The 142814-nt window shown below is 48.3% G+C and overlaps 1 protein-coding gene and 2 long non-coding RNA genes across 6 annotated transcripts; 2 read left to right on the forward strand and 1 right to left on the reverse strand.

Annotated features, from left to right (window-relative positions):
- Positions 1-30826: 30826 nt before the first annotated feature.
- TBX3 (T-box transcription factor 3) lies at positions 30827-44388 on the reverse strand. 2 transcript variants are annotated; one of them, XM_043439904.1, is made up of 8 exons: positions 43445-44388; positions 41511-41778; positions 40537-40596; positions 40130-40276; positions 38091-38167; positions 36846-37003; positions 34731-35407; positions 30827-32909 (listed from the first exon to the last, which is right to left on the reverse strand). In XM_043439904.1, the coding sequence occupies exons 1-8, from the start codon at positions 43831-43833 to the stop codon at positions 32433-32435; spliced, it is 2253 nt and encodes a 750-aa protein (XP_043295839.1). In that variant the 5' UTR covers positions 43834-44388; the 3' UTR covers positions 30827-32432. The 2 variants fall into 2 exon arrangements, with proteins under 2 accessions (XP_043295839.1, XP_043295844.1); XM_043439909.1 differs by lacking the exon at positions 40537-40596.
- LOC122423135 lies at positions 43641-71345 on the forward strand. 2 transcript variants are annotated; one of them, XR_006264093.1, is made up of 5 exons: positions 43652-43769; positions 44336-44628; positions 68571-68650; positions 69120-69301; positions 70112-71345. It is a non-coding gene; the product is annotated as an uncharacterized LOC122423135 (long non-coding RNA). The 2 variants fall into 2 exon arrangements; XR_006264094.1 differs by lacking the exon at positions 44336-44628 and having other exon boundaries at positions 43641-43769.
- Positions 71346-91975: 20630 nt separating this feature from the next.
- LOC122422000 lies at positions 91976-106339 on the forward strand. 2 transcript variants are annotated; one of them, XR_006263710.1, is made up of 3 exons: positions 91976-92221; positions 100486-100698; positions 106068-106339. It is a non-coding gene; the product is annotated as an uncharacterized LOC122422000 (long non-coding RNA). The 2 variants fall into 2 exon arrangements; XR_006263708.1 differs by lacking the exon at positions 106068-106339 and adding an exon at positions 103982-104811.
- Positions 106340-142814: the final 36475 nt, after the last annotated feature.

The raw sequence follows: 142814 nt of genomic DNA on the forward strand, positions 1-142814 counted from the left end.
TCCAGGCTAGAAAGAGCCCCAAGAACCCACCAAGAGTGGAGTGGAGACAGGGCGGCAAATTCATGCAACCAACTGCACAGCAATGAAAACAGATGGTGAGACTTCCCTGCTGGTCCAGTGGTTAGGACTCTTGAGATTCCACTGCAGCGGACCTGGGTTCAATCTCTGGTTGGGGAACTAGGATCCTGCAAGCTTCATGACAAGGCCAAAAAGAGATGGTGCACTGCGGCCCAGAACAAAACGGATGTATCTCACTGATGGAGCGTCAAGGGAAAGAAACCAGACCCAAGAAACTCATAAAGCGTGATTCCATTTATGTAAAGTTCAAAAGCAAAAGAGGCAACATTAAACTACATTGTTTAGGGATGCTGACAGAGGGGTTAATACTATAAGAAAAGCAAGAGAAGGATTAGCCCAAAAGCTGGGGTTGTGGTTACTTGTTTGAGGAGGAATTAGTGCTCAGGGGGATTCGGTGTCCCGTGTCCTGCAGGTTACTGACACTGGTGCTTTCTTTGTGAGAATTGGTTAAACCGTGTGTATCCTATGCAGTTATGAGTCATAAAAACAAACATAAAAATGAAACGCATGTTATAAAAGAAAAGACCTGGGGCTTTCCTGGGGGTCATTAAGACTCCATGCTTCCAATGCAAGGGGCTCGGGTTCGATCCCTGATAGGGAAACTAAGATCCCAAAGGCTGTGTGGTACAGCCAAAAAAGGCATAATAAAATAAAATATCTAAAGCATCCTATGGAGGCTGGTTCTTGCAGCACCATGAGCCTTCACATCAATTGCCCAGCTGTAAGGGGCAGCGCTTGAGTTCTTTTAAGATGATTCGATGAACCATCACAGAGAATGCGCTGAGTTCCAGATCTAGGGCTAAGTGCGGAAGCTTCCAAGAATGAGGAAGGCAAGACTTATGCCCTCGAGGTGCTTAAAATCTAGAGGGGGACAAGTAAGCAGGCAGGCACCACAGGGTCACGTGATGAGACCTCTGATGGGACAAGCGCAAAGGGCTGGAACGCTTCCTTGAAGAAGCAACACCCAAATGAGAACCAATGGGCAGGTAAGATGAATCAGGGGTGGGAGAAAACCAAGCCTGTCCTGAGAAGAGAAAAAGCAAAGCCCCAGGGGCAGGGCGCATACCAGGGTGGGTCAGTCGTTGATAAGGCTAGACCATGGCGTGCAGGCTGCAGCCCAGGAGGGAGATGAGAGATGAGGTCACAGAACGCAGCGTCCAGATCAGGATGTGCTCAAAGCAAAGGCCATGGGGAGCCCTAGAATGATTTGGAGCAAAGGTTTAGAAGGAGCGAGAGGGAACAGATTAAAGGCTGTTTGGGTGATTTGGATGAGAAATGACAGAGGTCTGGTTGAAAGCCATGGAAATAGACACGGAATCAAGGGACACAAAACAGCAACCAAAACCAGTTATGAACACAATTCTATCTCAGTAGGGAAGGCAGATTGAGAATTTGCACAATTACAGACTCGCTGGTAAGGCTTTACTGCTGGTCTGTGGATTATGCTTTTTGAGAAGCAGCAAGGTTCTACATGGCGCCGGGCCAGGCTGTGTCTGATTATCCTAAAGGTGTCCTGAACCTCTGTACATTGTCTGAATTCAATTCACACCCTGGCTGCCTCATTGCCGACCAGGTGGCCCAGGTTAAGTCTCGTTGTCACCTTCAGCCTCAGTGTCCTTGCCTGGAAAAGGTGTGAGATGGTACCCATCTCAGTAGGGTTGCTAGGCAACTTAAGCAAGGCCAGCAGAACTTGACCAATGAGAGCTCAGATTTTCGTTCCATCTGCTCTAAATGTCCCATCTCCGACTGATTCTTGGCTGCCCGGTCACCCCACCAGGGTTGACAAATGGTAACAACAGATTTCTCATCAGGCTGAGCCAAGCCTGTTAATAATCAGGTTAACAAACTATCACAGAATTGACCTCAGAGACAGAGGGGATTCATTTGAGATTTTTGACTGTGGGGGAATTTTCTGTAGTGCTGTTTTCTCCCCACAAGTGTAGGCATTGGGTGGGCCAACAGGTTCGTTTGGGGTTTTTTTTTGCTATAGCCTATGGACGAAACCCAAAGGAACTTTTTGGCTGAGTCTATTTGTTAGAAACTCTGGGGTTTTTAGAGTCAGGTCTGAGCTTGAAGCTATGCAGGCTCTTCTGCTTTAGCCACTGAGCTTCTTCAGGACCTCCTCCAGGCCCACCCCCAGGCATTAGGTGGCCCAGCTGTAGCTCGTGGAGGTTAGGACATTGTGTAAGGGGAGAGAGGGTGGGCACTTTCTGATAACCTTCCCCAGAATTTTTTTAAAGTAACATTTATTGGCTTTGATCTTCTTCTCATGTTAAAAAGAGAAAGAGCACATTTGATGAAAAAGATAATGACAATTGCTGCCATTTTTGGAGCTCTTATTGAAGCTCTTTGTTTTCAAGTCCTTATCTCTTTGAACCATTGTAAATTTTTTCCATGAGGTCTTTGGCTGAAAGATGACCTTCCTTGTCCAAAGCAGCAGCTAGTGAGTCATGGAGCCCAGGAATGATGCTGGGTTGGTCCCATTCTGTGCAGGAACTTCTAATGCATCACCTGAGAAGCCCTGCGAGGCAGGGAAACCAAAGGAGCCCTCACAGGGACAACCCCTGTGACATTCTTCTGTATTTTCCTTAAGTCTTTGTGTAGCTATTTGTAAAAAATAATTTGGAAAATAGAAGTACCCTATGAACCAGCAATTCCACACCTGGGTATTCCACACCTGTCTGAAAAAACAAAACACTAATTCGAAAAAATACACGTACCCCAATGTTCGTAGTAACACCATTTACAATTGTTAAGGTATGGAGTTGAGTGTTGGTCAACAGATGAGTGGAAAAAGAAGATGTTATACACACACACACACGAAATATTACTCAGCTATAAAACAATGAAATTTGATGTTTGGCAGGAACCAACACAATTCTGTAAAGTAATTATCCTTCGACTAAAAAATAAGTAAAATTTTTGAAAAAAGAACAAAATTTTGTCATTTGCACCCACATGGGTGGACTTGCAGGGCATTTTGCTAAGTGAAATAAATCAGAGAAAGTCAAATACTGTATGATGTCACATAAATGGACTGTAACAAATTCAGCAAACTAGTGAATATAACCAAAAAAGACTTGGGGAACTTCCATGGCTATCCAGTGGTTAAGACTCCATGCTTCCAATGCAGTGGGTACAGGTTTGATCCCTGGTGGAGAATATAAGATCCCACATACCTCCAGGTCAAAAAGCCAAAACATAGAACAGAAGCAATATTGTAAAAAATTCAGTAAAGACTTAAAAAATGGTTCACATCAAAAAAATATCTTAAAAAAAAAGCAGACTCACAGACACGGAGAACAGACAAAAAGTTACCAGTGGGGAGAGGGAAGGGTGGAAGAGCAAGACAGAGTAGGGGATTAAGAGGTGCAAACGCCTATGAACAAAATAAACACGCTCCAAGGATGTATTGTACCGCACAGGGAATATAAACAATGTTTCATAATAATTATTCATGGAGCTTACCCTTTAAACCAGCTTCCCCGGTGGCTCAGCAGTAAAGAATTCTCCTGCAGTGCAGGAGATGCAGGAGACTTGGGTTCGATCCCTGCGTCGGGAAGGTCCCCTCGAGGAGGAAATGGCAACCCACTCCATCATTCTTGCCTGGGAAATCCCATGGAGAGAGGGGTCTGGCGGGCTACAGTCCACGGGGTCGCAGGAGTCGGACACGACTTAGCAGCTAAACTACTACTACTACTATACTTCAATTTAAAAATGAACAAAATTAATTTGAGAGCAACTTGTATACTGAGCCTTATTGAATATTTTTAATATATTTACGTTATAATAGTAGCTCATACATTTTTCTTCTTTTCAATTCTAACAATACACAAATATGTGCTGATAAAAAACTCCCTAAGCCCACCCCGCCCAGATGTCTTCACTGTTTCCTTCCATGTGCCAAGCAGATTCTCACGCCTGCTCTGTGCCAGGCCCTGCACTTGGCGCTGGGGTCAAAGATGTATAAGGAAGGCGAAAATCTCAAAGTCCTTGACTTTAAGGTCTTCCCTGGGTCCAGCCAAGGCTGGGAGGGGTTAGATGCAGTCATGACATGACCTTAAACCCAGAGAGATGGTGTAAGGGTGGAAAGGATCAAAATAAAACTAACATGTTTTGCCATAGCAGAGGGAAGAGGGGATCCATTGGTGGATTCAGAGTTTATGGGAAGGTGAAAGGAGGAGTAAAGAGCTTGACTAGAGAGACTTCCCTGGTGGTTCAGTGGTTAAGACTCTGCACTTCCAATCCAGGGGGCGTGGGTTCAATCTCTGGTCAGGGAACTAGGATCCTGCACGTCTTCAGGTTGAAAAAAGAGAAAAGCTTGACACAAATGAGAAAGACACTCATAAATCAGACCAAGATTAAATCAGTTACTGGCACATCCTGGCCAAGAATATCTGGATCCCAGCTTGGGAAAGAGATGTTAGCCCACAGTGACCATTCTCACTTCCTCCTGAGACATCATGCAATGTCTGGAGACATTTTCTGTTGTCATAATAAAGGTGAGAGGGTGTTACTGCTGACAAATAGTGGGTGGAGGCCAGAGATGCTGCTAAACATCCTCCAATGCACTGGACGGTTGCCAACCCAAGGCAAGAATCACCTGACCCAAAACACCAATGGCACAGAGAGAGAAATTCTGGCTGGGGCAGGAAAGGTGCTCCTTACATCAGCCACTTGCAAGCTAAAATGTCTGGAGAAAATCACTTCATCTCTCCCAGTCTCACTTTCCTTTTCTGTATAATGATAGAGAACAGTGGTACCTACTTCACAGGTTAGTGAGAAGGGTAAACTACTTGAAGAAGTGCTTGATAAATGTTAGTAGTTAAAAAAACAAACATGCCTGGTAATTCCCTGGTGGTCTAGGGGTTAGAACGGCGAGCTTTCACTGCTGAGGACTCGGGTTCAATGCCTGGTTGGGAAACTATGATCCGTCAAGCTGGGTGGTGCGAGCCAAAAAAGAAAAAAAAAAAAAAAAAGTGAAGATGAGGAGGAGTTTGCAGAGATGTAGCAAGACTTCAAATGCTGCAAAGAAAAATCTGGACTTTTTTCTCTCGGTATGTTCCAGGCCTTGAAGGTGTATGAACACTTGCAAAATTTGATATTCAAGATAATTCACCAGTTAAAAAAAAATTCCTTTAAACACACAACAGTTACTCCTAAGCAGCTGGCATATGGGAGGACTGAAGGTGCTCCTGATGTTGGATAGGGGTAGGGAGTGGATTTAATTTTTTTTTTTTCTTTTTGGCCGAGCTGTGTGTCATGCAAGATCCTAGTTGCCAAGGATGGAACCCAGGGTCCCTGCAGTGGAAGGGTAGAATCTTCTCCACTGGACCACTGGGGAAGTCCCTAATTTTTTTTTCTTTTTTTGAACAAGCCATGTATTATTTTCGCAGTTAAAAAATATAATTTGGAAAGCGCCCAGTGATGGTAAAGATATTTAAATGGCAAAGCAAAACAATAAAACACATTGCAAAGAAAATATAAACCAAAAGTGAAACAGATTAATCTCAAGGTGATTCAGACACTGAATCCATGGCTCATTCACATACAAGTTTTGGCCATTGCAAAACTGACTGTGTTGCCATTTAAGAAAAAAAATCTGAAGGTCCCTGATGTTGGATATGTACGTGGTGGTGGAGAGGGGAAGTGTGCATCCACACATCCCCAGTAAACTACTTTTGGGTGGTTTTGGAGCTGCATTTGTCCAGTGCAAACCAACCACTGATGCCTATGAACCACCAGCGACTGTAATTCTTCAGACCTCCTCAGGCTCCTCAGTCTTTGAGTAGGTGCCAAGGCCACAGAGACCTGCTGATCCACAAACAGCTTGAGACCTGTTTGATTCAGAACCAGCAAAAGATGAATAAGTCTTTTCTGAAAGTCGTGCTTTCCAGCTACAGATTTTAAACGTATCGGGTTCCGGGGGACAATTGGGGTCAGGCGCTGTCACTCAGAAGACTAGAAATCAGAAGCTGGAGCTCATCTGTCACGCGGCGAGTTGTGCGCGTGCTTCCTGACTCCACCCCTGCAGTGGCCTCGGGTGTGTTACTTAACCTCTCTGAACCTCAGTATCTTCTTCTGTTCCAAAGGGCCGATAGCCGGTCAGCCCTGTCAGGATGTTGTACAAGTATAGAGCGACCATGGAAGCTAGAGAGTTCTGAAAAATGCCTGATGCCTGCGTCTTGCGGGCTTCCCAGGGGGCATTAGTGGTAAAGAAGCTGCCTGCCAGTGCAGGAGACATGGGAGACATGGGTTTGATCCTGGGTTGGGAAGATCCCCTGGAGGAGGACATGGCAACCTACTCTGGTATACTTGCCTGGAGAATCCCATGGACAGAGGAGCCTGGCAGGCTACAGTCCACAGGGTGGCAACGAGTCGGACACCACTGAAGCGACTTAGCATGCACGCATGCACCTGCTCTTGTACCAGGCGATCAGTGGTAACACCTTTCACCCACTTTGCCTCCTGGGCAGGCGTAGAGGCTTCTCAGAGGCTACTCCTTATCAGCTGAAGTGCTGGGAACACCCAAAATAAAGCTTGTGGAGACTTGTCTTCACTAGCATAGTTGAACCGGCTTTGGAGGTTTGAAATGACTCGATGACTCCTGGATTCTCTCTTGCTTTTTTTTTTTTCCCATAGTTTTTCTTTAAAATGTTTATATTTTTTAAATTTATTTTTTTATCTTTTTGTTTTCTTTCTTAAATCTTTTTATCTCTCCCCCCCTTCTTTCTTTCTCTTTGTTCTTTGGATTCTCTCTTGATTTGTCTTTGAAAGGGTTGGTAAGGGGTGTGATTCGCTATCTTCAGTTTTCTCCTTGCCTACGTACACAGGCAGGAAAACATGAAACAACCCCAGTCGGGTGGTCCATGTCAGTACCCAGAAGATGTGACCTGGGAAGAAACTGAGAGAAGCAAAGAAAGTGGACGTGGGGGACTTCCTCGGGGGTCTGGTGGCTAAGACTCCGTGCTCCCAGTTCAGGGCACCCTAGGTTCTATCCCTAGTCAGGGAACTAGATCCCATATGCCAGAACTAAAGATCGCATATGCCGAAACTAAGACCCAGGTCAGCCAAAAAAAAAAAAGAATGTGAACATGGAACATTTCCCCAGAGGATCCCAGTCCTGAGGGGCAGAGCCACTGAGAGGTTAAGGGTGTCCCGGAACCCCAACCAGGACACTATTTCTGAGTCAAGGCAAGGTGTTCATGTCCTACTGTATTTGCACAGGGAACTCTGCTCAGCATTACGTGGCAGCTTGGATGGGAGGCGAGTTTGGAGGAGAGTGGATACCTGTGTATGCACGACCAAGCCCCTTTGCTGTCCATGAAACTCTCACATTGTTAATCGGCTAAACTCCAATATAAAATAAGCAAATCTTAAAGAAAGAAAGAAAGAAAGGTGTTCATGAACCACGCTGGGCTTTCTTGATTCAAATCAGGCCTCTTGGGAGAGCCATCTTGTGGCCTCCTTTAGAATCAGATTCTTTGGATGATTTGTTTGTCCTCCTTGCCACTGGCTTTTTCCTTCTCAGAGGAAGAGAAATGGAATTCAGAATGGAATTGGAGGTATATACTGTGTGGGTCGGCAGGGTTGGAAGTTGGCACAGACCAATGCAGTGAGTTCTAGTTCTCTAACTAGCTGAGTAAGTCACTTACTGTCACAACAAAAATAAGGGATGGTAGTAAGGAGGAGTCCCTATGGATGGCACATTGGAAACTGAGGCAGCCTGCAGACTCAGAAAACAAGCATCTGGTTACCCGAGGGGAAGCAGTGGGGAGAGATAAACTGGGAGTCTGGGATTAGCAGATGCTAGCTAGTATATGGGTTTCCCGGGTGGTGCTAGTGGTAAAGAACCTCCCTAAAGCAGGAGACCCAGGTTCAACCCCTGGGTCGGGAAGATCCCTTGGAGGAGGGCATGGCAACCCATTCCAGTATTCTTGCTTGGAAAATCCCATGGACAGAGGAGCCTGGCTGGCTACAGTCCACGGGGTGGCAAAGAGTCGGACAGACTAAAGTGACTTTCACATGCATGCTTGCCGCTAGTATATATAAGACAGATGAACAACGAGGTCCAACTCCTTCCCTGGTGGCTCAGCTATTAAGGATCTGCCCTGCAGTTGGAGTTGGGAAGATCCCCTGGAGGAGGGCTTGACCACCCACTCCAGTGTTCTTGCTTGGAAATCCCTATGGACAGAGGAGCCTGGCAGGTTACAGTCCATGGGGTCTCACAGAGTCGGACACGAATCAGCGGTTAAGTACAGCACTGTATAGCACAGAGAACTATATCCGATATTCTGTGATAATGGGAGAGAATGTAGAAAAGAATACATATGTATAACTGAGTCATTTTGCTGTTTACAGCAGAAATTAACACAGCCTTGTAAATCAACTATACTTCAATTTAAAATAAATAAATAAATAAATGTATTTTATCTGAATCCTCATAAAAAGACTTCTGAGCTGGACAGTCTTATTCTCTTTGTTTAGAGTTGAGGAAAAATGGATTTGCTCCTGGAGATTCTGAGAAGCCACTGTAGGTTACTCAGCAAAGGAGGGAGTGGGGGGAGGACAGAAATAGGAGTGGGATCTCTAGGATGTAAATTGGGGTGCTGGATAGATGGAGTGAGAGGGAGCAGGGGTCCAAAGTCTGGGAGATTGCATCCTGCTGGTGCCAGTGCAGCCCCTCAGTGAAGAGAGTTTTAAAGGTGAAAAAAACAAACAAACTGAGATTTAAATTGAAAATTGAAATGTATTGCCTGAGGTCATAAAACCAGCAAGGTGAGCAGGAAAGTCTTGACCATGGGGGGTAATCATCCAACCCAGCAATACAACTAAATAGCTCATCTCTCTAATCGCAAGAAGCCTTTTGGAGTCAGAAACTCCATAAATAAATCCAAGTGTCCCTTTCTGATCTCCAGGCAAATAAATGGAATTAGCACATCAAAGACTTGGGTCCCTGTACTGTAAGTAAGTAATCCTGCCCCCAGGTGGGAGGTGGGGCAGATGGAAGATCCAGGAGTTCCAGAAATGGTTAACTCACTTATTTCTTGGACTCCATTCCCAGCCGTGTGACTCAGGAAAACTTACCTAACCTCTCTGAGCCTACCTCATAAACTTGTTATGAGGATGAAATTAAAATGATGTTATCATTGTTGAGTGGTTTATATGTGCCAAACCCAGTTCCAAGATCATTTCTTACATTCACTCAATTCTCCCGATAACGTACCTCTTAAATGAGTTACTAATACATTATGTAATGATTAAAATGATGATAGGAAATCTATCTAGCAACATAGGAGACACATTTTATTAAGTAGTAATAACAATCAAAATAACAAGTAAATTTTGGGAATTCCCTGGCAGTCCAGTGATTAGGAATCCGCACTTCCACTGCTCTGGGCCTGGATTCAACCCCTGGTTGAGGAACTAAGATCCCACAAGCCCCGAGGTGTGGCTGAAAAAAAAAATTAATAAGCAACAAGTAAATTTCAAAATACTGTCTACTCCAAGTCAACGTTCAAATTCCTGAATGCGAGGACGAAAAGAGAAAGTGGAAACATAAGCCCTCAATTTTTGGTGGAATCGTGTGTGGTCCATTATGTCTTTGGTTGCTGTTACATAATGATTTTTCCAGAAATGAAAATTTTATTTATAATATTTATATAAAACTATACAAGAACAATTGAATAGGGTTTGAGAAGCAAACATATATTCATATCAACACACATATATCCCTAGTTCAATCCAGGTGCCTCCTGGTGTTGTCACTTTGGGCTTCCCTGGTGGCTCAGATTTGTAAAGAATCTGCCTGCGATGCAGAAGACCTGGGTCCAGTCCCTGGGTTGGGAAGATCCCCTGGAGAAGGGAATGGCAACCTTCTCCAGGATTCTTGCCTGGAGAACTCCATGGACTGAGGACCCTGATGGGTTACAGTCCATGGGGATGCAAAGAGTCAGACACAACTGAGAGACTGACGCTTTCACTTTCACACAGTTAAAGTTATTTAATTACATATAATTCTATCTATAGTTATTTAATTACATCTCTATGCAAATATACAGAGATATATGTATATGCACATATATATACCTATTTGACTATTTGTGTATTTGTTTATCTGTCTCTCAAACCCTGTTCTTATCACTTTCTCCTCTGAGGAAAACTTTACCAGGAGGCAAATTCTATAGGCAAATACTGCTGCAAGGGCTTGATCCCACATTTTTGTGAATCATAGACCCTTTGAAGATCCCAGGAATGCCTGTTACTCTCAACGCAGGGAAACGCACACACCCAGAAGCCAGGAGGTAGGTGGCTTCCTCTTCATGGGAGCTCATAGCTGTTCCCACAGTCCACCCACTTGAGCCCCTGCAGTTCACAGGTTAGGAATCCATTTAGAAATCTATTCCTTTTTATTTTGCAGTAAATATTGATTGAGCATCTATTATGCACCGGATGGGCCCTGTCGTGAGACGTTAAAATGTCACCTAATGGCATTCACAGAGGATCATTAACCCCCCTTTTATCTACTTCTGACCTTTCCTTGGGAAAATAGCAGTAGAGATAGAGGGATAGCTCACATCTAAGGGATACTTTGCTGATTATAAAGGACTTTCTCACATATTCCTTGATGTAGGCTTGTGGCCACAGGGTAAGTAGATACTACTATTATCTCTGTGCCACAGAAAGGTACATTAAAAGTTGGAGAAGGTGGAATGGATGACAGATTTATCTGCATGTAGAGGAGACAAAATTCTGCACCCAGGGGCTTGTTTTAGACAAGCAGAGATCACAAGCGATCTTATCGGCCACGGGATCAGACCAGAGCTTGAAATCAGACTCCAGCAGGTGCTGTGCTACCTTAGGCAAGTTTCTTTAACTCTCTGAGCCTGTGTTTCCTCATGAAAACTGGTGACATCATGGATGCAGAAAACAAATTTATGATTGCCAGGGGACAAGGGGGTTGGGGAGGGACAAGTTAGAAGACTGGGACTAACATACACATAATACTGTATACTATATAGATACTTCATAAGAAACTGCTGTGCAGAACAGGGAACTCTATACGCTGTAATGGTCTGTATGGGAAAAGAATCTTAAAAACAAACAAACAAACCCCACGAAATTCTCCTGACCATTTTTAATGGAATTTTCTGAATCTATAAACCATTTTAGGAAGAATTTACATCTTAACAGTATTGAATCTGCCAATTTATAATCACAGTATGTGTTCATATATATTTTGGACTTTTAATGTGGAAGTCTTGCATATCTTTTGTTAAATTCCTTTTAAATGATATTCTAGTTTTTTATGTTCCTGTGTCAGATTTTAATTTCATTTTCCAATGATTTGCTGATAGCTAATAAACATTAAATTGGTTTTTGAAAAAGAAAAAAAAAGAAAACCAGAGACAGTAGTAACATTGACTCATTAATAAAAACAGCAGAAACAATAGGGACAGTATTAATACCCAGTAGTACTATGATGTTTTATGATGATAAAATGTTAATGGCAAGAAATTTCCCTAATCCGGAACACAGAGAGAATGCTCAAGGCAGGAAAACAAAAAATAAATTAATAAATGAAAACATTTTCTTTTTTTTGGGTAAGGTGGTAAATCTCACCCCTTTGATATTTTTCCCCCCATTGGTATGGAAAGTTTGGGTTGAATTTTGACAATTCTTCTTCCAGACCCCCTGAACTGAAACCCTTATTGTCAAAAGAATTGTCATAAGTAGTTTTTAATGAGTGAAATTATTCTTTTTTCTTGATCCAGGTATCTTTTTGCACATCTAAAGCAGGGCCTGTCTAACCACTGGGCATAATGGACACCCTTTCTCAGATGACCCCAAGAGAGTAGAGCGGGGTGGATCTTGCCAAGTTAGAATGAATGCCTGGGCCTCCCTGAGAGCTCACTGGTAGAGAATCCACCTGCTGTGGGTTTGATCCCTGGTCCAGAAAGATCCCACATGCCGAGGGGCCACTACACCCGTGCTCCACAACTACTGAGCCTAAGCTCTAGGGTCCGGGAACCACAACTACAGAAGTCCGTGTGCCCCAGAGCCCACGCTCCATAACAAGAGCAGCCACGAAATGAGAATCCCGCACACCGCAGCTAGAGAGCAGCCCCACTCACTGCAACTAGGGAAAAGCCCACGCAGCAGCAAAGAACCAGCACAGCCATAAACAAATAAATAAAATTATTCTAAAAAGATAAAATGAACAAATCCTTAAATGTCAACAAAACGTAATTTTGTGTGAACTTGCCAAGGCATACAAAATTGTATTTATTACGTAATGTCGGTGGGTTCTAAGACATGGGGTGAGGGCCCCCAAAAGTCAGAATGCAGGAAGTTATGCCCCAAGTTATGACAATTGTTGAAACTAGATGAGCACAAAAGAGTGCATTATATTTGGATATTTGGACATATTTCAGATTTTTCAAAACACTTAAGTAAAAAGGCCCTCACCCTTTGAATTCCAGTTCATTGCCAAGTCATGATTCTCAGACAACTTCTGCTTAGTAAAGTTTGAAATGTTTCATTGAGTTCATTCCTCAGATCACTAGACCTTAAAAGGTGGCTTAAGCTCTCAGGAGACAGAAGATTGGATAAACAAATATTTGTTTTCTGGAACATATCCAAATATCCAAATATAATGGACTCTCTTGTGCTTCTCTTTCAGTTTCAAGAATTATCATAACTTGGGCAGGGACCTTGTCACCATTCTGACTTATGGGGGGGTCCTCACCTCGTATCTTAAAACGCACCCATGTTTTGTAATAAAGACAATTTTGTGCAGTTCCATGAGTTCTGCTTTGGTAAACTGACATAAAATTATACTGTGTCCACATTTAAGCATTTATTCATTTTAATTTGGCAAGATCCCCGCTTCCTCTGTCACTACCCATTTGGTTGATTCACTTCATTGTGCAGCTAGAAACTAACAGGACATTTTAAAGCAATTGTATTTCAATAAAAGAAAAGAAAAAAACACCAACAAAGCCCAAATATGTGTTTTCTGCTTTTAAAATTCTCGAAGGCACGAGGTAATAGATGAATACATTAGGAAACTTTGGGAGGGGTTTTTCTAAGACTCTAAGCCATCCCACCCTTGTTTCCAGAGAGGTGGTTGCATTTTGATGTCTACCCAGCATCTTTCCTCCCAGGCTGGGAGTTGCCCCACCTCCTGCCAATCCAGTGGCATCAGCTATCCTCACAATGACATGAGATCTTTATCCCCAGTTCAGTCCTTCTCAGCAGGCCAGCTGGGATTGACGAGGAAAGGAGAAATGTCTCTTTGGATGTTTCCCCTCTGAGTTGGTGCAAGTGTGAATTTGTGAAGGTCAGTTTGGTGAAAGGGATCATAAACCTTGAGAATATGCTTATCTTCCCTCCTGACTTTCCAAATCTTGGAATTTCTCCTGGGGAAATCTCTGAGATGGGAATGCTAAAGTGAATGTCACAAAGGTTAAAGGGCAAAAAAAAAAAAAAGAAAAAAAAAATCACAAGTGAAATACTATCACTTGGATAGAATGGTGATATAGCCCTAAAATACATTTTCCAGATTTTGCAAGTATTAAAATGAGGAAGGGAGAAGGGCATTGTGGGTAGGGACTTGGAAAAATCTTCTTCCTATTCTAAAGAAATAAATTCAATTACAAAACAAAACACTGTTTTTTTGAGGGGAAGCCAAACTATGTGTCATGCGGGATCTTAGTTCCCCCACCAAGGATCAAACCCATTACTCCTACAGTGGAAGTGCAGTCATACCCACTGAACCACCAGGGAAGCCCCACAAAACAGTGATATTTTCACTAAAGACAAAATACACCAGGGTTGTGCTAAGCACCTTGGGGATGCATTCTTCCAAAAAATCTTTTATCTTTAGATTTCTTTTTTTTTGGAAAAAAACAGTGAGCCCTATAAACATTTAATAACAAAAGGACAGAGTGATTGGGAAGGAAGTGTCAGAAAAAGTTCTGATTTTGATGCAGGCTCCTACTCTGGTTGAATTGATGCTTTTGAACTGTGGTGTTGGAGAAGACTCTTGAGAGTCCCTTGGACTGCAAGGAGATCAAACCAGTCAATCCTAAAGGAGATCAGTCCTGAATATTCATTGGAAGGACTGTTGCTGAAGCTGAAACTAATAATTTGGCCACCAGATGCGAAGAACTGACTCTTTGGAAAAGACCCAGATGCTGGGAAAGATTGAAGGTGGGAGGAGAAGGGGACAACAGAGGATGAGATGATTGGATGGCATCACCGACTCAATGGACATGAGTTTGAGTAGGCTCCGGGAGTTGGTGATGAACAGGGAAGCTTGGTGTGCTGCAGTCCAGGGGGTCAAAAAGAGTCAGACACGACTGGGCAACTGAACGGAACGGAACTGAACTGAACTTACCCTGGTTGTCTACGGTTTTTAGATTTTTGCCTCTAATGTCATCTCCTGGAGGGTCTTCTTGTCCCCCTCTGCCTTAGTGGCCCCTCTCGCACATCAGTCTGTTCAGTCTTCAGAGCACTTATCACAGTCTGCATTTATCAGGTACATGTTAACTTGATTTTCAATCTCCCTGGCCCCTTTAGAATTTAAGCCATGACCTTGACCGTTCATGGCTGCAAGGCCCAAGCAACTATATGTAATGCACAAAGTGTGAGGAGCAATGTATTAAATATTGTAGAAGGAACAAATCAGACAAGGACTGTATGAATGGCTGAGTGTATGAGTGAATGAATGAAGGAGTGAATGAGTGAATGAAGGAGTGAGTAAATGAACGAGTGAATGACTGTTAGGTGAGTCAATAAATGAGTAAGTGAATGAGTGAATGAATATCTGCAAAAATGTTAGGTGGTTGAGTAAACGAGCAAGTCAGCAAATGAGTTAGTGAAGGAGTGAATAAATGAATGAATGAGTGAGTGAATGAATGAATGGCTTAGTGAGTAAAACAGTAAATGAATGAGTGAATTAGGAAGTGAATGAATGAGTGGACTAGTCAGCGAGTGAATGAGTGAGTGAGTGACTAGATGAGTGTATAAAAGTGGTTGAATCTCATTTGCCATGATTCGCTCTGTGATTGTGGCGATGTCATGTGACTTCTCCGAGCCCATTTTCTAATCTGATAAAGTCAGGTTCACGCCTGATGGAAAGGAGTGAAGTTTCTAGAGGAAAATTTCCAAAGGACTTGGCTCATACTCTGCTCTTAGTAAAAAAGAAGGTGCTGTCAGTTCCTCATTACAACAAAATGCTGCCCAAGAACTTTGCTAGAATCTGAGTTGGAAACATGGCACCATTTTCTAAGGGTGATGGTAATGATCGTAAATTGATAACAGAACTGCATGTTCCCAGAGTGACCTCTCCAGGACCACATTTGTGTTTTGTTTTGTTTTTGGCCACATCGTGGGGCAGGCAGGATCTTTTTCGCTGACCAGGGATTGAGCCTGTGCCCCTGGCAATGGAAGCGTGGGATCTTAACCACCAGACCACCAGGAAAGTCCCAAGATCACATTTTTAATATGTACGCAGGAAATGTGATCGCTCAGAACGGTAGGCTGTAGCCCTTGAGGGCAAGTCCTGTGTTCTTCAACGCTGAGGGCCTGCAGCAAAACTCATTTGCCATTTAAATCTGAATCGATCAGTTGGCTAACAATTGAATTTCTTAGCTGAAGTCTGGAAATTGAGGATTCTAGGTGAGTGGATCTAGCTGGCGTACTCCTACATGCAGAAGACAAAACCTGACAAAGTTGATTCTGTGAATTCCTAATAATAATAATAACAGCGACAAAGGCTAGATGCCAGATGCTGGTCTAGCCACTTTAGATGTGTTAAAACTCCAAGTCTGTAGACAGGGTGTGTGAAAATGCTGGATTCAGAGAGGTTAAGTAACTGGCTCAAGGACACACAGCAAAAAAGCTAAAAAGCTGGGTTTTAAATGCAGATCCTCTGAAAGAATCTATATTCTCTAGGCCAGTGTTTTTCCAACTTTTTAGTATTGTACCTCTTAAGGAAATTTTTTAGACTTTTTTTTCCTAATGGCCCCGACCCCCAGGAAACTTTAATATCACAAATACTGTGACATTAAAAAGAAACTTTAATATTACAGATACTGTAATATTAAACACTGCACATCTGTATATGTACTGTATGTGTATCCTTGCTTTCTTACACAGAGTAAGATGTTTGGCCCTCCTCAGAGTCGGTCTTAACCCTCCTTGAGAATGTTTGCTCTAAATTGCCTTCCTCAGCCAGGAGCTCACTGCCCTCCTTCACGTTGTTAGCATGGCTTGAGGGGACCTGGAGGGGGTGGGTATTGTGGTTGCCACACTCCCCTCCAAAATGCAGATCCAGGTCATCTAAAGTTCCCATCTTGAATGCACATTAAACCATTTTCATCCAGAAAAAGTATTTGGTCCCTAATACCAGCTATTTGGGCTTCCCAGGTGGCTCAGCGGTAAAGAATCTGCCTGCCAATGCAGGAGATGCAGGTAGACATGGGTTCAATCCCTGGGTTGGGAAGATCCCCCTGGAGAAGGAAATGGCAACCCATTCCCAGTGTTCTTGCCTGGAGCATCCCATGGACAGAGGAGCCTGGAGGGCTACAGTCCATGCGGTTGTACAGAGTCGGACATGACTGACCGTGCATACACACACACACACACACACACACACACACACCAGCCATTTATTATTTCTGAGTCCAATCCTTGACCTCAGCATCTCATGTTTTGAAATTTCATGGATAGAATCAAGGAGCAGGGAGGTTTTCCAAAAACAAAGTGGACATTAAAAAAAAAAAAAAAAAGAATGAACAGTGTGGATGTTTTTTGATTCTGAGTCAAAACCTCATGCCCTTAAGTCCTCAGGAGTCCCAGGGGGGATCGTGCAAGCCCCCCACCCCTTGCCTTTCACTAATCCCTGGAGACTCAGGGGTCTGTCTGAAGTGGTCTTCAAGAGCCCCTGGGGTGGCGGGGTGCCTCGCTGGGGACCCACTTGAGCCTCCTGGCCGGCCCTGCACAATAAGGCTGCATTCTTGCCCGATTTCCGCCCAGCCCGGCTCTCCCTGACCCTGAGACGAGGGACCACAAACAAGGCTCTTATTAGAGGGGCTGACATGGTGAGGCCAGCTTTTGTGCCTCCGCAGTTCCAGTAGGCTCTCCCCCCACCGGCCCCCTGCTCTTGGCCACTTCCTCCCCACTCCTGTGAACTGATGTCAGTTCCAGAAAGAATGGGATTGTTCTCCGGGACTGCCCGGCGGCAGGGCCCATGGTCCCAGCCTGGGAGAGACAGCAGGCATGGAATCAAGGAAGCACCCACCACTTACCACCCTGAAGATGGAAAACTCATTAAACGTCTTGCCAAAGACGCCCTCATCCGCAGGCGCCCATTCCGACGTTCGACCGAACAAAGCTGGCATTCCTGGTGAGGGAGTGGGGGACGTTCGCAGTCCCTTCTGAGCTCGTAAAAAAACCAAGACGGCACAGAAAGGAAATGGAGCAGGGAGGGTGGGAGTGGGGGTCAGAGGGGGGGTGGTTTTGAAGTCCATTCTTGGCTACAAATGTGTGCCCGCCCTATTTTCTCTGCGGTCTCATGGCCTTCAGCCAGTGAAACACAACATCTCCATGGGTGCCAGGGACTTTGATGCAAAACACGAGGAATCTTTTAGGAAACAGAAGCTAACTGAAATTCAGCCTGTAATCTTAACTGTGTGAGGTGGCTAAGGGCCTTGGGAATTCCACTGGCCCAGTGTACCCATTTCACAGTGATGAACATGGAGGTCGGGAGGAAAAGAAGGAACTTACCTGAAGCTCCTTCCCGGACCTCAACTCCTGGTAGACCCTGGGTGCCTCATGTACGTCTCTTTCCACAATAGGCTTCTTCTTTTTAAATGTTTATTTCTTTATTTGGCTGCACCAGGTCTTAGCTGCAACACTTGGGATCTTTGATCTTCTTTTCAGCATGCAGAATCTTAAGCAGCATGTGGAATCTTCAGTTGCAGTATGCACAGTCTTAGTTGCAGCATGTGGCATCTAGCTTCCTGACCAGGGATTAAACCCAGGCCCCCTGCTTTGGGAACATGGAGTCTTAGCCACTCGACCACCAGGGAAGTCCCCCACAACAGTCTTCTTCTGCCCAAAGCTTTCCATTGCATGTCACATCTTCTTTGTGGAACAAGTAGAGAAATCTGCTCTATGGTGACACCCAGGGATGCTGAGGACAGTTCTGGGAATTGAATTCACTTCATAACTTTACTCCATCTGGTGGGCTGCCATCCACAAGCCAAGGAAAGAGGTCTCAGGAGAAACTATCCCTGCCCACTCCTTGATCTTGGACTTCCAGCCCTCAAAGCTGTGTTGTTGAAGCTCCCTTGTCTGTGGTCCTGCCTTACAGCAGCCCAAGCAAAACAAACACCCTCAGTGTTGAGCTCACTTGTCATATGATGTCTGCCTTAATCTTCCTAGTGACCCTGGGAGTGGGGGATTGTATTTTAGTCGCTAAGTTGCACCTGACTCTCTGCAACCCCAGGGACTGTAGCCCACCAGGCTCTTCTGTCCATGGGATTTTCCAGGCAAGAATACTGGAGTGGGTTGCCATTTCCTCCTCCAGGGGCTCTTCCCCACCCAGGGATCAAACCCTGGGTGTCCTGCATCCCAGGAGGTTTCTTTACCACTAGCGCCACCTGGGAAGCCCTGGGGAGGGGGGGCATAGCATTTCTCTTTCCTAAGAAGAAGGGCTTCCCAGGTGGTGCTAATGGTAAAGAAACCGCCTGCCAATGCAGGAGATACCGGAGACAAGGGTTTGATCCCTGGGTCGGAAGATATTCTGGAGGAGGGCATAGCAACCCACTCCAGTATTCTTGCCTGGAGAATCTCATGGACAGAGGAGCCTAGCGGGGTGTCCATAGGATCACAAAAGAGTCAGATACCGTCAAAGCGACTTGGTACGCTAAGAAGGAAGACAGAAAACTGGTTGTCTGCCTGGAGAAGGACAGAGTTTGAAACTGGCAACATGGTGATGGACAGAGAATAAGGAAGGGGCGTACACAGAGGGGAGGGGAGGACCAGGCTGGCGACTGAGATGCTGCGTCATGTACAGATGGGCAAAGAGGAGGAAACTACGGGCGCGCTGATGGGAAGATGGCCAGAGATGCCGGGGGAGAACCAGAGGGCCTCGGGGTCATGGGAACCGAAGGGAGAGACAGGCGTGGAGAAGGCATGGTCGCCAGGGTCAATGGAGCCAGGAGAACCGAAGAAGATAAGGCCATGACTTTGATTGACAGCAGTGGATTTAATGCCGAGAGATGGAGGTTGATCCCTTAGCAACCCCTTTCCAGGAACAAACTTAGTTTGACTTAGTCTTGGAGCAGGGGCTTTTACGCGTTTGGGAAGAAGGGCAGGGGTGCTCACTCTGAAAATTTGATGAAAACCTTGGACCATCTCCCTCGAAAAATGCCCCTCTGCACAATCACCCACCACCTTTGCCTCTGATACCAGGGGGCCATGGATCCAATAAACCAGAGCCTGAGGGGAAGAAACCTAATAATCCAAATTTTAGAGCTGGGGTTCAATGCCTTCCTTCCTGTTCTTTTCAAAGCCTCTTTTGACTCAAAGAGAAGAAAATATTAGTGGTCTTTTTTTTTCACCACTAAACATGACTTATGAATGAGATTTGAGTCCCCTGGAGGGATTATCAATACCTCTAAATAGTTTAGTTTTTCTTTGGAATTACTTAAGAAATGTTAAAAAAAAAAAAAGACAATATCAAGGCCAGAGCCTGTCCCCAAAACTCTGATTCCACCAGTCTGAGGCTGAATACAAATCTGATGTGTGTTTGTGGGGATGACGCTGCTCCAAATGAGAGGTTGTCATAGATTTGAAGTCATCAGAGATAATACACCTGCTGGATTTTCATCATCTCTGCTCGTGTTTTGATCCACACTCAACATTTGTATCCTCCTTTGCGCTTGCTGACTTGGTCTTGTTTTTTACTGAACACTGAGTTCTCTGGCCCTGAAATGGCTTCAGGTCCTGACATAAAACCTTGACCTTCCCGGCCCTTCCTTTCCTTATCTCTAAGTGAGGGGTAAGCCTGCCAACCTCCTGCTTCCCCGAGTGGCGTGAGCAGCAGCAATAAATAAATAAGAAAAGAGGCAAGAAGCTTATGTCCTCGGGGGTTCCTGGTTCTACTTGTTGTCACCGGACCCCAGCTTGCCTTACTCCAGACTCTGTTTTCTTTTGAAGTAAACGACCGCCGTCTATAAAACTTTAATGCAGGGATTTCCCATTGTTGGGGTGTCCGTGAGGCACAGCCTTTCTGATTCACTGTGTGTATATACTGACCGACCAGGAGAAGGAACTGACTGGGAGGTCTGGAAGTTGTTGGTTTGTTTCTGGAAATGCACGGGCTTATGTCCACTTTAGCAGACAGTATCTCAGACTCCATCCCTGATAATAATGGCAGGCGGGCATTGGACTTACTCCATGCCGGTCCCGCACTTTCTGCTGTATCTATATTATCTCCCAACAACCCCATAAAGCAAGGATTATTATCAACCCTGTTTTAAGAGCAGAGAAATGGAGGTTCCTGGAGCTGAAGCTTTTTTTTTTTCCTCCTAAGGAAACTGGAAAGGGGGTGAGGTGGGGGGATGGGAGGGATGGTGGAGGGTTGGGAGGGTGGGGGGTGGGGAAAGGATGGGGGAGTGGAGGGTAAGGATGGAGGAGGGGACAAAACAACTCCACAGTTCATTCTCTTCTTCTAAGAAATTAGAGAAGGTTTATTTTCAGTTTTTAAAAACTCCTCTACCATTTCCTTCAGACAAATCCACATGAGTATCGATTCCAATTTCTCAAAGCCAAAACTCTCTTGTCTAAAGATGTCAAGGAAAAAAAAGTGGGGGGGGGGGAAGATGTCAAAGAAACTAGTCTGGCAAACAAAAAGCATAAAGGAGAAATAAAATAGTCCTCCTTTTTGTGTCTTGTTTTCTTTTCTAACGGGCGCGCACTCACACACAGAGGTGTGCGAACGCTGTTGTGTCTTTGATGTTTCCCACGTGGGGAGCGTTTCCACTGTCAAATTGCTGGGGGGTGGAGTGTGCCTCCTGGATGGGGTTTTGATGGAAACACAAAGGTTATTGACCTCAAATACAAATTGGCTTGGCCCTCTAGAGTTTGCCCGGCTTCTAGCCCGCTCTCCTTAGCTACCAGGGCCCTGTTCTACCCAGGACAAAACAAACAGGGGCTGTCGGGAGAATTGCCTCTTCAAGGGCACAATGAGAAGGAGAAGTGGAAACAATTACGCCGACAATTCAGACCGGGATGTTAAAACACTCACCACACAACCCCGACGTTTACCTAAATTATCTGGGTAATTGCCTCCATTTTCAGCTTGGATTTGGGCTCTGTAAATCCTGGGGCTTCCAAATGATAAATAAGGAGGCTCCCCTTGAAGCCAAAGCTGAGAGAGAGGGAGGTCTCTCTCATCATTGTAGAAAGAACACAGAGGCGGAGTCCCCGAACTTCGTGATGAAGTCACCCCTTGGATGCAAAAACTTGGGCTCAACACTGAAGTTCTCGGAGCCTCTGTTTCCTCCCCTGACTGTCAGAATGAAGGCTGCTATCTGGAATAAGGTGGAAGGAAGGAAGAATGGGAGGGAAGGAGCCAGGGAGGGAAGGAGAGAGAGAGAAATGGTTGCAGCCTCTTTTGTGTTTTGAATCATTACAAGCTGTGGAGAGGAATAAACTTGACCTTATGGCGCCCCCATTCATACCAAAGCAAAGCAAATCACAAAAAAAGTCATTCAAGGCAAGCCTCAGCCTTTGTCTCTCCTCCCGCGGGCCTCCTGCTTTTCTCTTTCCTGAGTGTGAGATCTGAAACAAAGCTGATTCCACCTTGAGTGTACACAAGCCCGCACCATTCTCTTTCCTTAGACTCTGATGATCCATTATTTTTAAACTTTGTCGGAGATTTTTAAAACCAAAACCGTCTTACTTCACTTTGTGTAATAGGCACTAGGTTCATCCACCTCATTAGAACCGACTCACTCAAATATCTATACTAACGCCAATATATGGAATCTAGAAAGGTGGTACTGATGAACCTATTTGCAGGTCAGGAATAGAGACTCGGACATAGAGAACAGACTTATGGATGGAGGTGGGGGGTGGGGGGGGGAGGAGAGGGTGAGATGCATGGACAGAGCAGCATGGAACGTCTATACACTACCTTATGCAAAATAGACAGCCAATGGAAATTTGCTGAACGACTCAGGGAACTCAAACTGGGGCTCTGCAACAACCTAGAGGGGTGGAAAAAGGGTGGGAGGTGGGAGGGAGGTTCAAGAAGGAGGGGACATATGTATACTTCTGGCTGATTTGGGCTTCCCAGGTGGCTCAGATGGTAAAGAACCTGCTTGCAATGCAGGAGACCCAGGTTCCATCCCTGAGTTGGGAAGATCCCCTGGAGGCTACCCACTCATGTTTACCCACTCCGGTATTCTTGCCTGGAGAATCCCATGATTAGAGGAGCCTGGAGGGCTACAGTCCAAGGGGTCGCACGAGTCAGACACAACATGGCTAATTCATGTGATGTATGGCAGAAATCAAACCAACATTGTAAAGCAATCATCCTTCAATTAAAAATAAATAAATTAAAACACACACACACACACGTGCAGGCAAATTAAGAAAAAACAAAAACAAACAGAAACCATCTACATCTTGCAACTGGTGCATTTTCTCCAAGATCCTGTGGCCCTGCCCCGAGGAGGTGACCTTATTGAGAACCTACTAAGTGCTGGGTGTCTCCTCCTGCCGCAGTTCATTTCTATTTCAAAGGGGTCACAAAGATTCAGACATGACTGAGTGACTTTCATTCCACTTCACTTCAAAGTCCTCCAGACTTTCTCCGGATTTGTAGCACCGTTTTCCATTTTGAAAAATGAGGGGCTAGTAGCCAACCTTTCCTTTAGACGTGGGGCCAGCAAACTTTTTCTGCAAGAAGCCACAGAAAGAAGATTTCTGACTCTAAAAGTCACACCATCTTTTGTTGAAACAATTCAATCTGGCAGCCACAGAGAATGTGTAAATGAATAGGTGTGGCTGAATTCAATGAAACTTGATTTCTGAATACTGAAATTTGAATATCAAGTCATTGGCACACGAAATATCCTTCCTTTGATTTCCCCACCCCCAACTATTTAAAAGTGCAAAAACCATTTCTAGCTTACAAGCCACATGAAACACGGTGGCTCACAGGATCTGGTTCTTTCTTCTGACCTCTTTGCTCCCTCTGTATCTTATTTACAGGGGATGGCTATGAAGCTGGCTTTTCTGGGATGCAAATCTGATGAGAACAGAGATCGAGTCTCAGACACAGCTACTTGCTTAATAAATAAATGAATAAAGAATGAATGACTCATCCTCCTCGAAAGTCTTGAAAAAGCGCCCTGCACTTCCCACAATGAACCAGCAGATGGCGGCAAAGGAACGGCCAAGCAAAGGCGCTAGAGCGATGGCCGTGAGCCGCTTTTATTTCTGATTCTCCCTCCCCTGATCTCTGCAAAACAGGTAGCTCGATTTTTTTTTCCCCTGCCCAGAGGAAAAACCAAGAGTTAGTGTTGATTGACTGTGCAGTCCTCCTTTCCTGTTTGCGCTTCCTCACCTTTGCTCTAACTCAGAGACCAGGGTGTATCAAGAAATCGGGGGAAATAACACTAGAGAGGCTTTTATGTCAAATAAACCCAGCGCAGAAATGACCTGTTTATTAACAAATAGAAAACAAAAACGCTGCGTCTTCATCTCCCTGAGTCAGGTCCAGGTTTTTGCCAAACGCTGGTCACACCATGCATACTTTTCTTGTGATTTTCCTGCGGGAAAGTCTTGGGGCAAAGTTTGGAGTGAAGTTGGGGTGGGGGTTGGGGGTTGTTGATTCAGAAGGGCTGAGCAGGCATGGGTGGAGAGAAGTAAGGAGCCCTTGCTTTTGTCACCTCCTATGAAATCCATCTTGTCTTGACGCAGGGAGGAAATCCATCTCTAAGTGGCCAAGTACCACCAAAAGGCTTTTTTTTTTTTTTGGCAAAACTTGGGAGTGGGGATGGGGGACTCCCCTGGGGCCCTATTTTATCAGAGAGGAGGAAACAGGAGTACCCTCCCCTCTCTCCTCGAACATTCTGCCCTGTCTAGAAAGTTTCTTTTAAGTGCTTGTGAATTTTCATGTGTGCTTGGTGTGTTTGCCGAAATAAAACAAAAGAGGGAAGCATGACAGAGAAAAATGCAGGCGACGTTTTAAAATGTTTCCACTATAACCTCTGCCTTCTAAGTTAATGGGGTTCCTGAGCATGTTTAGGCTGGCCTCACACACAATTTGGGTAGGTGCCTACTTTGTTCTAGGCTCTGCTGGGCAGTAAAGATAAAGGGAATTTTCTGCAGTGAAAAGAGGTCCCAGCCTTCCCCTTGTCCATTATTTCACCCAGGGATGGGGGGGCGGGGAGGAGCTCTGGTGACCCTCAGATCCTAAACACTCAGATCCCTCCCTGGTCAACACATACACATTCTCTTCCAAAATTTAGGTCCCTGATTCCACCAGGTGTGGTTTTAATAAAAATTAAAAAAAAAAAACATGAAAAACTAAGCCCTTCGCAAGGTCTAAATAAAGTTGAAATCTGCCAATTCCCCACGATGTACATGGCCGTGGCTCTAAGGGGGTGTAGATGCAGGGGGACGCCTAGCCTGGACCCCAGTGTTCTCTCCCCGAAGGAGACTCCTCTGCAGCTCCCCTTGCCCTGGATCTTAAGGTGGGAGGAGAGTGTGCAGTAAAAGGCAATTTTGTTTTATGAAAAGTGGTTTCCTTTTATTACCTGTGATAGTCGAGTGGGGGGTGACCTTAGCAACAGGAAATTAACACAGAATTCATTGGGAGTGATAATGACTGTTCATAATCATTGGGTTGATAAGTTAATATCATTAATTAGTCAGCTAATTAGATGATGCCTGAAGCCTTCCGGGTCTGGAGGCTCAGCTTCAAAAATAAGCCAGGAAACAGTGTCCTTGCCAAAGGTGAGCAAGATGGACATCCAGAGAGATGGAGCTGGTCCCCAAAGCTACATTCCAAGTGACCAAAACCAAACTCTCCAAACAAAACCAGAGTCTCTAAACTCTGGAGATTTTCCTCCCCAAAACCACCCCCCATTTTTTTTTGTCCCTCAAGCACCGAGTACACCTTAATTTGCTTGGGTTCATATACCTCTGAGAAGCTGAGAAAAACTGTAGGGTTTCCTCCCTTAAATCTGTATATATACAAAGTACGAAATTTTTGTATATGATTTCTGGGGATCGGCCCTGGCCTCCAGTTAAGAGCCCTCACCCTAGAGAATGCCCACTAGCTAAATGGTGCGTGCTTTCTGGAGAAGGGGCGCCGGGGCAAGGCCTAACGGGCTCCTACCCCGGGACTGGGGCGTGGGAGCGACTAAAATAACTGCCCCCGACAATTGGCGCTCCTCAGGAGCTCCTGAGAAAGGGAGGGGTGCCTGGTTCCGGCACAAAAAGAAGGGGGGAAAAAAAGTGACGTCGAAGATGTCCGTGCTGGGGACTGGGGTGGGCGGCAAAGCGCAAAAGCGGGAGCAAGTCAGTGCCCCGAGCGTCAGTTCCGTGCCTGGGTGTCCTTGACACTTTGGGGACCTTGAAAGGAGCCAGGGGACGCCCCGGCCTGGGCCCGCCGCGCCGGCCGCCGGCGGGAGGAGAGCCTAGACTGGGGGGTGGGGGGGTTGGTGGTTGCTGGCGCGGGCCCGGAGAAGCAGCCTTAGCTCCGGGTGCCATTCGCTAGCCCGAAACCAGAGCCCGGGTCATTAGCGGGAAACCGAAGTGGCGCGGGGGATCGCATTTCAAAAGCTCAAATTGACTGACTCGGATCGTTGGACTAGGGAGGGCGAGGGGTTGTCGACGGCTCGGACGGGGCCAATGTCCCTTCTCTAAGTCTCCCCCCTCCCCGTACCCCAAACTCTCACCCCCACCCTAACCCAGAACTGGCTCAAAGTTGCGGGATCCGAGGGACACAGGCCGCCAGACTTCATCCCAGCCGCGGGGGCAGAAAGCGCCTTGCATCTGCGGCGCACGGAAGAGGGGTCCTTATTCCCTACCCAAGCCCAAGGTGGGGGTGTTGTGTCCACCCGTCACCCCCGCTCCTGCCACGTCCTCGCCCAGCCTCCATCCAGACCCCTGCCTCGGTCCCCCGGGTGCCTGGGGCCTCCAGATGCCCAGGCTGGGGAACCTGGGCCGCGCTGTTCCCTAAGCAGACACCCGCTTTACCGAGCGGGGCCGCGCCCTCGGTAGCCCCCTCTCCCTCCTCTCGGAGGATCTATCTCCCCACCTGCCAAGCCCTGGGCTCCCACCTGGGACCAAAGAGTTCAGAGAATGAGAGAAAGTAAATTTGCTTAAGTTCCTGGAAGTTGATCAGGATCGAATCAGGAAAGAAAAGAAAACGATGCCTGCGCAGGGAGTGTGGCCACCTGCGGTCCCCGGCTTCCGCGCCCGGGCAGATGGAGCTTCGCGAGGGCTAGGGTCGCAGGTGAGGACCCGAGGGCGGCGGAGAAAAGCCCTCCCACCCGGCGGGAGAGGGAAACTGGAGTTAGCGGGGTCACCCCGGCGCACGACCGCGCGCTTGTAAGGCGCTGTCCCTCTGGGTCCGGACCAGAGCACGGTATCCACTGGCGTGCCCCGCCGCGTGCATTTGTAAGTGGGGTTTCGGCCCCAGCCCACCGTCGCTGCATCCGCCTGGGAACAAGGGCCCCAAGCGTGCGGTCTCCTCCCTTGACCCGGGAGACAGGGCCAGAGAATGAGACCCCGAGATAGAAACTGCACTTTTGCCCTGCCGGGCAGACGCCCGAAGAAATGTAAAATGGTCTCTCGTCTGAAAACCCGGCGAGACACACACCAAAATCCTACACACACACCCACAGATTTCTCTACATCCGGGATATACGCACACCTCCACCTGAACTAGATAGACTGAGTGGTTCAAGTGGATTCCGAGCCCACTTGGTCTCAAATGCTGGCTCCACAGTTTCCCCGGGCGCTCCCGGGTCAGTGGTTTCACGGTTCTGAGCCTCCGTTCCCTCTACTTCGTCAAACAAGGCTAAAGGTCGTCCGCGCACACCATAGGGTTAATTGTGAGGCGGCATTAAAGGCGATCTCTTTTGTGGGCGCTCAACCCAGTGTCTGTCTCTTGCACGTGCCCCGGTCTGCCAGCTCATTTTATTATTGTTGTTCCGTGTACTTTGAACGCCAACATCTGCAACATATACATCTTGATTATACGCATCTTGATTATAAAACAACCAAAGGCATCTACATCCGGAACTGTCTTGCGCAGCAACTTCGAAATACAAATTGGAAGAGACGTCTCCTGGTGGGGCACGTACAAGTCCACGCGGGCGCACACGCATCTACTTCTAACACCTGTAGCTCCTGGCTCCAGAACGCCCAAAGAGTTACCCATAGGTACGAGCTTTCTAGAGCTCTGTCTCTAAGAGCCAGGTCGCGATCGAGGCCTGGCATCTACACCCCAACAGCCACTCTCTTGGCTGGCTGCCGTGAGGTCAAAATTGGAAACCAGCGAGGCAGAAAAGCGCACGGACGCGAAGCGTTTCAAGCTTCTCGCAGAGCCCAAAGGCGGCTGCCTGTCTGCTGGCTTATGGGAAAGGTCAGCACCAGGGTTTTCCTGCTTGGATGGAATTTTTGGAAGGGCCTACCCGCCGGGAACTTGCCCCACAAAGGAAGGATGGGTTCTAGGACAGCTCAGATTCAGAGGAAGGCTCTACACACAGACACACACACACACTAGCACACGCACGGCCGTGAGCGCACACGCGGCTCCATCGAGCTTGTTGGGACCCGGGAGGAAGGAGCGCAGGGTCGTGACCCCGGCCTCTGCTAGAGCGCGCCCTTCGGCCCCTGCAATTAGCGCCGGGAGGTCAGCAGGAACTCGGACGCCTTCACCCGCGGCTCAGAGCACAGCGGAAAAAAAAAGAAGGAAAAAAAAAAAAACAAAAACGAGCCTGCCCCCTCCCCCGCCGCCGGTCTCAGACGCCCGGGCGCAGCCACGCGGCGGGGGCCGAAGGGCTCAGGCTGGCCCCCGCGTTTGTCACCTTAAATCTACAAACCACGAAATCGCTCGGCCCAGCAGGCTGCGGTAGCTGACCCCAGCCCGGGCCCTTTACGGACTGCTGCTCCCACAAGCTGGGTGCCCTTCGTCCCCGTAGAAGCGACCAGGGTAGAAACCAGAAAAAAACAAAACAAAACAAAACAATCCAGCGTTGTAAAGTAAGGACGAGATAGCGCATTAGACACAAGGGAGTCGCGTCCTGGGGAGATTCTGAGTGGCTGTAGTGGGGAGCGGGGATCCTTTCTCTCTTTATCTACCGATAAGGAACTCGGGTTCTGCCCAGTCCAACAGGGTCGGGGGATATAGTGGAGCTTTCTACACGAATCAGAAAGGTATTTGGCGAGAAAATAATGAGAGAGGGTCCCCTTCATTGAATTTCCGAAGGCTCTTGGAAATCCAGAGTCGGGAAGGACTGTTTTTCTCATCTGAGGCCCAAACAGGAGTGAAAGTGATATTCAGGAAAGAGATGACGGCGGCTTCTTCCGATGCTGGGGGCTGGGGGGTGTGCTGAGGTGGGGGGCAGAGAAGGAGGGGAGCCCGGGCTGGGGGTGGAGAGGATGAGAAGGGGCAAAGGTGAAACCCCCCAGCTCCGGAACTCGGGAAGCTCCGGGGAGTCGAGAAAGCGGCCGCCACCGGGGCGCATTCGTGGGCCAGACAGATAGGTGGCACTCGAAGCTCGGGGAAAAAAAAAAAAAGGCCAAGGCGCCGGCCCCGAGTGGCCTCCGCAGCGGCCGCCGCCACCATAAAGCCCGCGGCGAGATTGCGACCGGCGCCAGGTGAGTAATAGGCAACGAAATCCAGAGAGATTGCGAGCCGCTCACCCCCGTCCATCAGCGCCACAAGAGTTACTCATTAACATCACTATATACAAATAAGATACACGGGAGATTAAATTTAAAAAAAAAAAAAAAGGAAGCACTGAGGTAGAGAGGCTGGCCGCACGTCTGAACACCGTCCGAGAATTTGGGGGGTGGGGTGGGGAGGAGGTGAGCAAATCGGGACCGAGAAAGAAAAGCATTCGTTCCCTCTTGAGGCCGAGCCAGTTTTCTGCCTCTCCCCACCCTGGTTAGGGAGAGCGCCTCCCGGGCACCCCCAACTGACTGCCACTTTCCTGGGGCGCAGGCACTGCACTTCATTGTTGGGTCAATAAACAGCCCCGGTCAGCTGCAGCCTCTGCGCGTAGGGCGCGCGCCCTGGAAATCTTCGGGCCCTTCGGGGAGCTAGCGCCCCGAAGGTCCCCAGGCCCCGCAAAGCTCCCCCACGCACCCACCTCCGACCCCGGTGGTTTTTCCCTCCCAGCCTGGGAGACAGCGCTGGAGAGGCTGTGGGCTCCCCACGTGCCTGGTTGGAGATGGAAGGGTCTATGCCCCCTCTCCAAAAGGTCTCGACCTCGATCTCCTTCCAAGTACAGGATGGGGCGGGCGTGGAGGGGGGGGGGGCGGTTCCTCCTCGCCGGCCGTTCAAGAGGCCCCGAAGGTGACAGGGACTTGGGGCCGGGCTGGCGGGCTCCAGGGAGCGGGGGGCGGGGGGGGGGGGGGAATGGAAAGGCAGCCGCCAGGCAGGCTCCGACTGCGTCCCCACATCAAGGCCCCCCGAGACAAGAGAAGGCCTGGAGAACCTTCCCATCCTCCAACCCCCCGCGACCCCCACCCCACCCGCCACCCGCCCTAGCACACTCACTTACACACACCTCCGAGGCGAGGCTGGGGGTGGGGAGGCCAGGAGACCAAAGACTGTCACGGCCTCACCATTTTTTATTGAATGTTTCAAAGATAAATCGAACTTCAAAAGGCAACTCCCCAAACAGCCCCAGAGGCTGGTTGGAGGGAAGAACTGGAGGAGGGTGTCAGCCTCCTGGTGACTTTTCCCTGGGAGGGGGTCAAATATGTGCCCTGGAATTACCTTTTGGAAACTGCCCTCCTGCCTCGTGGGACACAAAGTTTGCGCAGAGCTGGCCGCGCGTCGCACGCACAGTCCGGGCTGAGGACTCGGAGGGGTACCTTGGGTCAGCCTAGTCCAATCTGAGACACCGGGGACTCCAGGGGACATTCGAGTTTGTCCCCTTCTCGGGCTGCCTGGAGGGTTGCTCCTTGCCAGGCCGGAGCTAGCCGCGGGGAGATTCTGCTAGTTTTTTTTTTTTTTTTGCACACTGAGGCAAGAAAAAATTGCCTTGGATGGCTCAGATTGAAGCGCAGAGAAAGAGCGAACCCCAAGCGAAAACGTTCGCGGTCCTCGCACTCATTTTTGATCGGATTCGGCTGGGAAACACTGACTTAGGGAGCGAACATTCTTTTTCCATTAAAACTTAAGTATCTGCAATTGCGAGTCTATCCAATTCCAATCAGCCCCTCTTCCGCCTCTCGTTTTGCTTCCTAATTTCAAGGAAAAGTAATTTCAGATTGAAGCGGCTCCCTTCCGCCGGCGGAGTAAGGGACTTTTGTTTTTAGCTTTGTAACTTGAGTGACATCTCTTTTGGGTTCAGTCGGGGCGGTCTTAATTATTTAAAGGCAAAGAGAAGGGGCTAAAAAGGAACCTAGGGAAGAAAGACGACTCCACTTTAAGGAAAGGTCCCTAAACAAAACACTTAACAGGAGGCCCAAAGACATTTCAATAAAAATTTATTGAAATTTCAACGAGATTTTTAAAGGGGGGCGGGGGGAAATACAGAAAACCAAAGAACTCATCAACAATTAATAACACAAAATATACCTTCATGAAATTTTTGTCTTTAAACCATCTCTCAGCACCTGACTTTTTAACTGTGAATATCTCTCTCTAGAGGCACCAATTCAAAACATCAACACTGAAGACAGTAAGTAGTCAATTCCACTTTGTTTTGAAGAAATCAGAGACTAGCAAATACAAATAGGAAAGAAAAATTAGAAAGTCAAACCACAGCCTCTGCACTCCCCTCCCGCCCACCCTCCCCAAGCAATCTCAAAAACACTCTTAGGAATTTCAGGTGGGGCTAGGAAGTGGCACCACCTCCCCAGTTTTGGGTAAAATAGGCAAATAGCACTTTCCCCCAGTTTTGGACATTAAAAAAGAAATTTTCTTTGCAGACGACTCTTTTGAAAAGTGTGTTGGTGTCGGTGCAGAAAGTGTGTTTTCTACTTTTAAAAGCGATCCTGTGACCTTGAAATAAAACTGACTATAGGAAAACAAAACCACAAAACCTGACAGCTGCAATCCTATTTACATAGAGCTATGTACAATGTCAATAAATTAAAGTTTAATTTTCCGAGCATTCATATTCCACCTATTTACAAGAGTTATCAAATAATTACATAAATACTTTGTCTAATAGTCTCGCTTCTTTATTTTTTTTTTAAAAACCTTGTTATTGCATATACAGGAAACAGAAAAGAACTGCCAGAGGGACAACATGAATCCTGCTACAGAACTTAGATAAAATAAATTCATTTTTGGTATCTTCCCCATCCCTTCCTTTTTAAGTCATCCCCCTTGGGGTTGTCAATGATCTAGGAAAAGATAAGGGATCATATTTTCTCTCTAAAAGCAAGCATTCAAAAATAAAACCCACAAATACATTACTGTGGAACATGCAAGAGACCTAGAGCTCTTAAAACATCACAAGAATTATTAAAAAGACACAGATTTCCTTAATAGAGACTAAACAAGGATGGCAGAGACTTCCCTCCCCAAACAATGCTGCCCAGTAATTTATTTAGAACTGATAAGCACGTCACTAGAAAGTTTTTAATCTTCACGAACAGAATCATGTTAATGTATCCATTTGTCCCCAGTATTTTTTTTTTTTCAATTTTGTGTTTCCACTTGGGACGGTGAAGGAAAAAAAAAAAAATACACACATATATATAGATCTTCACTGGGGGAGAAACTTTTCAACACCTCCCCTCCTGGGGCCTGGCTACCTCGGATCTTCCCACAGCTTCCAGACCAGCCCCCAAGGAGGTACTCTGGCCGCCAAGGCTTGAACTCCTACCCCCAACAGCTCAATGCAACTGGGACGTTTCTGAGCCAGATCCCGGATGTATAAACCACAGCCAAGAAGACAGGGCCTGTTTCTAGCACATTCTCTCCAGGGAGTCCAGCACCCCTTTCCCAGACAGGGCTGCACAAAAAAGGGCTGACCTCACTGCACGCCCGCGGTTTATGTGACATCCAACAAAGTGCACTGCAGACTGGATTGGACCGGAATGAAGAGACTTTTCTGGGGAGGGGTTTACGGGGAGGCGCTGCGGGACCTGTCGGGCTTGGCTTCCAGGCCGCTGACCAACCGCTGGATGTTCTGCAGTTCGCTGGTGGCCGCCTCCTTCTCCGGGCAGAGCTTGGGCGACAAGGACACGGAGCTGGAGGAGAGCGTGGAGGAGCGGCTGTTGAGTTCCGAGCCCGAGTCCACGGCCACCGAGGCCGGGCTGGCGGCCAGGGCGGCGGCCTTGCCGTCGAGGGGGCCCGCGGCGGCGGCGGCGGCGGCGGCGGCCATGGACGGCAGGGCGGTGGTGAGCAGGCCGCTGCTGTCGGGCACCGGCACGGGGATGGAGTAAGGGCTGTAGCGCAGCCGCGGGCGCATGGTGTTCAGGTTCAGAAAGGGGTGGCGGTGCACCGAGCTGGAGGCCGCCGCCGAGGAGGCGGCCGCGGCTGCGGCCATGTACGTGTAAGGATAAGGAAACAGGCTTCCGAACGGCGACATGGCCAGGCCCTGGGCGAGGAGAACAGGGCAGAGTGAGCAAGCGGGGTCTGCGCGGTGGGGAGGAGCCGACCTCCTCCACCACCCCTCCTCCACCCGCCACCGTCCCCGCGGACGAGTCCTTAACCTCACTCCCTGGGGGGTTGGGGGGGGGCGGGGGGCGGATAGGAAGCAGGACGCTCCAACTTCTGCGTCTAGACCCAAATCTGAGCTGAGTTACCCTAAGCCAAATTACTCACTCCCTAGGCCTCAGCTTTCTTGTATGGCAAAAACGGAAAAGTTCACCAATTCGTATTCTTCTGGGGGACTCGGGGTGTGAAATGAGCTGCTGCTGCCTGCAATATGCTTCACACAGGGAGCCTGGCCATCAAGACTGCTGGAAATTCTCCCATCAGTCAGTTGTTCCACCTGTTAAATGGGGCTACAGTCTACCCCACAAAAGTAACTGGCTGAAAAGCAGAGGGCATAAACTACTGGACATACATTCCCCCGCCCCCCACCCATTCTTGTTGCACCACCTCACAGCCCTCCCACTCCATTCTAGAAGTTTCTAAAAAAAATAAATAAATCTGGGGAAGATCCTTAAGCAAAAGGAAAAGGAGCGAGGGTAGGTTGGAAGGGGACAGAGTAAAGGGTATTTGCTATAAACAGAGATAGAGAACCCTAGATATGCTGGTGGAGCCCCAGATATTACAAGTGGAGAGACTGAGGTAGGCCCCCGGGTATAGGAAGTCAGTCAACTAGCAAGTGGCAGAAGCAGAATTAAAATCCTGGGGCCCTGGCCTAGGCTAGCTCTCTTGGACCCACTCACTGCCTTGAGTACTGTTACTACTTGTTGATCCAGGCAGCCCCTCAGCCACCTGTCACCTCCCCACCAGTGAGGTCTCCAGAAAGGACTAGACCAAGAGATGGGAGGGATGGTGGAAGAGCAGAAGCCTTTTCTGGTTCCCTCCTCCCCAGAGGGGAGGAGGCCAGTCCTGCCTCTTGGCTCAGGGAAGGGAGACGAATGTGCTCAGACAAAACAAAAGGCAAGGGCATGCAGAAAACCCCATAGAATCTTTTTGCCCGGGTTCAGAGCACTTCCAGCGGCCTGAAACGTCTCTCCAGCTGCTGGGAGCCCCTACACAGCTGTCTCAGCCTTACACAGGCTGCTAGGCCTGCCATAGCCTCAGTCTGTCCTCTGACATTTCCCACGTGTGCACAAACTATTAACCCTTTAGGGAGCAGGCTGGCCTGCTTGCAGTGGGGGATGGGAGGGGGCAGGGAAGTAGTCGCAGGGAGTCAGTTCCCAATCCCAGGCCGTGGTATCTCCCTAGTCTTGGGGGAGGGCTGGCTGTAAAACATTTAAGAGACTTTTCAACTCTGAAGCTAAAATCACAGCCCTGGAAAAGGCCCCCAGAGCCTGAGTGCCTAGGGCTAGAGACTCAGGTCCACCACCTACCTACCAGCTGTGTGATCTTGGTTAAGTTACTAAACATTTCTGAGCTCTGCTCTTTCATTTAGAAGGTGGAGGTGATCACAGGATCACCGAAAAAGTCAGAATAGATCAAGCACTGAGAAGAGAGTGCCTGGCACAAAGGAAGTGCTGTGAAGAGTTATTATCTATTATACCACCTAGTTACTCTGCTAGACACAGCCCTTAACTTAGGGGAAATTTTGTTTTAAGTTTTGAGGGGGGAGTATGAGTTTATGATGAATCAATGAGATAAGCCTTGCCCCTAGTAATAAATTATTATTATTATTAGGCAGGGAGATTCGGTGAGGGTCTGGTTCTAAAAGGCAGGCAAAGGAGAGTGAATGGAAGGAGGGGCTACAGAGGCAGCTGATAAATACCTGAGAGGCCAGAACGTGCTGCTGGAGATGGAAGGGCAGGGTGGCCGACGCCCCCGACAGTCCCTGCGCCGCGGCAGCCGAGGCCATGGCCGTGGAATCCAGGCCCGAGACGCCGGTGGAGGCCCCGGACACGGTGGCCAGCAGGGGCCCCATGCCGGCCGCCATGCTGGAGAAGGCGCCCCCCATGGCGAACTGGCCAGGGTGCAGGAAGAGCGGGTGCCCATTGAAGAACTGCTGGCCGGCCAGGCCAGGGGCGAAGCCGAGGCCAGGAAGGGGGCCCTGGCCCAGGTGCGCGGCGGCCGGGTCCGTCTGCACGGTGAGCGGCGCGAAGGCCTCCTTGCCCGGCAGCGCGCGCGCCTCCTCTGCGGCCTTGGACGTGGCCGCGCTCTCGCGGCCCGGGCTCCGGCGCTCCTCGGCGCCCAGGCCGCGGGTGCTGGACGAGATGGTGGCCGGGCTGTGACGCGAGTCGGGCGATGCCTTGTCAAGCCGCCCGCTGTCCCGGGGCCGCCCGCCGGGTTCGGCCGCGAAGAGGTGTGCCTTGACGGCCGGGCTGCCCTTGTCCCTGCACGGATCCTCGGACGTGGTGGTGGATATCTTGGCCGCGTCACAGGCCTCGGGGCCATGCTCCTCTTTGCTGTCAGCCTCCGCGTCGCTCTCCCCCTCGCTGGGACACAGATCTACCGCGGGAGGGGGAAGACAAGCCAGGCGGAAGGGCGTTAGCTCTAAAACCTGGGCCAACAGAACTCCAATGCCCCACTTGGAATCCCCAGCTCGGCCACTTCCCAGCTGTGCAACCCGGGGAAAGCCTCTTAACCTCTCTGCACCTCAGTTTTCTCATCTGCAAAGTGGGAGTGTGACAATACCTCAGACTTTAGAGGAAGGGTTCCACCAGCTAGTCATGTATTTCAAGTCTCTAGCTAGGGCTGCAATCCTCGCTGCAACCCTTCCCAAAGGAGTAGTGAATTTTACTATTTTATACATGTGGACTGATCTACTAGGTCAGACAAAGCCTTTACTGTCCTTTTCCCTCCACTGGATTGCAAATTCACTTAAAAAAAAAAACTGATTTACACTAAAACTCAGGGCAGGAACACCTTCAGTTACCCGCTTTGTTCCCTGAATGATTGATTTCAGTCCCTTCCACAGATTTGTGGACTCTTTCAGGAAGACTTGTTTGGAGAGAACCCTGAGGTCTGAATCGGTAGTGGCAGACATGAACTCCCCTCCCCCAACACACACACACACACACACACCCCTGAGCCTTCTCTGTTTGCCTCTGTCTCTGCAGACAGAGATGGGTGGTGGTTGGGGGGTGCCCACTCACTGCCTGGAGACAATCATAGATTCTCTTTTTCTCTCACCACACCCTCTGTGGGTGTCCTACTAGAAAAAAAAGAAAAAAAGAAAAACCAATCCCATTTTGTGTTTAAAGCTTAAACAGATTGAAGACATAAAGGACTTTCATTTTATTTCACTTAAAAAACAGGTTTCCTCCCCTTGAGAGCATGTGTGTCTTTCCAAATAAATAGTTCTTGCTCTTTAAACACAGGAGATCAACTGAGGATCTTGAACAGCTCCTCCCCTTCCACCCCTGCCCTCCCCAGCTCCCACTCTCAGGGCTCATCTCCTATCTCAGGTCTAGGGTGGCTCTAGAGCTGAATTTTTCTCAGCCCCCTTCCCTGTTCCAAGTGGCAGAGAATCACCTGTGTTCCCCCTCACCGCCACCCCCCATCAGTCCAACACATTTTAAGCTAGAGTTCAAAGATATTAAAAAAATATATATATATATATAAAATCAGTTGTTACTTGGTTGGAGGTACAAAAGAGAGGGATGCTCCAGCCCCCCACCCCCAGAGGGGACACAGGAAGAGACCACCCCCTCATCCCTGCCAGACCAATGTCTGGCAGAAAGGAATCTGAGAGCTCAGACGAACTTTGAGGGGCTGGGGGCACCCCTGATTCCCTTTGGTGAGATTTGGCTTCTGTTTTACAAACTTCTAGAAGGATCGGAAGCTTTGCAGGGGCAGGTTCCCTGGAGGATGCTCCCAGCTCCCAACTCTTCATTCAAGCCTCCAAGACGTGGAGAAATCTGAGGTCAGAGGTGGCCAGGCTCACCTTTGAGGTTGGATGTTCCTACGGTGGACACGGCCGGGGAGGAGGACTGGGCGAAGCAGTTGAAGGCGGCCTGTTCGCTGGAGGACTCGTCTGAGGTGCCATTCTCCTTTTTGTGTCTGTCATCAAACACCCTCATGGACTGCAGGGTGAGTTGCTTTCTGTGGCAGAAGCCGACACCCAGCATTATACAGGATGTTTCCCCCTCTCCAAAAGGTTCGGGCACACACACCTCACCCGCCCTGCATCTGGGATGACACTAATTCCCAGAAATCTCTATGCCCTGGGGGCGGCCACAGGGATCCAAGCCTTGCTCTGGACCCGGGGACCGGGCTGAAGACTGTAGCCCAGGGGGAGGGAGGGAGGAAGAAGGCTTGTATTCAAGACCAGAGGGTTTCCCTAGGAAAGGGGCGGCTGGCTGGGGCTTGCTCTTTAAAAGCCAAGAGCAAGAGGGGAGATGGGAGCTGGCCAGAGATCCACTGAGCAGCCCGCCTCACAGACCAAGGAGAAGAGAGGAATCAAAGTACTGAATACAAACAGCAGACCAGCTCTGGACTGGTTGCTAAAATTGGGAGGAAGTGGTTATTTCATGGTGCACTTTACTGTAATCATTTCACCAACACATTAATCAGACTAAAAAAGAATCTATTTCCAGGTGAGAAATTATTTTTTAATGCCCACCCACTCCCCCAGGGGATAGGTTAAAAGTTGGGGCTGATTTTCTAGATTTTCAAAATTCTTTGAAAGCAAGTGGGGGAGGGGAGAGCTTCTTTTATTTACCATCCAGCTGTCAGCTTAATGCAAAATGATACATGTCCCCACAGAAGGAGGGAGCCATATATGTCTCCAAGGGCCTAGTTTCTGTCTGAGGGTATTTGCGAGACAAGATTGCAAAAATTCCAAAGCGTTTTTGTGAATGGCTTAGTCCTTTCCTGGGACCTGCCCAGAATAAACCTAAATTAATTAGGAATTAATAGGCGTCTGTATATAATCTGTTATCCCTGATACTTTTCTTCCAGAGACATCTATGGAGGTGGCCTAGCTGACTTTCTTTAAGGTAATATGGAGGAAGAAGAAAAAGTAGTGTAGTGAAATCTGTAGATTCTTGATCAAGGGGGAGTACATTGTTTTCCACCCTTCCACCACCATTCTCAAGATAAGGGTCTGCATCCCACTTCTAACAGCTGAGTCCTAGGACTCAGAAAAGTGATTTTCTAAATTGTCTGAGAAATGACTGCCACAGCTCACCTTTTTTCTCTCCTGCCATTTCCAGTGTCCCGGAAACCTTTTGCAAAAGGGTTGTTGTCTATTTTTAACTGAGTTATCTAGAGGAGACACAAACAAGAAAGAAACATTGGCCTCATTTTCTAGAATGTTCCCAGAGTGTTGTCCCCCAACTCAAATGATCCACGCGAAATCTGACTTCCAACTGGAGAAGTCATTTGGACATGCCAGGTTAAAGAGAGAGAGGAGAACACAGCAGAAGTTTGAGGGAGCCCGGGGGGAAAAACCAAAGGAAACTGCCATGGCTGGCGTTACCCATAGGAGGCCAAACCAGGGATTCTGGGCTGCAATGATCCTGCCTGGGCAGCCAACAGCATGGGTTTAGAAATGGAAAAGTTGTCAAAAGGGCAACCTGTGGATCTTAAAATTATGCCTTCATTTTGATTTTATATATATATATATATATATATAGTGCAATTGATCATAAAATATGTTATGGTATATTTCCTGCCCAAACACATGCACACACATTCACACAGCACACCTTCCAACTTTTTCTGTAATCTAATAAAATGATTTATGGGGTTTCACTACCTTTGTGCTGGACTGAGTTTGATTTTTTTTTTGCTGGGTGTTGGGGATGGGGGGGGACATGTTTGAGGAATTACAATATTGACAATTACAGAATTTAAAGGACCGAATGACCGCTGAAAGCATTTGTTTTCATTTATATGCCCCTGCCACCGCCATTAGGTGGAGAAGGCCCGTGGCTGCTTTGATCAAAAATGCTATATTTTATTATTCCATTAACAACTTAGATTCACAGGGTACTGGGTCTAGGATTGTGCATTTTACACACTAAGGAAAAATCGTACGTCGTCTCTCAAATCCCTTTCCAGGGATGGAGGCAGAAGGGGATGATGTATACAGAGTTCGCTGGAGGTGGAAAAAGGGCCCCCTGGATGGATTCTTGCTCTTGGAGTCAATTCCTCTGCACTTCTTTCAGGGAGAGGAGACCCTGATGTCTTTAGTCTTCAGATGAAGAAAACATACCTGGAACACCCCATCAGCGGGCCACAGAGAACCCACCCATAGTGAGAGTAAAATCAAAATGTAGGGCGGCATTGTCCGGTGAGCTGGATTGGCACTGAGGGCCAGGGTTCAGAAGTTGAAGGGCAGGGGTCTTCAGGTGCCCCCTGCCGCCCTCACCCCTACCCCCAGTAACTGCCTGCTAACAGCCACGCTGGAGACTGGTGGCCTGGCAGCACTTTCTCTGTGTTGCTCTGTGCACACACCCATGACCTTCAGGCAACTATAGCTTACATACCAGGTGCCGTCTGCTCTTCCATTTGGGGGTACTCCTAATCCCCGGCCTCAGGCCCAGGGAGGGGAAAAAAAAAAGCCTTCAAATGAAGTGGTGACTTTGGTCATCTCATCTCAAAAGACTCAGACAACTCAATTAGCATGACCCTGTGATCAGAGTAGGTTTTTTCCAAACACACACACACACACACACACACACCATAAAAAACACAGCAGCATAAAAGGTAATAAAAACCAGACCAGCTACTCAGGATTTCTGGCTAGGGGAGAAAATCTGGTCTCCGCTGAGACTTCCCTCCCAAGATCCCTACTGGCTTTTGCCTTCAATTTTTAGCTGGTTCCCTTCGAACCTGATTTCTGGATCCTTCTTCCTGAATGCAAAGAGGATGAACCTTGAAACAGACAGGGGAAAGCTCGGGTGGGGGTGGGGCAGGCAACCTTAAGGTGGTTACAGGAGGTTCTCACAGGCAGTGTTAGTCTGGCTTTTTTTTTTTTTTCCCCTCACTCAGCATTGGATCCCTAGCTGGTTAAGTTTTTTCAGTTTTCTTTCTGCCTCTGCTATGTGCCGGTACCCCCTTTCCCCCAAGCTCCACTGAAGGTCAAATCACAAAAGAAAAATCAGACTCCCATTGCAATGCTCTTGTAACTTTCTCATCCTCACCCCAAAGCAGCTTAAGGGATGGAGGTGAGGGTGGGGAGGTGTTAATATCACCATTAAAAAGGAAAGCAATTTTGGTTACCTTATCATTCTGGTATGCAGTCACAGCGATGAATTCGGTTTCGGGGAACAAGTACGTCCGAAAAGTACTATAAGGAAGTTTTAAGATGTCATTGGCCCTCACGATGTGGAACCGGGGCTGGTATTTATGCATGGAGTTCAGTATAGTCTGCAGGGGCCGGAAGAGGAGAGACACACATCACAAGAGGATTTATCGGGGGACCAATGCGTTCCTAGGACCCCTGCCAGGCTGATGTCTACCCCACCAACGGCACCGGGGACCCCACCTTCTCGGAGTACCTCGGTGGGAATCTTCAGCTCCCCACTTGTTACATTCTGGAGAATCCAAATTGCTCCTCAGTTTCCAAAGGGTGCCCTCCGCCCCCCCACCCTCACCATCTAAGGTTGCTTTGTTGAACCCTAGCCTACCTGAGTACCAAAACTATAATTCCCCTGCCACGTTGCTTGATCACTTGGGAAGGCCAAAGTCTTAAAAGATAGAGAAAAACATGCATTTTAATTTACAAAATGATTCAGTCCTTTAAGCGCCCACTAATTGATGAGCCCAATCCACTTAAAGCCCTGAAAGGCTGAACTCTAGAGAGGAATATTTATGCCTTAATCAAATCAAGGGCTTCAAATGCAATTCCTGCCCGCTGAAGATATGTCCGTGCCATTCATGTCTTCCTGGGCCTAATCTTTCCGCTTATTCCTCACTTATCACTCTGTTTATTTTATTGAAATGTTGGGGAGGCGTAGGGGCAGGGAGCAAAAGGTCGCTTGCTTGACTTTTACAAGCAATCTAAGTCTCTGGAAAGTTTCTAGGGACTCCCGCGCTGAATCCATACATATATTCGCAACACACATGCAATTTTTGTACCGGGAGATCTAGGTCTCATTTCAGGTAAACCTGACCTTCACCTGAGCCCAATTCCTTTTTAGTCCAAGGGAAGAAAAATCTTTCAAAATCTGTACCCACACCGTCTCACCAACGCAGTCGAGGTTTCGAACCTTAAAACCCTCCCAAACAATAATACTATGACTCGTTTCAAAAATAGAAGTATGATATCGTAAAACAAATCCTTTATGAACATCTAACTTTAAGGTTGATTTTCCATCTTCACGATGGGTTTTTAACTTTCCTGTCAGGTCAAGCAGTTACCAAGACCTGGCCTTGCCACAGAACAGGAGCCGATAAAGTTCTCTCGCCCCTCACTAATTTAGAACGCCAGGCCTTCTATTATCCGAAAAGAAACACCCCGGAATTCTCTGTGGATCGAACAAGTTTGCTATGCTTTGTAACTGAGAGTGAGGGAGAAACTGGATTTTACCTGGAAGCGGAAAGCACTGCCTTTGCTAGGGAGAAGACAGGAAATTTTAGGAAGGCAAGCAGTGAAACTTACAAATCCATGTTTGTCCGAAATGTTGTTGGTGAGTTTCAGTTTGTGGAAAGTGACAACTTTGGACATCCACTGTTCCCCAGTAGCAGGGCTGTCTGGGTGAATGTACATTCTCTTCGGCATTTCAGGATCAGCCTTTCCTGCTACCATCCACCGGGAATTGTGAAATTTATAGCGACAGTCATCCGCAGCGATAATGTCCATCAACAAAATATATTTGGCTTTTTTATCCAGCCCAGAACATCTTACTTTAAATGGAGGAAACATTCGCCTACAAGGGAGAGAGATGAGGGAAGAAAAGAAACCGAAAAAAAAAAAAAAATCACTCAGAATCTTGGGTTTGATCCCCTATGCTAAAATACTTAAATCAAATTTAAAACTTTGTTACAACTGATGATCTTGTACCAGTTCAGAGTAGGACGGCTTGGTGCGAAATTGCTTCCTTCAGCAACAGAAGGATTAAATACGCTTCAATGTCTCTATTTTAAATGGCCCAAGATTCAAAACAAGTGAATAAGGGCACTGGGTTTCTCTACATTGTCTAATAATTTCTTTTTAATTTTTTGGTCTCTTGTATGACTTTTGAGGTTGCCCTCCTTAGAGGGAAATTCTTGCTTCTGTCTTTTCCTGCGGGTGTCTAGTTCTAAACAGCTTGGGGCAGGATTTTAGTCGACTTTGGTTAACCAAGGCTAGAATTTTCCACCAGCCGTGGATGAGAGAATATTAAACGGATCAAGAAAAGAAATGTCAAGTCGGGACCCCTCTCCGCTGTGGAACAGTAATCCCGCTGCTGGCGAAATGAAACTACTTCGGTGAGTTCTCCAAACGAATTCTGCAGACTGGGGTGAACTCTGAGGCCTGATCACCAGCCCGCCTAGCGCGCTGCTAACCACGTTCCCCCCCCACTGCTTGGGGCCAGACCCAAACTGCAAGACTCCACCACCAAACTGGTCTTTATTTCCCTGAAGTGTTAGCATTCGGTACTTTTGACTTAAAAGGGAGCAGGGAATGCATCGCTGTGAAACTGTCTTCTGGGCTGGAGGATAAGTGGCAAACTTTGGCCTCGTTCAGCTTGGAAAGACACAGAGAGCTAAAGAGAGGGATTTTCCTTTTATGCCTTCAGCTGTATGCCTTGATAGACTTCAATGCCATTAAAAAAAAAATCAGTGACTTTAAATGACAGGCACGTTTTGGTCAGGCCAGGACCTCTAAACAGTATGTAAAATATAGTCGATAACAGTCATACATGAAACAGCAGTACGTATATCTCCCTGCTGGCTTCTTGGGTCTGCAAACACAATCTGAATCATCCAGAGTTGCCTGTTGAACTCTCCCTTTGATTACAGACACAGGAACTAGCATTGACAAACCCCAAATGCCCTTCGATTTCTCCCTAACCCTGGCAGGGGGCAGGCTCAGGCCCCCTCCAGATCCAGAAGCTAGGCTGGAGGGTTGAAAAGGCAGGGCAGTTTCTGCCAGGCCTCCCACTACCACACAAACAAAAAGAGCTGTTCAGTGTTTCTCTCTGAAAACAAAATGAAACAGAAAAAATACAACATCTACAAAGACACAGGGATGGTCCAGAAAGGTCTGCACAGTGCTTTCCTGCAATGGGGGTTCTTTTCTTTCTTCCTGCAGATGTCTGTGTACCACTGAAAAATTCTATCTATCCCATAGAAAACCCAGTATGCAGACCAGGTAGGAAAAACCACCGGCTGCAGACGCCCAGGTAAGCTGAAATTTCCTATCACTAGGGCAAGGCCGGGGAGCTTTCTGTACACAGTTCTGGGCGGGGGTGGGGGGGGGGTACTAAGTTTTCCTCTAAGTCAAATAACTGGTAAACCGACTGTTCTGGGAGAAGATAAATAAAAGGAGAAAAGAAACCTCCAGTCGCTTAGGGGAGTTGTGGGGGCGGGGAGGGTGCGTGGCTTGCTTACCTTCCCGACTTGGTAATGACCATCTCCGTGCCCCGCTTGTGGAATTGATCCCAAAGTTCTTTGGCCTCCAGGTGTACCTTGGGGTCATCCTCTACTTCTTCTTCGGGTTCCATGGTCTTCAGGGGCCTCAGATGGGTCTGAGGTCCCAGGGACGAGAATGGGATGCCGGTCTCGGCCGCCCCCACCAATTGATCCATGATCGGCTTGGCCAGGGCGCCGGGCAGCGAGAGCGCCGCCGCGCCGTTGGGAGGCAGCGTCAGAGCGGGGAAGAAAGGCGGCTGATGACCCAGCACCGCGCTCATGGCGAAGTCCGGCGCCCGGTGAGGTAGGAACGGATGGTAGGCCATGCTTGTCCCAGGAATGACCGGATCTCTCATGGAGAGGCTCATCCACTCCAGGCGGGGCGCTGGGCTCCAGCCGGGGACAAGTCCGCAGCTGCTGTTTAGTTTTGGTTTGGTTTGTTTTTTTAACAGCAGCGCATAGTTTGGAGGGGGGAAAAAAGCGAAAGAAAAAAAAGGGCGGTGGGAGGATCACAACTAAAGCACCTCAAAGTGAAGAGGGGGAAGTGTCTTTGGGGCAGGGGAAGGCCGCTTTTAAAGAGGGCAAGGCGAGAAATCAGGAGACGTAGTCGCTTGTGTGACTGTCCCGGTGTCTGGCGTTTCCAAAAAGCCACTCCTGGAAGTCGGTTTCCGAGGCGAGGGGAGCGAGCAGGGTCTGGACTCGCGCCGGAGCCCTGCCGCTTGGCTCGAAATAGACACGCCTGCCCTGGGTCCCGGCGATTGCTCCCCAGCCCCCAGTTCTTTGTTGCCGACGCGGACGGCTCTCCTAGCAGACTTTTTTTTTTTTTTACCTTTTCTTCTCCTTCTTCTTCCCCCGCCCCCCCGTCTCTAGCCTTTCCCTTCGGCTCGCGGGAGGCGTCTGCAGTTGCGCTAGACCGGCTGGAACTGCGAGCGAAGAGAGCGGAAAAAAAAAAAAAAAGTCTCTCTCCTTAAAAAAAAAAAAAAAAAAATCTCTGATGGAAGCCCTCTTCTACCAGCGCTATCAAAACTTGAACTGCAAGCGGGCTTCCGTTCGCCCTTCTCCTCCGCCTTCCTCCGCTCCGTGCCTCCGGAGGGTGTCTGGGTTTCAATCCGAATCTTGCTGTGTGTGCTCTGCTCCCGCGCCTCTCTTCCTTGTCCTAAAACGTGAGCGAATTCCCTTCCTAAATCTGCGTCCAGACGCGCAGGACTGGGAGGATTTAGAAGGGGGGGGGAGGAGGAGGGGAATGAAAAGAAGGGAGAGAGAGAGAGTGAGAGAGAGAGAGAGACGGAGTGGGAGAAGGAGCGCCAGGAGAGGGAGGGAGCGAAAGAAAGCCAGCGAGAGCTCCTCGCCACCCTCCTCCGCCTCTAGAATTCCCCGGGCGTCTGCTCGGCGGTCTAGAAGGTCGGGCTCTGCTGTGGGCCGCGGGGAGCCGGAGGCCTCTTGATTGGCTCTTTGACGCTTTCGGACCAATTGTGTTGCTGCATAGGCGTGGTTTTCACAGGTCGAGTGCTGGGGGATAGAGCCGAGTTATAAAAAGAAGGTGTCGGAAACTGTAACGTCGCAGCGCCGCAACGGTACTACTGCCTGTCCTGTGAATATGTCAACATGATCAGAGGGAGGGCGGGGAGCCACTGGGAGCGCGCGCACCGGGTCGCCTCTAGGTGGCTTATCGAGAGATCGCCGCAGCCCCGGAGCTCGCTCTCTCGCTCTGGCTCAGTCCATGTCTGAAATGCCTCAGTCATCCAGCCCGGGATCGAGGGAGGAGGCTGGGCAGGAGGGAGCACGGGGGAGGGAGGCGGGAGCTAGCGAGCCTGGCCAGGAAGGCGGAGAGCGCGCCGGGCGCCGGGCAGGGGCGCTCGCCTCTCGCGCGCTCGGCTCGCCTCTCCGGCCGCCGCGGCCGTTTCCCTCTCCCGCTCACCCTTTTAACCCGGCTCCGGGCGAGCCGAGCGGACGGCCTCGGCTTCCGTGAGCTGCCATCCGGCCGCCGGGCGCGACAAAAGCCGGGCGCCGCGGAGAGGCGAGCGCCGCCGAGTCTCCAGGCTTGTGCGCGCTCTCCAGCCCCACGTGGAGCCAAGCTCCTCCCGGCCGCCGCTCAAGGGCTCCCGAGCTCGGGTGTTTCTCGTTGCCGGTCTGCCCGGGCAGCAGGGCTCGCGCGCGGGCTCCGGAGCACGCGGGTGCGGCCAGATCTCAGCCCACGCGGGTGGGGGCTCCCTCCCCACCGCGCCCCACCCGAAACTATGCGCGGAGACCCAGACACCCCCAGCACATTTGTACGCGAACACGCAGCAGTCCCCTAGGACTCAGCCACTCGCGAAAACCACATACACGCAAATACTGACCCGGCCTGCACGGCAGTCCCGGGTCTGCGCTCAACTCACTCCGGAGGCGGACTCGGGCTTTTTTTCAAATGCATTTACCAGCCCTTTTGGATAGATCTCGTCTTTCTTTTGGACTCGGACTCCCGGTTTTCCACCTGAATGTGTATGTGAGAGCAGAGGGGGTATCTGAACAAAGTGAGCAGAGCGAGGGACTAGGTTCTGGGCCTGTCCGCGTCCAGCCGCCGTCCTCCCCTCGGCGGTCGGCAGGGTGAGGAGCTGCTGGAATGGGGTGGGCGAGCTGGTGAGCGGAGGTGCTCCAGGCCCGTATCTTCTCCAGGCATCGCAATTATCTCTTGGTGCCTCAGTTCTTTTCTCCACCCGGGGACTTATCTCGCCAGAAGTCGGGGGTGAATTTGTAAAACAAACCGTGAAACGCCCCCACCCCAGAGGCGAGGTGACTGGCTCCAGTTCAGGGGTGTGGGGGGGGGGGTGCTCAGCAAGGGTGAAGGGGAGGGACGCAACCGGATCTCATCCACCAGACCTGTCGCCGAATTGGTAACTGTTACCGCAGGTCCCTGTCCGGGTCAGAGGACTCCCCAGACCCACATTTCCCGATTCTAGGGGCCAATGAGTCGGGCCATCCGTGCTTAGACTGAGGGACGTCTTGGGGACAGTATTCTTTTACCCTTCCTAAGCTGGGAACTTCCTCCAGTGGAACCAAGAAAGGACTGCTTGCGGGGCCTAGGGGGTTAAGAACGCCCAGGCTCGGGTTGTTACGTGTGTGTCTGTGTGTAGGTAACCAGCAGAGCCCTCTCTTACATTTTGCCTCGTGTACCCCCTAAACCCCCAGCTCCCAGATTCCGAAGTGGGAGCAAGGGGGGGGGGTGTGAAAACTGCAGTTCCATTGTGGGCCAACCGCGCCGAGATAGGGGCGGAACTTTTGAGGCGACGAGATTTTTCCAGCCTCGCATTTTTGACGCACATGGTTAAGAGCGCTTGGCGCCAGCGCTAAGAATTCCCTGAAGTCACCAGAGAGAATAAGAGTGGTTCTGCGAACTCCGTCTGGCTTGCCATCTCGCCCCTTTCTCTCCCTTTCGGTCTGTCTTTCTTCTGGCCGTTCTCTCGGCCTTTCTCTGCGGTGATGGAGCAAGAGCGGCGGGGGTCAGGGTGTCGGCTCACGATGCCCCCTCCCGCGTCCCTGGCGGCCCGACCCCAGAGGGTGCGAGAAGCCCAGGCCTTTCCCCTTCTGACTCCGACCACCGAGGTCACCGCAGGGTTTTCACCAGTCTCCGGAGGCAGAAACCCGCCCTTCCCCCACTCTGCTGGCCGCCGGAGCCTGGGGCCGCACCGCTGGGCTTTCAGCAGCGGCCCCAAACCCGGGGTCTGGTTTTGCCTGCACTCGCCGGCCAATCTCTGCTCCGACGCACCGAAGAGAAGGAAAGTAATTCTGCAAGCACGAGATGACCCCCTCCACCCCCACCCCCACCCACATCCACCCAATCGGTGTCCTAAGCGTCCAGAAGCCCAGGAAGAGAGACATTTTACTCGGTTGTCCGCATGCTGGCCTCCCTTCGGTTTTGGACTGTGGGAGGGGAGCTTGCTGATTTCACTTGTAAATATCTCGACTTGCCTTTGGCCTCAACGGTGGAGGTGGACTTAACCGCGATTTCGGCCCCTTCTCTCACGTGCCTGTTTTTGCCCATAGCTCCACCTTAACCCTGGGGTCACCCCAGTTGCCACTCCAGCGCGCCACAGAGGAAGGCGGGAGAGGAAAGTTTGTGGGGTTCTGAATCGAAAATGTCGACATCTTGCTAATGGTCTGCAAACTTCCGCCAATTATGACTGACCTCCCAGACTCGGCCCCAGGAGGCTCGTATTATGCAGGGAGGCCGCAGTAACTGGGGATCAAAAGCGGGAAGGTGCGAACTCCTCTTTGTCTCTGCGGGGCCGCCGCGCCCCCCTCCCGGTGGGTGATAAACCCACTCTGGCGCCGGCCGTGCGCTGGGTGATTAATTTGCGAACAAACAAAAGCGGCCTGGTGGTCACCGCATTCGGGTTAAACATTGGCTAGCGCGTTCCGAAGACTTGTGCCAGGCCTGGCGGCTGGGACAACTTGTAGGCCAGCGCGCCACGGGCCCGGGCTTTTGGGCTTTTAGGCTCTAGCTGAGGGCTCTACCAAGGTCATTTTTTACCCCCCTCCATGCAGACCCCCTCGATCTTCTCCGTCTCTCTCCGGGCCTCACGTTCAACAAAAGACAGACGGGGAAATACTGAAGCAGCCTAGCCTGCCCCTGGGCAGAGCCTGAGAAACGGTGCTTTAAAAGAGCGGGAAAAGGAAGCCAAAATTTGAATCCGAGAGGATGCGCCGAACTTCTTGTGTCCCTTCAATATTCCTCCGTCTTTTGCAAAGAGTATTCACCTAATTGTAGGCCTGATTTTTTTTTTTTTTAATCTCTGCAAATCTGGGATGTCTAAAGTGTTTAAGGTGAAGAACAGTATGAATGCGGATTTTAAAGTGGGCAAGGGGCGAGGAGGAGCCTCAGAATAAATGTGCACACGCGCGCACACACACACGCACGCGCACGCAACCAAATCTTCTATCCTCAGGTCAGGCCACGCAAGAGGCAGAGAAGCACCCCCCCCCCCCGCCCCTTGCCAAAGAATCTCCCTCAGGAAGCCTCTGAGGCTCCCACTTTTCCTTAGAGCATCCTCTGCCTCCCACTCTAAAGGGGGGCAGATCGACCCTTTTGTGACCTAATGGTGTTTATCTGGAGTTTACAAAAACCCCGGCGGTGGGGGGGGGGGGGTCGGTGGGGTGGAAGGGGAAAGGATGGTGGGTAGGCGGGGTCGTTTACTTTGGCAAGTTTGCTGTAAATATTCTTTTCAGCATGTGTGAGGTCTGGCGAGGGACTATTACACGCTTATTCCCCCTTAAACTTTCACCCACCGTTTGCTGCGCAGAGCTGTTTTTCAGTCCGAGGTGTCGCTGAACTGGGAACTCTGTTGACATAAGGACATCCAGGGGTTTCTCCAGGAGGGTCTGGGGCCTAATTAAGAAGTTTACTATGGAGGTCGGTCAAAACGTAAACTTTCTCTGGGGAGGGGCTTTCTGGGTAGAGACGGCTCCCTGTTTCTGGCCAGGGCCCCTGCCCATGGGATCCCAGGCTCTTTTGATAGTGACAGACATTGAAACTGACTAGGTGTCTGCTTCAGGACTCCCATCATCCTTTGCATTCAATTCCCCAAACCCTGGAGGTGATTTTTTTAGCGGGCACCTCAGGGAGGCAGCTCCCCTGGGATGAGTGCCTAGGTTAAGTTCCTCCAGCAGATAGCAGCCAGCACCCTTCTTTCCACATTAGCACCCCTGTGCTACCCCAAACCCTGACTCTCTCACACGCAGCTCTGAAGTCAAAGGAGGACTTCATGGACCTGGGAGGCTTGGTTTTCCTCTTGGAGTTTCGCATCTTTCCCTGCCTTCCCCCTGCAAATTTGCTTTAAGAGCCTAATGCCTCTCAGGTCTGGAGGCTTCAGGATCAATCTTTTTGATGGAGAGTCAGTTTCTCCATCCTTGTTTCCCTCCAGAGGTAGGCACAAGAGTCTTGGTTGGACCAGACAGGACACCCATTTCTGTTTCTCTTTCTTCTGCTTGGGCTATCCTCTCTCTCTGTCCATGTCTTTCAAAATTCCAAGACTGCAGATTTGTGTTCTTTGTTCTGTTTTCTTCTACTTTCTCTTCTCTTTCTGGCATCCGTCTAGTTCTCGGCTTCTATGACTCCTCAGTCTCTACCTCCCAGCCTTCACTTCTCTCATTCTTTTTTTTTTTTTTTAATTTGTATTTATTACCTTTTCCGTTCTTTCTTCTTCTCTTCTCTTTCTATTTTCTCTGGCTTTCCTGGTCCTCTCTGAATTCTCTTCTGCCTTTCTGCATTTCTGTATTGCCTCTGTATCCACCCCCAACTCTTCCTCTTTTCCAGAAATCAAGACAGGCTGGAGTTACCTCTCCCTGGGGTTCAAGCAGACACCTTCCCCTCATATCCCTGGTCAGGACGATAAGGTGCCCTCCAAGATAGAAGAATGCTGGGCCCATTTGTGTAGATTTGAAGTCTCACTTTCTGCTTTTAGTACTCCCCAAACCACCCTTTGCCCAGGGCTGGCCTCTCACCTCTGCTCCAATGCTCTAATCTCCCATCCTTTCTCTCTCCCTCTCCTTTCCAAGGCAGGAGCCCAGGGTGAAGGGCAGCATGGCAGGTTCTAAAGCCCCAGTTCCCAGCCTCTGTCTGGCCCCAGCAGCACAGGGCTTTCCTGTAAGGCACATTTCCCTGTCCTCTGACAGCCCTCTAAATTATTGATCAGGGCGATTCAGTGCAAGAGCCTGAAACGCGCGCGCGCGCATGTGTATGTGTGTGTGTGTGTGTGTGTGTGTGAGAGAGAGAGAGAGAGAGAGAGAGAGAAGAGTGTCAAAGTTGTCTGGCTTGGGGGGGAAGCAGTATTTTTAGTACAGAGGTTGACTTTGGCGCCAGTTGGTTTATGCTGTTTCTAGAGCATCATTCGTTATATACTTAATCCATGCTTATCATACCTCCCTTTAATGTAAATATGTTTTTGGCAGAGGCAGAATGAAAAGATTTCACCCTCTGCATTATTCTTATTAGCACCCACCTTTCATCAAAGCAGATCGCTCTGCGAAATGGCAAATTTGTAAACGACCAATGATTTAGAGAAGTTGGAAGGGAAGCAAGGAGGGAAGGATGAAGGAAGTAGTGTGTGTGTCTGGGGAGCGTGCTTCTTATACATCTGTGAAAGGATTTTTCCCTCTCTCTCTCTGTCAGGAACAGGAACTAATTGTGGTTTCCTAATTTCAAACCATTCTACATCTTCAGTGCTCTCTTTGTGTGTTTTACCCCGATTACTTAAAAAAAAGAAAGAAACCCAAGATAATGCAATGGATATTTCTTAGTCCAGCAGAAATGAGTTCACTGGGAAGAGGCTGGGAATTTTTCCTCTCATCTTATCTGATTCAGCATCTGCAAGGCGCAGAGCCAGAGCTGACTTCGGCCTCAGGCACCGGGCACTGTTGACCACCCAAAATCTTTCTTCTTTCAACATCCTCTTTCCAGATGTCTCAGTCGAGACAGGTAAGGGTGTCAATGGCACTTCAGCAATCTGTCCTAAGAATGTAGCCTCAGGGAGTGGTGGGAATCTCGGGGACAGAATATTTCAAAGGGTGAAGGGAAATAGACCGATGTATTCTCCAGTCCCCAGTTGCAGACTGAGGGTGTCCACTGACTGAACAGGAGCCCCTAATTCTGTGACTTTCTGCTTTTGCTTCTGTCCATTATTTCTGGTGGTGTTGTTAGGTGCCCCGGGGTGGAGGGGCAGACAAGGTGGGGGGAACAAGGGACTGGGTAAGTGAGAGGGCATGGCAAATCGGATGACTGCTACAACTGTGAGGGAGGTTGACAGGGCAAAGGATCAGCTCCTCTAAAGCTGCTGAACTAACTGTCCCTGAGTAGCCTCAGACACGTTTCCTCAATTTGAGCACAATATCCATTACTATTTCCCGTACTGGGTTTCAATTAAAAAGGATGAGAGCGGAGAGGGAAGGCTGGAGATAAATGAAAGGGACCAGTGAGCACCCAAGTTTTGTGTATCTGTATGTGTGTTTTTCCTCTTTTCTTTCCGTTTCTTTCTTGGAGCCTCTCCGCTGTTTCTCAACAGTCAGCCAATCTGCCTGTGTTCCCACAGGTAATGCCTTCCTGTCTCCCAAATCGAGTAGGTGAAGAGACGGGAAAGGAGGTAACACCGACAGAGAATCTTCTATCTCCAGTGAAGCCGCAAGAGATCTAGTTGTGTGTGTGGAGTGCCTTTGGGAAGGACTTTGCCTCGCCTGTGTAGGCATGGGGTTTCAGATATGGGAGGGATATGGGCACTGAGGGTTCCAGCCTTTTCTGTCATACTGGAAACTAATCAAATCCCTCCTTCCTTGTACAGTCTTATGGGCAGTCTACCCTTTTGCGGTTCTAAGACACAGCGTGTTTGGCAGCTGGTTTCACCTGCTTCTCTGGCATGCCTGGCAGGTAGGGGGGCTTGCTACCCCAGCTTCCAAGGCCAGGATTTGGGTTGTGGATGCAGGGTCCCGACTCCAGGCCTTAGCCCGGCTGTCACTCTCCCAGCGAACACATCTCTCAGAATTTGGAATCAAGCACCAGCTCCTTTTCTGCCTCCGTGTTCTGTGATCACTGACCCTCTACCAGGGCCACTCGATGCACCTCTGTGTCTTAATTACCTGACAGTCTGGGGACCCTTTTCCTCTGTGTCAGTAATGACTAGATACCTCAACAGTGGGACTTCATTTTAAGTCAGAGATATCTTGCTCCTGACCTAGTCATCCTGTCCTCCAAATAAGACATAAATCCTGCCCGAGTTTTTAGCATATTCAGGGAATGAACCGGTAGGAGTCAGAGCGACAGTTCTCTGGCTCTCAACCAGAGCTGAAGGCTTGGGTGAAAGTTTTGGCCTTAGAGATGCCAAGAGTCTTTAAACCTCTCCAGCTTGGCCTTGGAATACAGAAGGGTTCCAGAAGTTTCTCTCTCTCTTTTTTTACTTGCAAATTATCTTACTGTCCTTTATTAGGACATACAAGAACTAATGCAAATGTGATGAGAAATAGCTGTCACGTTTGTAAAAGCAATTTTTGAACTCACTGTTATTCTCTTTTTGGATTTTCTTTCTTTCCTTTTTGTTTTTGAACTTTTAATTTTGTATTGGGGTAGAGCCGATGAGGTGTGAAGGACTGGGAAGCCTGGTGGTCTACAGTCCATGGGGTCGCAAAGAGTTGGACACAACTGCGCAACTAAACAACAAGAGCTGATGAACGCTGCTGTGACAGTCTCAGGTGACCAGCAATGGGACTCAGCTATACAGATGCATTCTTCCTTTTTAAATTTGTATTTCTGTTTTAGGGGAGGAAGAGAGAGTGAGGGAGGCAGGGACACACACAGACATAGAAAGAGGGAATGTTTGGAATTATGAGAGAGCTTTTCCTAAGAGTTGCTTTTGCTGGCGCCCAGGCCTCAGTACGTTTCATCTCCAAGCCAAATACTAAAAATCCTGGCGGGGCGCTTGGGAGGGCAGACAGGAGCGGCCTTCCCGATCTAGAAACCAATCTGTCCCCTACCTTTCCTCCTGACGCCCTATCCTTGCGCTTGGGAAAGGAAAACTTCGGGCCCCAGGACGGAGAGGGAGAGAGTGACAGCCCAGGGCTCCCCCTGTAAAGTGCTTTGGGGCGATGGTTTCCCCTCCCCTTCCCTCCAGGCGGGGGGTTTTCACCCCCCTTCCCCTTACCCGGGTTCCAAATACGGAAGCTGGACGTGCTTCGCTGCGGCTCCAGGCCTCGCCTAGCGCGGTACCTGAGAAGACGCTCGCGGCCTCGGATTACGGGTGGAGGGGGCCGCGATCCGGGGTCCCCAACGCCCGCAGCGGCCGGCGGGGAAGCACAGGGGTACCGGACGAGGCTGGTCCGCCCCGGGCCTCGGTGGCGACAGGGTCCTGTCAGGCACTGGCTCCCCGCGCGGGTTACCTGCCTTTCCTCTGCGGCGGCCGGGGCGGGGCGAGCCGGCTTCCCGGGTGGGAGGGCGGCCGACCTTGCCCGCGGAACTCACAGATTCCCCCCCAAACTAAGATCGCGGGGATTCAGTTAGGCGCCCCTCACCGCGAACCTCCCCCACCACGTCCGATGTGTCTTTTTGCAGCCTGGGTTCCTAACTCCCGCCCCGTTCCGTTGGGAAAGGATTAATGGGGTGGGTGGGAGGATAGTAATGACCTTGGGAGGGGGCACTAAAAAGGAAAGAGTCGCGTAGCACTCTCTGTCTCTCAAAGGGGTGGAAAACCATTGCAAGGGAGAGAGCCTCCTGGGAGAAAAACCAGGCTCGGAGGGAACCAGGCTGAGGCTGGCGAGATTTTCTGCGCGCGAAGGGAGGGTGGAGCGGAGGGAGCCATCTCCTCTCCCGCCGCTGGGGTGTGTTTTTACATGTTCTCTCAGCAGCAAGTTTTATAAACAGGTCAGCCCTATGCTGCCAGGGATCTCTGGCTGCCAGTGTGGACGCCTCTCTTTCCCCCTCGCCCCCTCTGCAAGTCAAACGCGCAGGAGATGCGGGTGGGAGTCCGGGCGGGGGGTGGGGCACCACCTTCCACTTTTGACTTGGAGGGTATATCTGCTTTTGAAATAGCTTCTCATGTCTTCAGAGGGTAAAATATGAGTTCCCCGCATGTCTGAGTCTGGTCTTCTGGTACCTCAAGCAGAATTTGGGGAGGGAAGGGAAGGGGGGCTGTTCTAATTACCTCTGAGCCGAGCGGGGGTGGGGCGGGGGATTCTGTCTTTTCAGTCTGGTCCTGCTGGGGTGCCCCGGCGTATTATTAAACCCAGACGCTCCGTCCAGAAGTTGGGGCCATGCGGAAAAGATTTACAATTAAGCCAATTGGGGCCGAATACAACCATCCAAAGTTTGCAGGTGTAAATAATGCCTTGCTTTTTTTTTTGTTTGGCATTCCAAGCGACTTCATTTCAAAACCCACCCCCCTTCCACCCTACCCACCCATGGCTGGGCTCTATTTCTTTTGGGGGAGAGGGGGAGAGAGTGTAGCAGAGTTAGGCTTTTTCTATTAGACAAGTTAAAATATGATGTTGCATTCACTTTTATGTCAGTGTATTGATGTCGTGGATAACCAGGACAGGCTCCTCTATTTCATTTCTCTGTCTAGAATTGAGAACTGTTGGAGTCAATGAAAGGCCTTTTGAGAGTGGGTTATGAATTCTTTTTTTTTTTTAGGGAATGGAACAGATTTTTATATAACAGATATTGGAGTTGGATTATTTTACGGATTTATTTTTTTTTAGGTGTAGAAATTTGAGTGAGAGAGGATAAGAAAAAAACAAGGAAATTGCCTTTAGTTCGTATATCAGAATACCGCCCCAAGCTGCATTTGGGGAAGAAGTGGTCTTTCAGACAGCAGTCAGATGCCTTCTAGAGCTTCAGTTTAGATCTTCCTAGTATTTGAAGAAGGAAATGGCCACCCACTCCAGTACTCTTGCCTGGGAAATCCCATGAACAGAGGAGACTGGTGGTGTACAGTCCATGGCGTCGAAAAGAGTCGGACATGACTTAACGACTAAACAACAGCAGCGATTGGAGAGCTAGTTAAACAGTGTATGGGCCCAACTTCAAGGCTATACTCCATTGCATTATTTAAACAGAATAGAATATGTGTGTGCCTCTAGGATGTTCTATGTGGGTACAAGTGTGTATATGTGGACTTCCAAGTAGCCCCAGGTGGGAAATGAAATCTCGGATTTAAAGATGCTTTGCAATCACACCTCACGGGCAGACTCCCATTTGATCAATATAGACAGAATTAAATTTGTTTTGCTGCTACGCAGTTACTCCTTTTCTCTTGGAGCAATAGTCTGTTACAAATTACCAGGAAATTGGAGAACGTGCCCCCACCCCAACTGTTTTTCAGTGCTCTCAGTCTTGCACTAACCCGCTCAGTAATATATGTAATGTGTGTGTACACAGGCACTTTTCCAAAAAATTAGCGATAACATTCCAGCTGTATGAAGAGTGATGTTTTTCTCCCTTTGCAAGTAGGGCTCGATCTGTAGCTGAGTTGCCACTCTGAAGACCTATTCCCTGGGGACTGACACCCACGAGAATCTAGAAGTAGGAGGCTTTCCAGCCCTGGTTGCATGCAAAGGCAGGGAATCAAGGCGCCTGACTGCAGCCAGTATAAGGTCATAGGTGTAGAATTAGGAAGGCAGGACTTAACATGTCCGCAACAAAAAGAGAGAAAGCGTCAACCCAGCCTGGGGTGAAACCCCTGAGCCGGCACAGGAAAAGTTTCTAAGCAGTGGTGGAGCAAACACTATTTTTTGCCTCCTCTTTCCTTTCCTTTCCCTCCCCTCTTCTTGAAAGAACTTCCCTGTCCAGTGCATATGTTGGGCATAAATAAACAGGGGGCAGTGGGGGGGGGTGATTATTGAATGCTGGGTGAACCCGAATCAGCCTTAAGCAATCGGGGAGTGTGTGAGGAGGGTAGAAGATAGACGTGTCCTAATTTGGAGTGAGAGGGGGTGGATGGAAGGGACCGACTCCAGCTTGGAAACCTCCTCGATCCTTGCGGCTGGAGGGACTCGCCAGGACCCTCTGCCCAGGGTGCCCTTGCTGTCTTGCCGCTGGATGGCGCTGGGAGGAGATGAGGCTGGCAGGCACTTGTCCTCCTGTGCCCCCGAAAGGTCTGAGCAAATCTCCGCCAATGAGCGGGGTTGGGACTGTGGTTCTGAGCCAGCGCAGTGGCAGTCCTGATGCACCAGGAGGTGGGAACTGTTTCTGGAGTCGGGGGCGGGAGAGGGTCACCCAGAGACCCACCAGGTCTGGAAGCTGGACAAAGAGAGTATGGGCAACAATGGGGAGGTGGGAAAAGATGGTTCTCAGGGCAAACTAGTGCCTCATTTCTTGGGTGTCACCCGTTTACCTAGAAAGGTGTGTGTGTGTGTGGGGGGGGGTGTAGATGAGGGAATGGTCTGGACAGGAGGTCAGCTAGATAGGTATGGAGATTTGCAAAGCGTACAGGCTTTGCAGGACCTCATTGTCCAGTGTCACTTTTTGCAAAGGTCAATTTAATGGCCCCCTCCTCCCGCCGCAACCCCCCCCCCCCCCGCGCCCAGGTATGCTCCGTCTAATTGGAGTGGCTGGCCTTCCTGACTGGAATTGTATCTGGGATTGAGACTCTCAGGGCTGGGGTGCACTCCGATCTCAGGCTGCCTGGGGATGGGGCACTGCACATTGCCAAACTGACCTGAGTCCTCATTTGGGAGTGTCTGTCTAAAGGCATTTACGACCTCAGGCTGGCTGTTCCGCAGCCAAAGGAGGAACTGCGGGCTACAATTTGGAGAAGAATAAATTCACGTTGAACTTACTGAGCACTTACTATGCACCAGGCACTGCGTTAGATGCTGTGATCTTGTCAAAAGTTACTTACAGAGCTAGAAAAAAAAATTAACCAAAGAAGTTAATCAGTCTGGGTGTGTGTTTGTGTGTGTCACTCAGTCGTGTCTGACTCTTTTTGACCCCCTTTGCAAACTGTAGCCTACCAGGCTCCTCTGTCCATGGTGTTCTCCAGGCAAGAATACTGGAATAGGTTGCCATTCCCTTCTCCAGGGGATCTTCCCGACCCAGGGATTGAACCTGGGTCTCCTGCATTGCATGCAGGTTCTTCACCCTCTGAGCCACCAGGGAAGCCCAATCACTCTGGGTAGGAGTGTCTAATATCAGTTCTCCACCTTGAAAACTCCTGGAGGGATAAGACTCCTCACATCTCTAGCTCTGTTTGGGAGGTGCTCAATAAATCATCCTTCAATACAGGAATGAAAATGAATGAAGAAAAGGAAAGAAGTCGAAATAGAGGTGATTTTCTGTGCATATGAAAAATAAGTGAACACTTCAAAGAACACTTAAAAAAAGCATCGAATTTGTAAGCTGTTCTCCCAAACAGATCCTGACATGAGACAGTGAAAAGATGGCAGCGGGAAGAGAAATTTGGTGTAATGGACAGAACCATCCACTTGGTCATTCCACAAAATCCTGACCAAGAGAGACGTCTCTGCCATGCACTGGAGACACGGGTGAGAACATGGGTCTTCCCAGCTTGATGCATATGGTCCTGAGTTTTGGTCACTGTGGTTTAAAAAAGAGAGAGCGAGATCATTCCCATTTTAAAGATCAGGAAAGTTGAGGCCGAGGAGAGATGGTGTCGGGAGAGGACTCAAGGTCTTGAAGCAGGAAGGCTGAACTAAAGTCGGCCCTCAGCTCTTCTGTGCTCTAGGGAGGCAGAAGGCTGGGTGATTTTTGCTCCTGGGGAGTGTGGGAGCCCTGGGAACCCCGGCGGTGCTGACGAAGTCACCTCGGGCCGGCTTGGGGGGAACGACAGAAGTTTACACCCTGATGATGTTGCAAAGACCACCCCAGCTCTGCTTGTCCCACCTCCAGCCTTGGGGCTATGATGAGGTTATCTGACCTCCGAACTCTCCCATCCGTTGCTTCCTGTTTAGCTCGTTCACCTAGCCTAGGACGGAGCAGCTCTGCTGCTTTTTACAGACCAGAATTTGTGGGACAGAAAGCTAGGGAGTCCCATCCAAGGTCGCCTGGCTAAAGAATGACAGCAAAGAAGACTTTACGACGACCCCTCCCCGCCAGGGTTTTTCGGAGTCTGTCCAAACCTCTCTTCTCATTAGTACCCCAATGCCGTGTGCAGTCGGGGCACCTGCGGTGGGTTCATCAAGTGGTGGTTGATTGAATAAACTTAATTCTTATTTGGTTCTTTTGTTTTAAAAATTGCACAAACAAAAAAATGGATCAGTGATCGAATAAAGGGGAGTGGGTTGAGAAGCTCATTCCCCCGACTGGCTGCCTGGCGGTGGGACAGCCTTGGGTCATGGGCGTGCCCTCGCAGCGGCTAGGCTACTTCCCACCAGCTTTACAAAGACGGTTGTGATTTCCTTCGGTCTATTTTTTCGTCCTAGACTTCGTTGGGGTGATGGATGGAGGAGACAAGCTGACCCACTGTGAGGTCAATACAATCGATGCAGTCCTCCATGGACGACCTCTCGGAAACCGCTCGAGTGGCTGCGTGCTGGGTTCCACCCAAAAGCTTTCGGGATTTCGGTTTCTCACTCCCACGCTGAAGTTACCGCACTGGGAGGAGGATGGGGGTAGGTGGGCAGGAAGAAGCCTCCAGTCTCACCCGAGGGAGCCTCTGAGAACAGCGGGTCGGGAGAGTGTCTCCGCTCCCAGGCAGCCGGCCACGAGCTCAGGAAAGTCTGGTAAATTTCGTTCCGGAGCTTCCTGGCCTTGGAATCAGACACCCGCCAACTTTTCCCAGCGGGTCGGCTGTCCTTAGCCCCGGGTTCCTCATCTGCGAAATGGGTTTGTTACGAAATACTGTTTATTGGAGAGAACGTCTGTGAAATCCCCTTGGAGGATGATACTGTTCTAAGACCTTTCCCATACATCGGCTCAGAGAATACAACAATCTGAGGAGGCGGGCGTCTTTCACGGGTCTCCATTTCCCAGATGAGGAAACTGAGGCATGCAGAGAGATGTAGACTTGACCGAGCTGGGACAGGCGGTGAGCCCCTCCTGGAGCTGAGATTCAACCTGGGGAGGGTCTAACTCCTTGTCTGGCTTTTAACGACAAGGTCATAGGTGCCGTGTGCGCGTGTGCAAGCACACACACACACACACACACACACACAGTAGGTACACAAAGGCGATCTTTTTCTTTGCCCTTTAGGGAGCACACATTCCATGGAACCCTTTCCCAAGCACATTTTGTAAACTGCTTTGATCCGTAGTCTCTTCCTTCTGGAAACAAATGCAATGGGGGTGGGGGGGGGGAATGTTCAAGTCTGACAAATCTTCTTAAACTCGGAAATCCAGAGCTTTCAAGACAATTTTTTTTTTTTTTTTTTGTACGAAGGAAGGAGGGGGACGTGTGTGTACGTAGAATCAATATGGGCCAGACAGCCCTTCACAAAGGGACTCCAGGCGGGCGCCTCGGCAGCACGGCCCCCGCCCCACCGCCCGCGGCGAATTAATTGGGCCCTGAAAGAAGGGGCAACGTAGCTTCCAGTTAATTAGTCAAGAAATGAATCAAGCCCCAGCGGCCTGGCAAAGGCCCCTGGGGCGCGGGTTTTGTGCAAGCCAAATTGGTCGGTGGGGCGCTCCCCTTTGGGTCGGGTGGGGCGCGGCGGGGAACAAGGCTTGGGCGCCTCTGGCTGCCCCGCGCCCGGCGCCCTGCACCCCGCACCCCAGAGCGGGCTCCCGCGCTTCCTCGGGCTCTCGCTTTCATCGTCTGTTTCCTTTTTTTTGACTCCCTCCGTCCGCCTCTCCTTTCCCTTTTCGTCTTTGCCGTAGCCCCTTCTCCTGGAACTTTCCTCGCGGTTTCCCATCCCGTCTCCCAGCTGCGTCTGGCTCCAAGCTCTCCGTTTGGGGAATCTTCCTCTAAAGCCCCTGCCTCTGCCTAGCACATTTGGGGCTGGGTGGTCTGGGAACGGCGCCGGGGATGTGGAGAAGCCCGGACTTAGGGGACACAGGGTGGAAATAAGCCCTGGCTTTGGAGCCCTGAGGCCTGCTGTGTGTTCCTAAGTACACAACTCTTCATCCTTGGGTCGCCTAGGATCCAGGTTCCCCGGCTATGGTTAGGAGAACCCTCTGAGATAATGCAGGGCTTTGAAAGGGTTCGATAACCCATGACCCGTGTCCTCAGGCGATGAGGACTTAGGATTGAGGCACACCTGCCACACAGAAGCAACTGTTGAGCGCCAGCGGTATGCTTTCCTTATTTCTTTCCACCATGCCTCCTCCAGTCACTCTGGGTAACCCAGGCAGCCAAGATCCCGGGTATTTTCCGTCAAAGCAGCTCTGCTGGAGAGGAGACAGGGGAGACACAAATTGTTAAACTCAGTTATTTCCAGGTCTTTTTGTGCCACGTACCAGCGGCCTCTCCTGAACTAAAGGGACGGAACTGGGGGCTCACAGATGTGGACTGATCCTCCTGGAGTCACACAGCAAAGGGGAAGCAAGGCTGAGACTTTCACCCTCAACCAGGCGTTCAGTGCCTTGATTCGGTGCTGCCCTCTGAGCCCGCGAAGAGCTCAGGCGATCCTCAGAGGTCCTGCTGGCCTGGCCCGGGCTCCGAACATTTATGTACAGGAGGAGGCTCGCCAGAATCACCTTGCCTCCTCCAGCTTGGAGCTAAGGCCCGAATTTCTCTCCAACTCTGCATTTCTTTCCCGTCTTTCTTTGTCTTTCGAGGTCCGTCTCTACTTTGGTCTCCCACCCACCAGTCTTTTTCTGTCCCCTTCGACCCGCCTTCGAATGCACGGGGCTGAGGTCAGAATCTCTCCCACTTTCTTCCAATTATCCAGGTAGCTGCTCACATCTCGCGGCTTGGAGCGGGGTCGACACCCATCTGCCGCCAACCGCCAGGATCGGAGCCACAGACGCAGATTCGCAGACTCGATTCGATTCCATGCCCTCGCGTCTCTGCCGGCCGCCCCCCATCCCCAACCCCTCCCCAAACAGCAGCCACCCGGTCCTAGGAGAGACCCCAGCGGATGATTCGATGAACGCCTCAGTTCCACACAGGAGCCCGCAACCGCGTTTTTTCTTTCTTACTTTGCTTGCTTGACCGACTTTGGCTTCTCTCAAGGCCCCGAGGTGCCTGCGCCGCGCTTGGCTTTGCCTCTCGAGGCAAGCCGGGGACTGCGGTTTCCGCTCGCCACGTTCCTGCCAGGCGCGCACGCAGGGGCTTGGCGAGCTTGGCGCGCGTGTTTGGCGCGCACTGCTTTGGGCCTCAGTTTCCCCTCCCCTTTCGGATCAGTCAAGCGCGAGACGAAACGGCTGGGACGGGAGGCATGGCCAGCGGATTGGGTGGTGGCGGGCGCTGCCGCAGTTGCTGTGTGTGGAGTTAAGCCTGGAATCACGGCCGCCGCGCCTTCCCTGTTCATCCTCTCCGCGGACTATTACTCACCTCCACGACCCTAGTCTCCTTCAAGTGCCACCAGCAGTCTGGTGGAGCTCGGTCGGCGGCATAGAGATGCTGGCTACCTCAAGGCGAAGGCGAGCCAGCAGGTGCAGGCAGGGCTGGTTCCCTGCAGTTGCCGGCTCCGCAGTCATTGCTGGTGGCCTCAGACAAGCTTCGTTCCATCAAAGTGTTGGCACACACCTCCTACTGAGCTTTAAAAGGGGGCCTGTTAGAGCCTTGGAACTTTGGAAGAGTCCCCTAACTCTTCTGAGTCTCAGTTGCCTCCTCTGAAAAATGGGGACAATAGGTCCTGCCGCGGAGGACCAAGGCAAGGAGTAAATGAGACCTCTTGTGTACATCACTCAGTCTAACCCCTGGTACATAGTAAGTGCTCATTAAGCATTAGCTGTTTGGGCACCCTAATCTTGCTGTCTCTGTATATCATACAGCTATTTTGGTAAAATAGATACACTTAGTATCTACTTAGTATATATGCATTTACTAAATGTATAGACTCAGTGCATACTTAGTATATCACCTAGACGTGTGGTCAGTCACTTCAGTACTGTCCGACTCTTTGCCACTCCATGGAGTGTAGCCTGTCAGGCTCCTCTGTACTTGGGATTTTTCCAGCAAGGGTACTGGAGTGGATTGCCATGCCCTCCTCCTCAGAATCTTCCCAGCCCAGGAATCGAACCCCTGTCTCCTTCATTGCAGGCAGATTTTTACTACTGAGCCACCAGGGAAGCCCAGTATATCACATATACACTAAAAATATATACTATGTATGTTTAGAGTATCTTTAAGACATATTTTTTTTCCTTAGACCACTACCTAGCATATATTAGGCCCTTTCTCTATTAGCATTGCTTTTACCCAGTTCTTTAAAAAAATTTTCTTTTGGCTACACGACATGGCATGCATAACCTTAGTCCCTCCATCAGGGGTCCAATCTGTGCTCCCTGCTTTGGTAGTGTGGAGTCTTAACCGCTGGACCGCCAGCGAAGTCCCTCTTACCTAGTTCCGTTTACATCTCAGCCTGAAGTCCCATTCCTTGTCCTTTCCCAAGTTGATCCTGTAGTGATCAAGCCTCCCACCCCAGGCTTCATGCTGTTGCAGGCTACTTTCCGGAATCCCAGGATCTCAGCACTGCAAGTGACTCCAGAAACTGTGCTCCCTTCTTGCCCTTGCACGGGAGTTCAGAGGGGCTTGGAGACCAGGTTCCAAAGCCTTTTCAGCCCCGGCCATCTCCATCTCCTGACAGGAGAAAAAAGTGTCTCTGTCTATCTCTTGGGATCTATTGAGGGAAAAGCACTTGTGGAAAATAAAAGAATATGGTTGGGTGCCTGGAGCATCCTTGGGCAGAGCCCCCAGGGCAGAGAGCTCTGTAAATGAGGAGGGGCCTATGTGTGACCTGGGATGGAAGGGATGGCAGGCCCCTGGGAGGGTTCCTGGATGCCTCCTGGCTCTCAGCACAGCTGTGTGTGGCTGACTACTCTCAGGCTCAGACTGCAGCTGCCCAATTGCCGGTCAGCAGCAGGAGCCCACAGTCCCCTTCCTTGGTCCTCTAGGACATACTGAGACCGCTTTTCAGCCTGAGAGTGAATGGCATGGTGGGGAAGAGAGAGATGAGAAAGGAGAGATGGAAAGATGGAAAAGGAGGGTGACTGCAAGTGTGGGGAGAAGCGAGTGAGAGCAAGAGAGAGAAGGGACACTTGGGGAAAAGGGAGGAAGGAGAAAACAGAGGGAAACAGACACCCACCCAGAGGTGGACAGAAACCCTTCACACCTGGAGAGACTGGGAGAGGCAGAGAGAGAGAGAGTACTCAGGAGACAAAGAGAGAAGCAACGAAGAGGCGCAGAGAGGGGAGAAAAGAAGGAAGGAGCTTGGAAAGGAATGTCCCAAAAGAGACAGAAGCGAGCTAGTAGGGAAATGACAGCCCAGGGAAGCTCAGCCACACCCCCCGGGCCCGCCCTCCCGACATATTACTTAACTTGCCAGGAGATTATCTAGTAGAGTATAAATGCCTCCATTAAATCATGATTGAACTCCTCCAACCGAACAATTCCCGAAGTAGCCTCCAGCCCTAGGGGAATATGGTTTTCAAAACCCCTCGAAGCATCAGATACCAGCAATTTAGGAGATAAATTATCATTCACTAGGGGTTTCCAGGGGCCCCCTTACAAGGCCTTTGGGGTGGGGGTGGGAGAGTGTGTGGCTAAGAGCCTCCCAGTCCGTGCAGGAAAAGACGCAGCATTTCTCTCTTGGCCATCAGATTTGCCTGGAAGCCTCTCTCCTCCCCCAGTGCACAGCCACCCAAACCCACAAGGATGGTTGGGCCGATAGGGTCCAAGGTTGGCCAAGAAGAGGAAAAATTCTGCCGGAGTCCTCCAGATTCCCAGAGTGCACTGGGCGAGATGGAGAGGGGCTCTGCACGCAGTTGCTTAGCTGCTCCCTCTGGAGAGGGATGGATGGAGTGTTGATGGAGAATGTCCCCAGTGACACCTGGGAAAGCAGACTTTAGTTCAACCAGGTGGGCGGGGGAGGGGGGCGGTGAGAGACAAGGAGAAGGGTTAGATACTGGAGAAAAGCCTAGTTTAAGGCAAAGTCTCCCCACTTCCCCGTCTCATCACTCCAACTAGTTGACCAAATAAAGTAGGGCTCGTCTTCCCTCTCACCCCATGCGTCTTCCTCACTGGTCTCCCAGTGTGCTGAGAAAGGTATTTTCAAAGGTAGCAGATAAAAAGATTTCCTTTTTATTCCTCTTCCTCCCACTGTTTCCACCTCCTCTCCTTGCAAGACTTGTTTGCTTTGCTTTAACAAACAGCTTCTAGAGTTTGCTTTAAAGGAGCACTTAAAAAAAAAAATTGTACCCCGAGGGCAGGCCAAGTGTTAACTGCTTGTGTGTGTGTGTGTGTGTATGAGAAAGAGAGAGAGAGAGTATGTATGTATGTGTTAGGCCTCCTGAGTGGGCTTGTAGTTATAAAGGGGACCTGCTTCAGGTGCAGAAAGCTGGGAGGGGGGAGTGGCGAGGAATGCCTGGACAGATTTACACCTGTCCTTACAGCTGCCATCGACAACACTTACAGCCTCCAGAAATGACCCTTGGTGCCGACTTGTCTGGAAGCCATCAGGGTTAGTTTTGAAGCAGGAGCCTTCAAGTGGACCAGAGGGTAAAGCTCTGCCCAGCCCCTCCCAGCCCCTCTTCTCTTGCTATCCTCAAGTGCTGCCCCTCCCCCCTGCCCACCAGCCCCCCCCGACCACCCCCCCCACCTTCTCTGTTTCCTCTGTCAGACACAGATCATCATTTGACTTTCTGATCCCTTGGTGCTACCGGCTAATGAGGCCGGGGCAGGGCGCAGAGCCTGCAAGCCAGTGCATCGCGGCCACCCCCCTGCCTCCCCACAAGGAGCTGGGTCTGGCCCCAGGAATCTGTGCCGGGGGGTGGGGTGGGGATTCCTAACTCTACCCTCCAGCCAGTTCCTGCCCCCTGCCACCAGCCCCACCCCAGCCCACCGACCAGACAGTTTGAGCGACTGACTGATAATATCCAGACGCCTCTGGAATTCTGCTTGCAGTCCTCCCAGCGCTGCTCGACCTGGTCGGCAGAAGTGGGGGCAGTGGGCAGCAGGCATTCTGCGGTGACACTTGTTGCCACCTCTCAGAGGCCGATGAAAGGCCCACTCAGCCCGGCCCTTCAGGACGGGGGACCCTGGAGCCAGGGCACTCAGAAGACATGTTTGACACCCATGCTGGGAACTTGGAGTCCAGTCCCCGACTTTCTCCGGTTGGCCCTGGCCCTGAAGAGGTCTAGGAGGCTGAGAGGCGGGCAGATCGCAGGCCACTGGGGTGGGGGGTGGAGGGGCGGGGAAGTCCAGCACTTTGCCTGAGAAGTAGCAGGCACTGAGCAAGTACCCAGCCTTGATTCCTTCACTGGCAAAATTGGGAGGGGTGGAGGAGAGAGATGTGAGAGCATCTTCATGTTTATATATCTTGGTCTAACTTTCACAATGATTTCCTTAAAGTATATTTCAGGCATCTTCTCACTTCTTTTTTTTTTTTTTTTGGCCATGCTGTGTGGCCGGCAAAATCTCAGTCCCCTGACCAGGGATTGATCCCAAACCCTCTGCTGTGAAAGCTTAGTCTGAAACCACCTGACCACCAGGGAAATCTCCATCTGCTGACTTTTTCAAAACACCTAACTTGTTGAAATTGAAACCTTTATCTGGGTACCGTAAATCAAACTCGTGTCTCACTTCCCAGAAGTAGAATGAAAGTGGAGACTGGTGGAAAGAAAGCAATATGACAAGGCTCTGAGCAGGGCGCTAATTGTTAGAAGGGTGATCAAGACAGGTAGGTGGGTGCTCATTTGAGGCTGGACTTAGTCTGAAGGTCCCAAAAAGAACTGAAGTGGGACAGGGCGGGAGGGACTTCCCTGCTGATCCAATGGCTAAGAATTTTCATTTCGACTGCAGAGGGCATGGGTTCAATCCCTGATAGGGGAACTAAGATCTTGCATGCCACAAGGCACAGCTAAAAAAAAAAAAAAAAAACACAAAAAGACAAAGGAATTGAAAGAGGACCGGTTCTTTTTCCGGGGGATTTAGTCCCATATAATGCCACTTTCAGCACCCTCCCTTGTACCCTTTTGACATTTTGGAGATTACTCCGTATGCTCTCTTAGCGCTTTTTAATGGTACCGAAGCACAAAGCAGTCTTCTGCTCTGATTTAGGGTTTCTAGATTCTGCTGCTTTATGAGCCTCAGAATCATGGCTCAAGCCCTCCCTTCATTTTCTCCATCACCACTAATAGCTTTACCACCTTTCTGGGCCATGGACTCCTCAGGCAATCTTGTGAAGCCTGTGGATACCGCCTCAGAATTCTTTTTCCTTTTACAAGAGATGGGATAACAATTTTGAAGAAAAGAAATATTAAAGATATAAAAGTATTGAGACTTCCCTGGCGGTCCAGTGGCTAAGACTCCACACTTCCAGTGCAGGGGGCCTGGGTTTGATCCCTGGTTAGGGAATTAGATCCCGCGTGCCACCACCGAGAGTTTGCATGCCTAAACTAAAGGTCCCGCATGCTGCAATTAAAGAAACTGCATAAGATCCCACATGCTGCAACTAAGACACTGCATCCAAAAAAAAAAAGCATAGTGATACATGTGTACCAAATTCATTAAATCAGACAATCTAGCCATGGTTCTGACACTGTACATTTGAAATCAGGATGAGCAAAAACAACATTTGGGGGGTCTTGGTCATGCCTGTAATATGGTTATGAAAATATCTGTGATGCTATTGGCGACCACGTCACAGCCAGTGTGAGTCCTCCTGGGGGTGGTCACCTGGATTCACAATGGAAGAAAATACTAATTTCACTGTAAGTCACCCAAGTTCACAGATCCCGGAATTCCCTCTGGGGACACCCCTGGAAGAGTTCATTGGAGGACACCAGGGTAAGCACCCCTGAAGTGCAGAGGGAATAACTTGGGCTCTTGGTCTCTGCGAGGGACAGAAGAAGGTTCTCATGGGAAACAGGCCAGCTTTGAGAGCTGATGCAATCGCCAGATACCACGAGCTTGGGCAGAAAGGAAAGGCATTATCAACAGCATTTCAAGAAATATTTCTCAACAGGCCCAGAGGGAAGAGAGAAGTCCGGCTTGGGATGGTTTGTCTCAGAGAGGGGAATTTTCTCCCCAAAGAGGCCACCATCAGTGTCCCTATCGTAACATACCCACGCTCTGCCCCTGGGATGATGTTCTGGGCAACTCTGTAACCTCCAAAATGTCTGCTTTCCCACCTACTTAACGGATTGCTGCCTTTTCCCCTCGACCAACGCTGTAATACCCGCACGGCTACTTTGCCCCAAAGGATTTGCGGACAGGTCTGACCTTAACATTGGGTAACCCCTTCATAAATGTTAAGACACAGGACTGGTGCATTTTCTGCCTTTAGACAAAGCACTTAGTCAAACCTCTGTGATCAGGGAAGAGAAGTTGCAAATGGCCCCAGGACAGTACTTGTCACCGTCCTTGGCAAAATACAGCTTAAAGAACTCGGAGTTCCTGGGACGGGCACTTGGAGGCCTGTTTATGGGATAACCGCAAACTGGAATGCTGGAAACCGTCAAAACACCCTCACATAAATCAAGTGTAGCTTAACACTGAACAAGGTAACCTCAGCAGATCCTGGGGTCCCAGCAAAAGGAGAACAAAAGCATTTATGGATCAGCTACTCTGTGCAAGACCTATGCTCTATTCTTGGCCTGTGTTACCTGAAGTTCCCATTACAAGGTCTAATATTCATTTTTTCAACTCATTCCTTCATTTAGCAAATATTTACCAAGGGTCCACTATGTATGTGTCTCAGGCTAAGGATATAGCAGCAGCCAAGCACATAAAAATAATTGTCCCCTAGGACCTTCTAACAGGAGAGCAAATAAAAAGAAACAAAAACAGACAGGGAAAATAAATGTCTGGTAGTGAGGAATCAAATGAAAAACAAAAACAAAAAAAATCAGAAAAAGGAGTTGTGAGTGGGGGGTGGGGGCTTCATTTTTATTTTAGTTATTTATTTTTTAAAAAGATTAGCCATGACATGCAGCATGTGGAAAGTGGGATCTTAATTCCCCAACCAGGGATCGAACCCATGGCCCTGCATTGGAAGCACAGTCTTAACCACTGCCAGGGAAAGTCCTTAGTATATTTTACTTCTTTTTTAAAATTTCATTTTTTTCTTAATATGGAGGATAATTATCATATTGTGATGGTTTCCACCATACATCAACGTGAATCAACCACATTTACTTTAATTTACTTTTCTTTTTTTGGCTGCATTACGAGGCATGCAGGATCTTAGTTCCCTGAACAGGGATCAAATCCATGCTCCCTGCAATGGAAGCTCAGAGTCCTAATCACTGGACCACCAGGAAAAGTCCTGGGGGCTTCATTTTTAAAGGAAGTATGAGAGAGAAGACAGGTGTGGGAGATCCAGCTCTACCTAAACACCTGGTGGGTTCTGGATTCTGAGCCAGGTACCTCTATCCATCATCTCCATCATTCTAGGTCTTTCTTATTTTCATCCCTGTTTTATTGTTGGGGAAGGTGAGGCTCAGAGAGGTTAAGTGACTCATGAAGGTCTGCCTATTGCAGAGTTAGAATTTGAACCCAGGACTCAATTGCTCTTTCTTCTATCTCAGGCTGCCTCAGACACATTCCCGGGAAGACAGAAGAAAGGAAGAAGCAAGAAGGTCATGGAAGAGTAGCAGAAGACCAATGGGTAAACTTGACCCTGTGAATCCTCAGCTCTGTCTTTGAAGATTGGGGAAACTGGGGCCCACACAAGAGAAGTAATTGTCCAAGGTCCCAGAGGAAAAGAAAAAATCCTAATGGCTACACGACTTAGCTCATCAGCACCTCTTCTTCTCTTGGGATCATATGGCAAGTCAGTTTGGTGGTCTGTGCCTCAGTTTACTTATCTGTAAAATGGAGCCAAATAGTCACCCGCAGTTGATCAACAAGAAAGACGAGATCCTTCAGGAGAGATAATTTATCCTAATACTTGGCACAGAATTGATAAGCAATAAATATTAGATTTCTTCACTCCTTCTCAACCAGCCTGATCCTTGGCACCATTTGGTCCAGAGTAGGGGGTCAAATATCTACTTGTTTTTGTGGTCTGAGTTAGTGATCTCTAAACGTATATATCTATTTTAAAAATTTTTTATTGGAGGATAATTGCTTTACAGTATTGTGCTGGTTTCTGTCATCCATCAACATGAATCAGTCACAGGGATACACATATCCCACCCCTCTGGAACCTCCTTCCAGCCTCCCACCCCGTCTCACCTCGCTAGCTTGTCACGGAGCACCGGGTTTGAGCTTCCTGCATCATACAGCAAATTCCCACCAGCTATCTATTTTATATACGGTAATGTATGTTTCCATGCTACTCTCTCAATCGTCCCACCCTCTCCTTCCCTCGCTGTGTCCAGAAGTCTGTTCCCTATGTCTGTGTCTCCTTTGCTGCCCTGCAAATAGGTTCATCAGTACCATCTTTCTAGATCCCATACACATGCATCCAAACATTTTTAGTGAAAAATCTCCAACACAAAAGAACAGAGCGACTGCAGCAGGAACTCCCAAATACCCACCACCAGTTCAATAATGATCAACTCATGGCCCATCTTGTTTCATTGATATACCCTCCCTGGATTGTTTTAATGCAAATGCAGACACTATATCATTTCATTTCTAAATACTTCACTATGCAGCTCCAAAAGACAAGAATAAAAAAATTTTAAAAACAGCCACAAGACTGTTATCACATACTGACCCCATAAGCAATCACTGGTTTTTTTTGTGTGAAACAAACTGTTAGTGCTCAGTGTTCCTCAGCCATCTCCATCCTCCTTATTGCATTTGGATTGTTCCAGTTGGGTTCAGAGTTGGGTCTACACTGATTCTGATTTTATATCTCTCACATCCACTTTCCATTTTTTTCCCCTGAAAAAAATTGTAAATGGGAATAATGGAATCATTCTGGCTCCTACCATTTGCCCACCCATAGTGTCATTTGTTACATTTCTCTGTCTCCTGTATTTCCTGTAGACTAGTGGGTAGAAAGAGATATTTGGTGAGCTTCAGAGTTGAATCTTTTGGCAAATCTGCTTCATGGATGACAGTATGTACTTCTGCTTTTACTATTTATTTATTTTTGGCCATGGTGTGTGGCTTGCAGGATCTCCCTGACCAGGGATTGAACTGTGCCCCCTTCCTTGGATGTGCAGAGTCCTACCCGCTGGACAGCCAGGGGACTCCTGGTGGCATGTACTTCTACCAAAAGACTCACAAAATCGCTTGTCTTTCTTCTCGGTTTGTGAGCAGCCGCTGAAGACCATTTTCGGCATGGATCCATCATTTCTTTAAGGGTTTGCACAATAGTGATATTCATTTCTTTCATTTCATCTTCATTATGTGAAATACTCCCAAATTTCTCAAGAGGACACCACATCACTAAACGCTAAAGTTTGAGCAGACATCATCCACTATCTACATTTTCACGCTTTTCAATGATAAACCTCTTCGACTGGATTTGACGTATGATATATAATTGAACTGCACTCAACTGGAAATTAAAAGCGATAACCTTTGAAAACAAATGTGCCTAGAATTTCTTCCTGCAGTCGGTGGTCAGTCCATTCCTAATCCGGGGACTGTGGGCAACTTTGTCAGGAATTTCTTTTCCCTTTTAAAAATTTTATTGGAATACGATTGATTTACAATGCTGTGTTCATTTCAGGTGTAAGGAATTTATTTCTGCATTCAGTCAGGAAGTTCAGTTTGCCTCTTGCAAACAAAATGAAAAAGGAGCCCGTGAAGCTCTCTGAAAATGTTGATTGATCTATGGGACCCCACCCCCGCAACCCGCCATCACCCCCTACTTTTCACCAGTGCTGGGAGAAGGGAAGGTCGGTTTGGGAGAATCCTGAGCAGAGAGGGTTTACAAACTTGAAGCTGCTTTAGGGAAAAGTGTATTGTTTCTGCTTTCATTTTTCATGTCAAAGTCCTCACACCATCAGAGCACACGGGAGACTTTAAACAAACCACATTGCCCCCAGGTCTGCTTCTTGAAGGAGGGGATTTACTCTTTACCCCTCCCCCTGACGAGTGTTAACAGCAGAATTAAGGCTGGGGAATCTGGCAGGGGCTTGCTTGCAGCGGGGAAGGTGTGTCTGGGCTTTTTTGCAAGATATTAATCACTTGTTTATAGAGGGGGAAGAAAAAAAAAAAAAGAAAACAGGAGGAAGACAGTGGGGGCTGTTCCCTGTTCTGGGTTCCCTTCCAGGCAAACTCTTTTACCGCCACAAGTGAAAGTCGCTCAGTCATGTCCTTTGAGAACCCATGAACTATACATATAGTCCATGGAATTTTCCAGGCCAGAATACTGCAGTGGTAGCCTTTCCATTCTCCAGGGAACCTTCCCAACCCAGGGATCGAACCCGGGTCTCCCGCATTTCAAGCAGATACTTTACCAGCTGAGCTACCAGGGAAGCCCAACAATACCGAAGGGGGTAGCCTTTCCCTTCTCCAGAGGATCTTCCCGACCCAGGAATCAAACTGGGGTCTCCTGCATTGCAGGCGAATTCTCCAGCAGCTGAGCTATGAAGGAAGCCCTTGCACCCGCCCTCTGTTCTCCGGCGACCAGCTCAGCTGGTCTTGGCCCCGGGGTCCCGGTTGGTCACCTACAGAGGTGAGCGTGGAGGTGTATCAGTGGTGAGGGCCGGGCTGCCCCCCCTGTGCAGAGCTGCAGGCCTGAACTACCTTTAAGTATTTCCAGTCTCACCCCCACCTCCCCACACACATATACCCCTTTTCAAATGTACGTTTAATCACCATATTTCCCACGTTGACACTCTAGACCCATGTTCTGAAAACAAAAACAAGAACACTATTATTTTCACATAAATATTTACCTAAAGACACTGGTTTCCTATGTGGACTTGAACTTGGAAACCAGAACTGGAGGTGAATCTACTTTCAACTATAAACTATTTGGAACTGTGTCATCTATGGATATGTTAGTTACAAAGGGGCACATGTTTTTTTGTTTGTTTGTTTTTCCTGATAAAAAATTTAAAGTATGTTTATGGGATAAATCTGAAATCTAGAGAAAAACTTAGTAACAAACTCTAATAATAACCACTTTCCTTTGTCCCCTCCCCCCCATACATATTCTTAGAATAAATAAAAGTATTGTTTTCTTTGAGTGGGTTTGTGTGTATATGTGCATGCCTTCACGCATGCTCAGTTGTGTCCGGCTCTTTGCGACCCCATGGACTATAGCCTGCCAGGCTCCTCTGTCCATGGGATTCTCCAGGCAAGAATACTGGAGTGGGTTGCCATTTCCTCCTCCAGGGGATCTTCCCAAACCAGGGATCAAACCCACGTATCCTGTGTCTCCTGCATTGGCGGGCGGATTCTTCATCATTGAGCCACCTGAGAAGCCTTGCGTGTATATGTACAGGGTATCAAATCTAGGAGGTACAAAACAGGAGAGTGAAAAGTAATATTCTCTCCCATAACTCTCTCCATAACTCTATTTCCTCTCCTCATAAGTCACCATGGTAACAACATGTATCCAAGTGATTAATACACATGTGTATATATATATATGTATATATATATATACACACACACACACACACTAGTGTATGCATAATTTTCACTAATGTATCACTTTCGTCTGTTTTTTAAAATATATTATTCATGCCAGAATATCTTTTTTTCAGGATCCCTTTTTAAATACATTAATATAGAGAAATGTTTCCTATTAATAATTTGTATTTCATTCAACACAGAAGGAATCATCCTTATCAAAAAAGAGAGACTGAATTAGATGAAAATGGGCAATCCGCAGGGAAATGGTAGCACGCGCAGCGAGAGGTAAATCACAAATATGCACTACGTAAACAGTAAACCTGTTGGGCCAGGTGTTACCCAGACACAAGCCATTTTCCCTTTGCTTTTATCAATAATATATGCAGTCCCCCATCAGCTGGACCTCCAGACTTCTGCCTGCACTGCAAGCAGATCTTGCTAAGTGGACAAAAACTGCCAAGCTGGGCAAGCGTACCGAAAACATTTACATACTGAAACCCTCAGCAATTTGGCTCCGTGTTTAACAGTGCTGGCCCCCTGAAGGTTCCAGTTGAATCCTTCGTGCTCTTCACCGACCAGGAGCGCCTCTTTATTGTGCCTGTGATGCTGGACAGGTCTTAAAACGAGTCACGATAGTCCCTTCGTGGTCAATGCAGTCTACTGTGCTGCTGTCTCAAATCCATTTGCGATGGCTGTAAAACGCCGCCCGCCGATGGTAGCCGTAAATCTTGCCCTCTCATTCAAAAAGGCTGACAAGAGGGAAACAGCTTGAGTTTTCACCCCAGCCTGGCAAAGTCGAAATCCTGCTGTGCCTGCTTGTTTCCCAGTGCATGATCTTTTTTCGCCCCCTCCGTATCCTTCCCTGATGGTGGCCTAGTGAGGACTTAAGCCATTGAGTCTGAAGTGTGGTCCCGCAGTGATGGAAGAAAGTCAGATTGTATTCCCTGCCACTCAGGCTGACGGCTGTTCAGATCACATGGCCCCTTCTCTTTCTGTGTCCTTGTGAAAAATGATGAAATTTTGCTGGCAAACAGGTTTTTCTGGCTGATTACCCTTAAGATGGATGTTTCCCTTGACTGAGGGAAGCAAGGGACTGTCAGGAATGTTTGTAGGTGTTTGGATGAACCCTGGGACTTGGGTACAGACCTGTTTCTGAACACACCTTTTAGAATAGTCACTGCCCCACCTGGTCAAACAGTCCTAGCAAAACAGCATTGGCTGGACTTACTGATGGGAATATCATCACCAGGTCAGACAGGGGAACTGGCTGAAAACCAAGCCATGGGTTTTGAGAGCAAACCGGCTTCAGATTCATCCATTCCCGATATTGTGAACAAGTCAGCCAGACAACCTCCCCAACCCTCAGCATCTATCAAAGGGGGCTGATGCTTCCTGTCCTGTCTTCTGGGGCCTGTGGATAAAATCTTCAACAAACTTAAGATACAGAATGTTTGGAAACTGGTATTGTTATGATGGCAATTACAATAATAAGAGACATATCTCTTGGGAGTGAGATGAATTGACACTTCTAAGACAGGTGGAAACCTCTCCTGCACTCCATGCTGTAAAAGTGTGACTCTCAGGGAGCTTGTGAGATGAAGCCATAGAATTGTACCAGTTATGGAACTTCCCTGGTGGTCCAGTGGCTAAAACTCCATGCTCCCAATGAAGGGGGCCCAGGTTCAATCCCTGGCCAAGGAACTAGATCTCACATGTCACAACTAAGAGTCTGCATGCTAAAAGATCCCATGTGCTGCAACTAAGACCTGATGCAGCCAAATAAATAAATAAATATTAAAAAAAAAAAAAGAATTGTTGTACCAGTCAATGTACAGATAAGCTGTTCTTCAGATGTGTGGAACGATAAATCCTAGGTTACCACCTTCTCCAAGGAAGAACTGGGTATGTAAATATGGTGGCATAAACACACCCACATATTCAAACACACACAGGATCAAAAGCTATAGGGCATATGGAGTTTTTATCATTTCATCCCTTTGTCCAATCTGCTTCCTTATAGCAGCCAGAGGATGACTTTAGAATCCAAAGTGTCTCATTATTCACCATCACACTATATGTATTTCCAATAGCTTTCCATTATTCTTATGAGAAAGACCAAATATTTCAATAGACCCTCAAGGTCTGCTCTGGCTCAATTTATCTCAAGTTCTCAGTCATTTTTTTCCTGCTCTGGCCTTGTGGTAGATTGAATTATTGAACCAGAAGCCTCCACACTCCTATATCCATGCTCTTTGCTTGTATCTTGGTGGTTTCCCTCAAGAATAAAGTTTTTTCCTAGACCTTGAGCTTTTGGTGACCTGCCCTGTCCAATCAAAAGCAGGCAGAATTGACAGTGGACAATGTTTCCACTTGTCCTCTTGTGTGTCAGTTACCACTGACTGAAGAACTTTCAACTTCTGCTCCTTCAGGCTGACTCCCACTCAGACTGAACAAACATGGATGGATCTGCCTGGACCCCAACATGGGTTTGGGAGCTAAGCCCTGTCGGACAGGCAGCTTGAAGCTGAGAAGCCTAGCTGAGCCTAGCTAAGATCAGCCAACCTGAAAACACATGAAAAACCAAGGCTTGTTGGTGATGCCAGGGAGATTTTTGTGGTTGCTTGTTTCATAGCAGTAGCTGACTGATACAAGATACACAGCAGTCCTCCTTGCCAGACTTCCTTGCCTATAGGCCCCTGGTGTTCCCCTCATTATCACTTGAGTAACTCCTGCTCATCCTTCAGATCTCAACTCAAAGCGATCTCTTGAGAAGCCTTTTCTGACCCTGCAGATTAGGTATAAACCCTCTATTATATAATATAACCTTCATGGCACTTATCGGAGTTGTACCTTTATGGGAACATTCAACTGTTATCTGACTTCTTCCCTAAAGTTCTACGAGCATACAGGAAACTTTTTTTTTTTAATTCACACTGTATCCCCAGTTCCTAGCACGGAGTCTTTCTAGGCATATAGTAGACACTCAATACATTTTGTCGAATGAATCAATGAATAAAGGAGTTGAACACAATTTCTCCAGATTAAAAATATAAGTCTAAGACAAACAGCTTATGCAGTCTAAAAGACCAGCACAGAAAGAAAGAATGAAGACACGAAACAAAGAAAAATTTGTACACAGCACATTAGCAAAGGTGACTGAAAATGAGATTGGATTGGTTACATTCATTCATTCAGGTACAGGGCTTCCCTGATAGCCCAGTTGGTAAAGAATCCACCTGCAATGCAGGAGATCCCGGTTCAATTCCTGGGTGGGAAAGATCCCCTGGAGAAGGGGTAGGCTACCCTCTCCAGTATTCTTGGGCTTCCATTGTGGCTCAGCTGGTAAAGAATCTGCCTGCAATGCAGGAGACCTGGGTTTGATCCCTGGGTTGGGAAGATCCCCTGGAGAAGGGAAAGGCTACCCACTGCAGTATTCTGGCCTGAAGAATTCCATGGACTGTATAGTCCATGGGGTCACAAAGAGTCGGACATGACTGGGTGACTTTCACTTTCATTCAGGTACATGCTAGACTGAGGGTCTCCTACACAATGTCAGGGAATAGTTCTAGAGTGAGTGATCCTTAGGCTGAGTCCTGAAGATTCTAGTGTCAAAACATGAAAAGCTGTGGAGATCTGAAGGAGAAAATGATGAACTCTGGAGGCATAATGGAATGCTTTGCTTGAAGGAGACTTTTGAACTGGACCAGGTAAGTGAGTCAAAGTCCCCACATCAGATTGGAGGGGAAGGGAGATATTCAAGACAGAGGGAATAGCAGACAAAAAGGCGGATTGGGGCATGAAGATTTTTAGAGGATAGCAAATTGTTTAATCATCCACTTCCACCATCAAGGAAGCTGGTCCTGTCATCTACCCATTTTACAGATCAGTAAACTAAGGCACAGAGAAGTTGAGTAACTTACCCAAGGTCACAAGAGGAGGAAGTAACAGTTTAGTGCCATTAGACAATCCCACAACAGCCTGTGGATTGCTGGGCTTAGCAGTTAGGATGGTGTCCTCCTGAGCCAAAGCAAACCACAGAAGGTTTTATACAATGAAGCATGGTGGCCGGCAGAAGCACCAGCGGGAACTCAGTTAGGGACAAAAGCTCAGGAGATGCACTGGTAAACTGAAACAAACAACAAAAAAAAGGCGGTTCAGTGCAGGAAGTGATGACTCAACCTAGTTTGAGGTCAATTTCACCAGTGTCAGAGCTCTCCTGGAAAGTTCTAAGAAGTGGGAGAGGAGAGGTTGGCAGGTTGTGGGAGAAAATGAGAGAAACAATGAGATGCTTGGGAAAAGATAAGGAGGATCTTAGTAAATATTTGGATGCTGGGGTGGAGAGAGGGGTATGGAGTGTTGGGGAGCCCAGTGATTTTTTTATGCCCAGATCTCAGAACAGGAGTTATTGGGAAAATCCATAACCTGGGGTTATGGAATATGGGTGGGGAGAAGTCAGATGGAAAAGATAGAGGTATCAAAGGGAAGGGCTAATGGAACCACACGGGAGACATTAAAAAGTAATAAATCTGGCAGCCTGGATGGTATTTACCCAGAAATTCTGCAGAGGATGGTTAACTCTTAGAACCCTGCTCACCTGGAGTTGGAGCTGGAAGGGACCCATGAGGGCTTCCAACAAGGGGTCTGGATTCACCCAGAGAAGAATCAGATCCGAGAAGAGGTGTGTTTCTAGGCTGAGCGCCACCCAGGGAGTTCTTGGAGCCAGAAGAGAGCTCCAGCCTGTGGGATACTGGGCTGGCAAGGGGGTTCCATCACATCACCCTCTGGGGAACGCTCTGCCGAAGAGTTAATCAGCCCGTGGGAAGGGAGAACCACAGGATATAATTTATTTACCTACTCCCCGCCGAAATCCTTCCCAGAAGACCGTGGAGGCTAATTCTCTGTAATTATATCTCCTGCGAGGTTCTGTAGGCTCTGAGAGACACGTTAACTCATTAGTGTTCATAGCACACCTGGGACAAAGGTGTGGGGAGAGGCAAGGACTGACTTCACCAGCCAGAAGGGGGAAACCGAGGCTCCCAATGGGAGGAGCAGAATTAGAACTGTGATTCCCTGAGTCCCAAGGGAGGAGAGAAAGAGATCAGACACCAGGGTTTGAGTTCCATTTCTCTTTTTCTCTGTGTGATCTGGGGGAAGTCACTCAACCTCTCTGGCCCGTGGTTTCCTGATCTATAAAAGCAGAGAGCTGGGTGCCATGAGCTATATGGTTCCTGATTCAAATGCCCATTTGCTTCTAAGTTTAACCTCCCTGAGTTATGAAGAAACAGTAAGTTTGTTGTGCAATAATGAGGGTGGATGTAGATTAGACTGTAGGCTGAATTGCCACGTTGTCCATTGTTCATCATTTGAACTACACTGATGAATTCCTCACGGCCTTCAGAGGTTCATAAATCTGAGACGAGACTTTCCCGTCTCACTGAAGCGACCAGTGAGGGACAGCAAAGTTGGGATGCCAGCCTGGGTGGAGGACCGGAAGAGGAACCGGTGGATTTCAAAGTTGTTTGCAAAAATTCCTCCCACAGTCCTTTGCACTGTGTTTTTGGCCACTTCTCCTGCTCCAAGAGGCAGGAACTGTTGCCCCTCCCCTTGAACCTGGGCCAATCCCGAGACTTGGTTTGACCAGTAGGATGTGGCAAACATGATGCCTGCACACATCTGAGGTTGGGCCTTTCAAGAGTTCTGTTCTCACCGCGTTGTGGCCCAGGTGCCATGGAAAGAAGTTCCCACGAGACTTTTGAGAGCACTTGTGAAGGAAACAGCCTTTAGCTGTCACTGCCAAGCTCCAGATATATGGAGGAGGCTGTCTTGGGGGACCTCACCCCCTGAGACTCTGCATCCCCAGCCCACCCACCGAAAGTAATATGCCATGGTCCTTTGAAGCTGTTACATTTCTGGTGGTTTGTTTCAAAGCTATGAGTAAGTGATCAGAATGGGTAATAGAGGTTTTTCTGGTTTCTAAAAACCCTGATTTTTCTGGCTGTTTGATCTAAACGCTGATGCCTGCTGCTCTTGATTCAGCTGCTGGAGACAATTGTAAGCTGTGCCCTTTCACCTCTGAATTTCAACTTGCCTGGAAGCGTGGCACAGCAACTCTGTAAGTTGTTCTTCAAACATGATGCAATCCTACTGATTGGGTAAAGGGGAGGAATTTAGGTAAAGGAACAGGGAAGCTAGAGAAAGAGGATGAGAAAGAGACCAAGAATTTTCCAAGCACCTACCTTGGTACTAACTAAGTACCAGGTGATTTGCTTTCCATCTGCTATCCTGTCAAACCAACAATCCTATGAAGTGGACGTTATTCCCACTGTGATGGTGGTTTAGTCTGTAATTTGTGTCCAACCCCATGGGCATGCAGCCTGCCAGGCTCCTCTTTCCATAGGATTTCCCAGGCAAGAATGGAGTGGGTAGCCATTTCCTTCTCCAGGGGATCTTCCCGACCCAGGAATAGAATCCATGTCTCATGCATTGCAGGTGGATTCTTTGCTGCTGAGCCATTGGGGAAGCCCCTAATCCCATTGTACAGATGAACAAATTGAGACTCTGGGAAGTTAAGTGGCATGTCTGAGGCTTCCTAGCTAGGCTGTGACAGAGGCAGGATTTGATCTAACATCCTTCTGTAATAGGTACAATGACCATATTTAGTCCGTTCTCTCCCTGGGTTGGGAAGATCCCCTGGAGAAGGAAATGGCAACCCACTCCAGTATCCTTGCCTGGAAAATTCTATGGACTGAGGAACCTGGCGGGCTACAGTCCATGGGATAGCAGAGAGTCGGCCACGACTGAGCGACTTAACTTTCTAGCTTTTCTTTCTATGCTGGCCTGAGCTTGTCTGAAGAGAGCTGGAGGGAGGCGGTGCCTGAAGCCATGGAAGATCTTTTGACTTCTTCTCCTTTACCTTCACCTGAAACTGGCTCTGGAGAGACAATCAGAAACCAGGAACTCTTCTGTTGAGTTCCACCCTTGATTTCAGATCAGGCAAGGTCTTTGTAGGAAACAGAACTCATCCCAGACAATTCAACCACGAGGAGTTCAATACACGGGCTATTTACAGGGGGCAGGGGGGTGGTGAGCAAGGTTAAAGAAACACAAAGGATGCTGAGGTTCTCAGGGGCTGGCCACAGTGGGAGCTGTCACCACCCTTGGGGCTGCAGGGGCCAGGGGGGAGGCATATGGAGCCAGCGAGGGCTAGAACCATGGAGCTGGGCTTTCCAGCGGGAGCTCCGGCCACAGCAGGTCACTTTCAAGGAAGGGCAGGGAATAGATACCTATACAGGACCTCTTAACCCCCCTCCCTCCTATCTCTACCAGTGCTGCCCAGAAGACAGAGGGCAAGGAGCTGGCACTGTATCTGCAGGGGTATTGGGCAAAGCAGAGAAGATAGAATGTGGATCTGCGCGTGTGGATGGGGCAGGGGGTACAGAATAAGCAGCACAGACCTGACCTCACCTCGGTCCTATTTCACCCTCCAAATGGGAACACATTCAGTGACCTTGAGACTGTTTTCGTCAAAGAAAGGGGACTCTTGAATGCCTTTTAGTAGGTGCGCTGGGAATTTCCTGGAACGGTTGCATGCTCACCGAGCCCTGCAAAAAACACTCTCTCCACCTGTCAGCACCCAGATAGGTTCAAGTGTGTCTCTGTCGCACTTGGAGAGGAATTTGGAGTGTGTGTGTCTTCCAGCCACTCTCCAGTCCCCTTTAAGGGGAGTCTTATTTTAAAGGTAGTGTTTATTGGCTTAATCTGTTGACTGTGTTGTTTCCCAGCTGTGTTACTTCAAGGATGTCAGTGACGTCTCCGAGTCTCAGCCTTCTCATCTGTAAAATGGGTTACTAAGGAGCATTGAATAAGAATCTCCGTGGATAACACTGAACAATGCCGAGTGCCTATTAAGCACATAGAGGTTGGTAGTTCTTTTTCTTCTTTATCTTCTCCTCCTCTTCCTTCTTCTTCCATCACAGAGGACAGACAGTGTGTATCAGGAAAAACAACAGAGAAGCCCTATGGCGGAAATTCTTTCACCAAGTTGGAAAAACACAAAATAAAAAATAACGGAATTCATAAAATCATCAGATCTTTTCCAACACGCTGTGAACTGTGATGAGCTCTGGATATATTCAGTTTCTATCTTTCACAAAGCTTTGGGAGGTAGATATTTCCAAGCTTCTGAGCCAACCAAGAAACAGAGGCTTAGAGGTTGAACTTGCCCAAGGCCACCCACCTAGGAAATGGCAGGACTGAGATGGAAGCCCAGATCCAGCTGAGCTGTGGTAAACCCTTTACTGACCACCTACTATGTGCTGGGGGAAGACAGGTGAAGCCACAGGAAGCTGGGACCCTGTTCTTTGGATTCGAACATGCCTGTGACAAGACAGTTGCCAACACCACGCCACCTTCCGTATATTCCACGTGACTAAAGATGCTTCCTGGGTGTCCTCTTCCTATTTGAGATGGGCCAATACTCCACGTATGGAGTGCTGGAGGGACCAGGGGGCGAGCGGGACCACATGAGACAGGAACTGTGGCCGTCTTTTTTGGAATAGTGTATTTTTAAAAATTGTAGTCATGAAAAGGAAGTTGAAAATGAAATTGAAAAGGGGAGCTCCCTGGTGGTCTAGTGGTTAGGACTCCGGGTTTTCGCTGCAGTGGCCTGGGTTTGCTCCTTGGTCTGGGAACTGAGATCCCCCCGAGCCACGGGATGCAACCAAAAAAAAAAAAAAGTGTATTGTGTTATGATAGCCCAGTGTGCTTCGGCTATCATACACAATACCACAACCTGGGTGGCTTAATCAACAGAGACTTATTCTCTCATAGTTCCAGAAGCTGGAAGTTCAAGATCAAGGTGTGCCTGGCTCACTTTCCTCTGGGGCATTTTTCCTTGGCTTCCAGGTGTCTGCCTTCTCACCTCTTACATGGTTGTCCTTCTAAGCCCAGGTGCCCTGGTGACCTAGTCTCTTTTCTAAGAACACCATCCATAAGGATTAGCATCTGCCCTGAAGACCTCATTTAATTTAATCACCTCTTGAAATGCCCTGTTTCCAAGTACAGTCATATTCTGAGGTCCTAGGAGTTAGGGTTTCAACACAGGAAACTGGTGGTGGGGGAACACCCGACTGAGCCCATAACAACATCTTTGTTGTTGCTCTTCTTCAGTCGCTCTGTTGTGTCTGACTCTTCACCACCCCGTGGACTGAAGCAGGTCAGGTTTCCCTGTCCTCCACTATCTCGCAGAGTTTGCTCAAGTTCATATCCATTGAGTCAGTGATGCCATCCAACCATCTCATCCTCTGTCACCCCCTTCTCCTTTTGCCTTCAATCTTTCCCAGCATCAGGGTCTAAACAATCAGTTCTTCACATCAGGTGACCAAAGTATTGGAGCTTCAGCTTCAGCACCAGTCCTTCCAATGAATATTCAGGGTGGATTTCCTTTAGGATTGATTGGCTTGATCTCCTTGCACTTCAAGGGGCTTTCAAGAGTCTTCTCCAGCACCACAATTTGAAAGCAACAACATCTTTATTATTTTTTTCTTTTTTTGAAATTCTTTTTAAAATTAATTAACTTTATTGAAGTATAGCTGATTTACAATATTGTGTTAGTTTCAGGCGTACAGCAAAGTGATCCAGTTTTATATACATATATATCTATTTTTTTTTCAGATTCTTTCCCCTGATAGGTTATTACAAAATTTTGAGGGCAGTTCCCTGTGCTATATAGTAGGTCCTAGAATTATTATTATTGTTTTTATAGCTAATAAAAGGCTGAACCTCTTATGAGATTGCTGATAATCAATGCTTTGTGACCTGGAACAATGAAGACTTCATTCAAAGCCTGTCCTGCATTCCCAGTGGGGAACAAAGGCAGTTGCACGCCCTCCTGGCTGTGGTAACAACGCAGTGTCACTCCGAATACAACAAGAAACGAGCATGCAAGAAAAAAAAAAAGAAATGAGCATGCAAGAAAATGGCATGTGGAGAAAGAAAACCAGCTAGGAGTTCTCTCAGGTCTCTGGGTCTCTCTTGACTGTCTCACGTGCAGTTTTTCTGGGCTTGCAAACCTCCTTTCTCGTCCTACACTTGTGTGCAGTGCCTATCCAACCTGTGTTTCCTGCCATATGGCAGTTCACCTTTGGGGGTAGGGAGCAGAGATAAATTGGGAGTTTGGGATTAACATATACACATTAGTGTATGTAAAATAGGTAAACAGCAATGACCTCCTGTATAGCGCAGGGAACTATCCTCAATATCTTTTTTTTAAAAACAATTTATTTATTTTTCATTGAAGGATAATTACTTTACAATGTTGTGTGGATTTCTGCCATACATCAACATATATCAGCCGTAAGTATACATATGTCCCCTCCCTCTTGAACTTCGCTCCCAGCTCTCTAGGTTTTCACAGAGCACCGGGTTGAGCTCCCTGTGTCTTAGAGCAAATTCCCACTGGCTATCTGTTTTACATGTGGTAACATACATGTTTCCATGCTGCTCTCTCCTTTCGTCCCACCCTCTCCTTCCCCCATGTACTCAAGTGAATTTTTTGGCCAACCCAATAAATATATGTATAAGTGAATCACTTGAAACTAATATAACATTGTAAATTAAGCATACTTCAATTAAAAAAAAAATTCAAAGACGCTCACTTTCTTGTGAGTTCCTTCCTCTCTTCCCCACCAGGTTAATCTGTGTTCCACCAAAGATTTCACCATGGGAGAGTCAGCCAGCTTACTCACAGAGCAGTGGCTGTCAGGGTCCAGTTCAGTTCAGTCGCTCAGTCGTATCTGACTCTTTGTGACCCCATGGACTACAGCACGCCGGTCTTCCCTGTCCATCACCAACTCCTGAAGCTTACTCAAACTCATGTCCGTCAAGTCAGTGATGCCATCCAACCATCTCACCTTCTGTCACTCCCTTCTCCTCCTGCTTGACATCTTTCCCAGCATCAGGGTCTTTTCCAATGAGTCAGTTCTTCGCATCAGGTGGTGCAAGTATTGGAGCCTCAGCTTCAGCATCAGTCCTTCCAATGAACACCCAGGACTGATCTCCTTTTGGATGGACTGACTGGATCTCCTTGCAGTCCAAGGGACTCTCAAGAGTCTTCTCCAACACCACAGTTCAAAAGCATCAATTCTTTGGCGCTCGGCTTTCTTTATAGTCCAACTCTCACATCCATACATGACCACTGGAAAAACCATAGCTTTGACTAGATGGACCTTTGTTGGCAAAGTAATATCTCTGCTTTTTAATATGCTATTTAGGTTTGTCATAGCTTTTCTTCTACAGAGCAAGCGACTTTTAATTTCACGGCTGCAGTCACCATCGGCAGTGATTTTGAAGCCCCCAAAAATAAAGTCTCTCACTGTTTCCGGGAGAAATATCAATAACCTCAGATATGAAGATGATACCACCCTTATGGCAGAAAGTGAAGAAGAACTAAAGAGACTCTTGATGAAAGTGAAAGAGGAGAGTGAGAAAGCTGGCTTAAAACTCAACATTCAGAAAACTAAGATCATGGCATCTGGTCCGATCAGTTCATGGCAAATAGATGGGGAAACAATGGAAACAGTCAGCATCCAAGCGTCTAGAAAATACAAACAACTTCTTCCTTAGGGTAACTCTAAAAAGGGGTGTGTGGCCCTTATCCCCACTTTACAGATGGGGAAAATGAGGCATTGAGAGATTGTATCAATACAACTTCCCTCCAGTCCTACATGCTAGCAAGCGCTAACCATTGTGCTCCACTGCCTTTGGCAGGATGGGTAAGTCCAGCTGGGGTCATCGGAGTGAGGATGTGATGAGCTCCAGCTCAGGCAGGTCATGGAGGCAGGATCTTCTCTTTCCAGGGTCCGTTCAAGGAGCAGAATTCTGTATCTTAGACCCAGATTTCCTCCAGTGCTTACTGTCTCTAGGGCAGCCCGTGTATCTGTGGCCTCTTTGCTAGCAGACTGGAAGTGACAGCTGAGACCTGCTCTGTGATGTGACATCATGGGAATCTGAGAGCACAGAGGCTCTGAGGTTAACGCCGTGATAGTAATTATTGGCCTCGGAGCATGACGGGGAGGACGGGTGAGATAGCACAGCAGAGAGGTTGGCACGGTGCCGGGCACTCGGAAGGCACCCAGCATCGTGCTGATGGCTGGTCTCGTTGACTGTTTTGTAATCTGTCAGTTTGCAGGACTAGAACGCAAATTCTATACTCCAGGGGTACCTGATAGAAGTGGTTCTTGCAGGAGGGGAGCAGGGATGAATTAAGATTTGCAGAAACATGTAATGCAAGCCAGGCACCCCAGGAAGCACTTGATACATATCATCTCAATATCTTTGCTAGCAAGTCTAGGACCACAACACCCACTTGACGGATGAAGAGACTGAGGTTTCGAGATAAACTTGCCCAAGGTCATGCAGCCAGTAAGTGATGGAATTGGGTCCCGTATGGTTTCCTGGTTTCGCCTGCTCCTCTCCTCTCTGTTCTCAGAATACCAGCCACAGGGATCTTGAGAGTGTAAATCTAGGTCAGGTTATTCCCCTACAAAAAATTCTTCTGTAACTTTCCATGGCAATTAAGGTACAATTTAGATCCCTCCATGTGCCTAGCAAGGTTTTCCATGATTTGGTCTTTGCTAAGCCCTTGGTCACTATCTTATGCTTCTCTTTCCCACACAGATAAAGGTCAAGTCTTCCCCCCGACCCCTCCTGCTTCAATAGTGAGCATTGTATCAGTTAGCTATTGATGCATAATTTATCTAGCCAAACATAACGCTGGATCAGTGACTTGGGCATGGCTTAGCTAGACAGATCTGGCTCAAGATCTCGTGAAGAGACTTCTCAGGTGGTCCAGTGGTTAAGAATCCACCTTGCAATGCCGCGGACGTGGGTTTGATCCCTGGCTGGGGAGCTAAGACCCCACATGCTGCAAAGCAAATAAGCCCACATGCCACGACTACTGAGCCCATACACCACAACTGTAAATTCTCTGCCACAATGAAAGATACTGCGTTACGCAACGAAGACCCAAGGCAGCCAAGTAAATATTTTAAAAAAAACGATCTCTTGAAGTTGCAGCTACCATGTCCACTGGGGCTGCAATCATCTGAAGGCTTGACTGGGACAGTAGGATCCAATTACAAAATGGCTTATTCAAACAAATGATAAATTGGCATTGGTCATTGGTTGGAGGGACCTCAGTTTCCCTCCATTTGAGACTCTTTATGGGTTACTTGTTTGTGTTTATGACAACAGGCAGCTTCCTTCTGGGTAAGAGATTCAAGAGGGAGCAAGGTAGAAGCTACCATGTCTTTTATGACCTACCCTTGGAAGACATGGTCAGTCCATCCTTTCTGCCATATTCTAGTCTCAATGCAGGTTGGCCTTATCTGATGTGGGAGGAGACTCTACATGGTGTGAATACCAGAGGCAACCCTCTTCCTAGATCCCTAACCCTCTTTTCTTTATTTGTGTCTTACTCATCCTTTAAAGCTCAGCTTTTTTTAAAAAAAGTATTTATTTATTTATTTGGCTGTGCAGGGTCTTAGTTGTGGCATGTGGGATCTAGTTTCCTGACCAGGGATCAAACCCAGGGCCCCAGCATTGAGATCTCAGAGTCTTAGCCACTGGACCACCAGGGGAGTCCCTAAACTTCAGCTTTTGAGCTCATCTCCTGTAAGAGACCTTCTCCAACAGCCCAATTTATTCATTCCACAATTATTTACTGAATATCTCTCAGGTAGCAAACACTATTCCAGGTGCAAGGATATAGCAGGCAGAGGTCCCACTGGACCTATTTTCAAAAATATCGTATATTCAGAACTTCCCTGGTGGTCTGATGGCTGAGAATCCACCTGCCAAGGCAGGGGACACAGGTTTGATCCCTGGCCTAGGAAGATCCCATATGCTGCAGGGAACTAAGCCTGTGGGCCACAACTGCAAAATATGCACTTTGCAGTCACTGAAGCCAGTGAGCCTAGAGCCTGTGCTCTGCAACCAGAGAAGCCACCGCGATGAGAAGCCCGCACACTGCAACTAGGGAGTAGCCCAACTTTCTGGAACTAGAGAAAAGCCCTTGCAGCAATGAAGACCCAGCACAGCAAAAAACAAACAAAGAATTAAAAACAAACAAACAGCCTTGGAGTAAACAAACACATCCCCTTCTCCCTCCACACTGGGTGCTCTTTCCATCACACCTGAATTATTTTCTGAGCATCACACCCTGTATCTTTTCAACGGGGATGGATTACATCATCTCAGTCAACTTCTTGGGCTTTCTCAGCTGGTCTCATGCAATAATGGTTGTAAGTGGGACTTCCCTGGTGGTCCAGTGGTTAAGACTCTGCGTTTTCAATAATGGCTGTAAGAGCGTCATGTAACAAAGTGTTATGCCAGTGACCATGAGGATGGTCCTTGTTTTCCCTTCCCTCAGTCCTAGGGAGGGGTACCCCTCTTGGCTTTTTTTTTTGGTGTTTCTCAGTCTGGCTGGTTTCCGTCTCCTTTCCTTCTTGGCTTTCAGGGATGCCATGTGGCTGCTTCATTATTCACAGTGGCGGCTGAATAATGGGATTGGTATTGGTTTGGAGGAAGGATGGGAAGGGATGAGAATTTTGCTACACTGTCTCTCTTTGGCTATTTTCACCTCCCTCCCCCCCACCCCAGTTGTGATTTATTTCTGCTGTTGGCAGTCTTGCTTTCTGAAAATTCTTTCATTGGCATGGAAAGGGAGATTGATGATGGCAGGGTGTGTACATTTTGGGGGGTCCTTTTTGGATGTGGAAGCTAGCTGAACCACTGACTGCATATGGCAAAAGTGGGTAGGTAATTTGGGTGTTGAGAATTTCAGGGTGCTCATCTGTGCTCCCAGCCTCTGAGTTGAACAGTTATAATCTCTTAAACCCAGCGGGCTTATGAACCTGCTATTTGTGCCTGCTATTTGTATGAACACATTCACTCCCAGGATCACCTTTAAAAGGTGTTCTTATCCACATTTTGGAGATGGGAAAACTGAGGCTTAGACTGGTGAAGGGCATTGTACGATTACATGGTTATCTATTCCTCCCTAACCAATTACCCCAAATTTAGTGGCTGTTAGGCAACCGCTTTATTATGTTCACAGATTCTGTCGGTCAGAACTTTGGCCTGGTTCTGCTTCATCATGTCTGAAGCCTCAGCTTGGATGACCTGAACGGCTGGCAGTCATCTGAGTGTCTAGGGGCCCAGAAACATCAAAGGCTGCTTCACTCACCTGTCTGGCACCAGGGCTGGGTGATTCAAAGGCTGGACTCACTGGAGACAGTTGATTGGAACAACTCCACATGGCATCTTCCTGCAGCTTGGGCTTCCTCACATCATGGCAACTGGGTTCCGAGTAAGACTATCTTAAGACTGAACACCTAGAACAAGAGAATCACATGGAAGCTGAATGGTCTTGTATGACCCAGTCTTAGAGTAGCCTGCATCACTTGCTAGAATAGAACGCAGGTCTAAAATCAAACTGGGATGCACAGTGCGGAAACAGGACTAGGGCATTTCTAGAGGAAAGTCATCCCCCACTCCTACTTACTCTGCCAAAGGATGTTTATTGAATAGGCCACCCTAGGGATACCCCAGTCAAAATCACTCTGTGGGACTTCTCTGGTGGTCCAGGGGCAAAGACTCTCCCTGCCAAAGCAGGGGACATGAATTCGTTCCTTGGTCTAGGAAGATCCCACATGCTGCAGGGCAACTAAGGCTGTGTGCCACAACTTCCAAGCTTGAGTGCTCTAGAGCCCATGAACTGCAACTACTGAAGCCTGTGCTCTAGAGTCTGTGCTCCGCAACAAGAGAAACCACCGCAATGAGAAGCCTGCGCACCCCAACTAGAGTGTAGCCCCCGCTTCTGCTGCAACTAGAGAAAGTGCATGTGCAGCAACCAAGGCCCAGCACAACCATAAATAAATTAAAAAAAAAACAATAGATAAAGATCACTCTGAGATAGAAGTGTATCCATTACACACACACACACACATATATATTTTGTGGCAGGAAATAAACCCCAGTTCAATGTAGATCAGTAATGATGGTGATGTAATTCAGTCCAGATCCAAAGGTCTGAGAATCCGGGGGTGTGGGGGTCGGGGGCAATGATGTAAGTCCCAGTCCAAAGGCCCAAGAACAAGAAGCATCAGTGACCAAGGACAGGAGAAGACAAATGTCCCAGTTCAAACACAGAGCAAATTTGCCCTTCTTCCACCTTTTTGTTCTATTCAGGCTCTCAGTGGATTGGTTGAATCCCATTCACACTGGTAAGGGCCAACTACTTTACCCAGTCCACTGGTTCAAATGTTAATCTCTTCCAGAAACACCCTCATAGACACACCCAGAAGTAATGTTTTATCAGCTCTCTGGGTATCCCTTAGCCTGTCAAATTGACACATAAAATTAACCATCTCACACACACACACACACACAATTAACCATCACACCACCTAACGCTAAGTCATCATCATTCCCCCTTTTTAAATTTTTGGTTCCTCAACCAGAGATTGAACCCAGACTCTTGGTAGTGAAAATTCAAAATCCTAATCATTGGACCGCCAGGGAATTCCCCATCATTCCAGCTTCGTAACTTTTGCGCTTTTTTTTTTTTTTAACACTGCCTGAAATAAACAGGGGAAAATATATCTGCTGGAGGAGAAATATGCAAAATAAATGCAACTGGGCACTGAATTGCTGCCGGGGACCTAGAGATGAGGACTTCCCAGGTAGCTCAGTGGTAGAGAACCCGTCTGCCAATGCAGGAGACCAGGGTTCAATCCCTGGGTCAGGAAGTTCCCCTGGAAGAGGAAATAATAACCCACTCCAGTATTTTTGCTCAGAAAATCCCGTGGACAGAGAAGCCTGGTGAGCTACCATCCATGGGGTCACAAAGAGTCGTACATGACTGAGCGACTAGGCACACACACTTCCAGGGGCCAAGGCAGGATACAAACTCTGATGTCAGATGGCTTCCCTGATGACAGTGATTTCATTCCAGAGCAAGTGAGGGTGGTGACATGACCTTAGGCAGCTGACCCAGAGAGGGGCAAAGCCAGGGCCTCACGGATGGGACCTGAAGAGGTCCAAGAGAGGAGTGCAGGCCTCAGGCAGCGTGGATAGTTGGCCCCTGGGAGAAGAGAATGGAGGGTGAGTTTACCTTCCATCTCCCCTTCCCCTGCTGATTCCCCAGAACAGAGAAACAGGCCAGTGGGTGTTTTCCTTCCCTAAGCCCACCCTCCGCTAGGGCATCTCTCGCTGGTCCTAGTGAGGGCCACACACAGACACAGGGATCTCTCTGAAATGGACAGTTAATTATCTCCAGGCCGGGGAGACCTGCAGAATTAGAGTTTTTCCGGACTGGACCAGGGCACAGGGGAGGCAGAGACCCTCCCCCACTGCCCCCCTTAGGCACTCTCATTTCCTTGCCAGTTTTCTAGAAATCCAGGTCACTTTCAAAGCCTGGGGCTGCAGGCTGCTTGAGCATGGGGTCGCTTCCGAGGTCACTGGCTGGACAAGCAGGTCAATTTTAGCAGGAAATCTACATGTAAGTGATGCTGGTTAAGTGGGGACCCTGAAACAGGGAGTTCTGGCCTCTGTCATGGGCTGGTCTTTCCGCTTCACTTTATACCTGGGGAGGCTGGGTCCTCCGGAAACTAACATTGATTACACATGCACACTCACATACAGGCTTAATAAACATATCCAAACGTCAGGTATGTGGGAAGCCCTTCCAAATATATCTCATTTGCCATTCTCACAACCCGGAGGAGACTTGATAGATTTACTTCTTTTTACAGCTTCCCATTTGATAAGTATTTTGTTTTTTTTCCCCTCACACATTTCCACCAGGCAGATTCCCATTTAATGGATAAGAAGACTGAGTGTTAGAGTGTTTAAGAGGCATGTTCGGGATTGCTCGGCTGGGAACCGTCAAGTGGTACTTGAACCCTTCTCCTCTGGCCCCCTAGTCCAGTCCTCTTCTTGATTTAACCTCAAACCTCGGAACCCAAAGGGTTGCCTGACAGCAAGCAGCTCCTCTCTCTCACCTGGATTCCCGGTCAGGAAAGGAGGAAGCGCTGGGCCCTCCCTCCGTCCCACCCAGCCACCCACCTGAGGTGCCATTAAAGTTAATTGTTTTTACTGCCAGTTTTACATCGTCTTGTAAATCTTTTTATGACATGACCCAGGAACACCGAGCTGTGCGCAGAACTTGGGGACAAAATAAGAGCTGGAATACAGAAGCCTGGGTCCCACAATTACCTGGAGGTGGTAAGACAGGGTGCTTTGGATCTTCCCTGACCCGCTATCGGTTGGGTGACAGGTCTCTTCCGAGTGTGGCTAGGGCTGCGCCTGTGTGTGTGCATGCGTGCTAAGTCACTTCAGTCGTGTCTGACTCATTGTGACCCCATGGACCTTAGCCCGCCAGGCTCCTCTGTCCATGGGATGCTCCAGGCAAGAATACTGGAGTGGGTTGCCGTGCCCTCCTCCAGGGACCTTCTCGACCCAGGAGTCAAACCTGTGTCTTGTGCGGCTCTTGCTTTGCAGGGATTCTTTACCGCTGAGCCATCGGGGAAGCCCTAGAAGGCCGAGATCCTTTGCCCCTCCTCCATCAACTGGATAGCTATCCCTCTTAAGCCTACATTGTGGAACCTGCCAGAATCTGAGACCCCTAAGCTCTGATTCCAGAGCTTTCGGAAAGGGGGATGGGATGGGGAAACTCCAGTGCAGAAAGTAGGGCGTTTGGGGCACTGGGTCTCTCCCAGCTTCAGGAACATGGATGTATTGGCCAAAGCGCTGAAAGGCAGTGTTGAGGTGGACACACATTCTAGGCTGTGATGGTCCTGCAGACCCAGGTCTTTTTCAGCTGTGTGTGTGTGTGTGTGTGTGTGTGTGTGTGTGTGTGTACTCAGCCATTCAGTCATATCCAACTCTGTGACCCCATGGACTGTAGCCCACCAGGCTCCTCTGTCCATGGGATTTCCCAGGCAAGAACACTGGGGCAGGGTGTCATTTCCTTCGCCAGTCGTTCTCAAAATCTATTCCGGGGCCAGCACCCCCAAACCTGTCAGAAATGCAAGTTCTCAGGCCTCACCGCAGACCTCTGGGGGAGGGACTTGGTAATCTGATTTCAACAAGCCCTGTGGGGCACTGCGATGCTCCCTAAGGTTGGAGAACCACCTGTAGAAAGAATACAGGCGCAGGCTTGGGAGTGAAGAGGCTGGGTTTGAGTTCTTTTGCTAAAAATGAGGCTCTGGCCAGGAAACTGTAGGAACTCAGTGGCGGGGTGGAAGGGCTGGGAGGGGCAGGAGAGGAGTCGGGAAATAGGCCGCCTAGGCCTCCGGGGAGGATGACGACCAGGGAAATACACCAGAGCGCTCTCCCACAGGGCAACTGAGGTCGGAGGCCGCGTCCGTCTGCGGGCTCTACCCCGGGGCCGATCCAGTTCAGGGAGGTCAGAAAGGCAGCTCGGAACGCGCCCAACCGGGACTGGAAACGTGTAAAACCCTCGTTTCAGGCCGATTCCGCCTCGTCCAGGCAGCTTGTCTTGGGGGCACCCTAACCTCTCCGAACCTCAGTTTCCCCATCTTGGGGATCCCTGAGGCCGGAAGTTGTAGAAGCACCTAGGAAGCTACGGGGTCCGGCATCGGGACCAGTTTCCGGCTTTGCGCTCCCCGTAAGTGGTTACAGAAAGTCCCTGGGTCAAGATCCCGCCGGCGAGGGGCGAGGGGCGAGGGGCGAGGGGCTGCCGGGATTCCGGGCGGCGGCGACTGATCTTTTCCGAGAATCTTCCAATGGCGGTGCCTTCGGGCAGTACGAGAGGGGCGTGAGGTTAACTTCCAGGCTTTTCCTTAAAGCGTCCGGCGAATAACCTGGGTGTTTGCAGAGTTAATGAATTGCATAGGAGGCTGAGCGCGGGGACTCTGACTCCGAGAGCCCGGGCGCGGCTGCGGGGACCCAGTCCTGGAGCGCAGAGCGCAGGGCGCACCGTCTGGGGTTAGAGGTCGACCTTGGCCTTCTCCCAGGTGAAAGGAAAGGGTGAGGATGGGAGGATGGGGGGCGGAGAAGGGCTGGGAGGTGGGCTTTCTTGCCTCTGGAGGATTCAATAGGCTTTCCAAGTGCTCTTTGTTTTAAAATTATTTTCTACTGAAGTATAGTTGAATTGCAATGTTGTGTTCCAAGTGTTCTTTGAGCAAAATCCAAACAATGACCCGATCTCCAGTGAATGTCAGTGATGGAGTGCTCTTACCCCCTCCTTGCCTTTCAGGACTGAGCTTTTGTTACATCCTGCCAGCAACATCCAGTGGCAAGGTTTCTCCCCAGGACCCCAGACCCAGCTTGGGTTCGAGATCGGACCACTCTCCCCATCTCCTCTTGTTTCCAGTGGGCCAAGCTCATGGAAGGAGAGGGGACCAGAGAACTCTGACTTCTCCAGTTGGAGGAGGTGGAGGTTGGGCCAATTTCTCCCCTCCCAGACCCCGGGTCGGAACAGCTGGAGGGGCCTTGGCCTTGCCTGGGGGCCTTGGCTCACCCCCTCCCTGCGGCCCCCCTACCCCTTCCCTGCCAGGCTTTGAAAAGCGCCTTTTACGAACTTTTCCATTTTCCTTCTGGAGGCGTGTTTGTTCTCAGTCACCTCGCTCTGTTTTATGAGCTTCAGAGCTGATCTGCACGTTCTTCCCTCCGTGTAATTTCAATTTGAACTCTCCCCGGAGCGGCCTTTTCCCTCTTGTTGGCTGCCAAGTCGTTTGAAGGCTGCACAAACATTCTTCCTCTTTCGCGTCCCAGGGAATCAGGGTCTACACCCGCGAGGGTGGGCGGAGGCGGTTACCCCGAGAGTTCCGCTGGGTTGGAGCCCTTCAGCAGACGCCTGCCAATCGATGGTTGGCAAGGATGGACTGGGAGAAGGGAAATATTTGAATAACTGGCCCAGTGGCCCCTCTTTTTGAGGAATATGATGTGGTGTGCGTGTGTAAACACCCCCTAATCCATATTCGAAGTCTTGGGAGTGAAGACAGAGGAGGTGCACAGGGATTAGGGCTGCGGTGGTGGGAATTGGCACCTTCTCTGTCAACAACCTGGTTTCAATTTTCAGCTGGTTTCCTGGCAAGGCAGGATTATCCCCACTTCACAGATGAGGAAAACTGAGGCTGAAGTTGGTTTCCCATCTCACCCTGTTGGGATTCAAGTCTTAGTTTGAGTGAACCCTTTCATAACAATACTTCTCTGTACTTATCGCTTCCATCAGTAACTACTTAGGACAATTGCCCTTCCTTTGTTAAGTACCTACTCTGTGCAGGGCACCATTCTGAGACACTGGCTTTTTCATTTCTCCCAAATGTTTCTCACAGTGACTGTATGAACTATGTTCTTAACACATGACAGTAAAGTGTAGGCTCAGAGACGTTGTCACCAGCCTCAAGTCACACACCAAGGGAGACCTGAGTCAGGAGCTGAACTCAGAGGCAGGCACTCCTAACCATCAGTATCCTGCCTCTGGGACAGCCTTTCCCAGCTCTCTTCTGAGTCATATGAAAGAAATCCCAGGATTACTGACCCTGGGCTGCATTTTCCTCCCCGGGGTCACGCTGAGGCAAACAGGAGGATGGGGGTGGAACAAGGGTTGCATAAGGCAGTAACTTCAAAGGTGGTCACCACTGGAGTGCACAGCCTTGGCTCTGGGCGGTTAGCCAGCGGCACAAGTCTACACTGCGGGCTGTCCACCCACGGTCTCTCACCTACCTCTTTGTAATCCAAGGACTGAGCTGGTGGTGGAGGCAACTGAGGACTGGAGGTCTAGACGTTGAAAGTAAGGGAAACAAGAGATCAGGTGTTGATACTCAGAGCAAAAATAATGATACCAGACGTTTTTATTGAGCACTTACTATGCTGTGCACAATATATGGTTCTATTCCCTTTAAAAGGCACAGAGAAGTTAAGTCATTTTTTCAGAGTCACACAGCCAGTAAATTCCTGGCTTCAGACACCCTCCAGTAGGGAGGAGGCTGTTAGTGGGGACTCACTTCATGTAAATTTGGCATATTCTGGTGGAAGCAGGTTCTGATTTTATCTACAGCACAGAACGAGAGGATCTCAGGGCAGTTGGTGCAGCCGGCATCCAGGTGGGGAAACAGGCCTGGCGAGGGGGTGGAGGATGTCCTATAGGCCCACATTGAGTCAGGAGGGCAAACAGAGGTGGAACCCCCTAGTTCTGGGCCTCAGCATCTCCCTCCCACGTCAGGGAGCCTGCCACAGCCCTGAGGGAGGAAGTGAGGGAAGGGCCTGAGATAGACATGGGATTTTCCTTTTGTCCTCAGCTTACTGTGTGACTTTGTGGAAGTTTCTCAACCTCTTTGGGCCTCAGTTACTCCAACTGCAAAATCATGGTGGTACAGGGATTAGAGCATGCAATTTGCTTTCATCATGCAGCATGTGGGACTTTAGTTCCCCAACCAGGAATTGAACACATGTCCCCTGCATTGGAAGCATGGAGTCTTAACCACTGCACCACAAGGGAGGTTCCCCAAAGGCTTCTTGATCACAGCCCAAGGATGGGCTTCTACAGGAGAAGTGGGTTCTAATCCCATCACTGGAATTCCTCTGAGGCCTCCTGCCCTTGGGACCACTGGGCCAAGGGTGGTGGTGGGGGGGCAGGGCGGGGCTGGAGGGTGAAGGTCTGGTCTGGAGTAACTAGCCTTGGCCTGGAGGGTCTCTAAGACCCAGTAGCTCTGGGTGCTAATGCCTGCATGTGTATCCAGCCAGAGTGACTTATGTGAATACTTGTTTAAGCCCCACATAGACATGGTACACCCCTCCTCTCCTCAGCCTCCCCTCCTCCCCCTTCTTCTTTCTATTATTATTATTAGTGCTAGGGCTACACTTGTTCCAGCAGCACAGTAAGTCAGCTGTATTGCAATTTACTGCATACCATCGAGAGTCAGAGAGGTGAAGACATTTGCTCAAGGTGCTCAGCCAGTAAGTGGCCCAGAGACAGACAGGTAAAAATAGAGGGCAGACGGACTTCCCCAGCAGTCCAGTGGTTAAGACTCTGTGCTTCCAATGCAGGGGCCGAGAGTTCTATCCCTGGTTGGGGAACTAAGATCCCACATGCCACGCAGGGCAGCCAAAAGATTAAAAAAAAAAGAAAAAAAAATAGAGGGCAGAGAAAGTCGAGGGAGCAGGCACTGTGACAGAGGAGAGAATTCCCATCTCCTTGCCCTAAATCTGACACTGAACTGGATCATCCTTGATATGATCACAGACACCCAAAGACACCTGGGACGCAGAACAGCCCCAGGAAGTGGGTTGTTCCTGGATCGAGGGCTATTCCTTACGCTGTGATCCACAGCTCCAAAAACGTGCTGATGGCTGCTTTGGGGGCTGATTTATGTTGGTATCTCCATTCCTGGTAACTCCCTGGGGCAGCAGAGTATTTCATTCAGAGATCTCAGGCTTTCCTATTCTGTTCCAGGGAGCTGGGAGGATAAGGTGTGTGCCAAGGCAGGCGCTAGTGCCCAGGGAGGCGGATGGAGGCAGCCTGAGGACCCAGCTGATGCCAGGATCTTGGGATGCAGGTTTCAGTCAATGTATCAACTCCACCGGGAACCAGAGGCTCCACTGAGGGAGGCTGGAGGCAGGGGCAGGCAGCAGTGGATAAAACCATTGTGCCTTCAGTTAGTCAGATGAAGCCTGGGGTATTATTTTATAGACCCAGAGAAGGGCTCTGCTTGGTCAAGGCCACTCAAATCAGGGATGGAGTCGGGGTTGGAGTCAAGGGTGGGATCCCGCCTCCGAAGGCCTGGAACTAGCCTTTCCCAGCTTTCCTGTACCGGAGGGACTGGGCGGAGGAAGCTGTGGTGGGGGGGTGTCTCCTTCATGGCGCCCCCCTCCCCCCACCGTGGTGTCGTCGGGGTGGTCCAGCCTCAGCCTCCCTCTGCCCCGGCGTTCCCGGGGCGGCGGCGCATTTTTCCACATCGTGGGCTGCAGAGATGGCCCAGCTTGCCTGGGCTGGGAAGAAGGAAGGGAAAGCAGGGCCTGAAGGGCGTTGCGGGGGTGGGGGGAGTGTAGGAGGAGGGAGCTGCGAACAAAGGGGCCCCGCGCGCTGGATCGGGCAGGGCCGCTGAGTGACGATCCGCAGGCGCGCGTGGTGGGGCGGGTTCCCGGGGAGGCACGGGGAGGGCGGGGGCGCAGGGAGATGCAGAGAGACAAACCCACACAGAAGAGAGACCCAGGCTGAGGGGCAGAGATGGACGGACTGAGATCGGGAGAGAGAGACGCGCAGAGGAGACAGAGGGAGGCAGGCTGGGAGGTTGATGGATGAAAGGAGAAACACCCGGCACGGAAGGGTACTGATGCGCATAGAGGAACACTGGGTAGAGAGAAAGCAGAGAGGAGAGAGACTCAGGGAGGGAGCGACCGAGACAGAGAGAGACGGAGAAGGAAGCCTAAACCAAGAGAGGCAGGGAGAGAGACAGTGGAGAGAAAATAAAGACCCAGAGTTGATACAGAGATAGACAGACATTGTGAGTGGGAGAAACAAACAGACCTGGAGAGACAAAGAGACAAAGACAGAGAGACAGAGAGGAACTGAGCAGAGACAGATGATCCAACTGGTCAGTGAGACGTGTAGCCAACAGGGGACAGAAAACCATATCCGCGCAGATTCACCTTGGCTGCAGGGATCTGAGGTCTGCTGTGCGGTGGGTCCTTGGCTGTCCTGGGCCAGGGGACATTTGCCCCCTCCAGCTCCCAGCATAAGGGTCTTTAGGGGTTAGTTTCTTTTCCAGAGAAAGTGTTTTCTGTCAGTGGTTTAAATGACCTACCAACCCCAGCACACCCCATCTTCAATTTTTAAATGTCATCCTGCCACCTCTGGGGTGGGCATCTGAGGGTGTGTCTATCCCCAGGCAGGGTCTTGGGGACACTCCTCAGGCCCTCAAGGGACTTTATGTCTAGCTTCAGGGACACCCTTGCCTGCACACACGAGTGTGCACAGGGTTATGCAACCTTCTCAAGATACAAGCATCTTCATCATGTTTGTGTGCACACACCTTCCTAGAAGCCCACCAGACACACACACACAACACTCACTGCAACACACATGTGTGAATTCACACATTCAATATTTGTTGAGGATCTATTACATGCAAAGTGTTAGACTCGGCATTAAAGATAGAAAATGGAGTAGGAAAATTTCTATTAAAGAAAGAAAATGGAGGCGGAAATGGCAACCCACTCCAGAATCCTTGCCTGAAAAATTCCATGGACAGAAGAGCCTGGTGGGCTGCAGTCCTTGAGGTTGCAGAGCTGGATGCGACTGAACACGGAAGATAGAAAAACAAGACAATGAAAGGGATCTCTCAGTCTTCCTCTGTAGGCAAGGGTGTCAGGGAGGCTGCTGGGGCCCTGGGCATGGGGACTGTCCTTCTGTCTTTGAAAATGTCCAGGGTTGAGGTCTGTGGTGTGGTAGAGAGGTCCAGTGCCCCCACTGCCATCAGGGCTGATAGCACCCACCTTAGTCCGGGTGAGGGGCCTCCCAGGTATGTTCATTGTTATTTAGTCACTAAGTTGTGTCTGACTCTTCTGCGACCCCATGGACTGTAGCCCACCAGGCTCCTCTGTCCATGGGAATCCCCCGGCAAGAGTACTGGAGTGGGTTGCCATTTCTTTCTCCAAGGAATCTTCTCGATCCAGGGATTGAACCTGCATCTCCTGCATAGCGGGTGGATTCTTTACCACTGAGCCACCTGGGAAGCCCCTCCCAGAGTATAGATTCTTTCTTTCTTCATCCCCAAAGCCTCCCCACTGATATGGGGATTCAGAGGACTGAGGGTCCTGTCCCTCCATCAAGTCTCAGGACTGCCCTCCATATCTGCTTCTCTGGGGGAGGCAGGCAAAGGAGATTGTCTCCTCCTCTCAAGTTGGGAGCACCCCTTCCCCCAAAGGGGATCCTGTGAGAAGTGGGGGAGAAGTTGGATTGCCTTTTACATTGGATTGGCCCAAAAGTTCATGTGGGTCTTCTCATGAGATGGTATGGAAAAACCTGAACCAACTTTTTGGCCAACCCAGTACTTGTTCCAGCATCTCGGGAGGGAATGCACATCTGTCCAGCTGGGCTGAGGGTAATGATCAAACCCAGTGACTGCTTCCAATGCTGGTTGGGTCTTTCTTTTCATTTCACTTCATACGTCCTAGTGATTGAATAGTGATTGAATGGGTCTCCGACATTGGAGGCAGATTTGATTGGGTAACAGTGAATGTTTATTGAGTGCCCACCACACCGGGGTGCTTTGCCAAGTGCTTTGCAGATACTGCGTGATGGAGGGCTCAAAACAGCCCTGTTACGTGGAATGGATGATCATGAGTCCCATTGTACAGATGCAGAAACTGAGACCCGGGGAGGTCTCACAAGGGGCACAAGAAAGCTTGTGCCCCAACTAGTATGGCCAGAATTCACGCCAAGGCAGGCTGACTCCAGAAGTCAAGCTTTTGACTTACCTGGAGATCCAGTGGTTAAGATACTGTGCTTTGGCTGCAGGGGGCTCCAGTTTGATCCCTGGTTGGGAACTAAGATCCTGCATGCCTTGAGGTGAGGCCAAAAAAAACAGAAAAAAAAAAAAAGAGAGAGCAGAAGTCAAGCTTTTGGCTAATATCCACCCCTGGAGCAGATAGCTGTAGCCTATCTCTGCAACCTCAGGAAGTGGGCAAGAGGGGGGAATTTGTGTGTGCTTGCAAGTATGGGTGTCGTGGGTGGTGCAGATTTCCGGGGTCAGCCAGCAACTGCCCTGGGATTCCAATGGCAGAGGCCCAGGCTGGGGAGAACTTTCCAAAGACCAGCCGTTTCCTCTGGGCTGCTCCAGGGGCCTTGCCCGAGCCCACCAGCTCATTTAAGCTCTGCTCTGGTCCTGCTGCAGGACTGCAGAGCGGCCGGCTCCGCGCCCAGTTTGCCTGCTGTGTAACAGGATAGTTTATATTATACCGCCGAGCAGAAATAAAACTACTGACTCAAACATTGCAAACAGATGCCGCCGGCCAGAGCCCAGGGTCCGCGGCCAGATGCGGGTCTCAGAACCCTGGGAGGGCAGAAGCCGGGAGCCTGGTCCCTCCAGACCCTACAGGTTGGGGAGGGGGCCGCTGCGGGAGGAGGTGTGGGGGCGCTGCTAAGGGGCTTTCGGAAATGGAGGGGGGCAGGAAATGAAGAAGGAAAGGGGGGCCCATCTTTCCTTTCTCAAATTTTCTTCATGAATTCGGCCAGTTCGCCACTTGAGACCTGCCAGTTTCTGGATTTTAATGGCTTTTTCTCCCAGGCAGAGGTGAAAGAAACCCGGGAAGCCTCCTGGAAATCCCATGTGAGTTCTCCTCAGATACCCCCAAATAAACATGCTCTGAGTGCCCTAAACCCCCTTCTAAGAAGGTTTTTACCCCTAAGCGCTGGAGAGAGTTCTAGAACTTCCATCTCCTAATTATCTCCCCCACCCCCACCCTCGTTTGCTGCTTCATCTGCTAGATCGCGGTCACCAGGACCTTCTTAAAACCTGCCAAGTCCTGCTCTTTCTCCCACACCTTCAATGGCTCCTCATTGTCCACCGTAGCGCTTCTCAAAGGGCAGTCTGAGGAGGGCTCGCATCAGAATTCCCTGAGATGGTTCCCAGGGCCCCACCCCTGGGTTAAGGAATCCACATCTTTAGGGGCCTAGGAATCTGCATGGTAAACAATCTGAAAGTCTTTCTGGAAGAAGACTAGATGTAATTATTTGTTTAGAAAAATGAGCACATTGTAGTCAGTAAGGTGATGTCGAGTGGAAAGCGGGTGCAGCCCTCTTCACGCCGTTTATTCAGCAGGTGTTTGGACCACCTACAGCGCGCCGGGCACTGAGCTAGGGGCTGGATCCTGGGATCCAGTCTGGACAAGGTAAGTGAGGTTCTGATTGTCTTGTATTTCCAGTGACTTGGCAGAAAGAAGAGCTGGATGATGACTAGAAGGTTTCGGAAGACATCATGGAAGACATCTCAGGAGGGAAAAGTGAATTATCCACAAGGATTCAGGGGCGGTGCTCCCCATCAAAGGCTGGTGTCAGGAAAGACTCTGAGGTCAGAATCCAGACACGGGATTGAAGGTGCTGATGAGCTCCCCTGCAGCACAGACTTTGGGGAGAAGGTGAGAAAAATGAGAAAATGGGGCACCCCTGCTTTCTCATCTGTGCGTCTCTCTTGCAGACTCCGAAGGCAGGGACCTTATCTCCTCATCTTCCCCCGTGGCCCCTGGAGGTGCCTGCAGTGGTCCGGAAATGTTTGTGGAATGAATAAAAGTAGGGTGGTAGGAGAGGAAGGGGGAGATGAAAGACAAAGAGGAGAGAAAGAACAAAAAAAGAATGAATGAGGAGGGGTTTCCCTGGTGGACCAGCGGTTAGGACTGTGAGCTTCCACTGCTTGGGGCGCGGGGTCCATCCTCCGGTTGGGAAATGAAGATCCTGCATGCCTTGAAGTGCGGCAAAAAAAAAAAAAAAAGGAATGAATAAGGAGATAGAAAAAGAGGGGAAGAGACGACCAGGCCTCCTGGTTAGTTCATAAACCCCAGACGCGATTTGGAGTAGGAGTGAAAACAATGTATGTGTGCATGAGTGTGGATAGGAATAACGCCCTCGAGAATATGAGAGTCTGTTCTTAGAAACCAAGGCATTTAAGAACACATTTCGGCCCCTTCCCTATGGTCCATTGTCTCTTGGGGGAGGGAGAAGGGAAAGGAGGCTGATGTAAAAACTGGGAATGGGAGTTCCCTGGTGGTCCAGTGGTTAGGACTCTGCGCTTCCACTGTACGGGGTTGGGGTTTGCTCACTGGTCTGGGAACTAAGATCCCACATGCCTTGAGGTGTGGCTACAAAAAAAAAAAAAAAAGGAATTAAGAAAAATAGTGGCGGTGACAATGGGCATGTGGAGCTGACCTGGCTGGAGATTCCTATCAGTGAGGGCAGTCACAGAGGCTGCCAGGGAAAAGGCAATGGTGTGTGTGTGTAACAGGCAGAGACTTTCAAAGCAATCAAAATAACTCTGATGAACACTCTCTCCTACCCTCTCCCTCTCGAACCCCATTTCCTCCCAGTTGAGGCTCAGGGCAGACATGCCTGAATGTAATTCTAAGAGGCAGGGGAAGCCTGAGCAATTATTTTTACACTAAAAAAAAAAAAAAAAAGTTTTTTTTTTAAGCCCTCGAAGATACAGGCATGCTCCAGGCTCAAGACTCGGTGGAGGCCCTGACCACCCCATCCCTGAGCGTGCCTCCCCTCCACCACCCCCATATGGTCTGGCCTCTATCTTCTGCCCGCCTGTGACAGACAGACCAGGCCAGGCACCCCCCAGAGACCACCCCCTCCTCAACCGGAGGCCTGTCCCCTCTGAAACTGATCCCGGGTCTTTGGATCTAATTTGTTTCTCTGTCTGCCGGGTTTGGGAAGGGAGGGGTGGGGGGTCTGGCCTGGAGACGTAGTGGTCACAGGTGACATCAATCATGTCTGCGTCTTCCCAGGGACAGGGGTAGGATATCAGAGAGGTGACCAAGCATTTGCCACATGATTCAAATCATCTCAGCATTGATTAATTGGGTTCATCCTGAGTTTCTGAATCATAACAACTGTTTTTCTCCTTCACCTAACGTCAACAGACCCTTAAAGGGGAAGGATCCATTTACCCGCGGCATGTGGTGCGTTGAACGGATCAGCTCCCATTAAATGTTAAATGCTGGATGCGTCTTAGACAAACTCGATTTGCTCGGGATACTTTTCAAAGGTTGGGCGATGATTAGACATCTCTCTCCCCGCCTCGCCCCTTCCTCTCCGGCTTTTTCCCCGGGATGTGTTTTGGCTTCAGCCTGTGGCAGATGGGATGCGGGAACGTGTGGGCTGATGCAGAGGGTCCTTGGGGGTGGAGGGTGGAGATGGGTGGCGGCTGAGCCCCCACAGGCTGTTTAAGAGAGATACAGTTTCTGAAAAGTTTAATAAGGCAGAAAACAATCCGGATGCCAAATTTGCCTTCCAAAAGCTAAATATCCGGAATGTCTCCTGCCCCTAAATGAAGGAGAAAACAGCATTTCCCAAGCCAAAAAAAAAAAAAAAGAGGCAGTTTTCTAAAGAAGAGAAATTATGTTTTTGCATTGGTATGGGTTCTGAAAGCTAAATAACCCAGCATGCTTGGCCTGGAAGCAAAATCCAGCTCTGAGGTGATTGATCCGTGAGTGGAGGGGTCAGGGAATAAAAAAGCAAAAACAAAGTTCAGGTGAATTTCTAGTTGTCTTTCCTACGTGTGAAAGGAGATGCCCACCTTGGTGACACCAGGTGACACAGGGCTGTGTCACCTGGGACAAGTCACTGTGTTTGTCTGAATCCCAGTTTTCTGACATCTCAGTTTATAGAAAGAGGATGAATCCTAGTCACTGATCTGTTGGGAAGTTTAGATGAAAGATGAAAGAAGGTTAATGAAATAGCCCAATAAATGCAGAGGCTTGATAGGTTAAATGGTGTGTGTTGAAGGCAGGGACGGGGCTATGGCTGGAAGACCCTGGTGCATCGCGTGTGTGCATTCGTTTGGTTCACAGAGTTTCAAAATTTAGACACGCTCCAAGATTTCACCAAGGGGACAGTTTTGGCTGCGATAACTGGTGGGAAACCTGGCAATGGAGATCAATCTGTGAGTGTGGGCTTGGCAGCCCCCAGTAATGTTGGAAATGTTGGAAGAGTGAACTGGAAATTGATTAGTGTGTCTGAAAGGTTCTCAGGGAGAGTGGAGGCTCTTCACCCCCAAGTAGCAAACCTCCCGGGAATCTCCCCATCAGCAGTATTTTTCTCTTCTAACACCACGTTCAGATACTTGAGGTGACCTGGGTCCTCTGTGACGCCAGTCTCGTCCTTAGTGACAGACAGAAGGTGACTGAGGCTTTGGACAGGTTCACCATCTACTGTGGCTCTGGGTTAGGGTGAATCTTCCCTGCCTGAGCCTTGTTTTCCCGACTGCTGCTGTTGCCTCTGCTAAATGGTTTTGTGGAGTGACTGGGCTTTCCTGGGAGACATCGAAGCGGGTAGATAGATCACAGAGGGAGAAACAGAGGCAGAGGTGGAAAGAGTCCAAAGACGGAAGGAGACGAGAGAGAGACACCCAGACACAGAGAGGAAGAAACACAGGAGAGAAAAGGACAAAGAGGAAAGGAGAGGGGAAAAAAGGAGAGAGAGACAGAGAGAATTACCCCCACATAGATAATACAGAGGAAAGGAGCCAGGAGAGGGTCAGAAATACCCGGCTGTACCTGCAAAGAGAAACAGAAACACAAAGACACAGTCCTACAAGGAGAAAGACAGAATATACAGAGAGCTAATGAGTAGGCAGATGTGATACTTGAATTGTCATATCTTGGACTAGTAGGTGACTGATCCTGACTCTCTTTTCTCTCCTAGAACGTGGAATTCCCTATCAGCATCCCCAGGCCTTCAAAGTCCCCTGCTTGCCTGGTGCCCTGGGGGCCACTGCTGGGATATCACAAAGTAGACCTCAGGGCTTCGAGGCAGGATTACATCAGGGGAGGGATGGACAGGGGGGAAGGATCAAAGGCATCCAGGGCCCTGGCTTCATTGGCAGGACTCCCAGTGGGGCCCACAGGCCTGAATTCCTGGCGGGACCCCCAGGAAACATTCTGATGGGCAGATAGAGCCGTTCGTTCTAACCGCAGGCTGCCTCCTCCCTCCCCCTCTTCCTCGTCCTCTGGTTTGTTCCTTGAAATCAGAATTGGGGGTTGCTGAATGCTTCACCCAACTCGGGACAGCAGGGTCTGCTCTTCTAAGGTATCCCCATTCATTCTCGAGTCTCAGTTCCCTCGTGTGTGAAATGGACATTCTAATAACAGGCGGGGATCCCGAGTTGTCTGAAGACTCAGTGGAGTGATGTTAAGTATTCAGGAGGGAAAAAGAAGAAGGAGAAGGGGAAGAAGAAGAGGAAGAAGAATATGGTGAAAGGGAATTCCCTGATGGCCAGTGGTTAGGACTTCGTGCTTTCACTGCTGGGGCCCAGGTTCGATCCCTAGTCCAGGAACTAAAATCCCGCCAACCAAAACAGACAAACAGAACCCCAGTGTTTTGTTTGTTAAGTGTTCAGGAGGCAAAAGATGTGTTGTTTTGGAGTGAGACACTCTTGGGATTAAATCAAGCTGTCTTTCCTATAGTTGTTCAGTCACTAAGTCGTGTCCAATTCTTTGCGACCCCATGGGCTGCAGCACGCCAGACTTCCTTATCCTTCACTATCTCCCTGAGTTTGCTCCAACTCATGTCCACTGAGTCGGTGATGCCATCCAGTCATCTCATCTTCTGTCGCCCTCTTCTCCTCCTGCTTTCAGTCTTTCCCAGCATCAGGGTCTTTTCCAATGAGTCAGCTCTTTGCATCAGGTGGCCCAAGTCTTTGAGCTTCAGTTCCAGACTTTTCTTGAGACTTAGTCTTCTGCGGTGTAAAATGGGGATCCTAGAAAGATGTCTTGTTGCATAGCCATGGGCTGTAAACCATCACCCGTGCTCAGCCGAGCCTGGGGCCTGGTGCCTAGGAAGCACAGGGCCCATGGCGGCTCCAGGAGACAGAAGCCAGATTGCTGCCGAGACAGGGGGTAATATATGGCATCTAACTCCAGCCGAGAATTGAATTCAACCTCAGCTGGAGAATTAGAACGTTGTGATTAGAAACAAGAGGGGGAGAAGGGACAAAACAAGCTGTCTTCAAGTGCATGATGACAGAGCGCAGACTCTCCTGGCAGCCCGGGGGGTGGGGGTGGGGGGGGGAAGCTGGAGAAAGACAGGGCAGATCATATTAATAACAATAAATTATATCTGCACGGTGATTTATGGCTCTGATGCGCTTCCTATTTTGTTATAGTAAGTGCCTTCGGAAGGGCGGACTCCTCTGATGACGGTCACAGCCCTTTTAATGTTGTGGCTGCTCTTAATGACAGTGGTGTGATCTGTGTTATTATTGATGTGATTTCTCCTAGTTTTCAAATTGGGGAAACTGAGGTTCAGGGAGAACGGGTAGGTTGCCCAGGGAAAGAGTTGGCCCAGGATTTAAATCCAGGTTTTGTCCTCATGAATCTTTGCTGGCTGCTTCTTGGAAATGAGGGAGTCCCTTTTCCGTGCTGCCATTTTCTCTCCTCTGTGCCCCCCGGGGAGTTTCAGTTTATTCTTTCTCATGGTAGACAATCGAGTCGTCTCTACTTGTCATCCAAGGGTGAAGAAGCTCAGAGATTCCTCCTGTTGAACCCCGAGGTCTTCCATCTGCCTAACCCACCAGCACTCCATCTCCACCCTTTATTCTCACTGGTGGGAGTTCCCAGCAAAGAAGGCGTTCTCTCCAGCGGCTGCCCATGGTGGGGCGGGCACGGGTGACTCGGATATGGACTTGAACTTCCAAGTTCCCCCCACTTAGCTGGCCTCACGTCTCTCTTTGAACCCAGCAGTAGCTGGTTCACCGTCCTCTCTCCCTCTCACGTCCTGTCCTTCCCTTCAGGAAACCTGTAGTCCCGATGAACGACCGCGTTGATTTGGGGACCAGGTTCACTTGGTGTGTGCAGAGCGAGCTATTTCAAGAATGTGCAGATTCAGTCCTGGAAATGGCCTAGGAGGAGACTGGCTGGGCTTCAGAGCAGCAGAACAAATGAGCTCCCCCGCCCACCCGCCCCCCGCTCCTTGCACCCCATCCTGCCATTTCCTTTGTCTCAGTCCAAAATCCCCCTTTACATGATCCCGGAGGCTTCCTAATAAAATAGAACTGTAACTTTATCTAAGACGAGTGCAGCACATGTAGAATGGATAAGGTGTAATTAATAACAGAAAATAATGTTTCCCCCCTCCTGACCTCTCACCCCTATATAAGTGTCTTAAGTTTTATGGCAGCCGGGCCCAAAATGAGTGTGTGTATGCATGTGTGTGCGTACGCCCGTGTGTGTGTGTGTGTGTGTGAGTGTGCGGTGCATGTTCCAGTGTGTGTGTCTGAGCCGAGCCTATGTGGGGCCAATACGTCTGTCTGCTGAGTATTCACCTAGCCCTGACTGGAATTGGTTTACGTTTCTGGGTAGACTGGCCTCTCGCTGAACCCAGGCACTGCCTGAAATTGATCTGATTCCTTGAAGTCAGGATTTGGTCTAGATCTTGAAATACCTTGTATCTATTTCTATGCAAAACTTGGGGGCAACGCAGAAGCTGAAGAATGGAAGAACTAAAGGTGTGAATGTGGGTGTGTACACACACACACACACACACACACAATCTTTTAGATGATCTAGTATGTTTCAGAACCCTGGTGGATTCTGAGGAGGGCATATTGATACTTCTTTGGGCAAGAGACCAAGACCTACATTGGCCTTGATGCTGTAAACCATGGGACATAACAAGGACCTCCTTATGCAAAATGCTGTCTTAAGCAATTGCATCTCATGTGGGGCTTTGCAGGTGGCTCAGTGGTAAAGAATCTGCTTGCGAATGCAGGAGCCGTGGGTTCAATCCCTGGGTCGGGAAGATATCCTGGAGGAGGAAATGACATTCTGCTCCACTAGTCTTGCCTGGGAAATCCCATGGACAGAGGAGCCTGGTGGACTTTAGTCCATGGGGTCAAAAAAGAGTTGGACACGACTGAGTGACTGAGCCCTGAGCATGCTCTTTGTCATACAGCATCATCCACCCTGCTCATCTGAGAAAGAAGTGTGCTTGGCCCAGTGGGGTAGGGGCTGGAGGAAGCAGGGGAAAGGATGAAGGGACTCCCATTTCCAGATCACTGCAGACTGTTGTCTGCTGTGGAAATTGAAGGGCGCGTGCACCCATCCCGTTTGTCTTCATGGAGCTACAGCTACGTTCCCTTTGAGTAGTATTATCTTGCTTTAAAGGTCGATGGGCTGGCCCCAGCTCTTGGTTTCTCATGATTCATTACGTTTGATGCTCAACTGTTGGAGAAGTCTCCGCAGCGCCAACCTCCGGGTTAATGGAAGCCACACCAGCCGCGAAGCCCGGTGGCTTTGAATCCTCCCAGGATGGGGAAGCCTGGGCAGGACGCAGTGAGCTGCCTCTTTTGATCAGCAGGGCTGATGTGAACCCGAGGTCACGCATGTTGGGGGCCCTGTGCGTGAGTCCTGTGAGACAGCGGCAACTGGGCCCTCCATCTTCCTTCCCACCTCAGGCCTGGGGAATCTTGTTTTCCATGGTTGCTCTTCTCTGGGCTGACTTTTCCGGGACCCCTAGGGCACCAAAGGGACTTGGGCTGGGGGGGAAGATCTGGAGCCTTAAATCATTTGAGAAGACCCCTCTGTCTACCCCTCTGGCCTTCCTTTCTTCCATTTCTGGCTCTTTCAGGCGAAGATAAAACCAATCCCTGCCCCCTCCTCCTCGGGGGACCCGGCTCTCCGATGTTAGGTGACAGGCTGGATCTGAAGGGAGATCTCTTTCTCCCCAGGGGAGTCGTTGGGATGTTGAGTTCTTTTATGGGCATGCTTGAACTCCAGAGAGCCCCCAAACTGACAGCCACCTCTGCTCAATTGATCGTATATTTTCCTGACATTCTGTCATTCCATCAAACTTGCCCAAATGCTTTGGCCTGCCATATTTTTATGATCCTTCTTCCAAGAGGGGATCCGTGGAGAGTGGGTCAGCATGATTTATCTCCCAGGAGAAGGGATGGAGAATTTCTTATCTCTGGTATCAAGAGGTGGGATTTCCCTCTTATCACCCTGTGTCTTTTGCTTTGGGGTTTTAAATGCAATACCAGTGGGTTGGATTAAGCAATTCAGGGAGTTCTTGAGGCTTCCAGCTTCAGAAAGTTGATGATGACCAGGAATTGAGGACTCCACCGTCTCCTAATTTTACATCCTCCTAGTTATTTAAAATCACAGGAAGCCAGTCCTGGAGTTTGTTGTTGGGACCAGAAGATCTTGATTGGATTAAAATATTTCCCAAGGGGAGGTTTGGAGGCTTTGGCAAAGATAATGAGAGGAGTAACTTTTCAAAAACAAAACTTGAAAAATTAAGCAAGTAATATATATTCATTACTGGAAAAAGTAGAAAAGGCAGATAAGGAAAAAAAATTACCTGTAATCCCACCCCATGGGGCTTAGTATTCATATATTACCATATATCTTTCCAGTCTTCTGGGTATGGTATATGCATTCTAAATGAAAATAAAGAGATTGCATATGTTGCTAATGACAGCTTTTATTCACAAAAATTATATATACCTGTAAAATATTCAAGTAATATGGAAAAGAACAAAACCACCACCAACAGAAGTTCACATTGCAACCACTATCTACCTTCAGGTGACTATCTTTCTAGATACTTCTTTCCATATTGTTTGATAACTGCTTTAAAACTTCTTAATATAGGGAATTCCCTGGTGGGCCACTGGTTAGGATTCTTCACTTCCACTGCTAGGGACTCTGGTTTGATTCCTGGTTTGGGAACTAAGATCCAATCAGCTGCCTGGTGCAGCCAAAAAAAAAAAAAAAGTGCTATTTGGCACAATTATAAAAAAAATCTTAAACATAGAATTCACTTCTCCTTGACAATAATTTTATCTCTACACCATTATTTCTTAGGGGTAGAATTCCTTTATAAAGATGCACCAAGGTTTAGCTAATATATAAAGAAGGCTGAGTGCTGAAGAATTGATGCTTTTGAATTGTGGCGCTGAAGAAGAAACTCGTGAGAGTCCCTTGGACTGCAATGAAATCAAACCAGTCAATGGGAAGGAAATCAACCCTGAATATTCATTGGAAGGACTGATGCTGAAGCTGAAGCTCCAATACTTTGGTCACCTGATGCAAAGAACCGACTCATTGGGAAAGACCCTGATGCTGGGAAAGATTGAAGACAGGAGGGGAAGGGGGTGACAGAAGATGAGACGGTTGGATGGCATCACTGATTCAGTGGACATGAGTTTGAGCAAACTCAGGGAGATAGTGAAGGACAGGGAAGCCTGGTGTGCTGCAGTCCATGGGGTTGAAAATAGTTGGACATGACTTAGTGACTGAACAATGACAATCCCTGCCACTGGGCAGTTAGATTATTTCTAGTTGTTCACAAAGACCTCTTCTCAAAGATTAGTTGATGTTTTACAAACACTTTATCAGGTGGAATATGTGTCCCACTCACAGCCCATTAAACAAAGGTGTACCACACCTTTGTGTGGTACCACACAGCCCTGTATAGCAAGAAAGAAATTTGAATCCCCTAAGACGACCTTTGGTTGCAGAAAGCCTGACTGAACAGCCCTTTAAACAAGGAGAGGGTGTTTGTTGTTGTTCTTTTCCTCATATGTGAACAGTTCAGAAGCAGACTGCCTTATGAGATCATCAGGATTTGGTTTTGTCTTTTATCAGTCCACCATCCTTATCATTTGGCCTTTTTGCTTGTGCCTGTCTTCCTCATGTTCAAATATGGCTGCCTCAGCTCCAGGCATCACGTCTGCATTCAGACAAGAAGGAGAAAGGGATGGTATCAGAAAGCTTTCTTCTTTAGTCTTTCTCCTTGATGAGAAATCGAAACTCTCTGCAAATCCTCCTGGCAGACCTCTGCTTACAATTTCTAGCCCAAACTGTGCCCCATGGACTACCAAGAGGCCAGAAAGGTGAATCTTTTCTTTTTTAAATTGAGCATGCATGTGTAAGAGGCAGGAAGGGAGAAGCCTATTGGGAATAGCCTTGTCTGGGGGCATTGCCTCCACTTAACCACCCCCAACCCATTTACTCTGACTTCCTGCATCTCACCTGCCTCTTACCATCTCCAATCCCTACTCCCAACTCTTCTCATTTTAGTCTGGCCTCTTGGTTGGGAGATGCGTTTAGACTCCTCCATATTGGACTGGGGTTTCCCACGTGGCTCAGTGGTAAAGAATCTGCCTGCAATGCAGGAGCTGCAGGAGACCCGGGTTCGATCCCTGGGTTGGGAAGATCCCTTGGAGGAAGAAATGGCAACCCACTCCAGTATTCTTGCCTGGGAAATCCCATGGACAGAAGAGCCTGGTGGGCTACAGTCCTTGGGGTCACAAAAGAGTCGGACATGACTTAGCGACTAAAACAACACTCTGAACATGCTGGACTTGGCTTGTCACTCAACTTTGCCTGTGTTAGCAAGATGCTCTCTAGTCTGTTAAATGCTGGGTTGTTGGAAGACTTGCTTGTGTGAAGATGGATTCAGTGCTGGGCTCTGCGGTTCTGGGGCCAGGAATTCCTTCTCTGAATTCCCAGCCTCCAGCCGAGGCACTTGGCATAATTCATGCTTGTGAAATCCAAATAGAGGGAGGACAGTGCGGTGTCTTTGTAAATCATAGTGATTCCACAGACGTGATAGAATCAGACCTGATAAAGAATGGCCTGAGTGAGATTTTCCCAGGGGGCATCTCTTCAGTGGCCTGTGCTTGATTCTTGATTTGGGATACTTTTCACAAGAGGAGACACTCTATGGCATTAAGATCCTACGTCTTTGGACTTCCCTGGTGGTCCAGAGATTAAGTATCCACCGGCCTGTGCAAGCGACATGGATTTGGTCTCTGCTTTGGGATGATTCCTTAGTCAAGGCTATGGTTTTTCCAGTAGTTGTATGGATGTGAGAGCTGGATGGTGAAGGAAGCTGAGCGCCAAAGAATTGATGCTTTTGAACTGTGGTGTTGGAGAAGACTCTTGAGAGTCCCTTGGACTGCAAGGAGATCCAACCAGTCCATCCTAAAGGAGATCAGTCCTGGGTGTTCATTGGAAAGACTGATGCTGAAGCTGAAACTCCAATACTTTGGCCACCTCATGCGAAAAGTTGACTCATTGGAAAAGACCCTGATGCTGGGAAGGATTGGGGGCAGGAGGAGAAGGGGATGACAGAGGATGAGATGGCTGGATGGCATCACCGACTTGATGGACTTGGGTTTGGGTAGACTCTGGGAGTTGGTGATGGACAGAGAGACCTGGCGTGCTGCAATACGTGGGGTAGTGGAGAGTCGGAAATGACTGAGTGACTGAACTAAACTTGAGAAGATTCCACATGCTGCAGGGCTGTTAGTCTTGCGTGTTGTGACTACTAAAGCCCTAGTGTTGCAACAAGAGAAACCACTGCTATCAGAAGCCTGAGCACCATTAACTAGAGAGTAGCCCTCTCATGCCTCAACTAGAGAAAACCTGCTCATAGCATCAAAGACCCTGGCAGCCAAAAATAAACAAATGAATAAAATAAATAAACAATAGCAAAAAAGATCCTGCATGTTTGAGAATTCTGGTTTTTGGCTAGATATCATGGAATACCATTCAGGTGGAACACACTCCATTTTCTCTTGGGAGGATTTTATTTTATTTTTTTACTCTGCAACCCCAAAGATCCTTAGGTGAAATATAATGTTGTTTGGAGAGTCTGTGATCAGGTTTTCTGTGACTCTCCAGCTCAGCCAGATCTGGATCCATGAGGATAGTTTCATGATTTTGTTTACCAAAGTGAATCCGTAGTCTAGACAGGATGGAAATAGCTAGAGGAAACTATCCTCCCAGGTTTATTTGTCAAATAAAACTGGGGGCAAGGGTGGGAGTTGGGGGAAAAAGTGAGGTCACAAAGACAAAAGTATAAAAAGGAGAAGAATTAGCATCCTTTGTGAGGGTATTGTGTGCCATGACCTGAGGGAGGGCCTCTGCCATCTACTAGCTAACTTAATCCTTGCGATGGTCACTTGATATAGTGTTCTGGATATGATTGCATTGTGCTATGTTTAGTCGCTCAGTCGTGTTCGACTCTTCACAACCCCATGAACTGTAGCCTGCCAGGCTCCTCTGTCCATGAGATTTCCAGGCAAGAATACTGGAGTGGGTTGTCATGTCTTTCTCCAGGAGATCTTCCTGACCCAGGGATTGAACCCAAGTCTCCAGGGTCTTCTGCATTGGCAGGTGGGTTCTTTACCAGGAGATCTTCTCGACCCAAGGATCAAACTTGAGCTGTGGGATCTCCTGCATTGGCAGATGGATTCTTTACCACTGTGCCACCTGGGAAGCCCAAAAGTGCCAGAGGTAGATAAAATTAAATACAATTTTACAGACAGAAAAGTGAGGCCAGAAGAGGTGGATGACCCATCCAAGATAGCACACAAAAATATGATGCAGGGCCAGGGTGGAGCCGGCGGTTATGGAATCGAGAAAATGCAGAGGACTGCATATGAAATTATGAATTTATTGGTGTAACAAGAAGAAATAGATCATTTCTCATTTGTCGTTGTTGTTGTTCAGCCCCTAAGTTGTGTCCGACTCTTTGTGACCCTGTGGACTGCAGCATGCCAGGGTTTCCTGTCCTTCACCATCTCCAGGAGTTTGCTCAAACTTATGTCCATTGAGTCGATGATGCCATCCAATCATCTCATCCTCTGTCTCCCCCTTCTTCTCTTGCCCTCAATCTTTCCCAGCATTAGGGTCTTTTCCATTGATGCTCTTGGCATCAGGTGGCAGAAGTATTGAAGCTTCAACTTCAGCATCAGTCCTTCCGTTTCTGGTTAAGAGATCATTAACAGTTTAGGTTCAGTGCAACCTAAGCCATTTACTGAGGGAGAAACTGACTCCTTGCTGGGAGGCTGTAGGCTATTGGACTGAACATACCAGCAGTCTCAGTGTAGTCAGCTGGGTAAATATTGGTGAAATTGGGTGGTTCTTCTCAGAGTTGGGTAATCCTGGTTTTGAGAGGTCAATCAGTCCAGCTTTTAGCCTTTTAGCAGAAACTCTTATCAACCTCAATGGCCTCAGAGGTCAATCTAGGTTTTGAAGGTAACAACTGATATGCTCCTAGCACTTGATTTTTACTGAGGACCTTCATATGCAGTGTCTCCCTAATTTGAAGATGCTCTTAGATCTCTTCCACGGACCAGGGATATATCTTTCTCAGTCCCACTGGATAATAGCTTACATGGATTGAGTACTTATGAGGTGTTCCGCAGGGCCTGGGGTTCTTTATTCTGGTTACAATCATCACAATACTTCTCTGGGGGAAGGATTAATATTCCCATGTAGCAGATGAGGAAACTGAGGCCAAGTAACTCATGCAAGGTCACCTAACTTAAAAGGGCGCAGTAAAGATATGGACTTAAGCCAGCGTGGTTCCACCCTTATCCTTTACTTACAGCCGTGTCCTCACTTTGAGCTACGGGCCATGGGTCCATTCCAGAGTGCTTGTCAGGGCTCCTCTCGTTGGCTAAATGTGTTCTTAGGACACCCCAGTCACAGCCCTGGGCTGAAGCACAGTGGTTAGAACCCCAGCCGTCTAGCCCAGGATTACTGACTTTGGGATTGGATGATTCTTTGTAGGATGTCTGGCGGCATCCCTGGGCTCCACTCTCTAGATGGCGTAGCCGCCCAATCCCCGGGTGGTGACGCCCAAAGTGCCCCGACCCAGTGTGCTCGTGTGTGTGTGTGTGTGTGTGCATGTGTGCACAGTCGTGTCCAACTCTTTGCACCCCCATGGACTGTAGCCTGCTAGGCTTCTCTGTCTATGGAACTTTCCAGGCAAGAATACTGGAGCGGGTTGCCATTTCCTACTCCAGGTGATCTTTTTGACCCAGGGATTAAACCTGTCTCTCTTGTGTCTCCTGCATTGGCAGGTAGATTCTTTACCCCCACAGTGCCTGGGAAGCCTCCCCGGTCTCCACCCGCCAATGTACCTGGTGGGCCCACATTGCCCCTGGTTGAGAATCTTTGCTAGACTCCGGGCTCTGTCGCTTCAGAATCATGTCCTTTGGGGGACTTCCTTGACCATCCAGTGGTTGAGACTTTGGCTTCTAATGCATGGGGTGCAGGTTTGATTTCTGGTCTGGGAGCTAAGATCACACATGCCTCGGAGTCAAAAAAACCAAACCATAAACAGAAGCAGTACTGTAACAAATTCAGTAAAGACTTAAAAAATGGCGCACGCGCACACACACACATACACACACACACACACACACACAGTGAATCTTTTGAAGCCTCAGTTTCCTCACTTGTAAGTTGGGAGTAGTAATAGCACCTACCTTGGAGGTTATTTTGAAGGTTCTTCAAGTGAATATTTGTAAATCGGAAGAAAACAATGCCTGGCACTTAATAAATGACAAATGAGCTGTTACTCTTTCTCTTGCTACTTGAAGATGAGAAACATCTTTTATTATCTTCTCCCCATCCCGTCCCTCCCTTTTATTATCTTTTATACTCAGTGCTGGGTATTTGGAGAATGTTCTCTGAATGAATGTATCATCTTGAATTACTGTCTTCTCCATGCGGACCATAGACATCTTAGCCTACACCTAAGTCTGCCAGAAGTCCCACCTCCCAGCCTCGTCAGAGCTTAAAGGAAGCCTCCGATGGAAAATTCCATAGATGCACTTTCTGCTGCAGATCACCCCTCTCTGCTCCCCCCCACAACCAACTGCAGCTCCGCAGACAAGCCAGAGAAAAGAGAAGGGAAACGTGAAAACAATTCTGAATTCAGCTGGTGTGTGTGGAAGTGCAATATTCCAAACACAATTAAAACCCAATCAGGGTCCAGAAAAGTGCTTAAATGTGCCTGTCAAACAACAGACCACATGTGGCGTAGGCATCTCCCTGGGGACCCCTTCTTCAAGGGCTGTCGTGCTGGCAGTGAGGACCCCGCCCCAGCAGGACCCTCGTTGTCCCGCCCAAGCCTGAACCTCAGAGACCAGGTGTCCCTGGCCTAGGATGGAGCCCTGGGCCATCTCTGTTTTGTTTGTTGTTGGCCGCACCATGAGGCTTGAGGGATCTTGAGTCCCTAATCAGGGATCGAACCGGTGTCCCTTGCAGTGAAAGTGCAGAGTCCTAACCATTGGACCACCAGGGAAATCTGTGTTTACATTTTTAACGGTAGGTAGGGACCTCCCTGGTGGTCCAGTGGTGAAGACTTTGCCTTCCAAAGCAAAGGGCGCAGGTTGGCTCCCTGGTCAGGGAGCTAGGATCCCACATGCCTCAGGGCCAAAAAACCAAAACATAAAACAGAAGCAGTGTTTGTTTTTTTCTTTTCAGTTTTCTTCTTTTTTTATTTTTAAAAATGTTTAATTTGTTTTTTGATTGAAGGATGATTACTTTGCAGAACTTTGTTGTTTTCCGAGAAGTGACAGTGTAACAAATTCAAGACTTTAAAAATGGTCCAAATTAAAAAAAAAATCTTAAAAAACAACAAAAAAGCAGCAGGCAAACACACACACACACACACACCTGGTTTTTGAAGAGGAGAGGTTGGCTGAGTTTCCACGAGCATTCACTTATTTTCAGGAAAGAGTGGAAGTGGTTCACTTGTTCAATCAACAAGCACTTCATTCGGGGGCTGCGTCTGTGAGTCCAGCACTGGGCTACATCAGGGATTCTCAGCTGGGGGCAATGTCCCCACAGGCCATGGGACAATATCTAGACACACCATGATGTGGGGTGCCTCTAGTTTGTAGAGGCCAAAACCACCTTGAAATGCTTATGACAGCTTCTGCAGCAAAGAATTATCCAGTTCAAAATAACAGCAGGGCTGGAGCTGAGAAACCTAGCTGAGGCCCCAAGGATAGACAGACGAGGTCCCTGTCTTGACTAGGTTTCCTTGAATGCAGTCATCTTTTTTTTTTTTTTTTTAGTTTTTGTTGGGTATAATTGATTTATAATGTTGTGTTAGTTTCTGGTGTACATTAAAGTGTATCGGTTATACATATATCCATTCTTTTTTAGATTCTTTTTTCATATAGACCATCACAGAGTATTTAGCCATGGTCCCTGGGCTACACAGTGGGTCCTTCTTAGTTACTATTTTATTTAGAGTAGTATGTGTATGTCAATCCCAATTTTCCAGTTTATTTCCCTTGCCCCTGCTTACTCCCCAACTATTTATTTAAGCAGTTGGACTTGGAGAGGTGTCCCTTTGAAAACAACTTCAGTCTTTTTTTCTCTGTCCGAGAGTGGACCTGTTGGTGAGTTTTGTGTGTGTGTGTGTGTTCAGAGCCGTGGTGGGTATATGTTTGGACTTGTGCAGCTGTCTGTTTATGTCTGTGTACCTCCGTGGGGCTCTGTTTGTCAGAATGCTTCTGTCACTTCCTTCCCCGGCTTGCCGAAGAAGCACGGGTGACTTGTGAAGACCTTCTAAGGTTGAATTCGTCACCAGGCAATGTTAAGGCATCATGGGGGCTTCTTAGGTGGCTCAGTGGTATAAAGAATCTGCCTGCAGTGCAGGAGACACAAAAGACACGGGTTCAATCCCTGGGTGGGGAAGACCCCCTGGAGGAGGAAATGGCAACCCACTCCAGTGTTCTTGCCTGGAGAATCCCCATGGACAGAGGAGCCTGGCGGGCTACAGTCTATGGTGTCGCCATAGTGGGATGTGACTTAGCTGGCTGAGCACGCACGCATGCGGGCTGAGTTTTCTGTGTGTTCCTGTCTCTGCCCCCAGTCCCTCACTACTCTCCCTGCCCCCACCTTGGCCATAGCACTAAAGGTCAGTAAACCCGCCTCCGAGTCGAGGCTTTGAACTTGGAGTTTAGTTTAGGCTAACTCCGCTGTGCCTGCGTGAACATCCAGGAAGCTTTAAAACTGGTATTTCCGAGGAATCAAAGAACAGTCACGAACGTGATTGATCTAGACTGGAGGTTTTAACTTCACCCCCGTTGGCCTTCTGGGCCAGATGACCCTCTGATGTGGGGGGCTGTCCTGTGTATTGTAGGGTGCTCAACAGCATCCCTGACTCAGGTCTGCTAGCTGCACCCCAGTACTGACAACCAAGGACGTCCACAGCCCCACGTCCCCTGGAGGCATAACACTGCCTGGTTGGAAATCATTGATCTACAAATACACAGAGAAGCAGGGATGCCCCTCACTTCTTTTTGAACCAAAGAACCCAGGTTCAAGTGTGAGACTGTGGGATTCCACTTCTACAAGGTGCAAAAACCAGGCAATGCCAACAGGGTAGTGGTTGCCCTTTGAGGAGTGGGAAACAGAGACTGGAAAGGGACACCACGGAGACTTCTGGGGATTTTTTTTTTTATTCTATAGATGCTGGGTACACTTATGATATATGTGCTTTTCTCTATGTATTTTTACACCTGAATCAAAAAGTGTGTGTGATGATGGGGAAACATATTAAGTGAACACATTTGGAGAATCAGAGAAGAGTGTCTTAGGGAAAAAAAAAAATCCAAATGGGACAGGTTTCATCTCCTTCCCAAACCCTGTGGTGGACGGTTTATGAGCAGCTTTATTTAAAGGATTCTTACGGAATCCCTCCATCTGTTTCTAAAGCTGCAGAAACAACAACTCTGCAAGGCAACGATCAGATTGAGGACAACACACTGTTGTTAGCTTCTGTACATACACACACACACACACACACACACACACACACACGCACGCACCCCAAACAGAGATGTCACCGGGCCTGTGTTGAATTGAATTTCCTGCCTTTGTGTTCTCCGGGGCAGCCCTGTGGAGGGGAACACGCTGCAAACTGATATGTGAAATGAACCAATAGGCCCAGTTGAGACTTCTAAAAACAAATAGCCCTTTTAATCTTCTGGAGGGGGAAGAAAGAATCATTTACATGGGCAATGATCAAGCTCCCTTCTTTGCACCCATTTCAAGGCTTGGTCTGGAACCTCTTTCCTAAATCCTTGTCACCCATACCAGCCCTGTCTCCATCCAGAGGACTCCAGATTATGATCCTTCTGGCATTTCCATGTCTTTTTTTTTTTTACTACTTTAAAAATAATTAAAAAATTTATTTATTTTAATCTTGGCTGTGCTGGGTCTTTGTTACTGTGTGGGCATTTCTCTAGCTGCGGTGTGAGGGCTTCTCATCGTGGTGACGTCTCTGGTTGCAGAGCACGGTCTCTGGGGTGTGTGGCCTTCACTAGTTGTTCCATGTGGACTCAGTACTGTGACTCCTGGGCTGTACAGAGCACAGACTCAATAGTTATGGTGCATGCATTTCGTTGCGGGCTCTTCTTGAACCAGGGATTGAGCCTGTGTCTCCTGCATTGGCCGACGGATTCCTTACCACCCAGTCACCAGGGAAGGCTCCGTCTCCAGGCCTTAGGAAACAGCCACGCAGCCACGGCGATGCCGCAAACAGAGGCGGTAGGTGTTCTCTAGGTCCTTGCACGTTCCCCTTTCAGGGAACCCCAAGGAAGTTTCTAGAAAGAAGCAGGCCTCAAGATGTGTCTGAGAGACCGCCCCCCGCCCCAAGTCCTCCTCCTCCCAGGGGCCTCGTTGGGCACCAGCATTTAGGAAGAGGCGTGTGGACGCTGGCCGCGGCCTCCCCAGCTGGCCGGCGTTTATAAAGCGGAACACATCTGCTGTTGACTGTTAGCATGGAGGAGGGGAGGGTGTCGGGGGAGAGCAGAAACCCCAACATAGTGCCAAGAGAAAATTGCCTCTACGTTGGAGTGAAGGAGAAGGGCTTCATCAAAATGCCCCCCCGGCCACCCTCGCCCCCTCCTGCCTCCCTCCCCCGCTTCCCTCTTGCTTTTTAAAAGTCTCCAGGTTCTAGCCAGCCTGGAGATTTATGATGTGTTTTGCTTTTCGAACACCCTAAAATCGTATTTGGGTGATAAAGAGCTGAGAGGTCTGCAGATAGCCTGTTGGTTGGAAAAAGAGAATATGATGTATGGCGAATGTAGGCTATTTTGTGGTTCTAAACCCCCTCCGCATTGCCTGGGGCGACACGTCGGAGCCACTGAAAGACACAGCGCGACAAGCTCAGAGACACCCCCCCCACAATCCCCCATCCATGCACAGAGAGGCATCACATGCCTACCACACATGCCTGAGAGCCACAGGCGTGCGGAAGCGTGTTCATATGCAACACCTAAAACCATGTAAAACCGGAGACAGGCGCAGACCCATGTCTCATATCAGAACGGGATGGGAGGATGCATCCAGGCTCCACCACGCATGAACCTCCCTGCGGCCCTGCCGAGAAGCTTAAATGAATGGATTTTCCTTGCCATACGAGTGTCTTCCAAAATGCAGCCCTGGGGCCCACAAAATGCACTCCATCCTGCTTGCTTCATCAGACGTCCAGACCCCTCATAAAGCAGAAACCCTCAGAAACAGCATCTCACCGGGTTCGAAGCCCGGCCCTAGTCCCAGACTGGATGCCCCCATTTCTGCCTTCACAGCTGCTTCGGTCAACTTTGCAAGGGGAACTGGGTATCACAAGAGTGTTCCTGGAGACCCCAGGAGACAGGCAAGGCCAAGACAGACTATCAAGGACCCATGACGGATAAGCCCGGTGACAGCCAAGACAGAGAATTACATGGGGTTTCTTGGAGAGACAAAATAAAAACCGGCCCCCAGTCTTCCAGCCTTTTCTCCAAGATCTAATTACAGATGTCTTGACATTCCTTCTGCATAGAGTTTCCTTAAAAGATTTGCCAAGAAGAAACATTTGGAAACTGTGTTTTAGGTATAATCCGGTCTGGGAGTCACTTTTGCTTGCTTTGTCGTTAGATGACAGAGCGCTTAATTACAAGGAACGGGCTTGTACACTGCATTTGGAAAACTAGATTATTGACCCACATAATACACCCCATGCTGACAATGGCCTTTTGGCAAAATGTACGTCTCTGATCTTGCATTAATTACTACACAAATATACATATTGTGGGTACCGAGCTTATGCGACAGAGTCCTCTTGACACATGTTCACAATAAAAGCACATTTTTTTTTTTCTTTGCTTCCCCTGACCCTAAGGGAAAAAAGATGAACATTTTTCAAGATGCCGTTTTAATGGCATGAAAACTGTCTGCTGAATGTTCACTCCACTTTTGTTCTTTTTCTTTTCTCCTTTTATGAAAAAGCCTTTTAAACCAAGCATTCCTGATTTGTAATTCCTTTCTTTGCTTTCGCTTTTATGCCGAGGGAGAGACAGATTAGATTAGATTAAAGACCCAGAGACAGCTCGTGAAATACATTCCATCTCGGGGCAATTTGGTTGATAGTCAATTTGTATGTGTGTACGTGCATGTGTGCATGTGTGTGTGTATGTGTGTGTGTTCCTTCTTGTGGCTGATGGTCTTTTTACAGACACAGGGTTCCGGTTTCTAGGAATGTATTTGTTCCCTTAACTTTTTCCCTTTCAAAAGTCTGCAGCCTTTGACTGTGGCCTGACTTTTTTAGGGGCCTGTGGCATTTGGGGGGGAAGGTAGTAAATCTTATTAACTTTTTCCCTTAACTCCTCACAATTTCTCAAAACTTCTTCCAAAAGCATTGGCAGTTTCTTCTCAAACTGCAGATGAAAGAGACAGTTTGTTTCAAAAAGCCTTTCCCCACCACTCCACTGGGCCCCCAGGTTTGTCTGATGATGTCACAGTGGTAGCCGAGGCAACACAGTGTGACATCACAGTCAAAAGGCTACTGACCTTGGCCTGGAATTCAAAGGAAAAGCTGCCCATAAACTTCTAAAGCAGGCAGGAGATAAATATCCTTAGTCATAAAAGAACAAACGAAGTTTGGGGTGGAGGGTGGGGGCTGGAAAAAAAGAGCAGAATTTTTTTTTTTAAAGAAATACAGTAAAATACTCTGCCAAGTTTTCCAGGAAGTGCCAGTGGCCATTTTGATGATGTGAACTAGACTTTAAAACCAAAAGAGGAAAAATGAATGTGCTGAAGAAGGGTCGCTTGCAATATTAAAAATAATCAGGTGAAGCCTACTCCTAAACCATAATTCATAAAATGAAGCGGAGCAATGCAACAAACAAACATCCGTTTCTGAGTGCCGGGAGAAATTAGCTGCCAGGATAAGGGGAGAAAGTCAGGGAGGGGATTTATCCAAAAAGGGAAAGTGCTGAAAGCCATGGGGTCTCCTGGACTGGATCCTGGGACAGAAAAAAAAAAAAAAAGGGTGAAATCTGAATAAGTTCTAGACTTTAGTTCATTATAATGTCCCCATATCAGTGTCTTCATTTTGGGGACCCATGGTAAGACAAGGAAGTAACATTAGGGGAAGCTTGGTGAAGAGTAAATGGGGATTCTTGTATCATCTGTTTTTTTTTTTTTTTAATTTTATGTATTTATTTAAACTAATTTCTTTTGGAGTGTAGTTGCTTTCTGCATCATCTTTGCAATGTGTCTGCCAATCTGAAATCATCACAAAGCCAAAAGTTTCTTTTTGAAAAAGGAGAAAGTGGGGCATTGTGTTTTGGTGTGTGTCTTGGGAAGTCTTCCAGTTTTCTCCATTCCCAGTCCACGTACCCAGGCTCTGGATTTCCATCATGGTGTGAGCATGTGACCTGCAGGGAGCCAGCTAGACTCACAGGAAAGAGAGAAAAGCTGGAGTTGCCTCTGAACAACTTTACAAAAGGAAAGACAGTCCCCTGGGCCATTCTAAGTTATTCTTGTCTTCAAAGCCTTCCGTGAGTCACCTGGTCTAATTTCACAGATAGACTTCTTTCTCCAGACATCCTGAGGGTAGGCTGACCACACAGAATGAGCTGATCTTCAGAGGCCAGGAGGCGTAGGAGAACAGCACGGAACTGGGAGAGGAGAGATCCTGTCCCTGCTTTCACATGAACTTTCCTGTGTATTGGGAAACCAGTTTCCTCTTCAGCCTCATCCTCCTTGCCTACTAAAGGGGGATATAGATGACATGTATTTATACTACATATCGGTGCTGGCTTGGATTGATTGGTAGGGACTGGCTAGGGCCTGGATCTGAGCCTGTGTTCAGTGAGTGTTGTGATCCATTAGTAATGTCTGTTACAGATGTGCAAGAGGACAGTTGAGGCATGTTTGCTATTCCAGGTCCTTGCACATTTGGGCCCTAGGCTTTTTGGGGCCTGCTAGTCCAGACTCTTGTGCCTCCTCTGGCATCTGTGTGAGCAATAGACAGAGCACAGTCCCTGGAGTCAGCCAGTAGTGGCTTCTAATCCTGGCTTTCCTTACTGCACTGAAGCTGATATGGCCTATGACATTTAACAAATATGAACCACAAGTGTGCCAACCCCTGTGCATATCCCCTGCCATCTGGAGGCAATAGACAAGTTGACAGGCAATAAAAATGCACTGTGCTTAAGTGCTCTGATGACAGAAAAAGTGTTCTCAGGGTACTGAGTAGGAAAACCTGATTCACACCTGAGGGGCAGGCCAAGAAGACTTCCTGGAGGAAGCAACATCTAAGCTGAATTCTGAAAGATGAGTAGGTATTATCCTGGGGAAGGGAGCAGAGAGAGATGAGGATGGAGTTTGGCTGGGCTCAGATTATGTAGGGAATTTCTCATTCATTCTCAGGGTAAATGGGGAGTCACTGAGAAATTTTAGGTATGGGAATTTCATTAGCAAAAAGAAAAAAACAAACAAATGAACCCAAGTCTTTCTGTTTACAGAGATAGAGTAGGGGCAAGACTAGAGGCCATTTTTAGAATGAGGAGTGGCTTGGGAGCCTGGGGGTGACATCACAGGTGATCTTGGTTACCTTGACCAGTGACATGGTTTCCTGATTGTGTGTGTCAGCTGTGCAGGGTCCAGATGAAAGAGTTTTGTTCCCCATGATAACCTTGAGAGATGACTCAGCAGAGAAGAGGGCAGGCAGCGGAGAGGGTGCAACAGTCAGTTCATCTACAGATGACAGCCTGTCCTTGGCTCATGGGAAAACAAGGCAGAAAAGCAACAACAACATAATAATACCTGTACCAGCCAATACTACTTCCTGCTTCCTCCACCGTGGACCAAGCCACCTTTATCTCTCTCATTTGGGTGACTTAGTGGCCTAAGTCTCCTCCCTGGTTCCCACCCTGGACAAATTCTCTGTTTCACTCTTAGTTTTCAAAATTTCACTTTATTGAGGTATAATTTACACAAAGTAAATGCATCCCTTTCAAGTGTATGGTTCAGTGAATTTTGGTAAATATATGCATCTGTGTAACCACTAGTCCAGTCAAGGTATAGAACATTCTTCTTCATTTCCAAAGTTCCCTACAGTGCCTCCTCAGTCACTTCCCTGCCTTCACCCATACTCTCTGTCCCAGGTTGACCACTGATCTACTTTCTGTCAATGTAGAAGAATTTGATCATTTCAGAGTTTTATGTCAATGGAATCATCCAGTATGGATTTTTTTTTTGGGGGGGGGGGGTCTGCCGTCTTTTGCTTGGGACTGCATTTTTGAGATCCATTTGTGTTGTTTCATGAATCAGTGGTTGGTTCCTCTTATTGATGAGAAGCATCCCTTCACATGGGTGTGTTGCAGTATATCTATTCACTTGAGAATGGATATTTGTGTTATTTCTAGTTTTTAAGTATTATGAATAATGCTGATATGAACAGCCAAGTGTAAGTCTTTTTGTGGACATATGATTCTTTGCCTTGGGTAGATATCTGAGTTGAATTGCTGAGATATATGGTAAGTGTATGCTTTTTAACATAAGCAACATAAATGACACCTAAGAGCTAAAACTATATAAATTCTAGAAGAAGAGAACATATTAAGAAATCTTTTTGACCTTGGAGTAGGCACAGATTTCTTAGTTAGGACACACAAAACCCATAAAATAAAAATAAATGATAAATTGGATTTTATCAAGATTTAAAACGTCTGCTCTTTGAAAGATTTTGTTGAGAAAATGAAAAGGCAGGAGAAAATATCATCTGTAAATCATTTATCTGACAAAGGACATGTATTGAGAATATTAAAAGGAGTCCTATGACTCATTAAATAAGAAGACAAATGATCCAACTTAAAAATGGGCAAAAGAAGAGGTATGAACCGTCAAATAACACATACAAAAGTACTCAGCACCTTTAGCCATGAGGAAAATGAAAACAGTAACAAGATATCATTATGCACCCAACACAAAGGCTGAAATTGAGAAGACTGACCATGCCAAGTGTTGACAAAGATGTGGAGCAACTGGAATGTCCAATGGGAACACAAAATGGTACAGCCACTTTGGAAATGTTAAATAGAGTTTTTTAAACTCCTTTGTGAAAGAGTGAAAAAAATTCTTAAAGCCCTCTCGGTTCTCCCCATTGTGCTAAAATAAAACCCAAACTTTGTGCTGTGATCTATAAAGCCTTCTATAATCTGGCTCCTGCTATCCTTCAACCTCTTCTTGCACCCTCTCCTTCAAGTTACTCCCTTTCTGCCACATTGACCTTTATTCTGACCTTGAGGCAGAGCAAACTCTTTTGCTATTTCTTTCGCCTGCATACTCTTTCCCTGGCCCTTTATATGGTGGTCTCCCTGATCAAGTCTCCACACAGATGTCTTCTCCTTAGAAAGACCATTGCTGTGCATTAAAAATGATCCCCCTAAATGGAACTCTGTTTAGAGTTATGTGGCAGCCTGGATGGGAGGGGAGTTTGGGGGGAGAATGGATACATGTATATGTATGACTGAGTCCCTTCTCTTTTCACCTGAGACTATTACAATACTGTTACTCACCTATACCCCAATAGAAAATAAAAAGTTTAAATTAAAAAAAAAAGAAAAAAAAAAGAATTGAAAAAAAGAATGTAAAACTTAAAGGTCCTCCTGCCATCTGCCATATCTTATCGTTTTACATTTTTGTTCTTTTTAAAAAATGTATTTAGTTATTTGGTTGTGCTGGGTCTTAGTTGAGGCATGTGAGACCTAGTTCCCTGACCAGGGATCAAACCAGGAGTCCCTGCACTGAGAGTGTGGAGTCTTGGCCACTGGACCACCAGGGAAGTCCCCTTTTTACCTCTGAAAATCTCCTATGTACTTGCTCACTATTTACCTCCCCTCTCTTCCAACTAGAAAGAAGGCTCTGAGAAGGCAGAGATCTTGTTTCTCTATTCAACACTGTGCCCTGTAACAAAGTCCCTAACACACAGTAGGGCCTTTACAAATGTTGAACCCCCTAAGTGTCATTCACAGGGACAAGGACAGTATAGCTGGTTTCTGGCAGTTCTGGGATATGAATCCAGCTCTCTCTGGCCCTAAAGGCTTGGGTCTACCCCTTCTGAAATCTCACAGTGAGATGGGGCTAAATCTTGGAGGGCAAGACTAGATTCCAACCGCAGGATATACACTCTAGTCAGTGAAGAAGAATTCCAGGCATGAGAAAGGCCAAGTTAAGCTCCCAGAATGGCAATAGCTTGAGGGAAAGCCCAGGGTGTGTGGCCGTGGGGCCCAAAGGAGCCCAGCTATGACTTCAGTCCAGTCAGCTTCCTTCCTTCTTGGAAGTCAGCAAGAGAAACAGGGTGAGTTATTGACATCCTCACCCATTTCCCGTATGAAGAGAGAAATCTCCTAAGGACAGGGATGGGGTTGAGGATGTGGGGATGCTGCTTCTGTGTTGAGTTGCAGTTGTCAGGATTTGAGTAAGATCTGGGGGCACACAGGTGGTGTTAGGGGTAAAGAACCCGCCTGCCAGTGGAGGAGACGCAGGAGATGTGGGTTCAATCCCTGGGTGAGGAAGGTCCCCTGGAGTAGGAAATGGCAGCCCACTCCAGTATTCTTTCCTGGAGAATCCCGTGGACAGAGGAGCCTGGTGGGCTACAGTCCATAGGGTTGCAAAGAGTTGGATGTGACTGAGCAACTGAAAACACACACACAAATACATATACATGCGTGCGCCTCGTAGGGACACTCTGTGGGACCTTGATGCCTCGGGTGGAGGTGGAGAGGGATGGGCCAACTGGGTTGGGCCTCAGGGCACCTTGGGCAGGATTTCAGTGGATTTGAGTGTTATCTTTTCCACCATGGTTGAAGTGTGAAGGCAGAAAAGCAGTGTTGAGGTGATTGTAAGCTTGGAATCAGCCAGATGGAATTTCAGATTTGACTCTACCACTTACTAGCTGTGACCTTGGGTGAAGACTTTTTTCCTCTTGAGGCTTACTCTGCTCATCTGTGAAATGAGGATGATGGTACAACCATTTACCAGGTTCTTTTTTTTTTCCATTAAATTTTTTTTTGTTGTTGAGGGTACAAGTCACATAATATAAAACATACCATTTTAACCATATTTAACTGTACAGTTCAGTGGCCCTAAGTACACTCACATTGTTGTAAAACTCTCCTTAGCATCCATCTTACAAAGTTTTCACCTTCCCACACTGAAACTCTGTCTTCATTAAACACTAAGTCCCCACTCCTCCTTCTCACCCCCACTCCCTGGCCCCTGGCATCCACCAGTGTACTTTCTGACTCTATGAATTTGACTATTCTAGGTACCTTTTATAAGTGGAATCAAACTGTGTTCGTCTGCACCTGCTGTATATAATTTGGGGCTTCCCAGGTGACTCAGTGGTAAAGAATCTGCCTGTCAATGCAGGAGACATGGGTTCGACCCCTGGGTTGGGGAGATCCCCTGGAGGAGGAAATGGCAACCCACTCCAGTATTCTTGCCTGGGAAATCCCAAGGACAGACGAACCTGGCGGGCTGCAGTCCATGGGGTCACAGAGAGTTGAACACGATTGAACATGCATGCATGCACACACGCATTATACATCATTTATCAGGTTCTTAAGTTCATTCCATGAGGAAACACATATCAGATCTCTTCTTGGCTCGGTATCTAGCACTTAGCAAGTGTTTAATAAATGGGGCCAATTATGATTATAATGATTGTGCTTGCACCTTCTAGAACTCCAGCGAGTTTAGCAGAGGAGCCAAGATTGGAAGGGGACTCAAAGAATGGATGATGTCATCGATCTACCAGTAGTATGGGAGTCTCCAAGAATCCAAGTTTAGCATTCAAAGCAAAGACCCCTCACCTGGAGGCCTCCGTCCGCCTGAGCATTCTTCAAGGATCTCCTTGTGTCCCAGGTTATCTAATTTTTGGATGGAGCGGGGAGCAGGGCACAGGCCATCCAGACAGCGTTAAAGGGACTTCCCTGGTGTTGCAGTGATTAAGACTCTGCCTGCCAATGTAAGGGGCCAGGTTCCAGCCCTGGTCAGGGAACTAGATCTCACATGCTGCAACTAATAAGAGTTCAAATGCTGCCACTAAAGATCCTGCATGCCAAAACCAAGACCTGGAGCAGCCAAATAAATAAATTAAATAAAAATAAATATTAAAAAAAAGACAGCATTGAAGACTAAAGACCTATGTGTATTCAGGATCAGGAGTTCTGTTTTCATTTCTTTACTAAGACTATGGGCAAGTAGCAGAACTTATCACTTGATCAAATCTGTCAAAAATGAGAAGTCTTACCCCCTAGTGGTAAAGAACCTGCCTGCCAGTGCAGGAGATCTAAGAGATGTGGGTTCGATCCCTGGGTTGGGAAGATCCCCTGGAGGAGAGCATGGCAACCCACTCCAGTATTCTTGCCTGGAGAATTCTATGGGCAGAGGAATCTGGCGGGCTACAGGGTGGGACACAACTGAAGCGGTTTAGCACAGCCTCCTCCCACTGGACTGCGGAGACCAGGAAATGAAGAGGGGTAAAGAGAAGCCCCCGACGTGGGGCTGGCACCCAAGAGGTCATGAGCAGAGGAGTACATGGGCTGGCCCAGCCTGTGCCTTCACTCTGCCTGAGAAGTTGGAGTCTCTGAGTTTCTGAAGCTGCCCGCTTGGCTTCAGAAGAGAGAGATTCCCAGACGTTTTCAGCGCTCCAGACATGCCCAGACTTGCAGGTGCCATTTTGAATTTTCGAGAGGCCCTTGACTTGAGGGTGTGAGTTCACGGAAAATGCTTTTGTCTAACGTGTAACCCTATCTCGACTGATGCAGATTTCCTCCCCAGCCTAGGAGTCCTCTGAAGAACCCACCCACCCTTTATCTCATGGCTTGTTCCAATAGTTTGGGAGATAGGCCAGGGAGATACCAATGTCCCCAAGGTCCCCAGGAGAGATCAGCTGTTGACTTCAAAGAGTCAACGCCTTCAGATCGGAGGGATAGAGGATGAGTGATTACAGCAACTTTGCAAGCAGTGAGGTCCCCTGGCCAGCCGGACTGACAGGTCCTGGGCCTTCATTCAAAGGAGCGATTGATCAGAGATGATGATGGGGGTTTTGTGGCTTCATGTGAGTCTCCCAAGATGCTCAGGGAAACAAGGAAAGGGGTATCATTAAAGTTGAGTTACAACTATGTACCACGTGCCTTGTGAGGTCAGGTGAATGACAGGAAATCGAGGCAGCGAAACATCTTGCCCAGGGGCCACCCAGCTGTTAAGATAAGAAAGCAGGGATTGGCCCCTTCTATTCTAGCTGACACTTCCTCCTTCCATTCCTAGTTTAATTACCTTGTATTTAGCACCTGCTATCTTGCCTGGAAAATCCCACGGACAGAGGAGCCTGGTGGGCTACAGTCCATGGGGTCGCACAGAGTCGGACACGACAGAGGTGACTAACCAGTAGCAGCATGTGGTTATACTGGGAGGAGGCACCCAAGACCTCTCTGACCTGTTTCCATCACCTTGCCCTTGTCCTCTGGATTCCAGCCCACCCTCGCCTTCTTTCCCTTCCTCTTCTTTTGAAAATAATATTTATTATTTTTTGGCTGCACCATGTAGCGTATGGAATCTTTGCTCACCTACCGGGGACTGAACCCGAACCCCCTGAAATGGAAACTCAGAGTCTTAACCACTGGACTGTCAAGGAACTCCCTCTTTTCCTCCTTAGCAAAAAACCCCTTTCTCTCCCCTGCCTTTGCTTAGGAGACCCCTCCCTACCCAGCTCCAGCTTATCTTTCAGATTTGCACATGCAAGGAAGTCCTCTCTGACCCCAAGAGAAATTCGGAATCCTACTCTCAGGCCCACGACACACCCTGTCCTCCATCCTGCAATGTATCACCTCTTGGAAACTCACTTGTGGAATTCTTTTGATTAAGGTCTGTGGACCATGCCAGAAGATTGACTCTAAGCCCTGTGAACGCACGGAGCTCATTTGTCTTGTCCGTGGCTGGATCCAAACGCAATTGAAAGAGCAGTGAAAGTGAAAGCCTCTCAGTCATGTCCGACTCTTTGAGACCCCATGGACTATACAGTCCATGGAATTCTCCAGGCCAGAATACTGGAGTGGGTAGCTGTTCCCTTCTCCAGGGGATCTTCCCAACCCAGGGATGGAACCCAAGTCTCCCACACTGCAGGCAGATTCTTTACCAGCTGAGCCACCAGGGAAGCCCAAGAATACTGGAGTGGGTAGCCTATCCCTTCTCCAGGGGATCTTCCCGACCCAAGAATTGAACCAGGGTCTCCTGCACCTGGTTCAAAGAACCTGAACAGGCGGGTTCTTTACTAACTGAGCTGCTAGGGAAGCCCTGGAAGAGCAGGGAGGTACCCAAGAAGACCCCAAGGGAAAGAATCAAGGACCACACAGTTGGGGAGAAGAACCCAGAGAGGTCAGTTGCCTCCAAGATACTCTCGAAAGAGCCTTTTTCATGCTTCCTGTCCCAGCTCCTCAGATTCTAGGCAAAGGTGAAGTGCCAGACATTCACCAGGACTCCTAGTATGAAGCCAATATGTGTTCTGAATGCCATGTGTTTATGCTTTCCCCTTTGAAGGCTGCCTGGGAAAGGCTAACAGTCATGGAAGTAACAAACACTTTGCTTTCTCTTCTCTTGCCAAAAGCAATCTTTAATCACCCCACCAAGTAATGGGCTCAGAATAGCATAATGGAAACAAAGTACTTAAAATACTTTCTTGGGTGGATAAACACAGCCTAGGGGGGAAAAAAGTCTTACAGGCCCAGCCCCATCCTTTTTCACTGTATACACAGCTAGGGGACATGCAAGGAAGAGAAAAAAGTCCTTCCCAAACAAACAGGTCATTGTAAACAACCAGAACACACATATTTTTAGTGGTAGCAGGATCCTCCAACCTGAAGATGATGTTGTAGTATTTGCTGGGTTTCCCCTTCCACTTAAAAAAAAAAAACCCGTCACCAAGTGACAAAAAAGTAGGTCTGACATAACCAATCAGTGGGAGGGAGTTTTCAAAGAGATTATGAGCAGAGTCTCAAAGAGTCTTTCTCAAATCTCTTTAGATGTGGAGACCAGTGGGGGAAGGAGAAGGGTGGTGTCATGCAGAGGTCTCTGTGATTCTGAATGTTTTACTGGTGTTCAGGGGAGGAAATTTGTGCTGGTGCCCACTTGGGCTAAAGCCAAAGACGGAAGGAAAGTAGCTAAGCTCTGGGTTGTGGAATCCAGGCTGCAGACACCTAGAGAAATACTGACTTTGTTATTAGAGAGAAACAGATCTTCATACTGCAGAGATAAACTCTTTAGTTGTGGCATCCTGAACCAGGGATCGAACCTGGGTCCCCTGCATTAGGAGCTTGTAGTCTTAGTCACTGAACCACCGAGGAAGTCCCAATAGACTCTTGAAATGGCTACCTCCTCCAAGCAGCCCTTCTGGATTTCCATAGCTAGTTGGAATCTCTCTTCGATGAGATGAACAAGACAAGAACTAGGAGCCTTCTAAAACTTAAAAACTGTATTCTCCTTGGCCAAGTTATTTATTCTCTGTGAACTTTGGTTTTCCCATCTGTGTCAGGGGGACAAAAATACCTCCTTTGTGAGTATCCCTAGGCATAGAATTAAATACTAGTCTGTGGTCAGTTCCTCACCCGGAGCACTTAACTTGGTCTGCTGAGACGTCAAAATTACCCAAGTATATCTCAGGGTCTCCTTGAAGTGGGAGGGAGCAGGAGAGGAAGATGTGGGCATGGAACGAGCATGTTTTCCCTGGACTATTGTGTCCTGGCCACTGTGTTAGACCCTGTAATGTACATTATCTCCTATGTTCCACATGACAGCGTTTTCAAGGAGGTATAATTATCTCCACTTTTCAGAAGATGCAACTGAGGTTCAAAGTGCTTGAGTAACTTGGCCAAGGTCACACAGTGACTGACTGAGCTCTGCAGTGTCCAGTCCCCACTTCCTCATCTGCTAGTGTCTGATACAGAACCTGATACATGGTAGTAGGTGTTCAGTACACATATGTAGCTACAGCTGAAGTTCCCCTGGCTTCTTGAATGTCAATTCACTGACAGATTATCTATGAACAATTGCAAATGTTCTTGACAATTTTTTTTCCATATGTTAAATTTGATCATCCGATATGGACTAGTTAATCATGGAGAAAACTAACATTTTTCAACACTTACAAAAATTGCTGTGTTAAGGTCAATAGATACAGGCTATGTATAATAGGATATGGAAGAAAGATGTTTGACGTGGGGATTAAGGTCATCTTTGCAACTGAAAGGCAGTTTATAAATACAGATCAAGGACTTTCCTGCTGGTTCGATGGTTAGGACTCTGTGCTTTCACTGCCGGGGCCTGGGTTCAATCCCTGGTCGGGGAATTAAGGTTTCGTAAGCCAGGCAGCCTGGCCAGAACTGAAACAAAAACAAAAGAATACAGACCATGATGCAGAAGAGCTGATTAAGTTGGAAGCCCAGTGGCGATGCTGGTCGGCCCATTTGATCCTGGTAGACTGGGGGCCAGGGGCACTAGGTGTCATTGGAGTTTTGACAGTGGAGAGTCTGATGTCCTCAGATGTATGGGCACCTGAGGCTTTATATCTGCCAGTAGAGCAGTCCTGGTGACATCCTCCCACCTTCTCTCCCACAGGACTCCCTCTTCTAGACCCTTCCTGCTCTGTGGCAAGGGGGAAAGCATCAGGTAGATGGGTTGCCCTTTTTTAGTCTGGTGTTTGGATAAATCAGTCTTCCTAAACTCCAATTTTTCTCAGCTGTCAAGATAGCCACAGGCTGTTTGAGAGCATGGGCTTCCCTGGTATCTCAGTGGTAAATAACCCATCTGCCAATGCAGGAGATGTGGGCTTGATCTCTGGGCCAGGAAGATCCCCTGGAGAAGGAAAATGGCAACCCTCTCCAGTATTCTTGCCTGAGAAATCCCATGGACAGAGGAGTCTGGAGGGCTACAGTCCATGGGGTCGCAAAAGAGTTCTACATGACTTAATGACTAGACACCATTTAAGAATGAACATGGGAGTCAGTGGCTTAGCTTGGGGGTGGCACATACCAAGTACTCAGTAAAGATAATTATTGGTAGTGTCAGTATCACACTCATTCATTCACGTGTTTATTAAAGGAACATCTTCCCGGTGCCACTCTAGGTGCTAACACACCACAAGGAACAAAATAAAGTGCCTATATTACTGAGGGTGGGTGCTGAACAAATGAGGATCATGCAGCAGGTTATAAAAACCTAAAACAGGCAAAGGGATGGAGAGTGAGGGAAGGAGGTGCCGTTTCACAGTGCAGTCATGAGGAGACTCTGGGGCAGAGGCTGAAGAAGTCAGGGAATCAAGGTTGTGAAATTTGGGGGAACAGTGGAAGGAACAGAAAGTGCAAAGTCTCTGACACCAGGACAGGGTTGGTATGTTGGAGGATGAACAAGGAGGCTGCCATGACTGGAAGGAAAGTGGTCTGAGAGGCTTCGGTCACCACTAAAAATTGTTTAAATGGTGGCAAGAGATGAGACCAGAGAGTTGGGAGTTGGGAGGAACCCAGATTCCGTAGACCCTCCCAGGGCAAGTGTTTTGGCTTTGCATCTGAAGAAAACAGAGAAGCTGTCTTGAAAAGGAGTGATATATCTCCCTTTCTACTCCCTTTCTCCACTCACCCTGCTTTAAATTATTTTCAAATTTATTTTTAATTTTAATTTTTCTATTTTTAGTTTTTTTTTTGGGCCATGCCATTGCACAGCTTGTAGGATCTTAGTTCCCTGACCAGGGATTGAACCCAGACCCCCTGCAGTCCTAACCACTGGGCTCCCAGGGAATTCCCTCCCTTTTTTCCTTATGAAAAATTTCAAGCATATAGAGAAGATGAAAAATTATACAGCAAGCACCCACATACCCAGAGAGTGGATTCTCTACTTCACAATTTCGTCTGTTTGCTTCATCACACATCTACCCCGGTCTTCCTCCCTTTCTCCATCTATCGATTCATCTTTTTGTTTTGCTGCACTTCCAAAGTTGCAGACCTCCCATGACCTCATCCCCAAACACTTAGGCTTGCCTATCACTTAGCAGAGGTCAATATTTGTTTTTAAAGAGAAAATTTGCATACAGTGAAATGCACACATCTAAAGCGCATCATTCTTTGAATTTTGACAATTTTTGGCATACTTGTGCAGGCCCAGCCCCTATCAAGCTAGAGAGTATTATCACCCTACCCCTCCCTCCTGCCCTGCCCCCAGGCAACCACTGTCCTGATTTTTCTCACCAGGTGAGTTTTGCCTATTCCAGAACTTTATGTAAATGGAATCATGCTGTATGTAGTCATGCTTCTTTCACTCAATGTAATATATTGGGTTGGCCAAAAAGATTGTTTGGGTTTTCCATAGGATGTTAGGAAAAACTTGAACGAACCTTTTGCCCAACCCAATATTTGCAATTCATCCATGCTATAACTGCCCACATATATATATGCATCTCAGTAGTAGCTCAGACAGTAAAGCATCCACCTGCAATGCAGGAGACCTGGCTTTGATCCCTGGGTTGGGAAGATCCCCTGGAGAAGGAAATGGCAACCCATTCCAGTATTCTTGCCTGGAGAATTCCATGGACAGGGGAGCCTGTTAGGTTCCAGTCCATGGGGTCACAAAGAGTTGGACATGACTGAGTGACTAACACACACACACATATGTATAAAATGTGGGATTGTTGTTGTTCAGTTGCTCAGTTGTGTTGGACTGTTTGTGACCCCATGGACTGCAGCACGCCAGGTTTCCCTGTCATTCACCTATTTGTGAAGTTTGCTCAAACTCTTGTCCATTGACTCGGTCACGCCATCCAACCATCTCGTCCTCTATGGTCCCCATATAGTAGGGTAATATTTTTTTGTGTGGATATACTGCAATATATCCTTTCTCCTGTTGATGGACACCAGGGTAGCTGCCTTATATTTTAAAAAGACTCCTCTAGGAAATTCCCTAGTAGTTCAGTGGTTAGGATTTGATTCTTTCACTGCCTTGGTCCAGGTTCAGTCCCTGGCTGGGGAACTGAGATCCTGCAAACTGGGCCCCCTAAAATTGTAATAAAATAAAGTCAAATAAAATTAAAAGATCCCTTTGGCTGCAGGGTGGAGAGCAGACTCTTGGGCGAAAAGGCAGAAACTAGTCCGGCTTGGAGGCCACCACCAATTGTTCAGGTAAAAGATAATAATTTGATGATGGCATTGTTTTGACTACTGTGTTAAGCTTTTTAGACACTTTATCTCTGTTAACAAACATCTTGGGGGCTTAGAAAACTCCCTTCCTCCTAGAGATAACTCATTCCTTCCCAAGGAAAGGCACGATTGTTATGCTTCCCTTTCATAGTCAATCATGTTAGTCACTTTAGTCAAAGGTTTCCTAAATCTTCTCAGTTACAAATTTGCAAAGAGGAACCTGGTAACTGGACTCTAGCAGTTAAGGCCCCGGGAAAGGGGATGAATTACAGAAGCTCCTCAAAGCCTAGGTCAAATGGGAAATGCCAAGAGAGAGATTAAAAGCTCTAAGTAGCTTTCCATCAAGGGGATTGGGGTTGGGGTGGGGTTAGATGGAAAGTTCTAATAATAAAAAACAGCTCATGGCTTTGAATGTTTACTACAAGCCAGACACTGTGTTCAGCACTTTCCATACATTTTCTTGCATCAGAGGCATGAGTTAGGAATGTTCCCATTTTATAGAGGAAAGCAAGGATTTAAGCCCATTGCAATCTGATTTCAGAGCCTGCACGCACCACTGTGGCTGGACCAATTTCCTTTCCTTTGGAAAAGATGACTGAAATATATGCAACTAAGCAAATGGATTTTCTTTCTTTCTCAGTAGAATGGACCACATATCAGTCCATATGTTTTCTGAAATCACCATAGAAAAGAACATCATTGCTCAGCAGTAGGATGGCCAACTCCTCTGACTTTGCCTGGGACTTGCCCTATTTGAACTGGAATAGTCACTTATCTTACTCATGAAGGATGGTCACTGTCCATGTAGAATGTTTCCATTTGGGATCTGGATTGAGTAGTGAGAGCTTAATTGACTCTAAGATGGTGAGTTTACCCACCATTTTACTCCTTTAGTTCTGCCATGCTCAGCCTTAGGACAATCTGTTTGGATAAGATCCACTGGGATAAGATCATAGCAACTTTTATTGCTGATTAGCTGGTATTTGAGGACAGGCTGATGGGTATGTGTGCCTTTTGCTAGAGGGCTGGGGACCATTCAGTGGTTCTTCAATATTAACTTAGTTGCCCTGTGGCGTGTGGGATCTTAGTTTTCTGAGCAGGGGCCCATTGCATTGGAAGGTGGATTCTCAATCACTGGACCACCAAGGAAGTACCTAGCTGCAAGTGTTCAGTGCCTGAAAGTGTTTTTTCTCTTCTCTACATAAAACAATGTCTCTCCAACACAGCTTTGCTTTTCCAACTCCATTGCTAAGAGCTGCATTGAGATCACAATTTTTTGAATTTGGATTAAGACATTGGCTTGCTAAATGTTCTGGGCCTTCAAAACCTCATCCCTTTAATTCTTCTCACCTACTAGGTAGATCATCAAAGAGGACTATTAAGTGTATCCAGTCTCTACCAGCTTCTAATGAAGACTCTAAATAATAGAACCACACCCGGGCTGGAGAAGGAAATGGTAACCCATCCCAGTATTCTTGCCTTGGAAATCTCATGGACTGTGGAACCTGGTGGATTCCATGGGGTCACAAGAGTTAGACATGACTGAGTGACTAAACCACCACTTCCACTAAACCACAACCACCAACACCACTTCAGGGCAGCCAGTTTCAGGGCCTGCTAGATCATGCATTCTGCACAAGGATGGAGGCAGATGACTCAGAGGTCCATGAGCACAATTTGAAAGAAAAAAAAAATGAAGATTTCTAACTTGTGATAGACTAAAGTTAGGGTGATTGGTTTAGACTAACTCTTCTTAGGGTGAAAGCTTTTAGGTGTTCACCCATTGCCTCTTGTGCCTAAAAATGTCTTCCTTTCTAACCCTATTTCTTGCTCTTTTTTTTTTTTTTCGCTGCTGCATTGCACAGCATATGAGATCTTAGTTCCCTTATGAGGGATTGAAACCAGGCCCCCTGTTGTGGAAGCACAGATTCTTAACCACTGGACCAGGAAGTAGGTCCCTCTAATCCTATTTCTTGACTTGTTCTTGGAGCTGTTGATTTGTCTCCACTCTCTACCTAAAGTCTTGAATCTGGCTATCTTCCTCTCTTCTCTAGATTTCCACAGGAGCCTTCTGTCAGCTGTTTCCACTCTTCCCTCCATACATCCACTTTTTCTGCAGCCCAGCTGATCTGAAATGTGATTCTGATCACTACTGTCCTGCTCTCAGCCCAGCCATGGATCCCCTGTGTGCCTGGGGTGATGCTCAAGTCCTTTCAGATCTGGCCATGTCCCTGCCTCCAAGCTCATTCTCTTGCCACTGGCTTGGAAAATATTTTCAAGAGTTCCTCAGCTATCTCTTCCTTGCATCTAATTGATCCTCGTCCCTCTGACTCAGTTTCAGATTTTCCACTCTTGAATGCCCCATCCACTCAAGGATGTGAGACTTCCGTGTGTTAATTACATCTCTGGAATTTGCCTTCCCTTGTCTCTCTGAGGCTGGTGCCCTGGTGTTACCCTGGAAGGCAGGAAGGAGAGCCACACCTTAAGGTACATGGGTGAGATGACCTGGGTTCCAGCATGGTGGAGTGCCATCAAGAAATCCAGCCAAAGGGACTTCCCTGATGGTTCAGTGGCTAATACTCTGTCTTCCATTGCTGGGGACATGGGTTCAATCCCTGGTCAGGGAACTAAGATCCCACAGACTGCATGGCACAGTCAAAATAAAAATAAATAAGTAAACAAAAATAAAACAACAACAAAAAAGAGATATTCAGCCAGTAATCCCCTGATGCTGCTGATCTTCCATTAGTAGAGCTCCACTGATGTCAGAGGAAATTCTAGGGACCAACTCACAACTAAATTAGGTTCTTAGGACCCAAGGAAGTGCCCAGATTTAGCCCTGCAATCGTGGCCTTCTCACCCATTGGCCGTAGATGTCTTCAGCCCTCTATCTACCACTGGCTAATGTCAGTTCAAGCTCAGACCACTTGGGAGACCAAATCACAGCCTTTCTCTATCTAACCCATCTTGGCCTCCCACATCAGCCACTAGAAAAAGGAGTAGATATGGGGTCTTTGGAGGAAGTCAGCCATCAGGTGGGACCTTCAGAACTTGATCATTAGGTTTTATACTGCCTCCTGCAACCTGTGTGGAGTCTCTGGAAGCTGTCCAGTGGACTTCCTGGTCTATGCAGATTCAGGTCCTATTCAACTCCTGTGGAAGGAAGAAGAACAGGGGAGAAAACAGAAGCCAATCTCACAAAGACGGAAGCAAAAACAAAACGCCTTGGAGAGGAAAAAAGGCAAAAAGAAAAAAAGGAACAAAGCTGATGACAATCTCAGCCTACCTTGTCCCTGAGCAGAAACTCAATTCATTTGGTTTCTGCTTGGAGATGTAGCACAATTTTCGACAGATGTGTTATGCATCCTGTTATTAGGGCTGAAAGAACTGTCTCGATATGATTGGGAAAATTACTATTTTAATATCCCTTTTCCTCCTTTAAGCCTTATGCATATTTTCCACTACACAAGTCTCTGGTTGCTTGCAGTTCAATATAAATGAATTCCACAGATTTTCTCTTCCTCCTCTAGTTTATGTGAGTGAGCTATTTGGGTTGGACTCTTGTTTGTATGTGTGTGTGTGTATTTAATCTTTGCAAGGAAGAAAAAGGCAGAGCATCAAATAACAGGAAGAAAGAGGACAGAGAAAGACAAGAGACTCCTGTCTAGAAGCCAGGAACTAGGATAATTATGGGCATTTTTTTTTTTTTCAAAGTAACAATATTTACTACTATTATTATCATCTTTGTGGCAGATGTCCTATGATTTTTGCATCCTTTCTAAGCTGTATAAACCTGTGAGCTGATACTTGTTTTTTGTCCACTTTACAGATGAGAAGATCGATGCTTAGCGAGATTACCATTTACCCAAGTTCTGGAAAGTGATGGAGGCAGCCTTCAGATGCAGGTATGTGTGACCCACATCTGTGCAATGAACAGTATACAGCCACTGTGAAGCAACAGGACATACAGAATGGCCATTGACAGTTTTTCCTGCTTTTCCTTTTCTGTAAATCACCTTGATTTTTTTTTTTTCTTTGGAAATTGTGCCTCCTTTGCTCTGTGTCCTGATAATTCAGGTGAGGCTGACCCTCATCCCCAAGGTCCAGGAATGGTTGCATGACCAAGGCCAGACCAATTGGAGCATTCTGACTCTTGGCCAGAGTCCATGGCTTGTGGATGGCCCTATGACCGATTCCTGGGACTCGTAATGAGGATAGGGAAAAAAATTGGAGCATCTTCTTGGTTGGGGTTGCTATTTTAGTAAGATGTTAGCTTGGAACTTCTGAGGGTCTTCTTGGCTACGGAGAGTCGAGAGCCTGCTTGGAAGAAAGTCAGCTGAATGAGATGTGAAGATGAGAGTTGAGGAGGCAAAGGCTTGAGTGTTTAGATCCAGCTCTGCCCAAGACTAGAATCCACAGGTGGACTTTTGAGTCACAGAAGTCGTTACATTCCTGGCCTTCTAATGTCTTGGAAAGGAGAGCTACATACCACCAGTGAGATGAGGGCTCGGTGGGGCAAGGTGGGGCAGTGGTGATTGTGATGTTGTGATTCATGATAAGAAATGCATATCTGGTCTTCAAGTTCCTGTTTCTGGCCCAGAGCTCCTAAAACCCTTGGAATTTCCAAAGTGCTGAGAGCCGATAAATGTCTTTTGTTATGTGAATGAAGTGACTTGGAAGCACCTAAGGATGGGGGCTGATTGCCCAGAGATCCAGTCAGGGGATTAGAGGGTTGGAACTTGCAGTCCCACCCCTCAACCTCTGGAGAAGTGGGGAGGGGCTGGAGAGTGATACCAGTCTCCAGTGGTTGATGATTTAATCAGTCATGCTCGCAGGGACTTCCCTGGCAGTCCAGTGATTAAGACTTTGTCTTCCAATGCAGGGGATGTGGGTTCGACCCCTAGCCGGGGAGGTAAGATCACACTTGCCTGTTGGCCTAAAAACCAAAACATAAAACGGAAGCAATATTGTAACACATTCAATAAAGACTTTTAAAATGGCCCACATCAAAAAACAAACAGAAAGAATCTTGAAAAAAGTCACGGTTGTGTAATGAAGCCTCCATCAAACCCCCCAAATGAGGAGGTTCCAGGACCTTCCAGGATGGTGAACCCGTGGATATTTGAGGAGAATGGCATGCCCAGGTTAAGGGTGTGCCCCTTCCCACATGCCTTGCCCTGTGCTTCTCTTCCATCTGGTTATTCTTGAGTCATATGTTTTTGCTTTTTTAAAAAAAAAAAAAATCTTTTAAAATATTTATTTACTTATTTGTGGTTGAAACTTAAGGTGTGCAGGGTCTTAGTTCCCTGACCAGGGATTGAACCCATGTTCCCTGCAGTGGAAGTGTGTAGTCCTAATCACCAGGGAGCTCCAGGGAATTCCCAGCCCAGCTAGTCTGCTGAAATTCTGAAGTCTACACGTGCTGATGGCAGAAAGTAGTAAGTACATCCACCATGTCTCGGTCCCTCTCTCTTCCTGTGGCTAGGCTAGACACCTGGTCAAGAGATTAGGTGCTAGTTTAAGGGCAGAGAGGGAAATTCTACGTTTCAGGGTCCAGAAGTTTCCAGAATCTCTCAGATAACATATTGGGAACGTGGCTTCCCTCTCCCCATCTTCCTTTCTAAAAGTGTCATGATCGCTGGGCTCCCGTGGATGTATTTGAAACTGGCCAGCTGTGGGCTACCCAGCTGACAGAGGCCACAGCTGGGGCAAGAACAGTGGCTGGGTTTCTTCCAGCTGCAAATGAAAGGGTCAACACCTTGAAGGGAAAAGAAAAAAAAAAAAAACACGTCTAGGCATCAGCTGGTGGAAATGGTCCCAGAGTTCATAATCACAGAGAGGAAGGCAAAGAGTTTTGTTTTGTTTTTTTAATTGTTTTCATTGGCAGCTGTCTACGGATGATTCCGGTTGAAGCAGGTTTGGAGATTGGAACCCGGGCAGGTGTGAGTGTGTGTGTGTGTGTGCGTGTGCGTGAATACGTGTGCGTGTGCGTGAATACGTGCGCATGCAAGAATCCACATGGCATTAATACAAAAGAAGGTGGAAGAAAGCTGGTTGTCTGTGAATGCAAGTGTGGAAATGGCCTGCAGTGAGAGAGGAGATTTGTGTGTGTGTGTTGGCAGGGAGCTGAGGGCAATGACCATCTTCTCTGTGTGAAAGAGAAGAGTGGAGAGCGGGAATTGCCCAGCAGAGAAAAACCATCTTTATTGTGTGTGTACACACCAATCAATGAAGATGGAAAATCGTGGATGAAAGAGCAGGAAGGAACTCAAACATGGGACAGCGGAAACCAGGCGGGGTGCGTGAGATTGCAGAGACAGACCCGGAGCCAGCGTGCCACGAGCGAGGGCCCCATCGGCTCCCTCCTGGCCTTCCAGAAATAGTTTCCGGGAACTGTGGTCCTCTCCCGGCCCGGCTCTCGGGCCAGCGGGGAGATAAAGCTGCCCGGTCGCTTGTCTTGGCGGCCTCTCAGCTGACACTGCTGACAGGCTGCTTTGATCTCGGGTTATCAGGGCCTAACCCTGTGCCCCGGGCCTGCTTTGCCAGCGCCCACCCGCCGCTCACCTCTGCAGAGGGCGTCCCGTAAGGTCAGAGTTGGGGGGGAGCGGCCCAGCCCCCGGGCCCGGTTGGCCTTGGAGCCTCGCTCGGTGCTTGATGCAATAAGGGCACCATCTTTGTAGTCTCAGAGTCAGTGATGAAAAGAGGGCCCAACTGGGGGCAAGAAACTTTTGAAGTGGAGCCACGCGAAATGACACCCTGAATGCAACCTGTCCCCCAGCCTCCTGGGCCTTCACTGCAAATGAGTGGTGACAGGAGAGAAAAAAAAGGATCGGCCGCCAGAACACTTGCCTTCCTGTCTTAGGACTGCTGCTGAGTCACCAGGTGACCTCGGGCAGGTCCCACTTCCCTCTGAACCTTCGTTTTCATCCCCCCCTCTCATAAAATGGAAGTGCTTTCATAAGCAGGGAAAGCTATTTTCAAACGCAATCAGGTGCAGAAATCCCATATGCAAAGTAGCTCATAGGAGACGGAGGCTGGATGCCAGGGGATGTGATGAACTGGTACCCCGACACTCAACTTTGTGTTGACCTCTGCTGAATCTGCCTGCCCATGCAGGAGCCGCAGGGGACTCAGGTTCGATCCCCGGGTCAGGAAGATAAACCTTGGCGAAGAAAATGGAAACCCACTCCAGTATTCTTGCTTGGAAAATCCCATGGACAGAGTAGCTTGGCAGGCTACAGTCCACGGGGTCTCGAAGAGTTGAACACAATCGAGCACACACACATTGCTCTAGTCGGTGTGTTATTTTGTGTTATTATTGATTTATTTGTGGCTGTGCTGGGTCTTCATTGCTTCGTGCTGGCTTTTTTCTTGTGGCCAATCGGGGGCTAGTAGCCAGGGATCGAACCTGTGCCTCCTGCCCGGGATGGGTGGAGTCTTAACCTAGACCACTAGGGACATCTCTAGTTAGCGCGTTAGATTCCTAGGGCTATGGTCACAAGGTACCACAAACCGGGGGTGCTTAACACAGTAGAACATCATCGTTCTGGAAGCCAGAAATCCAAGATCAAGGTGTTGGCAGAGCCATGCTCCCTCTGAGAACTGTAGGGGAAGAATCCTTTATCACCTCTTCAGCTTTGGGTCCTTTGTTGGCATCTTTGTCATTCTATGACTTAGGGCAGCATCATTCCTAGCGTCTGTCTTTGCATGGCCTTCTTGCTGCGTCTCCTCACATCGTCTTTCCTCTGCGCATGTCTGTTTCCAAATTTCCTTTCCTTAAAAGTTGAGACATAATTTGATGTATACTATAATGTTAGTTTCAGGTGGACTGCAATGTGATTTGACTTTTGCATACATTATGGATTTATCACCGTGATGAGTCTAGTGATCTGCACCCATACAAAGTTACTGCAATATCATTGACTGTATTCCTTATGCTGTATATTACATCCCGTGACTCATTTTAAAGCTGGAGGTTTGTACCTCTTCATCCTCTTCACCTCTGTTGCATCCATCCTACTCCAACCCCTCCCCTCTGGCAACCCCCCATTTATTCTTTGCATCTGAGGCTTTTTGATTTAAATTTATCATTATTCTTATTTTGGGCCACCTCGGGTCGTAGTTGTGGCCTGAAGGATTTTCGGTGGGGCCACAGTTGTGCGGGTGCTCAGAATCTGCAGTGCTTGGACTTAGTTGCTC

The sequence above is a fragment of the Cervus canadensis genome, chromosome 1, assembly GCF_019320065.1.
Source record: "Cervus canadensis isolate Bull #8, Minnesota chromosome 1, ASM1932006v1, whole genome shotgun sequence".
Classification (NCBI taxonomy): Eukaryota; Metazoa; Chordata; class Mammalia; order Artiodactyla; family Cervidae; genus Cervus; species Cervus canadensis.

What these genes read in the sequence shown, in the direction of transcription:
- TBX3 (XM_043439904.1), bottom strand. Translation starts at nt 43,833, where the DNA reads ATGAGCCTCTCCATGAGAGATCCGGTCATTCCTGGGACAAGCATGGCC. An exon ending in TTTCGGACAAACATGGATTT is followed by an intron (nt 40,597 to 41,510) that starts GTAAGTTTCACT and finishes CTATCTTTTAAG; the next exon opens with ACTTTGGCCTTCCCAAGTGA. An exon ending in ATTATAGTTTTGGTACTCAG is followed by an intron (nt 40,277 to 40,536) that starts GTAGGCTAGGGT and finishes CGGCCCCTGCAG; the next exon opens with ACTATACTGAACTCCATGCA.